Source organism: Pinus tabuliformis, chromosome 1_2 (assembly GCF_031772625.1).
Source record: "Pinus tabuliformis cultivar Carrire ecotype Pingquan chromosome 1_2, CPIR1, whole genome shotgun sequence".
Classification (NCBI taxonomy): Eukaryota; Viridiplantae; Streptophyta; class Pinopsida; order Pinales; family Pinaceae; genus Pinus; species Pinus tabuliformis.
Window position 1 is genome coordinate 546,370,514 of NC_142298.1, and position 144,179 is coordinate 546,514,692.

Below are 144,179 nucleotides of genomic sequence, written 5' to 3' on the forward strand. Positions count from 1 at the left end.
CTTGGTCTCTGGGAAAGGATCACACGTATATAGTTATTGAAAGGAGTGCAAGCAACATAACTAAGGCATGGGAGATAGGCGAAATAACATGTTTTTTTTTTAATCTAGGATAATCAGTTACTGGTGAGAGTTATCCTGAACAGGCCCAGGATCAAATCCAACTGGCTGCCACTATAAACCTAGGCTAGGTGCAACAACGTGCAAGCCCCACACAATAGCAATTAACTTATGCCATCCTAAACAGGCCCAGGATCAAATCCAACTGGCTGCCACCATAAACCTAGACTAGGTGCAATAATCTAGGATAATAGGTCATTGGTGAGAGTTATCCTGAATAGGCCCAGGATCAAATCCAACTGGTTGCCACTATAAACCTAGGCTAGGTGCCATAGCCTACAAGCCGCACATAGTAGCAATTAACTTATGCCATCCTGAACAGGCACAGGATCAAATCCAACTGGCTGCCACTGTAAACCTAGATTAGGTGCAACAACCTGCAAGCTGCACACAATAGTAATTAACTTATGCCACCCTGAACATGCCCAGGATCAAATCCAACTGGCTGCCACTATAAACCTAGACTAGGTGCAACAACATGCAATCCGCACACAATGGAAACTAACTTATGCCTCAACAAGGGACCAACTCGCTGCCACTATAAACCTAGACTAGATGCAACACCATGCAAGCCGCACACAATAGCAATTAACTTATGCTTCAACAAGAGCTGAGACATCCGCTCGAGGATCACCTACTCTTCTAGCCAAGACACAACAGACCATATACTCAATAAGATTGAACCTCCATCTCGTGGGTTTCATCCAACGAAACTCACTGTTAAACCCATATCACTGTATAGAAGAAATAACATGTTATATACAATGTAATGTAAATCAAAATGGTTCGAGCCAGATATATTCCTCACCTACTAAATTTTATCATGGAATCCACACTCTTAAGGCACAACAAAAAAGAGTAGGTTGTTTATTAAACCATCGCGCAACAGATAAGTCAGTTTAGCAATTTTATTATACACAATCGATAACCTTTAGAAATAAACTAATATCAACATTTGATAAGTTAAATGCAAGCACTAGTAGATAAATGATTAGTGCTAGCTTTACTATCTAGGCACATGACACACAATCCCTTTTAATCATTTGTTAATTCTATGAAATATTTTAATTATTTCAAATTTTTATGAAATAATTTTATTATTTCAATTTTTTCGTTTAATGTTTTGATGAGAGATTGTTTTTAGAGTTATAATATTTTTACTTATCAATTTGAATGGAAATTTATATTAAGAAGTGATCTAATTGCTTTCACTTATATTTTGTTTTTAATAAAATATAAAAAATTACTGTTAACTTTATTTCATTATAAGATAAAATGGAAACTATATATATATATATATATATATATATATGTTTTTCCATAGGAATATGTATATTATAATATATTTTTCTTAAAATATTATACTATAAAACAATATTATAAAGATGTCCAATGTTGAAATGTTTTTTACAATGTTCAATGTTTTGAAAAATACTAGTGAATACTTACAATGTTTTGTCTTTTAATGATTAATAATTTTGTGTTAAAAAAAACCAGTGAATACTCACAATGTTTTGCTTTTTAATGATTAATAATTTTGTGTTGATAACCTCTATTAGGGCATAGCTTGTAAAGATAAATGTCATTTATGTAGAAACAAAGAAAAATATAAATGAAGGAAGTCAAGCGGAGAGGTTTAACAATAGTCTCCCCAAAATTGTTCAGAATTATCATATTAAAATAAAAAGAGCTCTTTTTGGGAACAAATTTGCTTTCATTGCTACATGAAGAAGTTGTTAGGGGCTAAGGGAAAATCTAGGGAGAGATGTTTGAAAAATACTAAGCTAATCTAGAGATAATTGTGGATTCCAATAAATATAGTTATAGTTTGAACTTTGGTCTCTATCAATATTTCATTAAAAAGAGTTAATTAAAAATTAATTAGCTTTGAGATTTATGGGAAAAATTTTAAATACCTTGGTGAAATAAGCATTTCTTTTACTTTCTTATATTTTACGATTATAGTTTCGTGCTAATGTAGATTTAAGTTTTAATTATAGTTTTTTTAGTTTTGATTATAAGTTTTTTTTGTTTATTATATTAGGGAAATATATATTTTAGTTTTTTAGAATTATTAAATTTAATGTATTTTTTTTACAATCATAAGTAATATTTTAATTATATTTACTTTTAGAGTAAATATAATTTATGGTTAATATTTTTCAAATTTCATGTTCTCTATTTTGAAAATCAATTACATTGCAACATCACTCTCACCATGTTTGGATGAGGTTTTGCATATGCTTTTTTAGGAATTGTTATTGAATATTTATTTTTTATATTAATAATTTTTTTTTTTTATCTACAAATACACACACACACACACACACATATATGAGAATGTATTTTATTCATCTTAATACATCAACATTTACAACCCATATATTGAAGAATACAAGGCTTTTGCCAATTTATGCTTGTGTGGAAAATAGATTTTGCTTTAGGTGGTTGATACAAGTTAGTCGAACATGATGCCTATCAACGTACGTCAACCACATTTATTAATTTGGTTGTGCCAATAATAATATTTGGGTATTGTTTTCAATATTATGAGAGCTACTTGCATATCAATCCCAAGAAGAGCTCCTTGCAGATTGGATCATGTGCCAAGCTGACACCTCGGTTTTGTGGACCTTTCAAGATTCTTGAAAGGATTGGACCAGTAGTCCATCGACTTACACTACCTCCAACAATGAAAATCCAAGATGTTTTCCTTGTGTCATTGATTAAGAAATATGTTAAATATGTTGATCATGTGATTGATTTCTCTGTATTGTAGGTGGAGCTAGATAGAGAATTTCAGCTACAACTTTTGTGTATATTGCAGAGAAAGATGCTCATGCTCCAGAACTAAGCAATCGAGCATGTTAAAGTGGAGTTGAAGCACTTTGGGCTTGATGAAGCTACATGGAAGATGATCGTTCAGATTTGGACTATGTATCCTTCCCTATTCACTGGTTGAGTGAATGAATTTGGTATATGTTTTGGTGTGATATTTCTATATATGTACATATGTATATGGATGTAAATAACGCGATGAGCTGTGTTATAAAGCTCCAATAAGCGATATGGGTGTCACGTTGTTATGTTATTGTGTTGGTTTGCTTTTCAGCAGGTTGATCACTGTAAATACTGCATTAGCTAAGTTATAAAGCTCCATGGGCAGTATGTTTTGCTTGCAATAGTATTGTTGTTTGTAGGTGTAATTGAACACCGAGGAGGGTGTTCCCCCAATAGGGAGGGTTCTTTAACAGTCCTGGAGAAAATTCCATATAAATAAAGTCAATAAAGGAAAAATAATAACCACGGTTATGGGACACTTATTCCAAGTTCAATGTTTGGAAAAACATCTTAGTGTGGGTGTTCATTTGGTTTATTATGGCTAAGAAAATTGACAAAGGCAATGGAAAAGTCTCTTGAGAGGAAAAATGGAATTAATTGGAATTTGTTTATGAAATAATGGGAATTAGGAGAAAAGGAAGGTGAAAGGTCACAAGTTTCATGTGAGGAGGAAAATGAAGGAAAATAATGGAAAATTGAAGAAAATAGAAGCCTCATTAATAAAAAGGCTTATGAGGATCAGTTGGTACCTTTTGTCAGTTCAATTTTGGAGCATTCTCTCTATTCTCTCTCTCTCTCACACTCTTGGACACTTACAGTTTTGTTGGAGCACTTTAACATTGGATCAAGAAGAGCAAAGAAGGAAAAGGAAAGCAAGGATCAAACAAGGAAGAGCAGGATCTAGCAGCTACAATGACATTATTTAGAGGTATCGATTTTCATGTGTGATTTCCTTGCTATATTTAGCATGCATGGTTATGCATGTGTGTTATTGGTTCTCTTGTTGTAATGGGCATGGGTTTTTTAGGTGTGACAATGCTTTTTAGCCTAGCCTTGCCATTTTTGGATATCCATGGTGTGATGGGTTCTCATATTTTTGGTTGAGATGGATTCAAAACTGAGTGAGGTGGTCTCTGAAAGAAAGAACACATGGCCTAAGGACCCCTAAAACGGACTGTGGGTTGTGGTAAAGTGATATTTTGTGTTACCTTGGTGGGCTTAGGAATCCTCGACTGGTGAATGGTGGGATATACGACAAAGGCTAGAGGTGGGAGCTATCCATCAAGCCTAGGAATCCAGGGACGGGATATACAGTAAATCGTGGAGGGTGGAGTCTCGATTGGGCCTAGGAATCTAGGATGCAATAAATCCTAGAGGCTAGGAGACATGCAAATTCCTCATGTTGTAGGTGGAGAATTGTTCATTAATCTAGTTAATATAATAATTATTATACTATGAATTCAACTTCATTATTAGTAATAATTATTACCAATAATGATGATAATTAATTCTTATAATAAGGGTTACTAGCTTTATTAATTGACCATTATCCTAAATAGAGCTTTATTAATAATTATTATTATCTGTCATAATTCTCATTTCTAATTTATTTCCCTTAACTTTTTATTCCTCCATTTAATGTTTATTTTTATTATTAATAAATTAAGGTTATCTAGTTAGCCATTTCTCTCTGCTCATCCTTCCTTTCACTATTTATTCCCTTCCTCCTTACTCTTCTCTGTGGATTTGTCCTAATGATGAGTTTCATTGTAGACTTGAAATGTAGTCATTAAAAATGACTACTGTGGTTAATATTTTGAATTCTCATCCTTAAGATTCTTACCACATAAATCTTCAATCACTCATTGGCATCCATGCTAGTATTGGCCTAGTGATCCGTTGAGGATTGCGATAAATCTTGTTTCTATTGATGAGGGTGAGGTGATGTAGCCTCTAGAAGCCTTGGTTGAGTTTTGGTTATGAGTCCAACATTCATGCTTGGAATATGGCATGGGAGTAATTGGTTGAAAGAAAGATTTGGTTTAGCTAATCTATGGTCGAGTGGTTCGTGGAAGTTCCAAACCTGGTTGGATTTTGCATTCATTAATAAGGGTTCATTTCCTTAGTATTTTATAAGAAAATGTATTGGTTCATATGTGGAATTTATGGCTGATGTATCCTTATTATTTCTGTTATTTATATGCTGGTTATCATTATGTTTTATGACAATTATGATGTATGACTCTTATCATGTTTTGATTTGTAAATGAATGAATAATGAATATATGACCTAATAAATAATAATGCATATAATGTGATAAGGAATTAATGATTCTTAAAGATTATTAGATAAGTATGATATCCCTATGCTCAAATTTGTTGTTATGACCTATAGATTGCATATTTGTGACATGTTTGACGAAATGCCTGTCATGGCCAGTAGGGGTCCAGTTAAGTCTCTCTTCAAGTATTTTCATTTGCATCAATGTTTTGATGTTACTTTTCATTTGTGAATGTTTCATGGAGTTCTAGGTAGTGGCCTGATTCCTCGCCCTGAAAGTGTAACTCCTAGTAGTAATATTTTCTCTTAGTAGTAATCTTTACTACTAAGATTACTACTAAGAAAATATTACTACTAAGAGTTATTTAGTAGTAATATTTTCTTATAACTCTTAGTAGTAATATTTTCTCTAGATTGAATAGAGAACAAAAATGATTTTTTTTTTACAATTGACTTGATGTACCTTGTCAACTCTACTTTGAGTGTGTACTTCCCCTTTAAAATGATTCAACTGCAAATGATCAAGGTGGATATTGGTGGCCACCCGCCAAGTCCACTTGGACCCCCACCATTGTTTCTTTCAGCTCTTCAGTTTCCTTAATTGTAGGATAGTTTAATATTTTTAGCAGTTTTTCAGGTCCTAAACTTCCAGAGCCGTTTTGAGGCCCTAAACGACATTTTTTGGGAAAAATGCGAGCAACATGGGTCCATGGACCGATGTTTCTCTTCCTAAAGTTGTATTTCTCGGATAGATCTTTCTAACGAGATATTGTACGCGTCAAAAAAAGATTGTATGCCAAAGTTATGACCCAGGGAAGTTGATATACCAATTTACCCAAATGGGGCCCACAGTTTGGCGTTTCATCTTCTAGGGTTAGGTTTTTGGATGTTTAGGGTTTTCTATTGTTTATCAACAATAAATAGGCCTTTAAGCCTCATTGTAACAAAATTCAGAGGCATGTAGCCACCACATCTCTTCTTAGAGATAAGCTACCATCGCCCTAGTTGTTTATTTACATTTTATGTCTGTAAGAATATCTTAGTATTTTACATTAATGAAATGAAGTATTATTTCCATTGCATCTTTGTGTTTATGGTTATCTCTGTAATTTGTTGCGTTCCTGTTTAAATCTGGATCAGTGGTATTAGAGCAGTCTGCTTTTTCTCTGTTTTTCTTTGCATGTCCCCAACGAGGTTGGGATATAAGGAGTTAGGGCTTGAACTGGTCGAACCTTTGCAAGACCAACCTCGAAAAACCCGACAGCCTCCCATGGTTGATGAAAATAAAGACGAGGGAGCAGGAGATCCTATCAAAATCTTGCTCGAAGAAGCCCTCAAGCAATAAAGGAATGCGATGATGGACAAATTTGCTTAGATCCTTCAGCAGCTACCCAGGGGCGACACATCGACTTCCCACAGCTACTCTGGAAATGCCACACCGTTTAAGGTACAAGTTAATTTTGAGATCCTCATATTCGAGGGTTAGATAGACGCAAATGTCGTCGATAAATGGTTAAATTTGCTATAGGGTTATTTTTCTGTTCATGATTTTTCCAGTCAGGAAAATATTATTTTTGCTCTTCTCAAAGCAGGCCCCCACGTCAAGGAATGGTGGGAAACCTATTGCGAGCAGAAGGATGAAAGCACCAGCTCACTCAGCCGCACCCACCTGGAATTCATTTTAGGATGCCAACAAGGAGCAGTACTACCCTGTCGGAAGCTATGAGGATCAATACATAAAGTGGACCACGCTGCAGTAGGAAAGGGACCAAGATGTGTCGGAGTTTACCAATATTTTCCATACCCTTCGCACAAAGTTGGGTATCAAGGATTCTGAGCAGTATTTGATACTCAAAGACCATGGCTGCCTGCACAAGTACATCCAGGAAGAAATAGAATTCCTGAACATCTCCTCGCTTGGCATGACATACCGATATACTGTCAAGGTCGAGCAAAAGTTTAAATAGAAGAAGCGAGACTTTGGATCTGCAAATCCGAAGCAAGGGAAAGGTGCTCTCAAACCGCAGAACAAAGGACAAAGGCAAGGCGGGGTGGCCCAAGACAACCTGTCAAAGCTGCAAGAAAAGAATAGCTTCGCGAAGCTGAAAAAGGACATGGGAAAATGGTGTGAGTTCCATAAGAGTTCCACTCACAACACAAGTGAGTTTCGGGCCAAGTAGTCGCTGGTGGCTGAGCTAAAGGTTTCAGAATCAGTCGCATGTTCCGACTCTGAGTCAGAACCTGACAAGGGGAATGACAAAGGGAAGCAGATTATCAATGCGGAGCCCAACACCACCGTTGCCACCACGAAGATCCAGAAGGAGGAAACTGAAGATATAGAGGAGGAGGAGCGTCTCTTCCACTCCCAGATGTGGGTAAAGGGATCCCCGCTACAGTTCATTGTCGACAGCGGGAGCCAAAAGAACCTCATTTTGGCAGAGGTCGTGAAGTAGCTCGGCTTACTGACCACATCACATCCACAACTGTACACCATCAGGTGGCTTCACCAAGGACGAGATCTTCGCATGAGCCAGCAGTGTCGCCTTCCATACAACATCAAGCCCTTCATGGAAGAGGTATTGTGTGACTTTGCTACCCTTGAAGTTTGTGATGTATTATTAGGACAACCATACTTGTGGAAGCGACATGCTGTATATGAATCAAGGCCTTGTGCTGTTATTATTACTTTGCGAAATAAGTTGTACAAGATACCAGAGGTAGCATCGCCTACTGCCATCTCTTTGGTTACTGCAAAACAATGTAGTAAGCTCCTTTCGAAAACCAAGAAATTTGTTTCCCTGATGATATTCCCTCAAGGAAAGAAGAAGACGGTGGCCACGACCTCTAGACAGGGCCCCTCCGCACGACAACTACAGATGGAAAAGGTCGTGGAGGAGTATGAGAACCAAGGATAATTTTAGGGGCGAATGTTCGCCCTTTGGTGAAATTAAGGGGTTTTAAATTTTTAGTGGGAGAATATTTTATATCATAGTACGTTTTTACAAATCACCTCAAATAGCCCACCTTATTTTAAGGGAGAGGGTAAAAAAGGTAAATTTAGCCCTTGAAATTAGGACTTACAACCTTCCATTCGCCCATTTTCAAGAATAGGTTTTATTTAAGTGAATCCTATGGGCCAAATACCATATTTATAAAAGAGGTATGGTAAATTAATAAAAATATAAATAAATGAAAGGTATGGTAAATAAATAAAACATTTTTTATATTTACTCCATAAGTCACCTTATATACAAGTAAGGGTGTAAACAAATAAAAATATAAGTAAAGTGGAGGTATGGTAAATAGATAAAACGTCTTTTTATACTTACTCAAATGGTATGGTAAATAAATAAAAATATAAATAAACTATACGTATCATAAATAAATAAAACCTCTTTTTATATTTAATCCATAACCCTCGTTCTATTTATGAAGGCTCAAGAAAGAGGTTTTATTTAAGTGAATCCTATGGGACAAATACCATATTTGTAAAAGAGGTATGGTAAATTAATAAAAATATAAATAAACTAGAGGTATGGTAAACAAATAAAACATTTTTTTATATTTACTCCATAAGTCACCTTATATTTACAAACACTCAGGGTTATATTTAGGTGAAACCTATGGCCAAAATAATATGGGACAAATACCATGGACTAGATTGTTATTAATACCATGCAAAAAACCATTATTATCCCTAATATTAGAATTAATAAAATTAAAAATGGCACATGGTATTGACCCATGGTATTCACCAAAATGGCACATGGTATTGACCCATGGTATTCACCCGGAATGTAGCCTATTTAAATGGGGGAATTAAACCAGCATGTAGCCTATGCTAAGATTCACTAGGACTTTACAAAGTTTTATTATTTAGTGAAAGACTCGCCAAGATCTTACAAGATTTTATAATTGAGTAAAATATTCGCCATGCCTGGTGAGAGATTCACCAAAAAATTATATATACATACTATATTATTGATAAAATCACCTTCCATTTTTCCTATATACCATGGATATTTGCCCATTTATTAATATTTATAAATTTAGGGGGGGTTCTTAAAATTTTCCCTGATGAGAACATCTTCACCTCCCTCGTAGGGGTTCCTCTACACTGTTAGGTCAAGCACTCCATCAATCTGACTCCAGGTGCACCGCTGCCTAATGGACCAATTTATCGGTGCTCTGTTTTGGAGAACGATGAAATCAAGAGGCATATTTAGGAGTTGCTATAGAAAGGTCACATCCGTCCGTGTTCATCGCCCTGTGGGAGCCCGATCGTGTTGGTACAAAAGAAGGATGGGACTTGGAGACTCTGTATTGACTATCGAGCGCTGAACAAGATCACTGTTCGTAATAGGTATCTGATCCCACAGATCGATGACCTCCTAGACCAATTGAAGGGGCCAAAATATTTCAGCAAGATCGATTTGAAGTCAGGATATCACCAAGTACCAATCGAACCCTCCGATGTGTGGAAGACTGCCTTCAAAGCCAAGGAGGCCCTTTTTGAATGGTTGGTTATGCCTTTCGGATTGACAAATGCTCCTGCAACCTTAGTGAGGCTAATGGATGACATCTTGTGGCCATTCACCAACACATTTGCAGTGGTATACTTGGATGACATCCTGATCTTCAGCTAGAGTTGGGAAGAGAACCTCCAGCACATCCGACAGGTTCTCCAAACACTGCGACAACACAAGTTATGTGCTAATTTGGAGAAATGAACTTTTGGCATTACCCAGGTTTAGTATCTGGGATACATATTGATGAAAAGGGGGTGCATGTGGATCCAACCAAGATCCAAGTCATTTGGGATTGGCCCTCTCCAACCACTCTAACGAAGCTCCGCAGCTTTCTAGGTCTTTCCAACTCCTACCGTAGGTTCGTGTTGGGATTTTCTCATATCACTTGTCCCTTGAGTCAAGTCACCAAGGGAGGAGAAAAAGCAAAATTCTTTTGGTCTGAATCTCAACAGAAGGCATTCACAGAGTTGAAAGACCGCCTCTATTTGGCACTAGTGCTTGCATTTCCAGACTTGCAACAACAATTTGAGGTCGAGACAGATGCCTCTCACTATGCTATTTGGGCAGTCCTTACTCAACATGGGCATTCAGTGGCATATCATAGTGAGACACTTTCAGACACAGTCCGGAAGTATCCCACTTATGACAAAGAGATGTATTCAATGATGGAGACATTACATTTTGGGAAAGGAAACGGTCATCCACACAGACCACCGACCTCTCCAGTTCATATAGACCCAAGGGAAATTACAGAATGATTGCCATCAGAAGTGGTCCACAAACCTACAACAGTTCCTTTTGAATATCAAGTATAAGAAGGGAAGCACCAACAATGTTGCAGATTGCCTCAGTCGACCACCGATCATGTCATTAACCACTGTGCTCAACTCTTGTGGGCATGAGACTTATGATTGGCCACTTCTCTACAAAAGTGACCCAAACTTTGGCCACACATACCAGAAACTCTTGGAGGGTCGACATGTTACAGATTTTCACCTCGAGGATGCCCTGTTATGCCACGGGTCACCTTTGTGTTCCTTCAAGTGAGCGTGCCAAGATGATTTGGGAAGCACACTACAGTTGGGCTGCTAGGCATTTCGGGGTCGAGAAAATGGTGGCAGTACTATAGAAGTATTTCTACTGGCCGAATTTTCGAAAGGATGTCGGGAAGCACATCAGATCATGCATTGCCTACGTCATTGCCAAACTGACAATCAAGAAGCAAGGCCTCTATACCCTGCTGCCTACCCCTAGTCGACCTTGGGAATCCATCTCCATGGATTACATGTCAGGCCTTCCTTCCACTAAGCATGGAAATGAGTGTGTTTTTGTGGTCATCGGTAGATTCTCGAAGATGGCCATTATGGTGGCCTGCAAGAAGAATATCACAGCAGAAGCCAGTGCTAAACTCTTCTTTGAACAAGTGTGGGTGCACTTTGGTATCCCACAGTCTATCATCTCAGATCAGGATAACAGGTTCCTCAGTACATTTTGGTCCAATCTCTGGTCAATGCTGGACACTAAACTCACTAAGTCCACAGCCTTCCATCCTCAAACTTATGGCCAGACAGAGGCTGTCAACAGGATGATTGTACACATTCTCCGCATGTACAACTCAAAGCATCCACGCACATGGGATGAGAGCCTCCCCTACGTTCAACACAGTTACAACCGGGCTCTCCACAACTCGACTGGCAACAACCCTTTTCAGGTGGGCTTGGGATTCCAGCCACTATGTCCCATTGATGTCGCCATGTCATTTGCAACTACTCACGCAGGTTCGACTCATGTCCAGTTCGAAACATATAATGCAAACAACTTCATTGAGCACATCCAACATATTCGCCAGCAAGTCCATGAAATTATGGAGAAATCAAATGCCAAGTACAAACAATGACATGATCAACATCAGGTGCCACACAAGTTTCAGGTGGGCGACAAAGTTTGGTTGCATTTGCAAAAGGAACGCCTTACCGAAGCCTATCAGAAACTCATACCACTCCGATATGGTTCTTACACCATTACCAAGGCTGTGGGAGGCAAAGCATTTGAGCTTAGAATTACCCCATTCCTTGGCCTGCATCCAGTGTTCAATGTGGACCACCTTCGACCATACTTTCCACCATTACTAGACACATCCCACATTGCAGAACAACTCACACCCACAGAGTTAAATCTAGATTGCATGGAACAAGTTGCAACTGATCGAAGCATGGACACACAGATGAAGCACATTCGCCAGCAGAACATCCAACTGTATCGAGTTGTCAAAGCAAACCAACTCCTTCACCAGGGCAAGTGGCTCACCAGGGACCAAGTTCAGCAGAAGTTTCCTCATCTCATGGAGGAAATCAACACAGTGGGGACCATTGCTTCCTAAGGGGGGAGGAATGATCCAGGTGGATATTGGTGGCCACCTGCCAAGTCCACTTGAACCCCCACCATTTTTTCTTTCAGCTTTTCAGTTTCCTTAATTGTAGCACAATTTACTATTTTTAGCAGTTTTCCAGGTCCTAAACTTTCAGAGCCGTTTTGAGGCCCTAAACGACGTTTTTTGGGAAACCTGGGAGCAACATGGGTCCATGGACTGATGTTCCTCTTCCCAAAGTTGTAGTTCTCGGATAGATCTTTCTAACAAGATATTGTATGCATCAAACAGAGATTGTATGCCAAAGTTACGACCCTGGGAAGTTGATATACTAATTTACCCAAACGGGGCCCACTGTTTGGTGTTTCATCTTCTAGGGTTAGGTTTTTGGGTGTTTAGGGTTTTCCATTGTTTCTCAACAATAAATAGGCCTTCGGGCCTCATTTTAACACAGTTCAGAGGCATGTAGCCACCACATCTCTTCTCAGAGATAAGCTACCATCGCCCTAGCTGTTTATTTCCATTTTCTGTTTGTAAGCATATCTTAGTATTTTTACATTAATGAAATGAAGTATTATTTCCACTGTATCTTTGTGTTTATGGTTATATTTGTAATTTGTTGCGTTCCTATTTAAATCTAGATCAACAAACCTTTTAATAATTACTATAAGAGAAGGAATATTGCCCAATTCTATGGACTTTTATATGATGTATACAAATTCTCTTTGTTAGTATGAATGTTGTTGGCATATATATATATGAGAAATGTTATGTATCAAGAGGAATAACTCTATATTAACATATGAATGACTAACAAAAGTGATGCACAAAAAACTTGCATATTGTTTCTATCAATAGTAGAATATCGTTTGTCCTATATAGTGAAATAGGATAATGTATATGAGGATCTATGATGCATAAAATTTATAAAATGCCTACGTACCACTAACCAAAACTTAAACACCTCAAAAATTTCTTGGTAATGTCCAAGTGCTCGTGAGGTGTATGGAACTCATAGGAAGTCTGAAAAAATTTAATCTGAGGAAGATGAGGACACATTAACCTTTAATTCGTTGCAAAGAATACATGCACATTTGTGTACCATTCTCACTTTCTGGCAAGATAATGTGCTTTTGTGGCATTTCATTAGAATAAAAAAAATCATGTTGGTATTAGTCTGGGGCATCATCATGGAATCTTCTCACAAGGGAATCATAGAGTTGAGCTTGTAGCTTGATGAAATTTGGTGGAAGTGATACCAATCAGCCTTCATTTCTTTTCATGTAATTTATGCCAAGTAATTGGAGTATAGTATGGTTCATAGAAATTTACAAATCACCCAAAATAAGTCTTCAAACTGTAGGTTTGTCTTGCAACCTTCAAATCCATCAACAAGTGGCCTTTGTCACTTCTTGAAACTACCCAAGTTTGGCCAATCAACACCTTAAAAATGCATTACGACCTCTAAGGAAATAAATTTTTAGAATTATCCATCTTGAAAAATACGACAACCTAAAGATAGTGATTTGTAACAAGATAGAAGCCATGATATATGACTTTGGATCCAGTTCATTAAGCTTCTTGAACATTGTTAAGTTGAAATATAGTTGTTCACCACAAGTAGCACAAAAGAATACACACAATCTATAAAGTAGGTGGTCTTTGTAAGGCATGGGAGATGGATTTGGAGTTCATATTAAAGGAAAAATAAGCTATATTTTCTTGGAAAATCCAACATAGTCATCAGGAGGTATTCTTTTATGAATTCTAGCGTACTCCAGGTTGGAATGGGTAAGTCCTTAACGTCTGCTAGGAACTCTAGGACTAGGTTTCATTGGAGATAGTTTATTTGGGTAACTAATGCTCTTATTGAGAAGGTTTTACTTTCTTACATCTTGATGCTCAGGTTGTAGGTAGAGTTTTATTTTGATTCCTATATCTTGGAGGGAACATTGCATCCTTTCGAATCAATGTAAATATATCTCTCTTTTGAAATATTTTTATTTATAATTTTATACATCAAGTATTGATAATATTGACTCTGGTTTATCACAATTTTAGCTTATATGCATATATTTCTTGCGAGCTTCTAGTGGTGTATTTCTATTTCTGCTATTGTATTTGAAAGCTTTCATTTACCTTTTTGCTATGATTAGGAAGGCATGTGTTGTAAGAAAATATTACTACTAAGAGTTATTTTTCCTCTTCACAAAAGACTACAATTGGCTATTCTTACTCTTCATAAAAGACTACAATTGATTAGAAGAAAAATATGTTATGAGATAGAAAAATTGGTGTATTTGTTTTGAGCAAGTGTTACATGCAAATGTTGAACTTGGCTATGAAACCTTCTCTATTGGAAGATTCCTTTCAAGAACTTCAATTTCATATGTTGGAAGTCCATCTTTCATTAAGAAATAGGTAAGTGATGGCTGCTTGAAGTTGGCTTATTGAACTTGTAATATGTAGCATTTTATGACATAGTTCCTAATAAACACATTAACAACCCCATAATACGAATTATCTCTAACACTAATCAGTGTGATTAATAGTTGTTATAGGATAGAATAAGAATGGAGGAAAGCAATTAATTGAGTGGTGTACCAGTTTCCAGTTGGAGGTTGGGTAATCAACAAAAGCATCCATTTTGAATAAATTTATATCTAAAAAGCTTATTTGAAAGAGAACACATTCTTATGGTTGCAAAAACTAGTTGAACATGGCTTCTAAGCTAATTTGATGGTTTTTCCTACACTTATTGACAACCTGAAGAGTATTTCAACACTTCATAAACAAAAAAAAATTGATGACATGGAGGCTTCCTAGAATGAATATGACTACATGAAAAACCTCATCGAGGAGGTTGATATGGAATTAGAGCCTCTTCCACCGAAGGAATTAACAGATGCTTTGAAAAAGATACGACATCATACCCATGGCTATAAGGTGATCAATGACAAATTACTCCCAAGTGACGTAAAAGTGAAATAGAATTAATGACCTGATCCTTTAAAGCCTTTTAAGAAAATAAAAAAATAAAAAAATAACTAAATGTCTCTAATCTACACAATGAGTCTCATATTAACATAGTTATTACCCCTTGTAGTGTAAAGGGGTTTTGTTACATGAATGCCCTTTGGATATTTTGTTGGTGCAACGAATATTAGCCAAACATTGTACTTACAATTTTAACATATGTTTAGTGATTAAATTTCAAGATAATTGTTATTGATAATTGTACGTCGACATCTTGTATTAATTAATAATGAGAAGTACTCACAATTAGTTTTCGAGACCCTATATCCAGTATGATTCAAGCATGTAGCTCATTATTCGTAATTTCATAATATATACTTATTGTTTTTTACTTTTTGTCATGCAAATTATTATTTTAGAGGAAGATTTTTATGTTGTCACAACATATTTACATGATTTACAATGTTAGAAATCAAACTTTGGTGTAATTTCATATTTTAGGTTTGATAATTATAGGTCATTTATAGGCTATAAATGTTTTTAATATTTCACTTTTAATCAAGTATTCAATTGAACATATTGAATATCTTATACATGACTATTTTTTCCTACACCTTTTCATAACTTCCATAACCATTAGCTATGGACTTGCAACTTCGATGCTATTTTCTTTGTTTACTAAAAGATTTGCCAAGATTTTACAAAGTTTTATAATTTATTGAAAGTCGTAGAATTTATAATTTACAAACTTTCGAAGTCTAATTTTTGAAGTTGAATTCATTACTTTGATGGTTCGATTATATTGTTCCCTTATATTCATATGGAATGGCAACGATCAATTTTGGTGACAAAGTCTATTTTGACCAATCACCAATAAGCTTATGGTGATATTTTTTTTGCCCTCACCAAAATATGAAATGATGACGGTCAATGAGCTCTACCATATATATATGCATCAATAATGACGACAATGATAGGTCCATCACCCTAAATCACTATTGTTCATATGAAATAGTGGTGTTCACAAGACCTTGAATGCCACCACAACACTTATACTTTTAACAATGTGGTCTTTTGTGATGTTCAATTCTCAGTGACAGAGGTTCTTTTGACTATCACCAATGAGCTTATGGTGACATTTTTCGATCCTCACCAGAATATGAAATAGTGACGGTTAATGAACGTCGCCATATATATGCATGAATAGTGACAACCATGAAAGGTCCATCACAATAAATTATTGTTGCTCATATAAAATGGTGACAATCACTATCTGTCATTATAATCATTATTTGACAGAACTTGGATGTCACCGAAACACCTATAGTTTTGGCGACACTATCTTTGACGGCGTTCAATTTTTTGGTAATGGAGGCAAAGGTCCATACCATTGCTCATATGAAATGGTGACGATCACTATCCATCATTATAAATCATTATTAGTGATGGACCTTGAATGTCACAACACCTATACTTTTGGTGACGTCACCTTTAGTGACATTCTTGCTCATATGAAATTGCGACAATCACTATCCATCATTATAAATCATTATTAGTGATGGACCTTGAATGTCACAATATCTATACTTTTGGTGTTATACTTCCTATACTTTTAATATATATTTATACATCATCATTGCAAATGATTTGTATTATACTTCTCATATTAATTGAAAATTTAGTAAAAAAAGAAATATGGAAACTAGCTCATATTATTTATTATAATAATTGGATAATAATAATAATAATAATAATAATAATAATTATTCTTCGGAATCTTGATTTAGATAAATCACATCTACAAAATTGTCTTTTTATATACCGAAAGTTTACACTAAGATGTGTTTTTTTCACGGATGGATTTCCACTACTAACATGGCTTAGACGTGTAACAATCACAAATGTTTTGGAGTGTGTTAAATTTCAACACATATCTAGCCTTATTTATTTATTTTTGGGTATTAGGTTTTGGTTTTTTTATTTGTAGATTCGAAGGTCACTTCTAACAACCTATTTAGATAAGATACTAAAAATAGTAATAATTAAGCATTTGAGTTATGAACGTGTGGTCTTATTCATATATATATTTCGAAGTCACTTCGACTATGTTCACGTTATATATAAAGGGTATTAGTAAGGTTTTGAATTATTTATAGGAATGAGTAGTAAGGCCAGATATATGGATATATGAAGGAATATTATATTTAAAATTTATGTAATTTTATATTTTTTTGGTTAATGGTTAATTATAAAGATTAATACAACCAAATTGTGGATCCAAGTAGACACCTTTATGATCGTCATGGTTGACTGATTTGAGTATATCACTCAATTGGGAATATGATATTGATTCAAATTTTGTTAATGAATTTTAATATCATTGTTAACGAAATGGAAATAATAAAATTTTCACGAGAAATGATATTTTATGTATTGATTCTTATTTAAAAATAAATAAATTAGATATAAGAATTATAAATGTAAATTACATCATGTAGATTTTTCCTAACTTTTCGAATTATATGATGATTAAGATATATGAACATCTTATTATCTAATAAGTTGGAGGGATTTATCAAATTCATTTCAATTCCATTATAGGGTAATTTGGAAATACACAATGTAACAAATTATTTATTACTATTTTGGAATATAAATTTTATAGAAAATGAAAGGTTCAAATATTTATATTACTTTAAGTTTTACGATTTTATGTCAAAATAATGCTTTAGGTTAAGTATTAAATATTCCGTGGATCAGATCTTGACTTAAGATTGATCATGAAGTAGATAGAGAAACTTTTCAAATGTTTAGAATTCCTCTTTGCTATTTTGGAAAGAAATTTGGGATATCATTAATAAAATTGATGTATATCAAATGTAATTCAAATTATTTATGTATATATTTAGTTGCACGTATTAAGTTATGATTATTAGTTGAGTTTTACTTTTGGTGAGTGAGGTCTTTCATAATATAAATCTTAAATTATAAACAAGGATTGTAAATTCGTGTTCTCATAAGAAGAGATGAAGCAATAGATTACGTGAAAGGTTACCTATCATTAGGAATCTAAAGAGTTATGTAAAAGTTAAATTTTACATCTCTTTTCCAAGTTATTTCTTTTTAATAAGAGTACTTCGAGAGGGTATGAACTTGGGAACCATTTTCACCTTACCCTTTGATTGTGTTATTCAAGTTGGTCTAATGTAAATTGGTATTGCGGAATAGGTACCATGGTTAGAAGAGGTGCAGGAAGGAATGAGGCAAGTAAAGGGCACAACATGGTGCCACCACAATAGCTAGAATCTATCACTCCACCAAATGACAAGGACCACATTGTGACATAGGAACATATAACTGTGAGAATAGTTTTGGACTTAATGAGATCCTTCCAGCACATGTCATCATCCTTGATAAAACATCTAGAATGTGAACAAGGAGGACCTGTTACATAGAATGAAGCACCCCAAAGCACCACAAGGAATGATGTGCACCGAGATTTGGAAAAAGTAAAATTTCTAGAATTTTGTGGGTCAACAAATAGTCAAACTACAGAGGCATGGCTAGAAAACATGACTATGTGCTTCACCATAAGAGGCTACACCTCAAACCCAAAGGCCAAGATGGGTATATTTTATTTAAAGAGAAACACACTACTTTGGTGGAAGACATTGTTACCCAAGTTGAGGATGTATATCTCAGAAGTAACTTGGCAGTTATTTGAAGAAAAGTTTAGAGAACACTACCTGTCACAGGAGTTCCTTGAGAGGAAATTGAATGAATTTAATGCATTGAAGAAAAGCAGTCACTGAGTGCCTGAGTATGAGGCTTGTTTCATGGAGCTACTTCGTTATGCCCCTCACTTAAACACATAAAAGTTGAGAGTGAAAAAATTTGTGCATTGACTAAATTTTAACATCTGGGCCAAGGTTAGAATCTTAATGCCTCGCACCTTGCACAAGGTAGTTTAGTGGGTGATCATTATACAGGAGGACATAATGAACAACAGACCATGTAGGGAAAGAAAGCCCACAAGATCAAGAGTGTCTAGTGGAAACAATTTGGAATGCAAAAAATTTCAAAGGGGACAAGTGCTCAATCATCAAAAGAGGTCAATAGGGAATAAAATAATACCATAGAGGCATCCATCTCAGTAGCCACTCAGGGTACCTCAGAAAAATCGTCGAACACAATAGAACCTTCCTATGTGACAACAACAAGCCACACCACCTCAACACTGATCCCAACAGTTTGGCTCTTACTAGCATAGTTCCAGGCTAACTCTTGGTTCAGTTGAAAGTAGGAGCCAAGCTCCTAAGAGGGGGTTTTGGCCTTGTGGAGGTCCAAACTACGAGAGGGATTGCTCTCAAAATATAGCTAATACCAAATTAACTCAGAAAGAAACTCTAGTGGGGTATCTAGGGAAATCTCATCACATCCATGCAGCAGTGAATAATCACTAGGTCGAACACTAGCCCATTGTGTTAGAAACATTAGGTAATATTGATGGTATGATTTTCTTCATTTTAATAAATCCAGGAGCTACTCATTCTTTTATTTTTCGAAATGAATTATCAAAGATTAACCATGAATAAATTGCAAAACATGATTTTAGACATGTAGAAGTGACATGTGGTAGGAAACGAAATGTAGGAACGATGGTAAGGGATTGTGAGGTGGATTTGGGAGTATGTAAGACCAAGGTATCATTTTACTCTATGATCTTAGGATTCTATGATGTATTCATAGGAATGGATTGGTTGGAATGACATGAGGCAGTTCTAGATTGCAAAGACAAGATATTGCATTTCACTGATGATGATGACCAAAGAAAATTCTTGGGGTGAAAGAACTGAGGGGTGTCCCTAAGGTTTATCTCCTCAATGCAACTAATGAAATTTAGATGAAAGGGATGTCAAATATTCATGATCGTAGCTCTAAATGAGAAGGGTGATTCAGAAAACCTCGATACACATCCAATTCCTGCTAAATGTAAGGATGTATTTCCTGAAGAACTACCCGGGATACTGCCAAAAAGGGAAATTAGTTCACCATCAACCTTAAACCAGGCAGTGAACCTATTGGAAAGGCACACTATCATATGTAAAATTGAAAGCTAAAGAAATTTCAAATCCAATTAAAGGTATTATTGGACTTGGGGTTCATATGAACCAACATATCTCCATTGGGAGCCCCTGTAGTTTTTATTAGGAAGAGGGATGGGTTTGTGCCATTGTGCATTAACTACTTCCAGTTAAATAAGGTGATGATAAAAAATTAAAATCCTTTACTGAGGATAGATGACTTGTTCGATAAAATGAGGGGAGCATCTATGTTTTCAAAGATAGATATTAGGTCAAGATATCATCAGCTGAGAATCAAGGAAGAAAATATCCCGAAGACAACCTTTAAGACAAGATTTGGTAATTATGAATTTATAGTTTTACCAATTGGACTAACAAATGACTCACGTGTTTTAATGATTTTGATGAATGGAATATTTTGGGATTACTTAAACAAGTTTGTAAAATTCTTTAACGATGATATTTTAATCTAATCAAAGCCCCCAGAAGAGCATGATGAACACTTAAGGCTAGTTCTACAATATCTTAGAGAGAACCAATTGTATGGGAAGTTGCCAAAGTGTTCCTTTTACCAATAGAAAATTCATTATCTGGGGCACATTATCTCTGGGAATGGTATCATAGTAGACCTAGGAAAGGTCGAGGCCATCATGGAGTGGTTGAAACCATCCAATATTCATGAAATACGAAGTTTCATAGTAATGGTGGGGTATTATCGCAGATTTGTCGAAGGATTTTCGAAGATAGAAATCTCCATTCCCGAGATTCAAAGAAAGGACAAGAAGTTTATTTGGATTGAAAAATGTGAAGAGGACTATAAAGTATTTCTAACAACGACGCTGATTTTGAAAGTACCAGATATGGAACAAGAACTTGTGGTTTGCACTAATGCCTTCAAGGAAGGATTAGGCTATGTATTGATGCAAGAAGGAAGAATAATAATATATGCATCAAGAAAAGGACCCATGAAGATAATTATGAAACCCATGACCTAGAAATGGAAGCAATTGTTTACACCCTAAATATTTGGAGATGCTACCATATAGGAAGGAAGTTTGAACTTATGACTGATCATTGTGGGCTACAACACATATTCACTCAAGACCACTTAAATGAAAGAAAAAGAAGGTGGCTCCAACTAATCAATCAATATGATTTTGATATTACTTACATAAGAGGAATGGTAAATAGGGTGGATAATGATTTAAGTAAGAGGCCTCAGATATTTTCGATGATTCCATTAAAGAAAAACTTGGGATAAGTTGCTTGACTTACAAATTGAGGAAACCTGGTACCAGGAGGTTAGCAACAGTTTGAGGGAAGATGAAATGATGATCTGAAAGTATGAAGTATACTCTCAGATAGTGATGGACTACTATGATTTCAAGGGATGATATATGTGCCATCGAGTGAAGATATACACCAATTAATACTGAGAGAAGCACATCAAGCAAACATGGGACACCTTAGTGTTAAGAAGACGAGTGCATACATGAAGTCACTCTTCTTTTGGAAAGGGATGAAGAAGTACATCGTAAATTTTGTAGCGAGATGCTTAGAGTATCAACAAGTAAAAGTTGAACACATACATCCATCAGGGATACTGCAAACCCATGAGATACCAAAATCTAAATGGGAATTTCTATCAATGGATTTCATTGGGGGACTACCAATGACCACAGGAAGTTATGATGCCATATTTTTAGTGGTAGACACATTGACCAAGATTTCCCAATATATACTAGTTAAGACTACATATAAGGCACCAAAGGTAGCCATAATTTTTATTGATGAGATTATGAGGTTACATGGAGTGCCTAGGAAGACCATATTAGATAATGGAGTAGTGTTTGCAACAAGGTTTTGGACCAATTTCAAAGAAGCCTTAGGAACCTAGTTGAACTTCAACACTACTTATCACCCTGATATACATGGTCAAATAGATAAGATAATCAAATACTTGAGAACATGCTACAAATGCATGTGATGGACCAACAAAAATGATGGGAAGAATTTTTACCATCAGTATAATTTACTTACAACAACAACTATCAATGTTCCAACGAGACGGAACCATTTGAGTTCTTGTATGGGAGACCTTGCAAAATAACTCTCAGTTGGGACCAAATAGAGGACCGAGTACTAATACGACCAAAAGTGGTACAAGAGATGGCAAAGGACATGACTATGATTAGGAGGAGGATAAAAGAAACACAAGTTCAAAAAAATTGCTATAATGATGCTCATAAGATAGATCAAATTTATGAAGTGGGAGATAGGGTGGTTTTGAGAGTAGGAACCCAGAAGAGCTCTATAAGATTTGGAAAGGGAGACAAATTATCTTCATGGTTTATGGGACCTTTTGAAATATTAGAAATAAAAGGTATTGTGGCATACATGCTTAATTTACCTCCATCACTAGCATGTATGCATGATGTGTTCAATGTTTAAGTATTGCATTATTATATTCCATATCCTTCACATGTTATTGACTTGGGTCATTTGCAGGTTTTGGAAGAGGGCACAATGCTGGTCAAACTAGTCCGCATACTAGTTTAGTGAACTCTGCATCTTAGGCAATGATTAGTGGACCAAGTTAAAGTTGATTGGGACAATTATAGTTCCAGTTTAGCCACTTTGGAGGACATCGAGGAGACGAATCACCATTTTCCTTTTGTATTCCAGGGAATTTGGGACAAAGTCTATTATTAAGAGGGGGTGTATGTAGTGCCACATTCTAGTTGAGTGGCCTTGATATGACAGTAACATTTATTTATCCTTAAGACTCACACATTATTATTTTAGGACCTCAATTTGAGGATCCAAAAACTTGACTCTACTATTAGTGGTTGTGATGGTTATGTTTATTTCCTAGTTGATGTTATAATGATGACAACCGTGATGGATGTGTTTATTTCCTAGTCGGTGTTATGATGATGATAGCTTTGATGGATATATATGTTTTCTACTGATGTTATGATGATGATGATAGATGTGATGGATGCGTTCATTATGTTGGATACTTACATTACTTCTAGTTCACGATGAATAACAACGTGGATTACTATGTCATGTTGATGACTTGAGGTATTCTATTATGTCAATGACTAACAATTTGAAGCATTGTTACTGATGATTATTGAGTATGATAGGAACTCACTAGATTCACTTGCATGTGATGAGCTGATGAAATCTGGTTTAATAGAATTAAATATTTTGTCTTTGAAATTTTAATGTTTAGTTTGAATCTTTCTGTAAATTATAATGACATGTTAGTGGTTGTAGGCACTGGTTAGTTTATTGTCCAAATGACTCACAGATGGGTGATGGTGCTATACAAATAGATTTAATTGTATGGGAAGGTTGGGACAATGTCCTTGATTTCACCTGTTAACACTCCCGTTGTTACCTCGGTTAGAAGGGTTGTGATGCCTTCGCCTTGAAAATCATGATGCCATGGGGGTAGGTCCAAAATAGGATCATTCACGAGGATTTTACTGGGGGGTGTGCATCAAGGTAGATTCCTTAATCACCAACATGATTAGTCTCACTATAAAGAGAAACACACAAAGGTGATAATGGTATTTGTCATTGCACCTAGATATTCCCCTCATAGTCATTGGATGATTGAAGGGAGAGAACCATGGCACCCTTGGAACTTCAAAGGGAAGTTCTTGAAGTGCACAACCAAATTGGAAACCTTGGCATAAATAATAAATTGTTGGGCATGGCACCCTTGGAACTTTAAAAGGAATTTCTTGAAGGGCACGACTGACTTGGAAACCTTGGCATCAAGAAGAAATTATTGGGCATTGCTCCCATTGAACTTCAAAGGGAAGTTCTTGAAGGGCATGACCGAATTGGAATCCTTGGCAACAAAAAGAAACTATTGAATATAGTCAATATATGAAAAATCCTACTAATTCACATAAAGTGGTAAATGAGGTTTTAGAACCAAGGCAATTAAATGAAGAATGAAGCTTGGGTAAAGGGAGGATAAGAAGAAATACAAATATTGTACAAATTCATAACTCTACCCTTCCCATGTTGGAAGACATTAGGTGCATAATGTACATAAAAAGGGCGAGGGACATAGAGTTAAGATTAATCATAAAATAGATAAAATTCATGAAGAGTAGAGGGTGGTTAATAAAAATAAATATTAATAAAATAATTTAGAGAAAATTAGAGAGAACCTCCATGTGGCAAGAACCAACTTAAGAATATCCCTCTAAGAGGAAAACTGAGTTAATTTAGGAGGTAGATAAGGGAAAAAATCTTAGACTTATCAGTTTACTTCATTAATGAACACAAATTAAGGAGTAGAAAATGGGGATCAAGAGACAACTAGGAACTAGTAGCTTAACCCAAGCTAAAGGAAACATGAGAACCAACCATAAAAACAAAGAATGAATCCACAACACCATGGCTATCCAAGAAATGACAAGGCTAGGCAAATCCATTGTAAATCTAGGCAATCCTCCATGCCAATGAGATATCATGACCAATAAACCACATGCATATGCCATGCATGCAAAAACTAGTGAGGAAAACATACATGAAACTCACTACCTGCAAGAAAAACCCATTGTAGCTGCTAATCTCAATGTCCTCTTCACTTTCCAAGAGTATGAGAGAGAGAGAGAGAATAGAAGAGAACTCCACTAAAACCTGTCAAACGGTTGCCAATTGATCCTCAGAAGCCGTTTTATAAATGAGGCATCTATTTTCTTCATTTTCCTCCTCACATGCAACATGTGACCTTTCACCTTCCTTTTCTCCTAATTTCCATTATTTTCATAAATAAAATTCCAACTAATGGCTCCTTTCATTTCCAAAGCCTTTTCCATTGCCTTTGCCAATTTCCTTAGCCATAATAAAATGAATGAACACCCACTAGTATGTTTTTCCAACCATTCAACTTGTAATACATGTCCCATGATGTTGGCCAGTGTACTATTAGTTGCCCATGAATGCAGTCAAGGTAAGGTTCCCTAAGGATTGCACAGTTTTACAGTGTGTAAGAGCAGTGTTCCACTTGGTGAGGTGAGAATCATCCACTAGGAATAGCGTAAGGAAATAGGAGCTTGGAGGGAAAAGAGGAAGGCTTGAGAGAAGCTTTGATTACTTGTGACCATCTGTGAGGATTGTACTGAGAGCTGGCTAGCTGTGAGAGCTAAGGCTTTGTATAATTCCTATGTATTTCCAACTTGTATGATAATACAAATAGTGGGGTTTTTAGCTGAGGCTTTCCCCAAAGTATTTTCATGTGTATTGTGCATTGATTCTTCTTCTTCTGGTTATATGTATTCAACTCAATCTTGCTCAATCTTTAAGCTTCCGCAAATTGATAGTAGAAGTAGATTATAGTATTTTGCTTTGGTTATATTGCATTATCAAGTTAATCTATAGTCATATTTTCTACATGGTATTAGAGCGAGATTTGTAGAGAATTTGCAGAATTTCTACAACTACTATGACCCATGTCCTTGTCTAGTTACGTTGAACTTATTTTGTGGTGCCACATTTTATTTCTCTTCTGCATTCTGAGGCCTTGTTATTTTTGGCTACCATTTTCCCTTACCTTTATCCTTATCATTCCCTTTCCATCCTTGTTGAGATTCATTCTTACGCTTTGACTGTTCATAGCAATGCTTCAATTTCCCAATAACTTCCTCAAGTGACTGAGGCTCATCATACTCAATTCGATCTCTAAATGATAATGGCAAACCATTGGCAAATATCTGAACTTTATTGTTCTCTTCTTTAAGATACAATACATGCCTCAATAGCTTCAGGAACTTGGTCGTATACTCTTCATTTTTCATCGATCCCATCTTTAACTCATTGAATTATTTGGCCTTACCATCGTAGTACCTTTCTGACAAGTAATTCTTCCTGAAAAACCTCTTTAACTCATGCCAACTCAAGTCCTTTGTCCTAATGTCTCTGGCTTGCTTTACATCTTCCCACCAGATATCTGGTTTACCTCTCAAGCTAAATATAATTACTTTAGCCTTCAAATTATGTATGTAATTTTGCAACTCAAAGAAATTCTTCATTGCAAGTATCCAAACCTCTGCATCTTCCAGATTATTCACATATACATCAAAAGTAGGTGGCTTTTCTTTCTTAAATTCATCTGGAAATTATCCCCTATCACTCCTCTTATAAGGATGATAATGGCAGCGATCATGATGCCTATTATAACCAAAAATAGAATAATAATTGTGTCCATCACCTCTCCTATGTGGAGTATCCAACGACCTGCCATCTCTAAACATGTCATCTCTATTCGACCCGTGACCACCATGAGACCTACTGCCAAATTCCCCATTAGTTTTGTCCTCCTATCCATGGTTGATCTGAAGTGGCCCATGCCACTGCAATTCTAACAAAATCTGAAGGAGTATCGCATTAACTTATGCTTGTTTCTCATGCTTCTGCATGATTTTGTCATTGCCTTCATTACAACTCCTTATTTATTCCTTCAAGCTTCTCATTATGTCTACCAAGTCAGAAGGGTGCCCAAAACCACACTGCTCATCTAACTCATAGGGATAATCTTTGTAGTCTACCATCTTTCTAGTCATGTTGATCTCTTTCCTACAAGGCATACTATGTCAGCTAAACAAATCACAATAAACCAACGTTCCTTAGAATAATTCAGGGATGATATCTCATCTGCAAGATCAACCAATCAACATAGTAGATGTATAACATAATTATGACAACATATATACATATAATACATAATCATATAAGCATATAACCATCATTCTAGCTAGAGTCCAGTCATCAATGCATGCCCATATCAACTACACATACCATGACCTCATGCATGACAACAAAAACCACACCAATGTACACTGAAAATACACAAGAATAAACAATATGTAACCAATCATACACTCATGATGACACACTTCACAACATCAACATATTTTTTCACATGGCGACATCACTACAACCATGACCCACACCATACAAATGAAACAAGCACACAATATTACAATCACAAGAAACACACATGCAAGAAACATGAATGCAAGATGAACACACAACCCACCAAGTTCGAGGGGTGAACCATGCTCTGATACCACTCTGTAACACCCTCCTCCCACATCTACCCAAGTGACCAGACAACTAGGGTAAAAATGTGATCAGAAGTTACTATGATTTGATTCGACCTCCTAAGTCACCTTAAGGAAGTGGAACTGACAAAAACACACCATACAGACCTTCCACGTCAGCAATATGACTCCTAGGAACCATCCCAATCTCTTAGGTAACCAACCCCTGGGTCCCATTGATTTTTTAAACCATTACACTCACGGACGCTCCCTTGATATGGGCATACATGTGTCCAAGAGGCTCTGGACGCTCCCACAATATGGTATGCCAGTGTCCAGGGACTTTTTTGCCTAGTGTTGAGCCTACATCCATGGGATTTGAGTCACTTTTTCAGGCCCAAAGCCCAGGTCACTGCCCATAACTAAATGACACCTTCAAAACAGAAAGATAAGAATGAAATGACGATACAAATACAATTACTTGAACAAGGGCTTGACAGGACGCCTACTAGCCATGTTAATAATTTCATCAAACATGTCTGAAGTATGTAATCTATACATTTAAATATTAGATCTGAGCTTAGCGATGTCATACTTATCTGAGAATCACTAAGAATCATTCTTCCCTTATATCATTAGCTACATTATCATCTATTATATCATAGATACATTATCCATTCATTTACAAATAAAAAAATGAGGAAATCCATACATCACCACTGTCATAAAACATGCTTATAACTAGCATAATATCAACATAAATATCAAGGATACATCAGCCATAGAATCCACATATAAACCAATACATTTACACATAAGATGCCAAGGAAAGGACCTCTTATTAATGGATTCAAAAGCCAACCTGGTATGGGACTAGCACGTTCCACCTGACCATAGAATGGCTGAGCCAAATCTCTCTTCACCCATTCACCCCTGTGGCATATTCCAAGCATGAATGTGGGACTCAAACAAAAATAACCAACCAGGGCATCCTGAGGCTAAACCACCCAACCCTCATCAATAGAAACTAGGCTTTATTGTAATCCATCCCGGATCACTAGGCCAAACAATGAACATGTAATAACAGGATTTACCATGATCTTCACCATATCACTAGGCCAAACAAGCATTGATGTCACCAGATTTGTCCACCTACACCGTGAGTAATTTTCCTATCTCCTAGTCTCTTAGGCTTTACCGCAATCAACATCGGATCACTAGGCCCTAAACCGAGGCCCACTCTTCAGGCTTTACTGCATATCCCATATTAGGATTACTATGCCTGATGGAGAGAACCCACCTCTAGGCTTTACCGTATATCCCTCCATTCATCGGTCTAGGATTCCTAGGCCCACCGAGGCAACATAAAATCTGGTTTTACCACAAAGCACAATCTAGTTCAGGGGTTAGTAGAACTCTATGTCCAAGAGTGAGAGAGAGAGAGAGAATAATGAGAGAGCTCCAAATCTGAATTGACAAAAAATGTACCAACTGATCCTTATAAGCCTTTTTATCAATTAGGCCTCTATTTTCTTCATTTTCCATTATTTTCCTTCGTTTTACTCCTCACATGCAACCTGTTACCTTTCACCTTCCTTTTCTCCTAATTTCCATTATTTTCATAAATAAATGTGCCATAATTCCATTTTTCCTTTCCAAAGCCTTAGCCATTGGCTTTGTCAATTTCCTTAGCCATACTAAACTAATGTACACCCACACTAGAATGTCTTACCCACCATTCAATTTGGAATAAGTGTCCCATCAACCGTGGTTATTATTTTTTTCTTTATTAACTTTTATTACATAGAATTTTCACCAGGGTTGTTACAGAAATGGTATTTTGTTTCAGTAAATGGTGGATTAATTGTTGATTACAAGTAGTAGTGATGAATGTTTGTAGTTGAGGATGATGGTAAGGAACCTTGTCGTAGAAAGTGAGGAAGAACAACACATTTTGTAGAGAAATAAGGTGAGTAAATTGCATGTAGAAGCCAAAAGAGTAGAGAGCACTCAGATAAATATTCTAGAGGAAGGAGTCTGCAGAAATACGAGGATAAGACTAGGAATGGATGAGCTTAGTATGGTATTTACAAATATGTTGATAGAGTCAACTTGTTGTAGTGGCTTGTGTGCAGTTCACAGTGAGCTGGGAGAATCTCGTAGAAGAAGGAAATTTGTGACTACTAAGAGTCATAGTAAAGGTTCAGAGATAAGCCATAGTATATCAAGTTAGGAAAAAATTGATGGAGAAGTAGATGAAATCAAATTAGAGCTAGAGATGATGAGAGGATTTCTACAAAAAGGTGAGGAAGACCAAGGTTTCATATGAAGTCTCCGAAGAAAGTAAAATATATTTTTTTGCAGATGAAGCTAATATATGGATAAATGCTCATTAGGAGGAACAACTCAAGGGAGTTGAGTTGTAGCCATTGAAGAATAACTTAAGGGTGATGAACACATGCAATGAAGCAGATGAAGATTTAATGAGCGTCCTAAAGACAACAAATCGAATTGACAAAGTGAAAGAAGAAAACATATAGCTCGTTGTATGAAGAGACAAACTATGATTCTAGGGAAATTTTGAATAGTTCGACAACAAGTAAAGGTCATAGTTTGTAGTAGAAGCAATAAAAGAAGGTAAAATTTGATGGGATGGTCACCTGATGATGCTAGGATAAATGTAAATGTTTTTCTAAGAAATTGTATATATTTACATTAGGAAGTGAGGTTTTTTAAGAATAAATTGGAGGAATTATTTCCTAATTTAAATGAAGTTTCAATTTCCCTTATTTTGTGGAGAAGGGGAAACGATTCACCTTGTGACTCTTGGTTGTACCATGTTAGATTTATTTTTAAAGAGGAAGAGTGTTTAGGAAGAGAGATTTCAATGAAGGCAGAAGAGAAGGAGAAGAAGAGAAGCTCCAACACAAGGAGAAGAGACAAAGGTCAACAAGTCTCGACTTCATATTCCCAAATTGTATATCTGGCTAGTTTAATGCATAGTTGAATTTAATAAATGATAATTTGTTATGCCTATGTATTTGTTAACTTCTTTGTTTATATATTGTTAATGAAGTTGATTGTTTTCACTTTTTGAGTCGATTTATGTTAAGAATCTAAATGTGTTGTGAAGTGTAGTGGTTGTAGATGCTATATATTGATGGTGTACTATCATTGGGCCTTATATTGCCATGGTTAACTGAGTGCCTACTATTGATATGCTACTGGTGCTAGTATATGATATGCTGAGATCATATTGAAAGTAAACTTGAATATTGTGGCCTCAATCATTGTGTATTTGTATACATTTCTTTTGTTTTTTGGTTCAAATCCCTGTGGGAAAGTGTTTCTTGTGTTCTAACATAGTGCCTATGTGATATTTATAGTGAATAAGTGTTGTTAACGTAGAACATAACATGCTATTTTAGAGACATTGTTAAAATTCCCTCTGACTATTTTAGATTGGAAAAGTGTATGGTGTGATTGACCATTTACCTTTTTGGGATTCCTATCGTAAAGCTTGTAGACGAATCTGTGGTCGTGCCCTGGAATAGTGTCTGCGTGAATTTCTATTAGTGATTGAGCACTATCACATAAGAAAATAGAGCACCCTATTTTATTGAATGATTTGAGATTCATCCTTAGTGGTAAGTTCAAGTTATATATGTAAATCTCAATGACGAGAGGTAAAGTAAGTTGTTGATAGTGTCAAGGAGCAAGTTCAGGATGTGTGAAGTTGATTAGAACAAGGTTGACTCATTTCACCTTCTTGAAATCTGAAAATAGATTCTTTTAGAGCACTACAAAAGTATTTCATAGTGCCTACAATATTTTTAATTTTCTATGAAATTATTTCACATTGCCTACAACCAACAATTCTAGGACTATATGTTTGGTTTCTAAATTTCCATTTTGGCCTCGCTGTTGCACTAATTGATAAGTTGAATGTTATGTAAATTTCTGAGGAAAAGTAAAGGGATAGAAAGGTGGGAGAAAACCCTTTCATATAATTTGTTAAGACAAATCCACATTCTTATTTTGACTACATATTTTAAATAGTTCCCGAAATTCCAGAATGGGGTAAATACATAGTTGTAGATTATGTTGTCCTGGGTTATTTGCAGTCGGGGTAATCCGGTCTATTTTCATCAAGTGGTATCAAAGCCTGAAAAGAGTCAGATTTCTCTTTGGTTATGTAGTCAGAATAACAAAGATTGGATTTTAGAGTTATAATACAACTAAAAGTGAAGTGAAGAGATAGTGGAGAGGCTCACTTGACAAGAAGATTTGATCCATGAACATATGGAATTTATATATTTGAAGACAAATTAACAATGAAAATAGGTTGAAGAGAAGAAGAACCTTACAATAGTAAGTGAGATGATTGTAGGGAAGTTAAGAGTTGACATGCTCTTGAGGAAAAACAAGTGTATTGGTTGGAAAGGAACTGGTTCAACAAGTAGATCTAATAAAGATTGTGGAAGATGAGTTCTTGTTATGTATCTTATAAAAAAAAATTTAATGTTATGTTTATGCTAACTTGGTAATTAAAAGAATCATGTTTGCGGGACTGAATTGGTAACAACTACCATAGAAAGTAAGCTATGTCAAAGGATAAGGAGCAGGAAAATATCTTTGATGAAGAAATGGTGACAGAACCCAACAATAAAATAAATTTGTTGAAACCTAAGAAGAGTGATTAGTTAAAGATGTAGCAGCCAACGAATTTTAAAGCAAAGGAGAAAGAGTACTCAAGAAGAGGTTCTACTATAGATAACGTAGAGAAGAGAATATACCAGGAGGATGACATTGTATGGGTGACAAGTAGCAGACTTGTTACAAAGACAAGAAGGGGTTGTTGCAGCTCACTAGTAGACAAGAAGAGTTCACAAGAGGAAGAGATGAAGATGATTGTTATTAGTCATATCATGGGTTTAGAGGAAAGTCCTAAGCATAAGAAGAAAACTACCAAAGCAGTTGGACTCAATGGAATGAGTGATGAAATATTTGAGAAGGAGGTGTTTGAGTTAATAAAAAACTTAATCATGTGAAACAATTGCTATAAGAAATTCAAGATGACCAGAGTTATGGTTGGATAATGAGTGTCCAAGATGAAGAATGATGTTCATTGAAAGAACAAGAAGGTCTGCAATAGGCTAAGGGATGGAAAAAGTAAGGAATTCTGTAATAATAGTTGTGTGTTCAAGTGAAGATTGAACAAGGAGGTAATGGTAATTTTTTTTCTTCAGTAAATTATGGATTAATTGTTGATTATAGGTAGTAGCGAGGAATGTTTGTAGTTGAGGATGATGGATAGGAACCTTGTAGTAAAAAGTGAGGAAAAAAAACATAGTTCTCAGAGAAAGAAGGCGAGTAAATTGCATGCAGAAACCAAAAGAGAATAGAGTACTCAAATGAATATTTAAGAGGAAGGAGTCCGCAAAAATACTAGGAGAAGGCTAGGCATGGACGAGCTTAGTATGGTATTTACAAACGGGTTAATGGAGTTAGTCTGTTGTAGTTTCTTGTGTGCAGTTCAGAGTGAGCTGGGAGGAGATCATATAAGTAAATTTGTGACCACTGAGAGTCATACTAAAGTTCAGGAGAGAAGCCATAATAAATCAAGTCAGAACAAACTTAATAGAGAAGTAGCTGAGATCAAATTACAACTAGAGACGATGAAAGGATTACTACAAAAATATGAGGAAGACTAGGGTTACAGATGAAGTCTCCAGAAGAAAGTAAAATAGAATTTGTTCTAGGTGAACCTAAGACATGGATAAATTCTCAATGGGAAGAAAAACTCAAGGGAATTGAGTTGGAGCAATGGAATATTAACTTAAGGGTGATGAACACATGTGATGAAGAATATGAATATTTGATGAGAAGCCTAAAGACAACAAATGAAATTGAAAAAAGGAAATAAGAAAAGTATAGTTGGTTGTATGAAGAGACAACCTACGATTTTGAGGAAATTTTGAATAGTTCGACAATAAGTAAAGTTTAAAGTTCACAACAGAAGAATTAAAAGAAGGTACAAGTTTATTAAAGATCAGGTAAGATTTTAAGTTTCACTGTATAAGTGATAGTAAAGTAAGGTGAGGATATTTACAGGAGCCTTGAGCAAGGAGTGCTCGAAGGGTTCCAAAGAAGAGAACTATGAAGATGCCAAAATCCTAACCAAAGGAGAAAGTTTGGTGAGGTATCGGGTAGCAAGGTGGATACATGTTACTATAGAGGGGTGTTGCAACTCATGAATTGAAGTTGTTATGAGAAGAATAGAATCATATGACTAGGAGGTCATAAATTTCCATAGCTTGGGAGCCTCATGCAGGTTCATGGATGGAGCACAAAATTTGATGAAGATTGGACCAAAACTTACCAATGTGATGGGATGGTCACATGATGATGTTAGGAGAAATTTAAATTTTTTTGTAAGAAATTGTAGATATTTACATTAAGAAGTGAGATTTTTTCTTAGAATAATTGGAGGAATTATTTCCTAATGTAAATGAAGTTTCAGTTTCCCTTGTTTTTTGGAGAAGGGGAAAATTTCATCTTGTGACTCTTGGTTGTCCCATGTTAGCTTTATCTTTAAAAAGGAAGAGTGTTTAGGAAGAGAGAGTGTAGTGGAGGAATAAGACGAGGAGAAGAAGAGAAGCTCCAACACGAGGAGAAGAGACAAAGGTTGAGAGGACTGAGATGTATATGCCCACATTGTATATTTGGCCAATGTAATGCATAATTGAATTTGATTAATGAGAAGTTAGTCTATGTGCCTTTGTGTTTGTTAACTTCTTTGTCTATCTATTGTTAATGAATTTGTTTGTCTGCACTTGTTGAGTCAATTTGTGTTAAGAATATGAATGTGCTGAGAAGCGTAGTGGTTGTAGATGCTATGTATTGATGGTGTGCTATTATTAGGCCTTATATTGTAATGGATAGTTGAGTACTTGCTATTGATATGTTGTTGGTTATAGTATATCGTATACTGAGATCATATTGAAAAGAAACTTGAATATTGTGGCCTCAACCGTTGTGTAGATATGCACGATTCTTTTGTATTTTGGATCAAATCCCCATGGGAAAGTGTTCCATATGTTATGATGTAGTATTTGTGTGACATTTACAATGACTAAGTGTTGTTACCATAGAACATAACATTATGTTTAGGAAACAATGTTAAAATTCCCTCTAACTTTTTTCGATTGGCAATGTGTATAGTGTGATTGCTTATTTGTCTTTTTGGGATTCCTTTCATAAAGCCTATAGAATAATGTGTGTCCACGCCCTAGAATAGTGGTTGCATGAATTTATGTTAGTGATTGAACACTATCTTAGAAGAAAATAAAGCGCTCATTTTATTGAATGTTGTCAAAACCCATTGAGATTCATTCCTAAATGGAAAGTTAGAGTTAGCATTGTAAATCACATTGAAGAGAGGTAAATTAAGTCGCTAATAGTGTCAAGGAGCAAGTTAAGGCCGTGGGAAGTCTATTATAAAAATACAAAGTCATTTCACATTCCTGAAATCTAAAAACATAGTTTTTTTAGAGTGCTACGAAATCATTTCATATCGCCTATAGGATTTTTGTTGCGCTACAAAATTATTTCGCAGCGCCTACAAAAAACAGTTTCAACACTGCGTGTTTGGTTTCTAAATTATCATTTTGGATTCCGCATTGCACCAATTGATAAGTTGAATCCTATGTAAATTGGATGAGGCAAAGGAAAAGGACTGGAAGGTGGGGGAAATCCCTCTCATATAATTTGTCAAGACAAATCCACATTCTTATTTTAACTACATATTTTAAATAATCCCTTAAATTATAGAATGGGGTAAATACAGAGTTGTCTTGGGTTACTGCCAACTGTGGTAACTCAGTCTATCGTGGTTTGTTGAACTCCTTCATACCTCCAGGTGGGGACCACTAGGAATACATGTTAGTAGGGCCTCCTCTTGGCCAATTGTGTGCCTACCGGGCTTCTGTGGTAGTTGACATCACTTCGCCTGCTCTTGGAACTGTCAAGCAAGGGCTTCCAGGATGCATTGTTTAGTGGGAACCACCTTCAGCCAATGGTATACTTTCCAGGCATATGTGTTAGACAATTCATCCTAGCTGGTGTCATCTTAGTGAATCCTTTTGCAACACAATATACGTCTCTGCATTAAGCCTTCCAGACCATGTCACCATTTACTTATCTAATCATGGTAGGGAAAATCTGGGCATGCCAATACCAAGCTTCCACGAATAGGGTTCCTCCAGGTTAAGGGATAATGTTCTCTTTCTTGAGCTATAATCTTAAGGCTCCACTCAACTTCACCACAACCCTGCTCACAGTTGATCCTCGCCATGAACTAATTAGGGAGGATTTCTAGATCCTAAGAAACCTACTCAATATTGGTTAAAAAGGTTCTCAACAAAGCTTTCTCTCTTCTGCACATTTTTAGCCTTTTGCTGGTCCATTCAGCCATGGCTTGGCCACAACGGTTCTGCGCACTTCAATATATGTACCGAATTCTAATAACGACTACGGTGGTTTATTAAAGTACCTATAGGCACTACCCCTCCTGAGCTTATATTGAAGCAACTCCAACAAGTTCCTGACCTTTAGGTTTTCCTTATTTAGGGACATGGGATTCCACGCATATCGGCATTGGAAATCTCTCAGCTACCTTATGCTAGAGAATTGTTTTTAACTCCTGAAGGGACTTAACCTCTCCTGCCACATGCTAGGGGTTCCATGCTCCAAATAAATCTTGCAAGCAACTCTATGGTGCCACTCAGGGATTTCCTAGGAATTTGGCTATTGACAGGGACGTGTAGTCCCCAACATCGGTACCCCTTAGGGAAAGAACATGGGTTGCTAAAAGTGGATGGCTAAAGAATCCCATGATTTAAGTTCATGCGCCGTTATATGTAAATGATGAGAAATTCCCCCAAAGGAGCATAACACCTCAAAAATTGAAGCATGCACTTATAACCAATATATGTATATGTTTATTTATACATCTAAATATGTATACACTAACCCTATTAAGACATGTGTCTCCAATGTAACCATTATTCCTTAACAAGAGAGGTTCATAAGCAAGCCTTTGTCATGTTTCTTGGTTCAGATCTTTATCGATATTTTTATTGCCTTCAAGGCTTCACAGTGTATGTTGTTTATTCAATAACAACAAAGAAAATTAATGTCTTTCCTCAACACACCATTTCAAACCAGAAATGTAACATGATCCTACTTATTAGGCATAGACATTGCATCTTATACCATTTATGATCTTAAAGAAAAAAATGTAGTCCTAAACTATTCTCTACAATATTGTGCCAATATAGGAGATGCAACCGACACTTAGCTCACTCAACTCATTTACACATGCCATTTCAATCTAGAAACGTAAACATATATTTGTGGGCAATGCAAATACATAAGAGCAATTACCTTGTAGTGTTTTGGAAACTGAGTTTTGGACTACAACTCTCCACCCAACCTTAGACAACTGCAGCTAAGACCACTTGCAATTTTCACCCTCGAGCCAGATTCCAAAGACTCAGGGGCTTACTTTGGAAATCAAGAGCTGCCAACGGATGACCCGGGAACCATGTATTCGTCATGTCTTTGCACAAAATAACTGTAGCACCACCAGTGCCCAATGGCACTAACGTTTTTACCCCAAATATAGGGATTTCAAATGTTCCTTCCCTGATTCTGAATCCACAAGGTTAGACATGTGAGTCATCTCAAGACTCTCATTATATAAAAAAATATTGATGTTATAATCATAATTAAGAAACAAAATCATTTAATGTCAACAATAATTAACATAATTTTATGTCAATTTGAGAGTTATATATATATATATATATATATATATATATATATATATATATATATATATATATATATATATATATATATATATATTAGTTTTCAAGATTATGGAGATGTATAATTCTTTTATTATTTAAATCTTTTAGTGTGCACCTTAAATAAAATAATTTTATATCTATATATATATATATATATATATATATATATATATATATATATATATATATATATATATATATATATATATATATATAGATAGCTTTCTCTTAATAAGTATTTTCCACTTTCTAATATAAAGGAGATTGGACATTATTTAATTCTTAATATAAACTTGATATCTCCAATTTAAAAATTTTAATAACAAAGAGAAATTCAATGTGAACAAAAATAAAATAAAGAGATTGATATTTAATTAATATGTTCTCTTTAATTCAAGACATCACAATGTATAATTCCTTGGGTGTTTAATATGAAGTAACATTTAAAAAATATTAATACCAAAAAGAAATGTTAACTATGCATATATTATATAAAGGAATTGAAAAAAAATGAGATGATTAATTTTTTTTAATGTTGTGTTACTCAAAATGAAAGAGATGTGTAAATATTTCCTTATTTAAATTAACACACACATATATTTATATAAATAATGTAAATAGATATTTCAATGTAAGCTATTGATATATTAAAACATCTTAATGGGTTGTGGCTCAAAAAGAAAGAGATGTGTAATTATTTCTTAATTTAATTTGGATTTGACACACACACACATATAACTAGCGTGAATCTAACTTCAACTCTGTATCTATCAAGAGCCCAGAGGAAGAGGTGCAATTTTTTTTTTTTTTTGAAATATAAGCAAGATTTGTATTTCAAGAAATTTGATCCCTTATTTACAAATGTGATAGATGCAAAATTAAAATAAATCTATGATTATAATAAAATTATTCGCTTAAAATATTACTATAGATTAATTTTTTCATATATATAATTTAAAATTTTAATTTATAAGTTATAACTTTAATTACAAATGTGATACATGCAAAATTAAAATAAATCTATGATTATAATAAAATTATTCGCCTAAAATATTACTATAGATTAATTTTCTCATATATATAATTTAAAATTTTAAGTTATAAGTTATAACTTTAATTTTCTTGATATAAGGAGAAGAAGGGAGGATTTACAGAAAACAGGCCAGATCAAGCAGGAAACCAGGAATCCCAAAGCCTAGAAGGGGACGACCATGGTAAGGGTGGAAGGAAAAAAGGGAGAAGAACGATAAATGAATCGATCCAAGCAGTGGGAGAAATTCTAGTAAATTCAGGAAGGGTGATACCTCTGTCAGAGGTATTTCAACAAACTTCTAAAAAGTTTTAAATGATTGTTACAAGCTGGAATATTAGGGGACTAAATAGTAAAGGGAAACAGAGATATTTGAAAGAAAGAGTGAAGAAAGATAAGCCAAGCATTATGGTAATTCCGGAAACGAAAATGGAATGCCAGCAACTAGCAGAAATTGTAAAGAAATTGAAATTAGGATACAAGGTTATGGCCCTGGATGCAGTAGCAACAGCAGGAGGTTTGGCTATCTTGTGGAACCTGGAGGAGGTAATGTTTGAAAATTGGTTTAGTCTGCCGAGAATCCTTTCAGGCCTTTTTATATTAGTGGGGATAGGGGAAAGAATCCTTATCAGAGGAGTATATGTGCCCCATAATTATAGAGAACGGAAATATTTCTTGAAGAATATCCACACCATGAGAAGCTTAATCCCGAATACTCCTTGGATAATAGGAGGGGACTTCAATATGATACGGGATCTAGGAGAAAAGAGAGGGGGAATAAGGAGGGAGGACCAGAACATGGAGGAGTTCAACGACGTGATTAGGGACCTGAGGTTAGTAGATATCCATACAACTAATGGGGTCCATACCTGGAACAATCGAAGAGGAGGACAGAATCAAATCACTTCTAGACTAGATAGATTCCTGCTTTCAGAGCAAATTTTGAATCGCAATGTGTTTATTGAAGCTAAAATCCTTCCTAGCCTTGGTTCTGATCACTGGCCCATAAGATTAGATATCGATATCAAGAAGGTTAAGGGGAAGAAGCCCTTCAGGTTCGAATCTTTCTGGCTTAGAGACCCCCAATTCATAAAGAAATTGGAGGATTGGTGGAATCAGAGCACTATCAGGGGTAAGGGGAAAATGCATACTATACAATTAAAGCTCAAGGAAATTAAAAAGAGAATAAAAGAATGGAATAGGAAAGAATTTGGGAACATTATGGAAGCAAAGCAGAAATTAGAAGGAGAAATGGAGGAAATCCAGCAAAAAATAATCCTGGAAGGAAGGGACGAAGAGAAGAGTATGGAGGAAGGAAGAATAATAAGCCAGTTGGAAGAGAGAAGGAAACAGGAGGAGATTCTGTGGAGACAAAAATCAAGGATAAAATGGTTAAGGGAAGGAGAAAGGAATACAAAATTGTTCCATCAAGCTATGATCCAAAACAGACAGAGAAATAGAATCTTTTCTATTAAAAATGCTGAAGGAGAAAGAGTAATAGAACAGGAGGATATAAAAAGACTCTAGTTGATTACTATAAAGGGATCCTGACAAAAAATCAAAGAGATAGAGGAGAAGCAATAAATAATATTTGCAGGGAGATACCAAGACTAGTAACAGAGGAACAAAACAAAGCATCAATGCAGGCAATAACCATGGAAGAGTTAAAAGAAGTAGTGATGAATATGAGCAGGAACAAGGCTCCAGGTCCGGATGGATATACAGTGGAATTCTTCGAGGCTAGTTGGCATTTTATGGGAAAGGAGATACTGGAGTCCGTGGAAGAATCACGAATGAGACAGCGAATATGGCCTGGAATAAACTCAACCTTTCTGACCCTGATTCCTAAAAGTAATATCTCGAAGGAGCCAAAGGGATTTAGACCCATAGCCCTGTGTAATGTCATCTACAAGATTATATCCACTCTGATTGCGAAAAGGTTGAAACCTCTCCTACCCAACTTAATTGTGCCTGAGCAGACTGGCTTTGTGGAGGGTCGGCAAATCTTGGATGGTATAGTGGTATCTCAGGAGGTGATACACTCCCTAAAGGTGAAAAAACAGAAAGGGATGCTAATGAAGTTGGATTTATCCAAGGCCTATGATCGATTGAACTGGGACTATCTCAGAGCGGTTTTGGGAGCTTTTGGTTTTGAGAGCAGGTGGATTGAATGGATAGTCAGCATGATCTCTACTCCGAATTTCTCAATTTTGGTCAATGGTATTCCTACAGATACGTTTAATGCCACCAGGGGAATTAGGCAGGGGGACCCAATTTCCCCGTTCTTATTCATCTTGGCTATGGAAGGATTAAGTAGAAAACTCAAAAAGGAAGTAAGCGAAAGGAGAATCAAAGGAATCAGGTTGTGGGGGAATAATCTGATCATCACACATCAACAGTTTGTTGATGATTTGATGCTATTTGGAGAAGCGTCGCTCAATAAGGTCTTAGAAGTCTTCATGAGCACATCAGGTATGGAGATTAACAAAGATAAATCTTGTACTTTCATATTTAATTCGCCTGAGTCTATCAAAGCCCATTTAACTAGAATTCTAGGTTTTAGACAGGGATAGTTACCCACTAAGTATTTGGGTATCCAACTGGATATAAAACCTAACCGGATGAAGAATTGGCAGAGCTTGTTGGAAAAAATCAGGAAAAGATTAGCTAGTTGGTCGTTCAGATCCTGAACATTGCAAGCAGAATTGTCCTATTAAAATCGGTCTTATTATCTATCCCCATATACCCCCTGTCTATTATGGCCACTCCCAAAGGAGTTTTTTCCAAAATGAGAGAGATACTGGGAAAATTTCTATGGGGGGTCCCAAGCAACAGAAGAAATGGACTCTGGTTTCATGGAAGAATGTAATCAAGAGGAAAGAGGAAGGAGGCCTGGGAGTAAGAGATCCAGAAATTGTAAATAAGGTTCTAGGGGCGAAACTATGGTGGAGATGGGTCCAGGGGGGAACCGATGTGTGGAAAAAAATATGGAATCAAAAATATGACATGCCTGATACAACTGAAGGGCGTTTAAGAATAGAGGAAACTCCAAGAGGATCACAAATTTGGGATTTAGCAAGTAGAAATAGGGATATAGTTAGGAACCTTGCCTTCTGGGAAATCCGTGAAGGAAGCTCAGCAAGATTTTGGGAGGAAGGATGGCAACAGCGTGATAATCTGGATAGGATCCAAACTCTTCATGAAGTCCAAGAAAAAGCGCAAAGAGCAGGAATGGAATATGTGAGGGACTATTGGAAAAGAGAAGAATTAAACGACATATGGAGAGTCTGGAAAAGACCGGAGGAATGGGATGACAATATAAGCCAGGAGGCTGGGCAAGTGTATACCAAAGAAATAGAATCGAGGAAAATCAAGATCAGAGAAGGTAAGGATATCCTTAGATGGGGTAAAGCGATGAAGGGCATGTTCACAGTAAAAGAAGCATACTACTGGGCAACGAAAGAGGAAAGAGAGGAGGAACCAATGGAATGGAAAAAGATTTGGGAAGGAAAATGGTGGCCAAAAGTAACATTTTTCGTATGGCTGGTGAGCAGAGGAAGGATCCTGACATGGGACAATATTCAGAAAAGAGGAATGAATGGACCATCAAGATGTAATCTCTGTAGCAAGGAAATAGAAACTTAGGAGCACTTATTGAACAAATGTTTATATGCTCAGAGCTTGTGGGAAGAAATTAGGATGCTCTTTGGTATGACAAAAAGGGATCCAGACAACATCAGGAATACTCTGCTTCAATGGGGAAAGGGGAATTTCCAAAGCAAAGTCGTAAGAAGAATATGGAACCTGGTGGTAGGTTTCGTAATATGGGCGATTTGGAAAGAGCGAAATCGAAGAGTCTTTAGGGATAAAAGCTGTCAAGAATCGAGAATTTGGGATGAAATATGCAGGTCAATTAAATAAACGGATTTTTCCGAAGTTTGGGAGGAAGAAGATTGGAAGTTGAACCCGGAGGAGCAGAGAATAGTCTCAAAACTGAATATGGAATTTAAGATGGTCTACCCCAATACAGAGAGGAGGATCAGAACTAGCATGCAGAGCCCCAACCATTTCAGACTTCCCGGGGATCGACGGATTAAATTAAACTTCGATGGGGCCTCAAAGGGTAACCCGGGACAAGCAGGTCTGGGAGGCATTTTCAGAGATAGCAGAGGCAATACAAGGTGGGTGTATGCTGAATGGGGAGGGGAAATGACGAACAACGAAGCGGAATTGTGGGCAGTACATCATGGACTCCGGATAGCAGTTAGAAACGGGTACATGAATCTTGAAATCGAAGGAGATTCCCAAATTACGATAGAAATGTTAAGGAAATTAAGGGATGGTAAGAGATGGGATCATGTAACGAATAGTTGGAGGACAGCAGGGATAATCCAGGATATCGAGGGACTGCTGAGTAGGATAGAATATACAATAATAAACCATGTATTGAGAACCGGAAATCGTGCAGCGGATCTATTGGCCAATTGGGGAAGTGAAGGTTCGAACAGGACAGTGGATGGCAGCTGGACATCATTAAAGGATGATCCAAGCTGGATCGAGTTAAATAATCTACTAAGTCAGGATCATAATGAAGCGACCGCACAGGAAAGGAATAATTAGACGCCTCCCGATTATGGGAAGGAGGGGAAAGGACAGGGTAATCAATGATCGATCAGAGCGTCCGCAATATCAAGTATATGAAGATCAAGTCAGGAAGGGTGGGATCAATCAGCTCACGGGAAGGATGATCATCCCAAGGAGAAAAGTGGCTAAGGTACCGAGGAGGAGAGGTGGAATTGTCAGAGAGACAGCGAACGCTAGCCATCATGATAGAGAAAATGGAAAGGATATTAATGAGGAGGACAGGCAGCAAAGATGTTTCAAGAAGAAAAGGTGGCAAAGCAGGGGTAATATAGGTTCTGCATGCAGTAGAATGACGCAAAGGGAGAAACCAGGATTGAACCAAAGCCAAGTGAGGGGGAGAATTAGGAAATCGCAACAAACGAAGGCAAGTCAGCGAAAGCAAAAGGGAGCAAGGAAAATGGCAGAGAACTAAGAAAGGGGAGCAGGAAGGTGGACGAGAAGCAAGGCGGCAAATCCAGAAGAGAAAGGAAAAAGCACAGTAGAGGAAGCCCTGTAGAAGATCTATCTAACAATCCCGGATGAGTCGAGAGGAGGAGCCAGGACGAGCAAAGGCTGGAAAAGAGGGTAAGTTGAAGGGGAACAAGACTAGAACAGGAGACCGAGAAGTCGAGGAAGAGGACGAGGAAGAAGACAAAGAAGAGGAGGATGGAAGACGAGTAAGGAGCATAGGAACGCGAGGGCGCGGTAACCAGAGAGGCAGAGGGGGGACTCGAGGACGAGGCGGTCGAGGGAGTAGGGGCATAAGACCGGAACACGAGGAGGGAAAAGCTAGTGAGATAAGAGGCAGAAAAAGAGGTAAGAAAGACATGAGGAAAAAGCTACAGGAAGCAGAAGAAGCGTATTACCACGATACAAATCCGAATATCAGATGGATAATTGATCACTTAGAGGAAGAAGCCATGCAGGAGATTTCAGATCCCAAAATGGAAGATTGGGAGCGGTTCCTCCCTGACCGGGGCATACGAGAGGAAGAATGTCCCTGTATAAACAATCGTTACATGTTTACTGGGGAATGAAGCGGTTACTGGCCAAAGCAATGGAGCAGGTGGCCATGGAAATGGCCGAATTGGCCCAAGGAATCCCCACCCTGAAAAAGGAATTGAAGAATATCCAGGTCACTCTACTTATGCAAGACAGAAAGATGGACGAGATTCAGCAGATGCTTCAAGCGGGCGGAATGGGAGTCAAGGTAGAGAGAGAGCCAAAGCTAGATACAATGAACCAGTAGAAGATGGAGCTGCTGCAAGGAGGTTTTTATATATTTCTATTTTGTTTTTTGGAATATTAGATGTTAATGACTCAGAGAAAAAATAGTTTGACTATAGCAAGAATAGAGGGGTATTTAGCTTGCATAGATAGACTGGTAATATACTTTTTTTGGATGGCTTTTAAAAACTTCAGATGGTCAAGAAACCCGGTTTCCCTTAAGGGCGGGCTGAGACCTGTCTATATCTGTAATGTCTTTTATTTTCAGTGATGGAAAAATAGAATATCGCCTCAACTTACAAAAAAAAACTTTAATTTTCTTGAATAAATTAGTAAATATAAAATAAAAATTTATTAACATTTCACTAATTAAAATAAATAAATTCTATTTAGAATGATCATTTTTTAATATGGAAAATTAAAATAGTATGAATGGTAAATATTCAATCTAGGTTACAACGATAACATTGAAAGGGTGGTTGATTTCATGTGTTTCACATGTCATCTCCTTGTAAATTTCAATTCAAAACTAGATGTTGCTAATTATATGCAACAACATGTATAGTATAATAATCTGTTAAGGTATTTATGATCATAATTTTTTTATATTCCATGTATTGGTCCATTTTTGGGAAAATTATGTCACTCCACACCTTTTATAAGTAATTTACGATCAAATCATTTCTATATCCATGATAGTATTTAGTAATAGTGTTTAAAAGAAACGTATTTTCATTTATTTATCATTCATTGTTAGTATTTAATAATAGTGTTTAAAATAAACATATTTTCATTTATTTATCATTCATTGATTATAGGTTGATTGTTCTTTCTCTTTTTAAATATAAATATTGGTCCAAACTCTAACCAAGCTATTTATTAAAAAAAATTACTAACAAATTTGGATGATATATATGGTTAAATTTAGTAATGGTAGTTAGAATACTAGACTTTCCATATAACTTAGCATCTACTTCTCAATTTCAAATGATTTGTTTTAGTATTTTAAATATGATATTTATTTTATATTATATTTGATTTATATAGTAATAATTATAAATTTGTTGAATTGATACATTATGAAATAATTTTTTTATTATTTTATATTATTAAAAAATCTATATTTAATTATAGATAATTTTTATATTTAGTTTTATTTAATATAATAAAATAATAATAATCTTTTATATGTTTTGAGTATATAGTAACACTCAATTTATCTATATTTTTTATTATTTTTATTTTTAAAATTATATTTAATTAAAATTTTGATATTTAGTTTTATTTAAATAATATAATAATAATATATATATATATATATATAATATATATATATATAAGATATGTATATATATATATATATGGGGTGTTTTTATAGAAAAAGATGCGTTGAAAACCATATATGTATATATATATATGTTTTCTTTATATTTCTGAAGAGGAAGGATGCCATACCATGTATAGGTATATGACATTTTTTTCATCAGGTAAAGACATGTATAGGGGTTTTTCTTTTGTAAGCGAAAATGGTGGAATCCGTTGTGCATTTCTCTCACAATTGGATTTGCAAGTGAATGTTACACCTCAAGCACATAGAAAAATGTTTTAAAGAAAACAACCATTTTGTTCTCTCGGGATAGGAATTTTGGAGAAGGTGAAACTTAACGGCTGAGCAGTTTCCAAACCTTGTTACGAAAACAGATAAATAAATCGAAATTCTGGTTTGGAAGATCAATCAGACTCAAAGCTTGTTACCAGAATAGATAAATAAATCGAAATTCTGGTTCGAAAGATCAATCAGACTCATCCTGTTCGTAAAGTGATAGAGCCGAACTAGATGACTCTCATTCTGATAGTCAGACTCTATTTTAAATCAAAACAAATTTATTTTAAACCCTAACTACAAAATGGTTTGTTCCTCGCAAAAAAAACTACAAAACAGTTTGTTTACCCAAAACGACATGACGAGTCCAACTATTAAAAATGGAATTGACAGAACATTGCAGGCCAACGTAAACTCCTTCAGATGGGTTTAGTCCAACCTCAGAAGTGAATGGAGGATGTGGTTGATTTACAAAAACACTTCCGCCTTTCCTCTCTGCATAATCACGCCACGCTTCCATTTTCAGATCTGATACTCTTTATCGACTCGATGGTACATGGCGTTCAAGCCAAACTGAAGGAGATAGGAGCTTCCGATCTTATGGTACATGACGATTTTTACTTTTGAGGTATCTCGGGGCATGAAGATAACCCAGAACTGGATATGTGGGTTATCTTGTGGCATCTGCGAGTTCTCTATTATGCGGCCCTATATGTGGATTATCACTGCCCAATTTGCAATTACAACTGCCGAAAATGTGAGTTAACCGCCTCGGATATGCAATTATCGTTAATATCACTACCTACGCGAATTATCACCTGATATGCAGGTTCCCACAAGATATTTTGAGTTATCACCGGTGCATACGCGAGTTATCGTCTATATGCTAATTTCAACCAATGTATACGCGAGTAATTATCCCATACGCGAATTATAACCGCAGAATATGCTCAGCATTATGCTGATATGCGGCTTATCACCACCAGATATGCGCATTATTGAGGGATACGCGGGTTATCACCGCAGGATATGCGGATCATTACACTGACATGCCACTTCTTGTTACCGTTTATGTGAGGGGTCTCGGCGGAAAATATGAGTAATCCGGCTGAATATGCGGTTTATCTTTGGTTATGCGAGTTATCATCAGGAGATACGTGACTTATAATCGAATACGCGAATTATCACTGGATACACGAATTATCAGCGGATATGCGAATTATCAGTTGATACAGGGGTTATCACAACAAGATCTGCCAGTCATTACGCTGATAGACGAGGTATCTCTGCCGTTTATGCGAATTTTCTCACTGGATCTGAGGGTTATCGCTGACGAATATACTGGTTTTCTTCCGGTTATGCGAGTTATTCCCGATCGCTGCCAGTTATTTCCACTTGTGCGAGTGATCCACTCACCCGCTTGGGTTTCGTTTGGTTCCGCCATGCATCATACTGGTAGACCCTGTCTGAGCTCGTTGTTGGCCCTGTCTGAGCCCTGCTTTCTTCATTTCTAATAGAGCCACCGGCGTGCGGAAAGAAATAGAGCCCATGTCCCCTGCGGACGAGCTGTTCTGCGAAGGACGCATTCGTGCTGTTTAACCCTCCGCCGTTCCTCAGAAAACACCGTTCGAGCACCAAAGCAAAGCACAACCACCCGTGACTTGAAAAAAGGGCAACGACAGCAAACAAGGCTCAAGCGGAGGAGCTGAGCAAAAAAGTATTCCTACCCTACAGACAGGGCGTGCTCGGCTGCCTCCGATTCTCTTCCCCACCTGCATCGCATCCCCACAGGGTCATTTGGGTTCAAAATACATATGTAACAGTTGGAGATTTGCGTGTACAGTGTTATCAGTTTGAGAAGGAAAGAACATGCTGAGCCATTCGGGCCAACGCGCGTCAATCACAGCCGCTACAGTTCTTCAATAATTAAAATGAATGAGAAATTCAATGACTCCCGTCTCCAACCACAGTGACAAATGCAAGTGGGCGACCGTATTTTTGCACAGGCAGGGGACGTTAACATGTGCCATAGGGAATCGGGGGAATAGGTGTGGGGTACAACATGGTTTTTCTTGTGAAAAGAAAAAACATTAAGGTAGCCAGTGTTTGTGTGTCACATTGTTGATCATGTGGATTTTTTTGGAAACGTCATAAATAAATATAAATAAACCTTGTTAGTAAATATTAATAGCAATTTTTAATTATTCTTTTTCTCATAATAATAATAAAAAAATGATATTTTTTAAGTATTTCTTTTGAAACCTCATAAATAAATAAATAATATTTTTTAAATCTTCTTGAGCTAAGACCTAAATATCAATGGTTTTCTTAATTATTCTTTTGTTATATAAATATATATAATATATATATATATATATATATATATATATATATATATATATATATATATATATATATATATTCAAGTATATTTTTGCTAAAGCGTACATAGTCCCTTGCCTAGGATTAGGCCACAAAACTTTTGGGGACCAAATCTCCCTACCTAACACAGACATATACCATTTTTAAATTATTTTTTTTCTAGTGTTTCTTTTTTCTTAAACATCTTAAATAAATACTAATACCATTTCTTTAATTATCCTTTTTGTCATGTTTTCTTTTTTAAAACATCATAAATAAATACTAATACTATTTCTTTAAATTTGGTTTGCATCATGTCTTTAAATAAGCACTTTTTTTAAACATCTTAAATAAATACTAATACCATTTCTTCAATTATCCTTTTTGTCATGCTTTTTTTTAAACATCATAAATAAATACTAATAATATTTCTTTAAATTTGGTTTGCATCATGTCTTTAAATAAGCACTTTTTTTTAAACATCTTAAATAAATACTAATACCATTTCTTTAATTATCCTTTTTGTCATGTTTTTTTTTTTAAACATCATAAATAAATACTAATACTATTTCTTTAAATTTGGTTTGCATCATGTCTTTAAATAAGCATACAATTACTTTCACACACCAACCTACACCACCTAAAAAATGTTAGGTTGGCACATGATAATGACAACACAAAGTTCAATGCACTAACATGTCGTATCTGGTCATTCATCATCTCAAACCTCACCATGCCTTTATCTACAACTTCAAAATCCTCTACAAATACGTCATACCTTGCCTCAATATTATGGTGTAGGGAGAGGTAATTTGAAAATATGCAAGAAATTACAAACTTTTCCATACTGAGCTTCAACAAACTATGCAATGTGCATTTCATTGACACCCAAGACATGATGTAGTGCAAAACAACTCCTTGCTGGCCTTTTAGCTTTGTCTTTGGTTGAAAACCTCTTGCATATATTTAATTTAACTTCATTCTCCTCGAGTTTTGGAGTTTTCTTATCCCTTAGATATGCATTTAGTTTATGATTAAACCAAACATTGAATTTGTAAATTCTTCACTTATTTTGGAGTTTGTTCATCCCTTAGTTGTGCATCTAATTTCTGATTAAATTGAACACCGAATTTGTAGATCATGACAAATGTAATCTAACCTATCGTCTACAATGTGCAATTGACATGGACATTTGTAAGGGTGAGGTTTCTAGAAGGAAGAAGGAGAAATATGATAACAAAAGTCAAAGTGGAAAATGACAAAGGGAATGACAAAAGATCAATAATGTTTATTAAGACAATTAAATTTCATTGCTAGTTAGTAGATGCATAAGAATGATGGTTGAATATGCATGTGCCAAGAACATGAGTGTGGGGAACATACATTGACCAATTAGGTTTAGTAAAAGCATATAAATAAGATATTAAAAGAGGGTGAAAGGAGTATGGTTGTGCAATGTTTTCATAAGGTCAAGTATGATTTTAAGGTGTATACATTTATGAAGTGCAATCTATAAGAAAATGGCACTACAATAGAGACAGACTATCATGGGGGTGTCTAAGACATAAAGGTAAAACTTTCTATTTCCTTTAACTTCACATTTCTGAGAAACAAATAAGGATTACCCTCCTTCATGCAATCATCCCTAATAATAAGGTTGAAGGTGAGGAGTGATTGGAAGAACCAACATTTTGACTAAGGAAATTGGCACCAAATTCATAAAGTTAACTTAGACATGCAATTCTTGATTCGTTTGTTATAATTATATAATAAATCATGATATGGAGGTGTCTAAGTGCAATTCATGAGCACAAGTTTAGGATTTAGAATGAATTTCTTAATGTTGATCACTTTGATAGGTGTAGAGGAGTAGATCGTGGTTCAAAATATATTCATTAATAGAGAATTTGTGTTCAACGATATAGTAAGCAACATTGTTGTGAGATGTGGTCTTGTGAAAACTATAATATTATTTAGGGTTAGAAATGGAGACCAATATCTAGAGAATGTAGCACAATTTAATGTGTTATTGTGTAGCCTACCTTGAAACTACCAAATTGAATCTCTTTAAGCATAGATTTTCACTATAGCTCTAGGTGTATGCTTTTTATACATGTGATGTATTTTAACATTTATTGATAGATCTGTTCTTTATGCTTTTATGTGTCTCGATAATGATATATATGTGATGCATGCCAGCCCAGGATTTGATTAGCTATGCGGTCATCTACATGATTTTGATTTCTTAGTATATTTATAAATGTGATATGATCAAAACCACGAGCTAATATTTGTGCATGCATGTAATTCTGAAAAAGCGCAAGGGTCACATATCCTGAAGGTTTTGTTCCATTGTGATACAACAACATAGGAGTCAAGGAACACATGCAGATGAATGATTCCTAAGTTGGAGGCATCGAGCAAGAGGCCTATGATGACATTGTGTTCGGCTCGGTTATTTGTGGTTGGCCTAATGCAAAGCCCATTTTGTTGGAATGGTGTGAGGTCATGAGAGTATATGGCTTAGAATGCTACGACGAGATTTTACGACCATCGACAAGCACCATCAGCGAACCCGTGAAGATAGGTTTATGAATGATCCATCTATGACACATGATGAGAGTATAGCTTTAGCGTACATTCATGATGAGATGATAATAAAAAAAAAGAAATAAAGGTACAATACAGTTACATGCTAGGGCTGATTTTAGTGTTATTGATATAATTTTTTGAGATAGAGCCCATTGACGTGGTCTTTGAGGCAAGTCCCATTAGGCTCTAGTAACATATATGCTCCTTTTAGGAGGCAATGTTTAACTATGTATGGTCATTTCCATAAAGTTTCAAACTTCCCTGGTCCTAAAGCTTCTTTGGTAACATCGTAGCAAAGGACTAGATCTTCCTATATGAATGAATGAAGGGTGAGATTGCGATCAAAGGAGGTTTTTGTCCTCTTTTTGTGGGCTTCATTATGATAGAGAGATTCCCACTGACTTTCGTCGACATGTGCCAACTGTACTAGGCTTTGCTCTAAAGGTGAGATGTGAGAGAGAAGTTCAAAGGTTGAGTGTAAGTTAGCATTCTCACACTCAATAGGGAGTAGAACCTCAACTCCACACACTAATTAGAAAGGTGTGAGCCCTATGGATGCTTTGACTACTATGTGATATGCCCATATGGCTAAAAAAGCCATGTGATGCCAATTGGTTTTGTGGTTGTTCAACATGCATTGAAACAATATTTTAAGGACTTTGTTTGTAGTTTCTACCTAGCCTTTAGACCACGGGTAATATGGGGAAACATACTCATGTGAAAAACCAAGGTGCTTGGATAGTTCTTGAAATATCTCATTCTCGAGGTGTTTTCCATGATTGGAGACTAAATCCTTAGGAACTCCAAGCCTTGTGATGACATGGTTATAGAAAAAAGCATGCAGTGGTTTCTACGATGTTATTATAAGTGGGCATGGCTTTTGCCCATTTGGTGAAGTAGTCTACTGTGACAATAATTTACTTGTGGCTATCTTGAAACTATGGATTTCACGTCATGAATTTTATGCCCGATTTGCAAAAAGGGCTTGTGCTAATAATTGGGTGGAGCCCATGCTTTGTGAGCGTATTGTTGGTAGTGTTCACATGTCTTGACAACTTGAATACAGTCACGAAACAAAGTGCGCCAAAAATAGCTAGCACAAAGGAATTTTTGTATAGTGACCCTCTTGGATAGGTGGCTATCCCAGGCTCCATTGTGGAAATCATTTAAGACCTGCTCAACTTGCTCAAAGGTAAGGCATCTACAAATAATGGTGTTGATGCCTCAACGATAGAGGACATCCCCCATAAGAATGTAATGGCAGCCTGATGGAAAGTGCACCTATAATCATCATGAGTGCATCGAAGGTTGAACTTTTGAGTTTGAAGGAAGAGAAGGATATTTTTGTACCAAGGGTCATCTGTAGATATGAGGAACAAGTGTTCATTGGGGAAAGAATAATTGAATGAAAACCCTTGCGATTCTATGGGGAGATCAATGATGAATTCTACAAGGATAAGAGCTTTCATGATTTTAGGGGAAGAAAACTATAAGATTAACTCTTGCAAAATAACTACCCATTCGACATACTTATGGTTCATCATGTAGCGAGTGAGAAAATATCTCATGGGGTTAATGTTTTCTATTATGGTTGTGGTTTGTAAGATGACATAATATTGAAGATTTTGGACTAAGTGTACACAAATATTTGTTCCTTCTTGGACTAATAACCCCATTATTACTACTTCAAATACTCATAAGTAGAGAAGTATAATCCTTGGTATCTTCAAGAGGGATAATCAACAATGCTTGAGATAATGTATCTTTTAAGGCCTCAAATTATTTTTGGGCTTGTTCATCCCAGTGGAAGGGAATGTCCTGGTGAAGAAAGCCGAAGAAACCGTGTGCATAAGTGGCCTAATCAGGGAGAAATTGATGTAAAAAATTGGTGTTACCTTGCATTCTTTTTATTTACTTCAAAGTTTCTAGAGGGGGGATTTACTAGATGGCCTAGACCTTCAGAGGGTTGACTCTAATACCTTATTGGGAAATGATGAATCCCAATAGTCATCCTACATTGACGCAAAAGACACACTTGAGGGGGTTCAAGCATAGGTTATATTACTGACATCTCTGAAAAACTAGGCAGAAATCGTCGAGATGGTTAGATTTTTTTTGGATCACACCGTGTGGTCATCCAAATAGGCTAGTATAAGATGAAACAAGTTGTGCAAGATATAGTTCATGGCCCAAAAAAAGGTGGAACCAACGTTATTAAGGTCGAAAGGCATGACTCGATAGGCGAGTGTGCCCCATGGAGTTGTGAAGTTTGTTTTGTACTGATCGATATAATGTATCTAAACCTAGCTATACTGAGAGAAGCCATCAATGAAGGATAAGGCATATTGTCCAACACATGCATAGATTACTTGATCGAGGTGTAGGATCATTTTCTTTGGGCCATGCCTTGTTTAGATCTTTGAAATCAGTACAAACTTGGATGGTGCCCTGTTTCTTCATGAAGGGTACATGGTTAGAAACCCAAGAGGTGTAAGCGATAGGGTAGATCAAACTGACCTTATGAAGCTTGTTGATTTATTGTTTATTCACTTCTTCTTTGGAGAGGTGGAGCTCATGCTGGTTTTGCTTGATAGGGTGGGTGTTAGGCCATGTGGAAATATAGTGCTCGACTATTACAGGACTAATGTATGGAATTTCCAAGTAAGACCATGCAAATATATCCCTATATTATTGAAATATGGCTTTGTATGAGTTCACCTCGTCTGGGGAGCATGTTGGCCCCAACGAAATTTATTTTGTAGAAATTAATGTGTAGATTCAAAACTGCTCATGAAATTTGCTAAATCACAAGACTTGAAGCTACTATACTCATCCGCGGAAGTAAATTCATGATTGAGAACATAAATCATTAACATGCATCAATATTTAACACACATACACAAATATTTATCTAGGGGAAAACAACTGCTCAAAACCCCTTATTATATGTATTGCATTAATCATAGAATCTCGATGAATACAATATGCTCTGCTCAAGCTTGAGCTCAACCTACACTTGTATCTTCTATCCTCTTCCTGACTGATTGACATTGGCCAATACTTAGCCAATTTTACAAGCATCCAATATCCTATTTCCTTGTGTTGTTCCTCAAGGAATTAGCCCCTATTAATTAGGAAATTCCTCAATTTGGATTGCGCAATTCCTATAGGTCCTTCTCTCACTTCATGCATGACCTGTACAACTTGGAATAATTTACAACTGATAGTACACTTCCCTTGAACTCCAATCTCAACTAGGTAACTCAAATTCTCTGCATGCATGAGTTAATTTAGGCTGATTGGTTAGTTAACTGGATGAATACTCAGTGTGAAAAAAGTGACACCCTTGTCACTTAGTGTGAAAAGAGTTACAAACCCTTGAGTGAACCACCACTAGTTCTACTATTAGTGAGAACTAGTTACACTGACAATAACTCAAATTAACTGTAGAAAATTTCTACAAATTAGAAATTAATCATGTAAAATTGAACTCAAGTGTCTCCAACTCAAATTTACTGAGTTAGCTGAGTGAAAAGAGCCATGTCACATCAATTAACCACCTCCAAGTGTTCTGCTGAAATTGAAATTCGAATTTTTCCTAATTTAATCAAGGAAAAATTAAATTAGGAATTTCTTGTTACATTTTCAACACTCCCTCTTAGCAAGAAAGAGATTATCAGATACCCCAATTATTCTTCTATGGAACTCAAATTTGCCTCTTGACAAGGCCTTTGTTAAAATATCTGCATCTTGTTCCTTTATCAAAATGAACTGCAACAACATAGTCCACCTCTGAACATAATCTTGTAGATGGGGGTTCCAGATCTCGATATTCTTGGATCGATCATGAAATATTGGATTCTCAGAGAGTTTGATATAACTCTGATTTTCATAGTAAATCATTGTAGGATCCATATTCTAACCAAATAACCCAACAAGAATCTTTCTGATCTAGATAGCCTCACACACTGCTTGATTTGCAGCCATGTACTCTGCTTCTGCTAAGCTGAGTGCCATAGATCGTTTCCTCCTACTGTACCAAGAAAATGTTGTTGAACGAACACTGAAAATTCCTCCTGAAGTTCTCTTCCTGTCTAATGGACTACCCACCCAATTCTCATCCATGAAGCCTTGCAACTTCACTCCCTGTGTCTGTCTATACCAAAGACCAAATTGAGTAGTGCCTCTGAGGTATCTCAACACATGTTTTGATGCATTCCAATATAGTTTGGTTGGCTTAATGATGGCTTGACTAATTTGGTTAAATGCATAACACATGTATGAACATGTGTTCACCAAATACATGAGTGAACCCACAAGCTACCTGTAAATGGTAGCCTTCACTTCTTCAACTGAGGTGGCATCCTCTTTCCTCCAGTTACCTGCTAGAGGAGTGTCCATGGGTTTACTACTCTTCATGCAGAAATCCTTCAATATCTCATTGGCATACTTGCCCTAAGAGACAAAAATTTCCCCATCTCCTTTCCATACTTCCAAACTCAGGAAATAATGCATGAGTCCCATGACCTTCATCTCAAACTCTCTTGCAAGGTGCTCCTTGTAAGATCTTATTGTTAGGTCCCTATCATACTAGTGTATTCCCTCATTGTTATTGTCAGTGTAGCCCCCTTATTATTATTGTTGTGCCCATGTTGTCCCTATATTGTTATTAGTGTCCCCGCAGAAGCCCACTATTGTTAATGTTGTGCCCTTACATTATTATTTTTATGTCGGCTCTGATTATATTGTGACCCCTTAGACTCCTATATATAGAAAGGAGGTTTTTTCATTTGAATCAACCAAGAATTGTTCATTTATGTAATGTAAAGGAGGTTCTCCCCTCGAAGATGATATTTTTTAAGCTGCTGATCTACGTATTTGTGAGCTGGTTGTATAACATTTGGTATCAAAGCTTTGGATTATAGGGTTTCGCTGCTTCAAACAGGTCATCATGGAAGTTTTGCTATAATTTATTTTTATACGAAGCTTTAGAAGTTTAAATTGAAACTTCATGGTGCCGAAATCTTGATGAACCTAGTGCGAATTTCAGATCTTGTCTCACTATATTTTCGAATATATGATCGAAGGAACTTAGGGTTTTTGCAGGCTCCAAAATTCCATCTCAAACAGGTGACCTTGGGAAAATTGTCATAACTTTCTACCTGAGCATTGGATTTAAATCTAGTAAAAATGTACAAAAATATGATGGAATTTAGTTTGTGGGGTATGATTTTTAGGTCCGAAGATCGAAACAGTGACACGTGACACTCCATACAAGTTAGCTCTATGGAACTAGTCTATAATCAGGTCATCGTGGGATATTGAGCATAACTATTTATTGAAGAATCCAATCTTGATCAAACTTATGGGGTTGGAAAGAGGACGCAGAGGGCTACCGTAGGACAAATGTTTAGACTTTGATAATTTGGAATTACAAAGATACAATAGATTAAATATTAAGCTCTAACAAAGAAAAAAAAGTTTTGTATTTTTTAAAAAAATGCATAACTTTTTTGAAAAATCAGTTTGAAGTGATTCAAAGGCCATAGTGAAGCATAAATATCATTGTTTGATTTTAAAATGACTCAAAGCAAGAAAATGGAAATACCTAGTAAGCAACCAAAAATCTCTACTATGATGCATGAAGAAGAAGAATAAATGAAACATGATATATCAAAATTACGAGACCAAGTGCAATAAATTTTGGTCTCACAAAGAGTAACCAAAAATGAAATGGAGGCTAAGATGGATGGTTTGAAGAATATCTTAAAATCAAACATGGAAGGTTTGAAGGATGGCATGAAATATAATATAGATGGCATGAAAGCTAATATGAATGGTATAGAAGAAAAAATGAAAGGAAACATGGAAGATTTGAAGAATGGTTTAAAAGAAGACATGGAAGGTTTGAAGGAAGGTTTGACAAAGTTGCTACAAGAAATTATTCCTAATGGAGAAAAGGTATTAGATGAAACTCATGATGAGAACAAAAGAAATGTTAATCATGATTTCATAAACTCTAACATTGGATTGAAGACCCACCATATTCCAAAGATAGATATGAGAAAGTTTGATGGCAAGGATCTGATAACATGGATACTACAAATGGAGTAATATTTTGATCTTCATAATGTGCAACACACACAAAAGGTACACATTGTAACTTTATATTTAGAACCCAATCAGTTTGTATGGTATCGATGGCTTTGTTCTCGTAAACCACTTGTCACTTGGTCAATTTTTACGGAGGAAATGATAGCACATTATGAGGATACAAATAGAAACACCTTCTTTAGCCAATTGATAAATCTCAAACAAAAGGGTTCAATGCCAGAGCACATTGAGGACTTCCAAAAATTGAATATAAGGGTAAATGATATTCCATAGGAGCATAGTATTGATGTGTTCATAGGGACTTTAAAGGATAACATCCAACATGAGGTTCGCCTTTGGGAACCTGATTCATTGGAGAAGGCATTCAGGTTGGCAAGAAAAAATGAAAGAAAAATTATGGCAACAAGGAAGCCTACCACTCAACTCTATAAAGATGGAAGTGTTGCTACCCCTAGCCTTCCACAACCTACAAGGTTGACACCACAAAAATTGGAAGAAAAAAGAGAAAAAGGGTTTTGTTACAGTTGTGATAGAAAATATACTAAAGGTCATAAGTGTGCTGAGAAGAAATTATTTTACATAGATTGTGAAGAGGAGGAACAAAAGAAACAAGAAACATCAAAAGAAGATGATATACAACAGGAACCAACCCCAAAGAAAGAAGAAATGAATCCCACCATATCTTGTAATTCCTTGGTAAGAATTACCACTCCTCAAACTTTCAAGGTAGAAGGACATATCAAGAAGAAAAAGGTAATTGTGTTGATTGATTCAGGTAGTACCCGTAATTTTATTCATTGTAAGATAGCCAAGGAATTTAATTTCTTCCTATATCCAGCACCAAAGTGTCAAGTGATGGTTGCAAATGGAGGAACCATAAATTTCCATGGAAAGTGCCATAATATCAAGATATCCATGGGAGAATATGTGTTAAATAGTCCAATGCTTTCCATTCCAATGGGTGGTGTTGATGTTGTACTAGGAGTCTGATGGTTACAAGATTTGGGTACGATAGCTTTTAATTTTCAAGAACTTTTCTTGAATTTTTTTTGAGAAGGAAAGGAATTTTAATTAATGGGTATCACAGGGAAACTAGGAAAGATAATCAACTTGAATGGCATGACAAAGCTTCGAAAGAAAGAGAAACGGGGCATAATTGCACAATTATGTTCACTAGAGGTTCCCACATTGAAATAATCTATTTCTCTATATCTCCAAAAAGTCTTGGACAATCATTCCAAGGTATTTGAGACTCCCAAAGGCCTCCCACCAATTCATGATCATGATGATGCTATTTATTTGACTTCAGGAAGTGTTCCTCCAAACATCATGCCTTATAGATATCTCTATGCCAAAAAGAGTGAAATTGAATGCATGGTTGTAGAAATGCTAGAGGCTGGTATAATTCAACCTAGTCAAAGTTCTTTCTCTTCTCTAGCAGTATTGGTGCACTATAAGGATGGATCATGGCGCATGTGTTAGGATTATAGGGAGCTCAAAAATATCACTATTAAAGATAACTTTCCCATTCCCGTCATTGATGAATTATTGGATGAATTACATTGAGTAATTTACTTCACCAAGTTGGATCTTCGTTCAGGATATCATCAAATCAAGATGAAGACTGAAGACATTCCCAAAAAAACATATAGAACCCATGAGGGTCATTATGAGTTTTTAGTCATTCCTTTTGGCCTTATCAATTCACGTTCTACATTTCAAGGTTTGATGAATTCCATTTTCAAACCCACCGTTAAAATAATTTGTGTTAGTATTTTTTGATGATATACTAATGTACAAGAGGTCGTGGAATGATCATGTTCAACATGTTGACAGGGTGCTCAAACTATTGGAGGAGAAACAATTATATGAAAAAACCTCCAAATGTTTATTTGGGGTATAGGAGGTGGAATATCTGGGTCATATTGTATCTCATGAAGGTGTTAACGTAGACCCTAGAAATATTAAAGCCATTAAGGAATGGAAAATCCCCACATCCATAAAGCATCTACAAGTATTTCTCGGGTTGACAGGGTATTATCACAAGTTTTTTAAGAATTATGGGAGAATAACAACACCTCTAACAACATTATTGAAGAAATATGCATTTTCTTGGACTCCAAAATCAACTAAGGCCTTTGAATATCTTAAAGAGGCAATGTGCCAGGCATCGGTCTTAGTTACGCCAGACTTCACAAAACCATTTATTGTGGAATGTGATGCCTCAGGAAATGGAATTGGTGTTGTTTTAATGTAAGAAGGAAGACCCATTTATTTTTAATATCCAATCAAAGGAAAATATTTACATAAAGCTATTTATGAGAAGGAAATGTTGGAAATACTACATGCACTTAAGAAATGATGACCTTACCTAATGGGAAGACACTTTAAGGTAAAATTATGATCATGATAGTCTTAAATACTTTTTAGAACAAATATTATCTTCAGAAAATCAACACAAATGGGTGACAAAGATTTTGGGTTATGGCCTTGAAATCATCTATAGAAAAGGTAAGAAAAATGTTGTTGCAGATGCACTCTCAAGAAAGGAAGAAGATGTGGAAGCATTCCTTTTTGCCATTTCTATTATCCAAAAAGATTAGATAACCAAATCAAGGGATGAACGGAAGAATGATGAAGTGTGGGCACTCATTCAAAAGCTGCAGCAAGATCCCAGTAAATCTGATACATTCAGCTAGAAAAATGAATGATTATGGTACAAAGATCGCTTATACCTTTTTAAGAATTCCCATCTCAAACAAAATATTATTTTGGAATTGCACATATCTCCCTTAGGAGGGCACTCAGGATGTTTAAAAACTTACCACAAGTTTAAGAAGGCATTTTTTTGGGTTGGACTTAACAAAGCCATAGCTAGAGCACATTACAAATCCATGCTTATAACAAACATATAACGATAGTACTAACCATGGAAGAAAAACCATCAAATCACTATAATAACAAGTGCAAGTGCTCATATATTAAAATAGGAAAATAACTCTTATTAACTGATGAAAACTCCAACCAAGTCAGAGATTTCCATGTACCACCCGACCATAGATTTGGATGAACCAAATATTTCTTTGAGCCAATCACCCTCGTGCCATATTCGAAGCATGAGTGTGGGATCTCAAGACATAAACAATTAGGGCTTCCTAGAGATTAAACGACCTCCACCCTCAGGCTAACACGATCTCACCAAAACCAATCAAGTGATCAAAAATCCCAAACAAGATTGGATGCCCCATAATTTCTTCACCACTACCTTGAGGAATTTGCTTGTCTCTACCCACCTATTCAGGGATTCATGAAGATTAAACCCCCTCCACCCCCAACCCTTGAAAATTTTCCTTAGACCACCTTACTTGGTTCCAAAACCTTCCAACAATCCAAAGCTCAACCAAGAATGAATCCCATCACATCATAGCTATCCAAGAAATGGAAAGGAAAGGCTAAAACCACTGTCAAACTAGGAAAACCCATGCCAATGACATCAAATGTTCCAAATAACTGAATGCATGTACCAAGCATTCACACCCCAGCTAGGAAATCACACATGTAACTTGTTACCTACAAAATCTTCTTGTTGAAACAACTAATCCAACCTTCTCCATGCTTTCCTTGGTTTTACTTTTCTTTCCTTTTCTTTGCTTGCCTTTACTTTGCTACACGTGCTCCAAACTGGGAAAAAATTATCAAGTGCTTCTTAGGTTCCTTTTTATCATTGATGTCTCTATTTTCTTTATTTTCCTTCAATTTCATTCTCATGCAAATCTGTGTCTCTTCACTTTCCTTTTCTACTATTTTCCTTTATTTCTCATAAACAAATGCCAATTAATGCCTATTTTCCTTCGGAAATGCCTTTTTCAATTTCTTAGCCATTAATAAACCAAAAGTGACCCCCAATGTGATATTTTCGCCACCTTTCAACTTGGAATATGTGCACCCTGACCTTCGTATTATTTTTATTTACATAAAAAATCATCCTCGGGCTATTACAAACCCCTCCCCCTTGGGGGAATAGTGTCCTTGGTGTTCTATAACACCTATGACCAAAAAACCGCTGAAAACCAAAAACATATTGTCTATGGAGCTTTATAAGACAACTCGTACAACATTTACAATGACCACTGCTAAAGAAATAGCAAACATACTATTTACTAGAGATTTATAACACAACTCATTATGATATTTACAATAAAAAACCACATATACTTATGAACATTTGCTTCAACCAATAAATAAACATATTTTTCATGGAGCTTTCTAAATCTAGCTCAATACAATATTCACAATAAAATACCCATATATACATATGCACATTTGCTCTAACCAATAAATAAAAGGATGCGATGCCTGCATTTATAACAAGGAAATCTAGAGGTTCACTACTCCACCATCAAAGTAATATTAAGATTCACCTCCTTCCCAGGAAGTCCAAAATCTGTTGTTACAACCAAACCTACATCCAATGTCCAACATTATAATCCTTGCACTACATGTTCCCTCGATGAACAATTAGTGACTAATTGTTCCTTCGCACACTCCCAATGTGTGTCTGATTCCATTTGGTAATGCTAATGACCAAACCAAATGTATTCCCCGACCTTCCCTTCTCTTCTACATAGTCCCTCGAGAAATATGATCACCCCCTTCCATGCATTCACTCACCTTCCAAGTTCCCTGACATCCCCTTCCTGAGTGATTCATCCCTTGGCAAGGTTTCCTCGCATTGGAAGGTCTAACAACCAAAGCATTTCCCTACCTCAAAACCATCATATTGGTCATAGCATGCTCATGGAAATCGATGGACACTTTGGGTACCAACATCCCACAATGGCCCTACTCCTAAATTGTTGTACCAATATACTATTGCACGTTCTAATTCCTTTTACTGTTACTATTAATTTCTTGCAGTCACTTTCAACCACCCAAACTGGTCATTTCAATATTTTCTTGTACCAAGAACAAAATTTCCATTAGACTAAAAATGAATTGAAATAAATTTCAATCATACCTCATTGGTAGCTGGTCAATAAGATGTGCCCACAATTCTATTTACTTATTGTCACAAAAAAGTCAACTAGCTATTTGACCAGATCATGAGGTATAAACATATCACATTTGGCTAGCTCAAAATGCAACCATCATAAATAAGAATCATAAATCAGAATAATAAATCACATGCATAATTAAAAACTGAAATAAAATACTGATACTTATCTTTGAAATGGTTTTTTCTTCTACCTTTGTTCTTTGTCCTTTCCATACACACATTGAACCAGTTGTGAAACCTGGAAAGAACCCAGTGCCTTCTCTTCTCTTTGACTACATACAAACATTGGATCAGTTTCTAAACCCAACAAGCATCTAGTGCCTTATATTAACTTCAATCTTGTACACACATTGGATTAGTTTCCAAACCTGACAAGCACCCGTTGCCTTCTCTTCTCTTTAAGAAATAAGGGAATTTGGGGACTAAACTTCCTCCTCCCTAAATATCAACAAGGGAATGCACAGGTTAAACTGCCTCAACCCTCAATATCAGCAAGGGCACCCAAATACTAAACCTCCTTAACCCTCAATATCAACAAGGGAATCTAGAGACTAAAACGCCTCAACCATCAATATCAACAATAATGGCCCAGACAGTCCCATACCTGCTTATCCCATCACATTATACAACACATAAACATACACAATGTAAAATATAACACATACACTTACACCCGATGTACAACACCACATATATACCTACACTCGTTGTACAACAAAATGCATATACATACACATAATAAAACACAATGATACACTTGCCATGACACAATGACTAGAAAATACACATAACACAGTACCACATATACACAAGAAAACATTTAGGACATGTACATAATACCACATGTGCAACAATATCACATGTACAACATGTACACAACACCACATGTACACAACATCACATATACAACATGTACATAACACCACCTACACGATGTGTACAAATCACCACATGCACACAACACCACTTGCATAATGTGTACACAACACCACATGCTCAATACCACATGTATATGACACCACCTGCACAATGTGTACATAGCACCACCTGCACACAACACCACATGTAAGCAACACCATATGTACAACATCTACACAACACCATATGTAAAACATGTACACAACAAGAATACTACACATCCAGAAACCACATTTTCTCTACCAAGCAACCTTGCTTCTAGTGTCTTTCCACTATCCATGTTTGTCTTAGCATGATGCAAAACACACTACTTTCATTCCGCTAATGTATCCTTTAGCGTTACATGCCATAGCATAAACACAGGCCTATTATAAACACATAATATTAACTCATATCAACATGATGCTAACCTCATAAATATGTTGGGGCTACTCTTACCACTTGATTCCTCATAAAACCAAGAACCTCTTCAGGGCCATTCACCTTCATAAGAAATTATTCATCCACAAGAATGACCCCTGACAACCCTGTCAGACAATGACATACACACATACATATATACATATAAACATTAACATAAGGAAACCATGATCCCTGACGAATGTATCTTCCAATGACATACATATATACATGAATACATATATATAAATCAACATAATCATGATCACAACATAATTACAAGATATCATAAGGTCAAGGTTAAGAGAACTCCATTTATCCGTGCACACCATGCACAACATTGAGAACAATCGTTCCCAACTTAGCCAAGGCTTAGTAAAGTTTGGGACCCTACCATCTGGTCGAAAGTCTCAAATTTTCATTGGCTCTTATCTCATAACAAGATTCTCACTTGGGATAATCTCCAAAAAAGGAATTATCATGGGCCCTCAGTTTGCCCAAATTGTAGACAAGAGGAGGAGACAATAAAGCATCTTATGCAATCTTGCACCACAACACGTAAACTTTTCGTAGCTAGGAGCAGAAACCCTATCAGAGCAAGATCTTAAATTTCCTTTGGAAACTCATTCCGGGCTTCCTCATGTGGACCATTTGGAAGGAGAAGAATAGAAGAATATTCAAGGACCAATCTACCCCTATGGAGAATCTCTGGAGAATCATCTGTCAAAACATCAAGGAAACCTTATCTCTTCATACATGGCACCAGGAGGATTTTCCTTCTCTTCCGCAAGAACAAAACATCTAGGCTAATTGGAAAATTTCAGTGGAACCAAACTCATATAGCCAAAGGAACCAATCCTCAGATAGGTCGGTCACCTAAAAAGTGGATTCCCTCACCCAAGAACATGACCTAGCTAAACTTTGATGGGGCCTCGAAAGGAAATCCAGGAAATTCGGGTTTTGGAGGAATTTTCAGAGACTGGAAGGGAACTGCTCTTCTAACCTTCTTAGGATCAAAAGAATGGGACACCAATAACTCGGCGGAACTGGAAGGCCTATGGCAAGGACTCATTCTAGCTAAAAGCAAGGTATTCCTTCCTCTGGTCATCGAAGGCGACTCTCAGATCATCATAAATATGGTCACCAAAATATTGCAAGTCACTCCCTCAAGCAAAGTAAGCAGCAGTTGGAGAATGGCGAAGAGGTTGGAGCTCATCGAAACTTGGCTCATCAATCATAGGGCGATCACTCTTAAGAATATCAGACGGGAAGGAAATAAAGTGGCGGACCTTCTAGCAAACATTGGAGTGGAATGTGGGTTGATTCTTCACACAGGTTCTATTTCAGAACTAGCCACTGAAACCCAATATCTGGACTTTCAAATACTGTGAAGAAGAAAATGAAGCAGGAAGGAGAAGAGCACCCAGATGCGGGTGATTCAATTCAAAGTTAATAACTTTATTAATGATAGTGGTGTTTTGTCCTGTCAACTGCAGATGAGCACCCTTCTCCAAGATGGTGTCAGGCACAAGAAGGCTCACCCGTCGCAAATTCAAACCGTCTTGAAGGATGAATTAATGGCTAAACTCAGTAATTTCAAGGCTCAGGCGATATTAATCATGGATTCTTCAACTTTTCTCCTCATGTTATGCTCTCCATCTTTGGTGATTGAACACCAGTGTTACTCCTCCCCTGGTCTGCCCTGTTTTGGGAATATAGCTTGTTTTACTCCCTGTAGGCTGTATTCATCCAATACCAACATCCAATCTGCTAATATCTCCTCCTGTAATCGAGTGATGGTGAGGAACAGAATGAGGGGCCATAATGGCGGGAGTCGTGGAGGACGTAGGCGTTCTCAGCTGGCTCAAGCTACCAATCAGTCGAATTCCCGTGCCTTTCAAGCGATGACACCTCAATCTAGCCCCCCTTGTCATCCATATCTGTATCATTCCTTTCAGAATTATCATTTTAGGTTCCAGAGTAGTTAAATTAGGCCTATTATCTCTGCAAATATCTCCATTATCTTCACGGAGGAGGAATCCTCGCCTCTTGTTTCAGCTCACACTATGGTAGGATCTTCTCAGGGAGGCTTCAAAATAGCGGGCAGCCCTAGTTTGGAGCGGCAACAGGATTAGGATGGTCAGGAAAATTTGCAGAGCAATCTACAGGCAGCAGACAAGGATAAGGGGGTAGATTTGTCTCCAGGTGGCAACCCCCATGGAGCTTCGGCATCGATCGCTGTTGAAGGAAACTCTAGTAGCACTTCTCCGGTTTCGATTCCTCCAGGTGGTGGCAAAGATGGTGATGTTGCCAAGGATGAAAACTTCTGGTATGGCAATGAGTGTCCAGTGGTGGAGGAGCCACTGGACCAGGATGTAATCATGTGAAAACACTTGGTTCCCATGGATATCTCCAATGTTTTCTTTTTGACTCATATTTCCAGTTCCTTGACTCTTTGTTTTTGCTGAAGCGGTGTGGTGGGGTGACTCTCTGGTTTTGACTATATTCCATTTGTTTGGTAGTTTGAGGTTCTTATGCTATTTTTGACAGTCTTCATTGTTGCTCAAGTTGACTGATGCTCTTGTTGGGTCCCTTCCTAATCTTCATGTTCCTATGTCTGTTTTTCTCAACTCTGTAACTGATTTTCCCAATCATGGGACAGTTCGTGTAAGGTTGAATGCATGTAGCTCTCCTATGTTGAGCCTTCATCCTCCTTGTAAATTTACTGTTACTCTCTTTTAATATAATTAGTATTTAGTGAGAAAAAAAAAACTATAGTGTTATAAATCCTAATCCATAAACCCCAAACCCCAAACCCTAAACCTGAAACCCTAAATCCAAAACCGTAAAACCCAAACAATAAACCCTAAACACTAAGAATTTTATAACATTTTAGAAAGCGGTCAGTGGCTTTTATTCAAGTGTTTATTTAAAGAATTTGCTAAAGTGTTATAAAACCTAAACCCTAAATGGCAAACCCCAAACCCTATATCGTAATTCTTAAAGCCTAAAGGATAAACCCTAAAATCATTTATTAAGGTCTTATAAACCCTAAACCCTAAAGACTAAATCTTGAAAGAATTTACTAATGTCTTATAAAAACTAAGCCCTAAATTCCAAAACCTAAACTCTAAACCCTAAGCCGTAGACCCCAAACCCTAAAACCTAAGGCTTTGATAACATTTAAAATTTTTTTTTGTATCTTTTATTTAAGTGTTTACTAAAACCATTTAATAAAGTGATGTAAACCCTAAACCCCTAGTCCCTAAACCCTTAACCTTGAACCCCAAACCCTAAATGCTAACAACATTACAATTAGGAAATTGAAGCTGAATGTTACAACTAGTGGCCTAGGGAAGGGAATAGAAGAGGAATTCATATTTTAAATATTTCAGATGTAATTCAAGAAGTTCTCATTGCCCATGATACTAGATCTGCTAATTAGCCAACCATCCTTATGGAAAAACTTTTATTTCACTATAAGCATTTACATATTATTATTTATGGTGTATCAAATTTTTTACAATTTTTGTAAGACTCCAAATCTTCCCTTATTTGTCACAAAGAAGGAATTAAGGGTAGGGGAGATGTTGGAGGGGCTAGTCGACTTAGTTGACCGTCCCAAAAAATTCTAGAATTGATATTATAAAGGCAGTCAACTCTCTAGTCGAGTCAATAGTCTAAGTTAGATAGGCTGAATTGGTTTTGAAAATTAAATATAAAGTGACACTTTGTTGGTTCTCTACTACATCATTTCTCTTCTATTCATATGTTCCTTATCTTCATGTGATTACTTGTTTTCCTTTCTACTGCTAACCAATGGTCATTGTCTAGTATATATCATTTTTTGGAATATTTTACTAAAATATAAAATGTTGTAAAATATTGGTGGTTCTTTCAATGAATTTTAAACTCTTGTAAAATATTAGTGAATCATTCAGTTAATTATAAAATCTTGTAAATTATTGGTGAATTCCTCATTCAATCGTTACATCAAGCTATTTTTCCTTCTTATGGATTGATTCTCTAATAGAAAAACAGTTATCCAATTACTTCACTTCAAATAAACCAACATCTTTAGGACTTGGTGGATCATCGCCATCTATATGTTTTTCAACTACTTGGTGTGTAACTATTATAGTAACTATTGTGTTTTCTTCTTCAACCAAAACTCTAATAATTGTTAATCAATACACAATTTTTTGAAATTACACAAAAATCTCGATGAGATTGGCTAAAAGAGAAAATATGTAATGATAGTTAATTTCCTATTTGATAAGAAAATCAATTAACAAAAATCATATAAAGCCACAATTTTTTAGTTCAAAAATATAACCCACAAAGAAAAATGTTCATTACTTAGTATAACATGTTACAAAATAAGCATCATCAAAGGATTTCAACTTCAAAAATTATAATACGCTAAACAGTCTCTCAATCTCCACTAATTACATGTATTGCTCCTTTAGCCTTTCCCTCAAAAGAATAATTTCATTCAAGGAATGTTGTTCGCATGACAATAGATCCCCTACAATGAGCACATAGGAAGCTAGAGCATAGGTCATTTTTGCATACAAATATCTAAGTAGAACATATTTCCCTTTCCTAATAGATATTTTGAAATAAAATACTAGATAAACAATGGATTCTCTAAAAAGTGAAGAATCATAGGTCATGCAAGAAAGTGAACTAGAAATTAATTTTTTTCCTTAAACCATTACATATATAAAAAAGAACTAATGATTATGCAAAATATGTGGAATACCTAAAGAATAAACAGAGGCATATATGATTCATAATATCCTATGCTTCTCAAGTAAACATAAAAAATGAACATAAGGCTTATTATTCAAGAAAAGACATTTACTTTAACCCAACACTTTTTAAATCAATTATAGTTAGATGAAACTAGTCATTCCCATAAAAATGGTTCATTGAAGAATAAGATGAGAATTATAAGTGTTTAAGATACTAATAAAAGTTGAAAAAAAATAAACACAAAATTTTAATCTTGAAAAATGCTTCAAATTATTGGCCAAGATATCAGATCTAAACGTTAAAGAAGTTTCATGTACATTAATTACTATATTTGTGCATATAGGAAATCTTCCTAAATGTATTACTTATCATTTAATTGTAGGATGCTATGTAGGTGAATGGATATGATATGGAGTGATTCATGAGACTGTAGATTTCATTTCCAACAGTGGAGAAGAGAGTGACAGTTTAATATTTGAATTTAAGACATGAATCTAAAATTAACCTGCATATCTCCACCACCTCCTCCTCTTCCTCCACATCCACCATTTCCTCCTCCTGCTCATTCTAATCCACCTCCTCCTCCTCTCCTTCACCTCCACCTCATCCACCATCTCCATCTGCACCACCTTCTCCTCCTCCACCACCTTCTCCTCCTTCTCCTCCTCCACCACCTACACATCCGCCACCAACTCCTCCCCCACCACCTCCACCTCCTCCACCACCCCCACCTCCTCCACCACCTCCACCTCCTCCACCTCCACCTACACCTCCTCCATCAACTCTTCTTTCTCGTCCTCCACCTCCAACACCCAGTCCACCACCTCCTCTTCCCCCACCTCCACCTCCACCTACTAAACCTACACCTCAACCTCCTCCACCACCTCTACCTCCCTCTCCACATCCCTTTCCACATCTGCCTCCTCCTCCACCACAACCTCCTCCTCCTCCTACACCTTCTGCACCTCCACCACCACCTCTTCTATCGCCACTTCCACAATGAATTCCTCTACCTCCCCCTTAACCTGAACCTTCACACTATTGACTCCACCACCACCACCTCCACTTCCTCCACCACCTCCTCCTCCTCGACCTCCACCACCATCTCCTCGACCTCCACCTCCATCTCCAGCTTCACACCACTTACTCCACCACGACCATCTCCACCACCTCTAACTTCACCTCCTCCTCCACCATATCCACTTCCGCTACGTCCTCCTCCTCAACCTCCACCTCCACCTCCTCCCCCCTTCTCCTCCTCTTCCTCCACCTCCTCCTCCACCTCCTCCTTCACCACCTCCTCCACCTCCTCTCCCTTCACCTCCTACTCCACCTCCTCCACCACCTCTGCCTCCTTCTTGTCCTCCACCTCATCCTCCTCCACCTCCACGTCCATGTCCACCTTCACCGTGACCATCACCACCACCACCTCATCCTCCTCCTCGAACATTTCCTCCTCCAACTCTAGCTGCCCCTTCAACTGAACCTCCTCCTACTTTGCCTCCTCCTCCTTCACGTCCACCTCATCTTCCACCACCTCCACCACCACCTCCTCCACCTCTACGTCCGCCTCCTCCACCTCTACCTCCAACCCCTCTTCTACCTCTACTTCTACTGCCTCCTCCCCCACCTCCTCCTCCTCCTCCACCACCACCTCCTCCTCCTCTTCCACCACCACATCCACCTCCACACCCTCTTCCACCACCTCCCCCACATCCACCCCCTCCTCCTCCACCTCCGCCTCCTCTTCCTCCTCCACCACTTCTACTGCATCGTCCTCCTCTTCCACCACCTCCTCCACTGCCTCCACCACCTCCTCCTGCGGCTCCACCTACTCCACCTCCATGACCACCACCACCTCTTCCACCTCCACCTCCTCCTCCACCTCCTCCTCCTCCACCTCCTCCTACTCCACCTCCTCCTCCTCCTCAACCGCCTCGCGTCCTCCTCCTCCACCACCTCCACCTACACCTCCCCCTTGGCCTCGGCCTCCTTAGAAAACCTAAAAGGGAATCAAAATTGCATATCATTTGATTCTCTTTATTTATAATACTCATTGTTTAATTATTTACATTGATAATTCAGATATAAATATATACATGATAGTATAAAAAATAACATGTATAACAATTTGCAATATAAATAAGTAATTATGAGGGCAACAATTTAATTATATTTTTTTGTAAAATTCATACAAATAGTATCAAAATCAGTTGATAAAAATTCACACAACTCATCTTCTTAATGTCCATAACTATTTAAAATCAATAGATTAATCATATAAAATCTTTAAAAAATAAAATAAAAACTCAATTTCCATAGACATAAATTCTAGAAACCTGTAAATATAAGTAACATACAAACACAAAACACAATCAAACATCACCAAACCACCACTAAGTATGATGGAGCACCAATAAAAATGATATTATAATCTCACATATGTGGTCTCAAATGGAACTACAAATATCTTCTAGGTCATTGGAACAAATGAGGTCACCGTGAAGATTACAGAGACAACCATACTCTCTGTATGCCTTAGCTAATAAGATGTGTCTAAGGTATTGGTGTATTTCTGATATATTAGCTCACTAAGATATATTTCAATAATTGATGACAATTATAACAAAAAAGAAGTTATGATTTTCAATATCAAAGCTGAAAGAGTGGTGATCATAAAAAATAAACACAGTCAGCAACATCTTGCTATTTTATTTCGAGAAAGATAAAAAAAAATTTTAACAATTTTCCACGAATCCTTATTTCTACATATTTATATTTAAAAATATTAAAAATAGATTTTTATATTTAAAAATATAATTTAAAAGCTTAAATTTATTTGAGTATTAAAATTTCAAAAATATATGATATCAATGCCAAATTCCAATTACTACATTGTTTCTACATGCTTATATTTAAAAATATTAAAATGATTTTTTTATATTTAAAAATATAATTTAGAAGGTTAAATTTATTTGTGTATTAAAAATTTCAAAAATATATAATTTCATTGCCAAATTCCAATTCCAATTAAAAAAAAATTGAATCTATTTTCGTATTAAAATACAGTTAGAAAAATGAGAATTCAATGTGTATCACCCAACCAAGAAACATTTCCAATCCTTCCTTTGACAAACCCCGAAAGAGGTGAATGTTTGCATGAATTTCTATGAAGTCAAGGTAGTAATCTCTGGTTTTGGATCATAATTTTGGGGCTACGGGTATCTATGATTGATGTCTGGTATCCACTGTGTGAACAAGTTCCAATAGTTGCAAAATATTTTTTATAAAATCTATTATAAAACAAGGCTCCAAGAAGATGCATAGTTTTAAATCTACATAAAAAATTATTCATAAAATATATCCATAGTTCTAGAAAAAAAAATAAACCCTACTACTTTAAAAGGCTTTAAAATGTGCAAACAAAATTATCCATAAACAATATCCATAGTTCCAGAAAAAATTTATAAATCCTACTTTAAAAAAGGATGGAAGAAAGAAATGGCCTCCTTACCTCCAGCCTGATTTGAAATAGAGTTATGAGGTGTTTAGTGCATTGAGGATGGATTGAACACACGACCTTAATATATATAGTCTGATGCTCTCCCAAGAAGGATACATACTGTGACACTCTACTACAAAGATATATAGGAGCATGGATCGAACACATGACCGTCATATATTCAATGTGATGCTCTTCCAACAAAGATAGAGATGCAACAACATTGTGGATGGAACATTGGACCTTTGTCAGGCTCTCTCGAAAGAGAGGAGAGTAGATGGAACACACGACCATCATATATTCAGTCTGACATTCTCCCAACAAAGATACAGAAGCAACAACATCGTTGATCGAACACATGATCCTCTCCCAACAAAGATACAAATACAAAGGCAACAACATTGTGAATTAAAGACACGACTTATGGTCGAACATCCTCATATAATACTTATTGAAATAATTGTGCACATTTTACCATGGGGAGAATTGATATTTTGAAATCCCACTTGCACAATGAGGAAATGGCTATGAAGTAAACTGCTCGGATTCAAATTCCTCTATCAGCTCTTAACTAAATGCTAGGGTTGAAGAGATTACAATTGTGAAATCTGCACGACTCGAATTCTTTTACCAGATATTAACTAAACTTGAGGGTTGAGTTCAAGAAATACCGCCAGGAAACGGCTCGAATTCTTCTACCAATTCTAACTAAAGGTGAGGGTTGAGTTCAAGAAAGGCTAATTACAACCGCCCAAAAAGGAAAAAAGTTGTAGAGTTGAGGCTTCTGTGATCCATAACAAGTTTATGATAGATTTTTCGGCAAAAATCACATGAGAAACCATTTGTCGACGCGTTTCAAACCAACCAGTGTGGTTCATCATCAGGACAAGTTGAAGAACAGATCCAACTAAGCCTGTTTAAATAGCTAGAGCAGAGACACCAACGGTTACCTGGGCGAAAGGTTGACTTAAGGAGTAAGGTCAAATTTAGCTATATTAGGTAAAAAATAAATAAATAAATATATAATAAAGAAAAATATATATAAATTTATATATAAAAATATAAATTTAGTTATATTAGGTGTAAGATAAATACATAAATATATAAATATAAAAAAGAAGAATTGTAAAATAATAATAAATTATTTATTTATTAATAATAATATAAATGAAGAATAATAATAAACTAATTATTTCTTTATTAAATAAATAAATAAATGAAAAAATATAAATTCATAAAAATAAACTATTTATTTAAATTTATATAAGGAGTAATGTCAAATTTAGTTATATTAGGTAAAAAATAAATAAATAAATATATAAATGAATATAATAAATAAAAATATATATAAATTTATATATAAAAATATAAATTTAGTTATATTAGGTGTAAGATAAATATATAAATATATATGAAAGAAGAATTGTAAAATAATAATAAATTATTTATTTATTAAAAATATATAAATGAAGAATAATAATAAACTATTTTATTTCTTTATTAAATAAATAAATAAATGAAAAAATATAAATTAATAAAAATAAATTATTTATTTAAATTTATATAAATGAAAAATAAAAATTATCATTAGTAAGGTAAATACATGTAAATTTTAGTTACATTAGGTGTAAACAATTGAAGAACTAATAATAAATTATTTAAATAAAAATATAAATGAAGAATTAAAAAATAATAATAAATTATCTATTTATTTATTAAATAAAGGAATAAATATATCAATAAATGAAAAAATAAATTAATAAATATAATAGTAAACAAATTATTTATTTAATTTATACAAATGAAAAAATAGTAAGGTAAAATTAAAGAAGTTTACGCTTAGTTAGAAATAAATAATCCAATAAATAAAAAATAAGAGGAAATAAAATAAAAACCAAAAGGGAAATAAAATACATAAAATTAGTTAAAATATTAAAAGCAATAATGGAATTTTCCTTATACTAAACTAATTATAATTTCCTCCTGTTGTTAAGATAATAAACATAATAATAAACAAAAAATAGAATACATAATAATTTATAAAATATAATAAATAATAGTAAGTTATCCTTAATAATAATAGAACAAAGTTATTAAAAATAAATAATAAAATAAACGATTACTAGTTTATTGTAAGTATAATAAACACAGTAATAGACTAATAGTATCTTATTTGTATATTTAATAGTAATTGCCTAATAAATAATAGCAAATAAAAGTAATGATAAAAATAAAAGAGACAAAAAAAACGACTAAGAAGAAAGCGCTCGGACCCAGCACCTGCTGATTTTCCAGCCATCATCTCTATTGAGGTTGTTGGGTCTCTTTTCAATCTCAATAGCTTCCCTAAATTTCCGATGATGGAAATGCGAAACTTTAGCGATAACACTAGATTCCTCAATGCAAACATGATGATTGGTTTTTTCTACATGCTCAACCAAAGCGGAAGATTTAGCTCTCCTATTCTTAAGGTCAGCAGTGTGCTCACAAATCCTCTGATTAATGGAGCGACCGGTTTCACCAATATAAGGGGTCCCACAGGAGCAGGTGATCATATAAACCCCTTTCATATCTTTGGGGTCAATCGGATCATTAGCTGATCTGAGGGACGAACGAATGGTGTTAAGGGGCCTAAAGGTCACAAGGACACTGTGCATCCTGAGAATCCTTGCAACCTTATCAGTGGTCCCTTGAACGTAAGGAAGATGAACACCTGGAATCCGTTCCTTCGGTTCCCTTTTTGTCAGAGAATTCATGGTGTCTTTTCGGAAAGCTTTCTGACCCAAGTATCTACTATAGCCATTCTCAACAAAGACATCAAGGAGATGGGATTTTTCTTTCTCAAAACTCTTATTATCCGAGATCCTTAGGGCCCGAGTAGCAAGGGTATTGAGAACACCCATCTTTTGAGCTGGGAAATGGTGAGAACTGGTGTGATGACCACGTAAAACTTGTAATTATGAAAAGTTACTATGGTAAGAAACTAGTGTGAACTGTTAATTACTGTTGTTAAATGATATCATTTTATTTATGAAATGGAAGATATTTTGATAAATGCTGGCAGTCTCCTAAGGGATGATTTCTAAAGAAAAAAAAGAAAAAGAAACAGTTACAAAACTAAAAAAAGAAACTAACCCCTCAGCCAGGAAAAGTCCTGGGAGGGAAACCCCTGGTCTGTTGTGACAGAGAGGGAGAGAGAAATTCAAAGAGAAAAGGAAAAAGAAAGAAAAAAAGGGTTAAGTTTGGTGAGGACCAGATAACCTAAGCACTGAGGTGCTTGAGTCTTGTTGAGGGCTGCAGGCCTGCAAGACAGCTCGGGGGGAGAATCCAATGAACTGGTGGATCTCATGGCTGGGTGGTTAAGAGCAAATACGTTAGTGCAGGTGAACTTCTGGAGCATTAACTCTTGTAGCTGGTAAACCAGGTACGAGTTATTCACCATTATTCACCATTTCTGTATCAGTATACTGGGTGTACAGGAAGAAATTACAGTAAATCTAAGTCTCTATTGCTAGCTATATGCAAGAATATATAATGTTCGAAACAGTTCTTATGGATACCTAAACTGGTTATTAAAAACAGAAGGAATAGAGACCATCTGCTGTATATCTTGCATGCTAACAGTATGGAAATTGTTGCATAGTATCTATATAGAAATGCTGCATATCGACAATATACTGTAATTGCATATCGACAGTATAGAACCAATGCATATTATCTATATAGAAACAGAGACATATTATTTATATTCAAACTGTACCAGAGTCCGGAGAGAGAGACCCTAACGGTACGCAGAGAAATTAAGAGCATATTAGAAAGATGCATTACACTATATATTAGTAGAATGATTTAAATAGAATACAGAACTGCAATAGCAGTATTGTGATGCTAAAGAAAACAAAGAACGCATTGGAATAGTATCGTTGTTCATAAGAATATTATAAGACTATAACAAGAAATGTAAACAGACCCTGCGCTAAGGGTTAAATATCATTATGTTCAAAAAACTAATGCGACAGAAATCACAGTAATATATCATCATGCTCGAAACTAATGTGAAAGAAATCACAGTGGTACCGTTTACCATATCCAACCGGTATAAAGAACATAGAGTAGAACCGTTAATAGTGTGAGGTCGACACGAAGGCACCGGGTAACCAAACCCCGTAGAGGGAACGGCCATGTACTGCCGTGGAATAGTCGCGTATAACCAGTGAAGGCGCGACTGTTACCCTTAAACCCTTAATTAAATAAAACAAAACTATGTGGACAAGGAATAACATTAATCCTGTATAAACCATGGAGCATCATACATTCATAAATCAATATCATATGCGGATAAATATGGACAGAACGCTAGTATAAATGGTATCCAATGATAAATACATGCATGGTATTCAAGAACAATTCATTAACATTATAATAACAGAAAACCCTGTTGGGTACAAGAACAGTATAGATATCCAAATGTCCAGAGTGCTGAAGGAGGTTCTCGTCCTTCCTAAATCATACGAAAACTTGAAAATTCAAATGGAAACCTTGTTGACAAAATAAGAATAGTAAACGAGTGAAAGTCTTGAACACATTTGGAAACATTTTGGTTCTGGCAGAGGGCAGTGAACTCTTAAACATGTAATACATGAAACCTGGGCATATTGCCGAATGGATAACCAACATCAAACTGTATAAGTCAAAGAGGTCGCGGGTTCAGGCATGGAAAGGCCGACCACAACTTGAACCAGGGTTTGACCGAGTGATAGAACCCTGAGGAATTAAGAGAAAGACCGCCATGAGGGACTCCTCGGGCTGGAAAAATCATCATAAGACAAGCCGTAATCAATAAACCTCACCTATCAAGATTAATCATGGACCCTGCTTGGAAATGTAATGGGTAATTACCTGTGAGTGCAGCGGCTGCATAATAGCTCTTCGAGCGATATATGGACTTCGAAACAAATACCTATAAGTGGAAAAGCATGCAAGGTGAGCTCAGGTCGATAGGAATCCAGAATATAAGCAAAGACACTGTAAACATATATATATATATATAAATCTCTCAGTGCGGAAAGACCTGTAGATGGCGGGTAATAGACGTCAGAGTACCTGGAATGGTGTTGCAGGACTTGTTCACTGGTGCATGAAGGGCTGCCGAGCGGAGCAGAATGCGGCCCTCTTCCAAACAGATGCAAATGAACCCGAAAATCGTGGCTCGGTGGTTTATAAAACCCTTAAAACCCTGGAACAATCGTAAGCCCTTGGATCCGAACATGTAATCTTGGCCGTCCATCCGAATGGAGGACTGGCGCGCAAAACCCAGCAAATTTACCGAGACTTCACATGGCCTCTGCATGGTGCTAGCCACCTGGCAGAGGTAGGTGAAGACATTAAAACATTCGTTCACCACTTGGCACCAGGCTTGGTCGGAATAATGAAGCCGATGCATGTCACCCTTTGACTTAACCTTATCCTATAGTCACCAATGATTTTTAATCAACAGGGCAATACGTTATGGAAACGAAGATTATATGTATGTGTTAAATTATAAGCAGTGGGTGCAGTACTTAGGGGTGAATTATATATGTGCATATGGATATTCCATGTTTGAATATATGTGGTCGGATATTAAGCATAGGTTATGCAATTAATTTTTTTTTTACTTGGTATAATTACCGTGGAGTCGTGACAATGTGGTATCAGAGTAGAGGTTTCAAAACTGTGGCCTCTGGAGCAGAAAGATCCAGCTGCATGGAGAATTATCATATAGTACATGTATGAGGAAGAATTAAATTCTGGTAACTGTTTTCTGTTTATTAATTAGGGGATAAATACAGAAACAGAAATCCGCTAACAGTCAACAATAAAGATGGAGGAAATGCAGGGAGCTGACAGCGTTCCTCGGGAAAATCCAGAGCTGTGGGTACAGCTTGGTGCAGAGACACGCAGTACCAATCTGGCGATACTGCAAACTGTTCAAGAACTGAAAAATGAAATGGCGCATCTGCGAGAAGACAACGCGCGATTGACAGTGGAGCAGGAAAGAATATTGAAGAGTCTGTTGGACAGACAAAATCCACCATTAGCCAATTCCAGTGCAGAACAGCAAAGGGCAACTGAAGAACGAAATTATGCACCTGAAATCTCAGAAGAGAAGGAGGACCATTCTGACAATGTATTAGAGCAGCAGACTTCAAAGAGACAGAAAATGGAATTACAGGGAGAATTCCGGAAAATTAAACCTCCACATTTTGATGGAGAGCAGGAGGAAGCGGCAGAGGCTTGGTTAATTAACATTAACAAGAAGGCGTGGCTGGCCATCTTCCAGCTACAGGGCAAAGCAACCCTGTGGTGGGAAGAAATTAAAATTGTAAAAGGAGTAAGTGAGCAGAACATAACCTGGGAAAAGTTTCAGAAATACTTCAAGGAGAGATATCTAACCGAGCGTTTCTATGATGAGAAGGCACGGGAATTCCATGATTTACGACTGGGACAGCAGTCCATGGACGAGTTCATTAACTGCTTCACTTCCCTGCTTCGCTATGTGCCATATATCAAGGAGGAGAAGGCCAAAGTGCAGAGATTTGTGAGCAGCTTACCAGCCTATATAAGAGAACGCATTGAGTTTGATAATCCCAGGACAATGGATGAGGCGATTCGTAAGGCAAGAATCTGTTATCAGCAAAACAAGCAGAAAGGAGACATTTCAAATAAAAGGTGGAATGAAAGAAAAAGCAACAGAATTGCTGGTAATAACAAAGGAAGTCGTGGTAATGGCAGCAAGGGTGCTGGTAAGGGACAGATTGGCAGAAATGTAGCAAAGAGTACCTTTCGGACTAAACCAAGTGAGAGCAGAATCAGTGAACCACCTGCCAGGTCAGACCTTGAAGGGATGACCAGACCTCCAGTCCAATGTTGGGGTTGTGGAGGACCACACTACGTTAAGAATTGCCCTCAGCGTAAAGGAGTGGATCAAATATCTCAGATCCAAGAAGCATCAACTGTTGGAGAAGTGGCGCGCAGCATGCCAAGAATTAACGCAGCCTTGGATGACCGTCAAGCGGAATACCAGTCGACCATGGTGGAGTTTGAAGGTAAAATTTCAAATCTTTCTATAGCTGTTCTTATTGACCCAGGAGCTACTTTAAGCTATGTTAGCCCAAAAATAGTAGAACAGTGTAAGTTATCTTCTGAAAAGTTCAGGAACCCGTGGCTGGTACAACTAGCCACAGGAGCTAAGAGACGAGTCTTAGCCAAAATTAATAACTGTCCTTTCAGCATAGCTGGACAGCCAATTACAGCAGACCTGAATGTACTCCCATTGGGGTCCTATGACATCCTGATTGGTATGGATTGGCTGGAAAAGCATTGGTCATTGGTAAACTGCAAGACCAAAACCATTTATTACAAGGATGACTTGGGACAGCAGCAAGAATTGCAGGGAATTAAACACCCTGTACAGATCCGGCCTATCACTGCTTCCCAGCTAGCTAAATGTCTCAGGAAGAAGTGTCAGATTTACGCTATTCAAGTTGGTTATGCAGACCAGAAAGACAAAACATCTGCATTGGACAATATTCCGGTAGTGCAGGAATTTGTGGATGTTTTTCCTGAAGAGGTACCAGGACTGCCCCCGAAACGAGATATAGATTTCACTATAGAATTGACACCAGGGGCAGCACCGGTGTCACGAGCACCGTACCGGATGAGTGTACCCGGGTTGACAGAATTGAAAATGCAACTACAAGAGTTGCTGGATAAGAATTATATCCGCCCCAGTGTGTCACCGTGGGGAGCTCCAGTACTATTTGTCAAAAAGAAAGATGGGACTCTCCGTATGTGTATAGACTATCGTCAGCTGAACAAGCTCACGATCAAGAACAAGTACCCCTTGCCTCGGACTGACGAACTCTTCGATCAAGTGAAGGGAGAAAAGGTATTCTCCAAGATCGATTTGCGATCTGGTTATCATCATATCAGAATTAAAGAAGAAGACATTGCCAAAACCGCTTTCAGAACACGCTACGGGCATTACGAATTTGTGGTGCTGCCCTTTGGCTTGACCAATGCACCCGCCACCTTTATGTGTTTAATGAACAGCGTGTTTCACAGGTTTTTGGACAAATTCGTGCTGATATTTATCGATGACATTCTGATATATTCTCGTTCCCATGAGGAACACAAAGAACATCTTCGGATGGTGCCGCAAACTCTTCGGGAACATCAGCTATATGCTAAATTTAGTAAGTGTGACTTTTTCAAGGAGGAAATCCAATATTTGGGCCATGTGATTACTAAAGAAGGAATAGCAGTAGATCCTGAGAAGATTAGGACTATTATGGAATGGCCCATACCCAAGGATGTAGCTGATATCAGATCCTTTATGGGACTAGCAGGCTACTATCAAAGATTTGTAGAAGGGTTCTCAAGGATAGCCTACCCTATCACGTCCTTGCAGAAAAAGGGAAAGGTATTTAAGTGGACACCAGAATGTCAGCAGGGCTTTGATCGGTTGAAGCATTTACTCACTACTGCACCCATCTTGAGTATAGAAGATCCTAACAAGGATTACGTGGTATGCACCGATGCAAGTAAAGAGGGTGTGGGAGGAGTATTAATGCAAGAAGGAAAAGTAATTGCGTATGAATCAAGGAAGCTAAAGGATCATGAGCAGAAATACTCTGCTTACGATCTAGAGTTAACAGCAGTTATCCATGCTCTGAAAATGTGGCGACATTACCTCTTGGGGAGGAAATTTCTGTTGTTAACATATCACCACAGTTTGACCAATTACTTCAGCCAACCTACCTTGAATACAAGACAAGGACGTTGGGCAGATTTCCTAAGTGGTTTCGATTTCGAGATTAAGCACTTAAAGGGCAAAGAGAACCGGGTGGCTGATGCATTGAGTCGAAAGGTGCAGTGTTTGTGTGAACTTTCAGTCAGCAAGTGGCGAAACTCTCTGTTTGAGCAGATTAAATCAGCAGCAAATCAGGATGCTGAATACCAACAGGTACAACAATCAGTTAATGAAAGATTACAGCAAGGTTATACATTGGACAATGCTGGCATGCTGTATTTTAATAAAAGATTATATGTACCTGATTCAAATGACCTTAAGAACCTGATTTTGGACGAGTTCCATACCAGCCACTACACTGGCCATCCAGGGTACCAAAAGATGGTCACTGCACTTAGGAAGGAATATTTCTGGCCTAGAATGAAGAAGCAAGTGGTTGAGTATTTGGCAAAGTGTTTAGAGTGCCAGCAGATTAAGGCAGAACATCAGCATCCGACCGGGCTATTACAACCTTTTCCTATTCCAGAATGGAAATGGGAAACCATTTCCATGGATTTTATAACCGGTTTTCCTCGAACAAGGAAAAACCATGATTCCATCATGGTGGTGGTAGATAAGTTGAGTAAAGCGGCACACTTCATACCTGTGCAGTCCACTTATAAAGCGGTGCAAATTGCTCACCTTTTTATGCAGAATGTGTTCAGACTGCATGGACTACCAAAGGTAATCATTTCAGATCGGGATGTAAAGTTCACATCCACCTTTTGGAGGACGTTGTTCGCTGATTTGGGAACATAGCTGAACTTTAGCACAGCGTACCACCCACAGACCGATGGTCAAACCGAGCGAGTAAATCAAGTGTTGGAAGATATGTTGAGAGTGTATGTGATGATGAAACCAAACCAATGGGAAGAATATTTGCACCTGGTTGAATTCGCATATAACAATGGATATCATACCTCAACACAGTTAAGCCCTTTTGAGGTTCTGTATGGGCGAAAATGCCGCACACCCTCAAGTTGGGGTGGACCTGAGGATAAGCTAAGTTTGGGTCCAGAAATGCTTAAAGAAATGGAATACATGGTGAAAAGAGTGCGTGCCAATTTGAAGGCTACACAGGACTGGCAGAAAAGTTTTGCAGACAAAAAAAGAAGGTTTAAAGAATATCAGGTTGGTGACCACGTGTTTGTGAGGATCCAAGCCAGAAGGAGCACACTGCAATGGAGCGGATGCGCCAAGCTGGCTCCTCGATACTTTGGACCTTTTCAGATCTTGGCTAGAGTGGGGCCGGTGGCTTACCAACTCGCCTTGCCAAGCCATATTAGAATTCACAACGTGTTCCACGTTTCTGTTCTAAAGAAATATGTATACGATCCTAAACATGTGATCAAATGGCAAGATGTTCGGGTAAGAATTAACCTCGTTGTTTTGAACATGTGGATATACTTAATGGAAACTGACTGAGGATATTGATTGTCTGCAGGTCGAACCGGAAGGCGAGGTTCTGGTCGAACCAGAGAGCATTCTCGACCGGAGAGAAGTGTGGCTGCGGAAACGGGTTATTACCCAAATTAAAGTGTTGTGGCAGCACTATGGGCCTGAGGAGGCTACTTGGGAAGACGAGGAGCTTATGAGGAAAGTATACCCAGACTTATTTAAAGGGAATAGACATCGAGACGATGTCCAATCCCAGGGGGGGAGATGTGATGACCCCGTAAAACTTGTAATTATGAAAAGTTACTATGGTAAGAAACTAGTGTGAACTGTTAATTACTGTTGTTAAATGATATCATTTTATTTATGAAATGGAAGATATTTTGGATAAATGCTGGCAGTCTCCTAAGGGAGGATTTCTAAAGAAAAAAAGAAAAAGAAACAGTTATAAAACTGAAAAAAGAAACTAACCCCTCAGCCAGGAAAAGTCCTGGGAGGGAAACCCCTGGTCTGTTGTGACAGAGAGGGAGAGAGAAATTCAAAGAGAAAAGGAAAAAGAAAGAAAAAGAGGGTTAAGTCTGGTGAGGACCAGATAACCTAAGCACTGAGGTGCTTGAGTCTTGTTGAGGGCTGCAGGCCTGCAAGACAGCTCGGGGGGAGAATCCAATGAACTGATGGATCTCATGGCTGGGTGGTTAAGAGCAAATATGTAAAGTGCAGGTGAACTTCTGGAGCATTAACTCTTGTAGCTGGTAGACCAGGTACGAGTTATTCACCATTATTCACCAGATTCATATTTCTGTATCAGTATACTGGGTGTACAGGAAGAAATTACAGTAAATCTAAGTCTCTGTTGCTAGCTATATGCAAGAATATATAATGTTCGAAACAGTTCTTATGGATACCTAAACTGGTTATTAAAAACAGAAAGAATAGAGACCATCTGCTGTATATCTTGCATGCTAACAGTATGGAAATTGTTGCATAGTATCTATATAGAAATGCTGCATATCGACAGTATAGAACCAATGCATATTATCTATATAGAAACAGAGACATATTATTTATATTCAAACTGTACCAGAGTCCGGAGAGAGAGACCCTAACGGTACGCAGAGAAATTAAGAGCATATTAGAAAGATGCATTACACTATATATTAGTAGAATGATTTAAATAGAATACAGAACTGCAAGAGCAGTATTGTGATGCTAAAGAAAACAAAGAACACGTTGGAATAGTATCGCTGTTCATAAGCATATTATAAGACTATAACAAGAAACGTAAACAGACCCTGCGCTAAGGGTTAAATATCATTATGTTCAAAAAACTAATGCGACAAAAATCACAGTAATATATCATCATGCTCGAAACTAATGTGAAAGAAATCACAGTGGTACCGTTTACCATATCCAACCGGTATAAAGAACATTGAGTAGAACCGTTAATAGTGTGAGGTCGACAAGAAGTCACCGGGTAACCAAACCCCGTAGAGGGAACGACCATGTACTGCCGTGGAATAGTCGCGTATAACCAGTGAAGACGCGACTGTTACCCTTAAACCCTCAATTAAATAAAACAAAACTCTGTGGACAAGGAATAACAGTAATCCTGTATAAACCGTCGAGCATCATACATTCATAAATCAATATCATATGCGGATAAAGCAGGACAGAACGCTAGTATAAACGGTATCCAATGATAAATACATGCATGGTATTCAAGAACAATTCATTAACATTATAATAACAGAAAACCCTGTTGGGTACAAGAACAGTATAGATATCCAAATGTCCAGAGTGCTGAAGGAGGTTCTCGTCCTTCCTAAATCATACGAAAACTTGAAAATTCAAATGGAAACCTTCTTGACAAAATAAGAACAGTAAACGAGTGAAAGTCTTGAACACATTTGGAAACATTTTGGTTCCGGCAGAGGGCCGTGAACTCTTAAACATGTAATACATGAAACCTGGGCATATTGCCGAATGGATAACCAACATCAAACTGTATAAATCAAAGAGGTCGCGGGTTCAGGCATGGAAAGGCCGACCACGACTTGAACCAGGGTTTGACCGAGTGATAGAACCCTGAGGCATTAAGAGAAAGACCGCCATGAGGGACTCCTCAGGCTGGAAAAATCATCATAAGACAAGCCGTAATCAATAAACCTCACCTATCAAGATTAATCATGGACCCTGCTTGGAAATGTAATGGGTAAATACCTGTGAGTGCAGCGGCTGCATAATAGCTCTTCGAGCGATATATGGACTCCGAAACAAATACCTGCAAGTGGAAAAGCATGCAAGGTGAGCTCAGGTCGATAGGAATCCAGAATATAAGCAAAGACACTGTAAACATAAATATATATAAATCTCTCAGTGCGGAAAGACCTGTAGATGGCGGGTAATAGACGTCAGAGTACCTGGAATGGCGTTGGAGGACTTGTTCACTGGTGCATGAAGGGCTGCCGAGCGGAGCAGAATGCGGCCCTCTTCCAAACAGATGCAAATGAACCCGAAAATCGTGGCTCGGTGGTTTATAAAACCCTTAAAACCCTGGAACGATCGTAAGCCCTTGGATCCGAACATGTAATCTTGGCCGTCCATCCGAATGGAGGACTGGCGCGCAAAACCCAGCGAATTTACCGAGACTTCACATGGCCTCTGCACGGTGCTAGCCACCTGGCAGAGGTAGGTGAAGACATTAAAACATTCGTTCACCACTTGGCACCAGGCTTGGTCGGAATAATGAAGCCGATGCATGTCACCCTTTGACTTAACCTTATCCTATAGTCACCAATGATTTTTAATCAACAGGGCAATACGTTATGGAAACGAAGATTATATATATGTGTTAAATTATAAGCAGTGGGTGCAGTACTTAGGGGTGAATTATATATGTGCATATGGATATTCCATGTTTGAATATATGTGGTCGGATATTAAGCATAGGTTATGCAATTAATTTTTTTTTACTTGGTATAATTACCGTGGAGTCGTGACAACTGGCATGGAGATACTGTTCAGTATGAGTTTTCTTTCGAAAAACCTGGTGGGCGATGGAACCATCACCATTCCTTGAAATAAGAATATCAAGGAATGGGAGGCACCCATCAACCTCTTGCTCCTTAGTGAACTTGATGGCAGAGGATGGATTATTGAGATTCTCAAAGAAAAGATCTAATTCTTTTTGGCCATGAGACCAAATTACATTAGTATCATCTACATACCTTTTCCAGAGCTTAGGCAAGAGACGAGAAGAATTCAGAGCCTTAGACTAAAAATCTTCCATAAAGAGATTGGCAACAACAGGGGATAGGGGGGAACCCATGGCGACACCACAGGTTTGCTCGAAGAACTCCCCCTCAAAACTGAAAAAGGTGGAAGTGAGGCAGATCTCAACCAGCATAGCTGTGTCAGGGTCAGTTAGGCGGTAGATCACCTCCAAGGCTTCCTTAATAGGAATGCAAGTGAACAAGGATACAACATCAAAGCTAACAAGAATGTCCTCAGGGTCAAGCTTAATGCCCTTAAGTTCATCAATAAAGGAAGCAGAGTCTTTAACGAAGGACTCCGTACGACCAACAAGGGGCTTAAGCTTTAACGCAAGAAACTTAGCAAGAAGGTAGGTAGGACCTCCAATAGTGTTGACGATGGGCCTCAAAGGAGCTCCTTCCTTATGAATCTTGGGGAGACCATAGATCCTAGGAGTAATAGGGTTGCTCTCAATGAGTTTATGGTGAAGGGAACTCAACGAACTAATGGATTTAATGGCAAGAGCCACATTCCTAGAAACCTTCTTTAAAGGATTCTTGGGCAGCTTTTTATAGCTACCAATATTAAGAAGATGATCCAACATTTTGTTGCGATAATCAGCCCTGTTGAGGATGACAACAGCACCACCCTTATCAGCCTTAAGAACAATGATATCTTTGTTCTGGTTTAAGGACCTGAGAGCTGCTGACTCTTCCTTACTAAGGTTGCTCTTAGGGGGTTTAGCCTTTCTTAAGACAACCGCACAGTCTTGCCTGATAGTATCCTTGATCCTATCAGGTAAACCTCTGATCCCAAATTCTATGTCACAAATGATATCATCCACAGGGATCTTCTTAGGGGCTAAGGCAAAATTAAGCCCTTTACTCAAGACCTTAAAGACTCCAGGGGGAAAGGAGAAACTGGAAAGATTGATCACCTTATTATGATAGGACGGAGGAAGATTAATATTATGACTATTATATCCATTACTAGAAATATTCCTCTTGTCTTTCTTAATCTCGATCATCATATTATTATTATTACTAATAATAATTTCTTTGCCAGAGTTAATCCCATAAGAACTATGAATATAACTATCCTCATTAATACTAGTATTAATACTATTAATACTAAACGTGAGGGTTGAGTTCAAGAAATACAGCGGGGAAACGGCTCGAATTCTTCTCCCAATTCTTAACTAAAGGTTAAGGTTGAGTTCAAGAAAGGTTAATTACAACCGCCCCAAAAGGAAAAAAGTTTTTCAAAAAAGCAAAGAGTTACTCAAAAAGCAAAAGTTACCTAGTTTTAGAATGCAGAATATTAATTATATTCGTGAAATCTCCAAAAACAAAAAGAAAGGTAACCTTAAAAAAATAAAAAGTTATCTAAATTTAAAATGCAGAATATTAATTATATTCGTAAAATCCTCACAAATAAAAACTTACCTAATTTTAGAATGCAAAATATTAAATATATTCTTGAAATCTCCGCAAACAAAAAGAAAGGTAACCTTAAAAAAATTAAAAGTTACCTAAATTTAGAATGCAGAATATTAATTATATTGCTGAAATCTCTACAAACAAAAAGAAAGGTAACTTTATGAAAAATAAAAAAATTAGAAGGAACATTTAATTTCTTTTTACGTAAGAGATCGGTAATTTCAATGTTAGAAAGATGGAATGGTTGACGACAAAGAAAAAAAATTAAAAGTTAAATTTTAAAATAACATTTATTTTCTTTTAAAGTAAAAAATTAGTAATTTTAAAGTAAAACATGAAAGATAGAACCTATTTCTACCTAAATAAAGAAAGGTAACTTTATGAAAAATAAAAAAAATTAGAAGGAACATTTAATTTCTTTTGACGTAAGAGATCGGTAATTTCAATGTTAGAAAGATGGAATGGTTGACGACAAAGCAAAAAAATTAAAAGTTAAATTTTAAAATAACATTTATTTTCTTTTAAAGTAAAAAATTAGTAATTTTAAAGTAAAACATGAAAGATAGAACCCATTTCTACCTAAATTGTGGCTTGAAATTTACATATAGATAAAATATAGAACAAATTTCTACCTAAATTGTATTTTGAAATTGACTTATAGTGACCTTGTTATAATAGATAATTTAGAACATAAATTTCTTGTACTTCAAATTATATTCTTGTTTCAATAATTATAATGCTTAAGATGGACCAACTAATCTCCAAAATTGTTGTTCTCAAGAATTACTATGAAGGTGTGAATCACTTATATTTTTTTCTAACCTAGAAATGATTACTTACCTTCAATTTATTCATGGACATATCCATATTGAAACAATCCTTGCAATTATCATTATCTTGCATACCCAAATCCTAATTCAAATATAGAATATAAAATGTTGTGCCCAATATTTTTACGCATGATATTCTCTATACATATAGACTAATTCTTAAAATGCTATAATAATTAGTTACGCTAATTAATAAAAATATAATATATTATATATTCAGAGTTGTTTTCAACTAGGATTAAGACTTTGCATCGACACAAAAAATATTTTACAACAATAATAAATGAAAAATATTTGTTTAATATTAATTATCAATATGATTATAATAATAAATTATATTAGTTAATATAAATATAGAATATGCCATTTTGTATTTAGCGAATCTAATTTATAATTTAATATTATTGTATTGTGAATTACCCTTAATGATGCAAAGGAATATTGAAAGAATAGAATATTATGAAAAATAAAACACTAAATATAAATAATATTATTTCTAATAGAATAAATATTATATAAATATTGTTTGAAAAAAAAAAGGTACAATCTTACTTTAAAAGAATTGGCCTTTTCATTAGAATCCATTAGCACAATTTGAAGAAATATTGTGATCTTTCATTGTTTCAAATTAGCTTGAAACAATTCTGTGAAAAAGGCCATTTTTCTATGAATTAGACTACGAGAGAAAGAAAGACAAGAAAACCTCTATTATCAATTTTTCAAAGATATTTTTTTTTGTGTTTCCAAAATTTTCTAACTTTAGAGGTAATTGCTAATTGAATATTCTATCCATACCTACTTTGACATGATAAAATAGAGTAGAAATGAGTTTTATATGTTATTGTATATATGCCTCTCCATTGTCCTCTTTATAAACACCATCATCCATGCACATTACAAAGTTTTGTTGTGACTAACTCAGAGCACCAATGGATTCCATGGAATCCTTTTCCGTTAATTTAGGCACTCAATTGAGCTTTCGAGGTTTTAAAATACACATTTCCACTACCACTTATGTAAAAAAATTTGCAACAGCTTTTTGTACTCTAGCGAAATTAGGGAAAAAATTGTCCTTGAGTGGTGGATTGGATCATGTTGCATTGATGAAGGAATATTCTATCCAATGGCATATGAATTTGAAATTTTGTAATTCATATGATATTTGCTTCAATTTTTTTGGACAAATTTAAGAAGGCGGAATGACAAAATACTAACACAAAATTTTCAAAACTAAAAAAAATTCAAAAAATACCACTATATTAGTTTAATATTCATGTAATAGTTGAAAAAAAAACTTGAACGAATACATGTTCTGCAAAATCCAATTGAAATATTACTTCATATCATCCAAAAATAATAAAAAATATATTTTTTCCTAAACAAATAAAATTTTGATATGAAAAACATTTTTCTCTAGTTGACTAGTTGTAGATCATGCTCATATATATATATATATATATATACTCAACAAAATCTTCTCAAGTATCGACCCAATCTTCTCCTCCTCAATTGTGTGCATCGGAATGAGAATTGATTAATCAATAGTATGACCCTTTAGAATCCATGTAATTAATGGAAGAGGTATGGATATAAAGTTTATTGAAGTTACATTTAATACATAAATAACCCCAAAACCTTGAATTTCTATGGATTGTGTCATGAGTGAATTTTTTCCTACAAAACCGTAAGGAAATACATTGGAGAAATTTAAATTTTATGGGAGATTTAAAAAAAATTCCATAATCTAGACACATTTGTGAAACCATTTCCATAAAACCCTAATTTTATTAGGAGCAAGGAAATTAGTTTAAATAACAACCTTGTTTGAAAAATTAAGGGAAATCACTTACAAAAATTATGGACTCTAAACATCAAGGTTAATTGAGTCTTTGGTCATTATATAGGGATGGGAAATCTTGTTTCTATGCATTTACTTTTTATTTTATGGGAAGCTAATGGCATAAAATATAAAATATTTAACTTAATATTTTGGATAATCATCCTTAGTCACTATTTCGATAAAATTTCAACCCCCAAAGTTTTGAACCCTCAAATTTCAACTTTCCGAAAAACAATCTCCCCTAAAATTTTATATTGATTAATGAAGACTATAAATGAATTCCAAAGAGTAATACACAAGAGAAAGGTGTTGTAGAAAAGTGTAGACTTCAAGAAAAAAGGAAAAATATTGGAGGTTAATTCAATGAACTTGAAGACAACCCCACCAACATGGCTGCATCAAATTAAAAGTTGAAGGGTATTTTTATCCAACCATTAACCCTTAGACACAAAAATTGTAATAACACAAGTGTAATCTTTAAATCCCAAGAGCAAATTTTGGGGATTTTCGAAGTAGAAAATTATTACAGTTCCCAAAAATTGAACAAAAAAAATGAAGAGGGAAAGAAGAGCATGCCCGAGGTGTTGGAATGTAAAGCAAATACACAAGCCTAGTATGAAAACTTGAAAAATGGAAACAAGATTATTAAATACTTAAATTTGGGTTGTTCAAATTAATCTCAATACCATGATATAAATGGGCCCACTAAATAAAGAGCCCATTTTAAACCAAATGAGAAGGGAGAAAGGGGTAAATGGAAATTAGTAGCTCCTAATTCGAGGAGCTATTTTATTTTTTCCAAGTCTCCCTTAAAAAGAAGGCAATGCTAACCTCCATACCTAATTTTCTTATAAAATAATTTTTGAGCTACTATTCTTAATTCACTATGACACCAAAAGAAATTTTGAGTCAAAATTTTAAACCCTTTAATTTCATCCAAGGGCTAAATTTCACTGCTAAAATTTTCCACAAAGATTATCTTTTGTTGAAATATGCATGCAAACAAATATTATTATAAATAATCACAATATTACAAAGTTATAATTTAGTTAATTTCTATGTTTATTTTAATCTAGGAAATGTGATAGGTATAATGGGGTACTCTTTTGATGATTATTATGGATTAGATTTTATTTGCAATTCGAACAATTTAATTTATATGGCTTCCCTAGTTTGTTAATTTAATGTTAATATTTTCTTTTAACTTAAATTGAAAATAAATTCCAAAATAGATATGCCTATAATTATGCTAATCCAAAGAATAGATCTTCCATAGTTATAATTAAATTATTAAGTTGATGGCATATATTTAAACACCATGGAATGTATTGGAAAATTCATAGTAATATTGAAATATTTAATCGCTAAAAGTTTACACTAAGATTTTTTGTTGTTGTTGAAATATGCATGCAAAAAAATATTTTTATAAATATTCAAAATATAATTTGTAATAAAGTTTTAATTTAGTTAATGTCTATGTTTTTTTTAATCTATGTGATAGGAATAATGGAGTAACCATTTTGATGGCTATCATGGATTGAATTTTATTTGCACTTGATCCATTGAATTTATGTGGCTTCCATAGTTATAATTTAATTATCACGTTGATTGTAGATATTTAAAACCCATGGAATGTGTTGGAATATTCATTGTAATATTGACATATAAATGATAAGATTTCTATACCCATGGAATATGTAAGAATATTCATGGTAATATTGAAATTTCAATGATAATATTTCTATCCAAGTTAGCTATATGTTATTAATTAAATTATCTAAAATTAATTAGTTTAAGAAAATGGCATGTCAACAAATCATATCGGGTAGGTGGTATTTCTAAGCCATGGTAATGTAAGAAGAATTGTTTCCAATTAAAGGATTTCCATAATATAGTGTGGGTGAATCTACATGGATAAAGATATTTTTATACATTGTATAACTCCAATAATAATAATTGAAATAGAGTGATGGCTAGAGAAATTTTCAATCCATTTAACTACATGGTCACAATAGCTATAATAAAACCAGTAAATCATTTGATAGTAAAAATATTCTATATATAACATATTTTAAATTAATTTTGAAAAAAAAAATTTAATTATTAAGAAGGAATACATATCATAACTAAATTTTAAATAAATCTCAGCACTTTATTTATGACTAATATTAGAAATATTAATTATTGATTATTGAATCCATAGCATCATCCTATTTATTATTGATAGTTAAATTAAAATTCAAGAAATCTTGTTATAAGGTATACACACGTATCAACATAACAAAATTAACGAATCATAAATATGTTTTCACAAATTTAGTTATATGTATTTTAAATTTGTAAATTATGTATTCCAATATTTTTTTAATCATTAATATTCACACACACACAAACATACATATTTTAATATTTTCTAATCAAATCGAAGTTATATGTTGAGGCTTTATATTGAAATCGAAGGTGATGTTGAATTCAATTGCAATGACTTTCACTCATATTATGCAAATACCAAATGCATTCCCATTTATTTCTTTAGAAGTAGAAATTAAAAGATACAAATAAACATATAATGAAACCATTATACACCTTTTAATGTTTCACCGTTTAATGAAAATCCCCCATATGTTAGTTTTGTTCAAAAATGTCTCATGTTCTTCTTCTCTTTTACTCACTTAATTATTTTATATATTTTCCACAACATGTATATATTAAATGACCCACAACTTTATTCTTTGTTAGTTATTCCCCATATGTTAGTTTTGCTCAACAATGTCTCATGTTCTTCTTCTCTTTTACTCACTCAATTATTTTATATATTTTCCACAACTATCACTAAAGCCATGTTTTTTCATTCTTCTACAAGGGTTGTATCTAGTAGAAAAAATTTCAAGGATGGAGATTTATTTTAAAGCTTATAAACCTTGGCTAATATTAGTACTCCATAATATACATAACGTAAAATGTTTAATGATATTTTTGTAAAAATATTGAGACTTATAATGATTTTTAAGTTAAAATAACTTTAAAGTATAGAGTTTGAGCCAATAAATTAAAAAAAATGTAAAAATTGACAACTCTTTTTTATTTTTTATTTTATTTTGAAAAACCATGGAATAGAAATCCACTCTAAATAATATCCCCAAAAAATGATAACTATTTTTTACTTCTTTTTTTTTAATTTTATTTGGTAAAACCATGGAATATTAACCCACTCTAAATATTATGCCCAATAAATTTCTCTACTAAGTGGAAAATTATCGGTCTTATTTACATTGGAACATTGTTTGTTATACCAAGAGCTCATAAAGTATCCTACTCATACATTATCCATCAATATTCTCTCATTTTCCTCTCTACTTAGTCATGCCCCTTCTTCTCCAAGGGTGATTAATTCCCAAAGAATCACAACTCAACATGTTTTTTTTGTTACACCTAAATACTTCAAGTATTAAATATGTTAATTGAGTTCCATGTTAAATATATGTTGTATTTTCCACTTCCTTGTTTATATGGGTCTATAGCTATGCATAATAATTTCTAAATTCTTCTTTTTTGTCTCCTATTATTGTTGGGAAAACTTGCTCCTTGTTCACATTACCAAGCAAGGCCCCTTTATTCAAGTAGAAAAGTTGGACATATATATTTTGATTTTTGTGGTTCTAAGAATTTTACTTATGCTATTGAAATTAAATGAATGAAGAATTATGTTGATGATTACACTAGAATGTGTTGTGTTTACTTATTGAAAAGTAAATCTCAAGCTTTCAAAACTTTTAAGGATTTTCAAGTATGGATTGGATATGAAGCATAATCACATATTGGCTCACTTAATATTGTTAATGGAAGATAACTTACTCTAACGAATATGAAAAATATCTCTGCAAGCATGGGATTCAACAGAGCATAGTTCCATACAATTATCAACAAAACTATGTAGTTGAAGGAATGACCATTACTATATTGAATATATTTCATTCAATTAGGATTTTAAAAACCATAAAATTTATGTTTTGGGATGACGCGAGTCTATGTACAATTTATGTTAAAAACATATGTTCCTCTCACGCTCTTAGAAAAAACTCCTTGCAAAATCTGGTACGGATGAAATCCTTTGGTAAGCCATCAGAAGGTCTTTGGTTCCTCTACATTCACTTATCTTTGTTATAGTATAGCCATTCTTGCATATTGGGTATATTATTGTACATTTTGACTTATGAATTTGTGGTTGCTATGTATGATAGGTTGGTTATGGTCAGAGTTCCTTTGAATATTGTACAATCTTTCCATAATTTTCATGCTATGATTAAACCATAACTCAATTCTCATCTCGATATAATTTTTCTTTGTACAAGAATATATGTAAAATACTAATGTTAGTCCCTTTACAAGGGATGACATCTATATTACTAAGGTTAGACTCTACTTCTCTCAAAACCATTCGTAACGTTATTTGTCTGCTTACTTTAAAGTGACTCCAATCCAAAATAAGGAATTCCTTTCTTGTGTGTGTAGGTTAGTCTAAGACCAACTTGGGTTATCTTGCGACATTTTTTTTGGGTTAAAATTCACGCAAGTTTTTTCTCCTAGGCTTTGGCCTTCAAGTACTTGTCCAATGCTTCTTGTTTACACGTTTCATTGTCGGTTGTGATTTTCACTTAATGTTGAGTGCGAGGAAATTTGATGTTGTTTGAGTGTAAAGAAGACCCTTATCTTGCTAGGGCTTTTCCCAAAACGGCCCACACTCAAAACAAGCCATGTATATCGATTTCAATTCAAGGGATTTACCCTCTCTATGTTAATGAAAATATTTAATTATGAGAAAATAGTACAATGTAAATATTTATTTTTATTCCTAAGAGCAATTCATGCAATTTATTTACTTGTTACTACGTGTAATGATGTGATTCCATCAAAATTTTACAATACTTTAATATTTTTTCTATTTATATTCTATGAGTACACATTAGATATTCATGTCAACTCTATATATTTTGTTTCTACATAACGATTGTATATAATTAACTATTGCTATCATTTTATTTGAAGAAGAGAATACACAAATTAGGAAAGAGCTGTGTTGAACCCTTGTCATGGGAGTTTGGAAGGGTTGTACTTTAGGTGTTGTTATTAATTTACCCAAGACTACTTGTTCCATGGCCAATTGGCATGATTCCAATCCTTTGGCTTATAGCAAGCTAAACTAGGGATACATTTACTTTTCTACAAGTTAAACTATGTATAAATTGATTTTTCTTAGCTAAAATAATTCTTTTCTATAGTATCTTACAACAAACTATATTTTTGCAGGTGAATAAGGGTTAATTTGTGTGTTTATATATATTCATCCAAACAAGCTTCTTTAATTTATTATATAATATCCTTTTGCATCATCGCACACATTCAAGTGTATTCCGTTTTTGTTGGGAAACCCACATAGACTAAAATATACTTATCTAAGATTTTCTTGCTGGAAATAATTTAAAGGTTATTGCATTTCTCCCAACAAAGAACTATGATTCCAAGTAGTTCCCACAAAGATCCAACTCCTACTTCCTTGGAGAACAAATAGTAGTCCTTTTCCAATTTACCTTTCCTTGACCCTTAACAACATCTTTCTACATTTGGGTATGATAACAATAATTCTTTCCAAACATCCCTTTATATTTTATCCAACACTTTTTATCTCCAAAAAAACCTTTTAAGTGAGTTGCACTCATGAAATTTCTATTTTGAGAGATGTGTTTTCTTGCTCGTCTACAAAACCAACAATTGAACTCAAGCAAAAAAGAGAACCTTTATTTTTTACATTTTTATCTTGCCTCTTCTTGGACATAACTCTTTCCTTGTGATTTATAAGTCTAATCTCACATGTAAGCCTTTAATAAATTTTCAAGAATGAGAACACAAAAAACCAAATTTTCTTTTATATTACTAAAAATAAATATTTACATTGTCATATGCCACATCTAAAATACATCATTTGACCCAATTCGACATGTTAGCAACATCTTCAATTAAAAGGGTACTAATAAAAATTTGCCAAAGCTTATTACAATTGACTTTTGCAATTAGAGGAAACATAAGAACCTTGAAAAGTACATCTTTAGCATGTGTAAAAAAGGTAGTTGTATATCTTTTAAATGAATTATACGTTTTCTTTGAAAATTAATTTATTAAATTAAACACAAATATAAATCAAAGGATAAAAACTCAACTCCACATTTGTATTTCTGAAATATATTTTGATTAAAATAATCGTAAACAAATTAAATGAACATAAGTTAGTTAAAATAGAGGATTCAAATTTTTCCTCTCGTTAGATTGATATTATGTATGTGTAAAATCATTACAGAAAAAGGAAAGAAAGAACACAAAAAATAAACCCATAATAAAAGAATAAAAAACACATTTGAAAATTCTATCACTATAAAGCATCAATTTCCAGCTAATTAATTTATGAAGTATAAAATTTCTGGCAGATTATGATAAACGTTTTTTGGTATATTTTTTAAATTTATTGAGCAATTGTGCTTGCAAAAATTTTATCATCATAATCATTTGTGATATTATAGTTATTTTTATTATTGAAATGTGTGTTAATTAATAGAAGTTATGATCATTTGTAGAAATAAATGGGATGTTATTAAGTTGAATATCAATTTTCACATAAAATAAGTTAATGCCCAAATTCAACTCATTTAAAGTGTAATTGCTATATATGATATTTATGTTTGGTTAAAACCATTATATAACATATACACAAAATATAATATAATAAAAAGAATTTGAAATTCTACCATAAAACATAAAATTGTAATTAATAATAAGATTATATTAATTAGAAATATTTGTCATTTTAAAATACACACATTGAATAGTGGTGATTACAAAAAAGAATACATTGTCATTCATGATGTCATGGCCATTTACTAAAATAAGTGAACTTTTATTAAATTTAACATAGATAAGTTATGCAAGAATTCAATTCATTTGAAGTGTAATTCTTGCATTGGATACTATGCATGCTTAAAATCATCACATAATTTATTGTTATAAAGTTAGTCTAATTGTTTTTTTGTGTTCAATAATTTATAGACATACAAACACAAACAAACAAACCAATACATTACATAAAATAAAAACAAAAATATCTAAAGTTCTACCATCATAAAACATGTATTTGTAACTAATTATCAATATATAATGATTAAAAATGATTTTAAAATAATTTGATTCTTAAAGATGCATTGAATAATGACACTTACAAAATTGGATGTTGGATTGTAGCAAGTTTAGCAAAGACAACAATTAAAAATGGAGATTTAGCTAGAATGTCAGAACCAGGAAATAGAAAAACTTAATAACAACAATCCAAGTGGAATTCATGATCTACTTATTGCAATCCAATAGTTTGTACAACAATTGGTCGACCAGAGTGAGAAAATAACTGCTCATGAAAATAAATTTCAAGATAGACTCATAGTTCAAGGGAATGAAAATATATCCACTATAATTCAAAAGGCTCACGAAGAATTTTCCCAAGAAAAGAAAGAGTTAGAACAAACATTATATCACAGAGCCCAATATTTTTAATATTTTCCCAATATATTTATCATCGACATGCAATCAGATATAAACTCAATAATTTCTAATTTGAGAATTGTTCTCGCGACAGGTAACTCAACCTCGAGAAAAGTCTACCCATGAGAATTAGGTTTTAAAAGAGAAAAATATTAATGCCAACTACATCAGGAGGAGAGACAGTGGTTTAGAGAAGGGAGGAGAGTAAAAGTAGAAGATGACAATGTTATTGATTATTTTCATGGAATTGTTAATAAAGTGCAACAATTAGAACATCAACTACCAGTAGATCAACAATTGTAAGGGTACATATCACTAGCCGAAAAGGTACAATATTTGTAATATTTAAAATAATTTGATGCCCCTGAAAGTATATTTGTATGAAAATAGTTTATATTTGATCAACATCTTCAAGTGCTTGCACCAACTACTTATCAAACAACATTCTATATGACTTCAACACCAACACCTATATCATCTCGATCATCTTTCTTACAACATAAATTCAATTTCTTTGAGCCAAGATTTTAGGATGTGGTCTCTCTTCGGCACAACAACATCACACTCAAGAATTGAAGTTGAATGTTCCAAGGTCTCACAAGGAAGGGAAAATAAGAGGAATCCACATCTTAGTATTGCAAGTGTAATTCAAGAAGTTCTCGTTTCCCATGAAATTAGATATGCTAATTAGCCGACCACCCTTATGGACAAACTTCAAACAATTGCGGTAGATTGCCATTTTGAAGTCCGCCTTGAACAATGATGAAACGGCTATGAATAAACGGGTCGAATTCGGATTCCTCGGATCCGCCTCGAAACTGCTCGAACTCCATTAACTAAATGCTATGGTTGAATTCAAGAAATACTAATTACAACAGTCCAAAAAAGCAGAAATTTACCCGAAAAGCAAAAAGTTAAAGACAGAAATTTACCCTCTACGGCTATGAATAAAAGGCTAGAATTCGGATTCCTCGGATCCGCCTCGAAACTGCTCGAACTCCCTTAACTAAATGCTATGGTTGAATTCAAGAAATACTAATTACAACAGCCCAAAAACACAAATTTATCCGAAAAGCAAAAAGTTATTTAGAATACGCAATATAGAATAGGGAATATTAATTATATTAGTTAAAGGTCTACACACAAAAAGAAAAGTAACGTTAAATTAAAAAAAAAAAAAAAAAAAATAATCAAAATAATTAACCCTAAAATTTTAAAATGAGAAGTAAAAAATGAAAAGTTAAATTCAAAAACAAAAAGATAAGTGAATTTAAATAAAAAAAAATTAAAATAATTAACCTTTAAATTTTAAAATATGTAAAGTAGGAAATTAAAAGTTAAATTTAAAAACAAAAGTTAATTTCTTTTGAGATAACAGATTGACAATTTCAAAGTTATAAAGACTAAATGGTTGATGGCAAAGCAAAAAAAAAAAAAATTAAAATTTTAAAATAATTATTATTTATTTTTAAAGTAAAAATTTGGTAAAAAAGTTAAAATAATTATTATTAATTTTTAAAGTAAAAATTTGGTAGTTTCAACATAAAACATAAAATATAGAACCCATTTCTACCTAAATTTTAGCTTGAAATTGGCATATAGTAACCTTGCTATAATAAATAATTTAGAACATACCTTAAATGTGGAAGAACAATAAATTCAATCAAATCTACTTGACATATAACCCTATAAACTAGTTTTTCATACAACACTTTGTTCTCAATAACATTATGACTTTCTTGAATATGGATAGTAGACTTCAATAAGAGTATTTAAATTTTTCTTTTTGACACCTTTAGATTTTGGTATATGTTGTCAATGGAGATACTTCGTTCGTTGAATATGAGAACCAAATTTATGAAGTTAAAGGGTTTAGTTGGTACCAATTAGTTAAACTTTGAATTGAATATGTGATAGAAAAACAATTTACATGACTCTTAGTGTACCTTTGTGTGAGATTTTGTAGAATAAAACAAAGGTGATTACTCCATTATAACTAAAAAGGTATCACACTCTTACAAAATCCAAGAAAATTGAAACAAACATAATTTTTTGTTACTTCAAATTATATTCTTGTCTCAATAATTATAATTCTTAACATAGACCAACTAATCTCCAAAATTTGTTGCTCTCAAGCACTACTATGGAGGTGTGAATCACTTATTTTTTCTCTAACCTAGAAATGATTACTTATCTTCAATTTATTCCTAGACATGTCCATAGTGAAACAATCCTTGAAATTATCATTATCTTGCATAACCAAATCCTATTTCAAATTATTAGAGAAACTCTATTATTACATGGTATATTAACAAAATATAAAATATTGTGCATAATATTTTTATACATGATATCCTGATTCTTGAAATGTTATAATAATTAGCTACGCTAATTAATAAATATTTTACGACAATAATAAATCAAAAATATTTTTTTAATATTAATGATCAATAAGATTATAATAATAATTTATATTAGTTAATGCAAATATATCATATACCATTTTGTATTTAGGGAATCTAATTTATAATTTAATATTATTGTATTATGAATCACCCTTAACAAAGAAAAGGAATATTGAAGAAATACAATATTTCATGGGGACCATCATTAAAAATAAAACACTAAATATAAATAATATTATTTCTAATAGAATAAATATTATATAAATATTATTTGCAAATAAATATACAGTCTTACTTATGGAGGAATTGGCCTTTTCATTAGAATCCACCAATACAATTTCAAGAAATATTGTGATCTTTCATTGACTCAATTAGCTAGAAAGAATTATGAGAAAAAGACCATTTTTTCTATCAGTTAGACTACACTACGTGAGAAAAATGAAAAGAAAACCTCTATTATCCATTTTTCAAGGATGTTTATTTTTTTCATTTTCAATTTTTTCTAACTTTAGCAATAATTGCTAATTTAATATTCTATCCATACCTACTTTGATATGATAAAATAGAGTAGAAATAATTTTTATATGTTATTGTCTATGTGCCTTTCCATTATCCTCTTTATAAACACCATCATGCATGCACATTACTAATGTTTTTAGTCACAAACTCAGAGCAATGGATTCCATGGAATGCTTTTCCATTATGATCATGGACCATTAATGGAGAAAAGGTTCTATGATGTACCACTGATGAATAAGAATTTACTCTCTCTCTCTCTCTCTCTCTCTCTCTCTCTCTCCCTATATGTATATATATGGATAATAGCATGGATCTTGGTTTCATACTTTAGAAGAGAGGGATTGTTTAGGTAAAAAAAAAAGAGCACTAGATCAAACAATTTAACGGCCCAATCAATACATTTGTAAATGGTCGATAAAGTTTCTTAAGCCCTAAGCAAATAAATTTATCAATATATTTGAATTCAAAATTTAGGCATTTCGTTGAGCTTTCGAAGTCTTAAAATACACATTTCGAGTACCCGTTATGGAAAATTTTCTACAATAGCCTTCTGTACCCTAGTGAAATTAGGCAAAAATTTGTCCTTAGGTGGTGGATCGGATCATGTTGGATTGATGAAGGAATATTCTATCCAATTGCATATGGGTTTTAAATTTTCTAATTCATATCATATTCTTCATCTATTTTCTCTTAAGCATAATGCTTCAATTTTTTTGGAGAAATTTAAGGAGACCGAAAAAACAATAACACAAAATTTTCAAAACCAAAAAAAATAAAAAAAAAAACCATTATCTTAGTTTACTACTCATGAAATAGTTGATTAGTCAATAGCATAACCCTTTAGAAACTATGTAGTTAATGGAAAGTTGTGGATACAAAGTTTACTAAAGTTACATTTAGTACATAAATAACCATAAAACCATGAATATTAATGGAGGATGTCATCCGTGAATATTTCCTACAAAACCAGAAGAAATTATATTGGAGAAATTGAAATTCTATTGGAGATTGAAAAATAGTTCCATGAGCAAAACACATGTGTGAAACCATTTCCATAAAACGCTAATTTTATGAGGTGCAAGGAAATTAGTTTAAATAACAACCTTGTTTGAGAAATTAAGTTAAATCACTTACAAAAAATATGGACTCTAAATGTCAAGGTTAATTGATTGTTTGGTCATTATATAGGGATGATAAGTCTTGTTTCTATGAATTTACTCTTTATTTATGGGGACCTAAAGGTATAAAATATAAAAAAATTAACTTAATATTTTGGATAATCATCCTTAGTTATTATTTGGATAAAAATTAAACCCCCAAAGTTTCCAACTCAAATTTCAACTTTCGGGAAAAAAATCTCCCCTAAAATTTTATATGCATTAATGAAGACTATAAATGAATTCCAAGTGTAATACAAAAGAGAAAGGTGTTGTAGAAAAGGTTAGACTTCAAGAAAAAAATTAAAGAATTGGAGGTTGATTCAATGAACTTAAAGACAACCCCACCCACATGGCTGCTACAAATTAAAAAATAAACGATATTTTTCTCCAACAATTAGATACAAAAATTATAATAATGTGAGTGTAATTTTTAAATCCCAAGGCCAAATTTTGGGTATTTTCCAAAAAAAAATTATTATAGTTCCCAAAAATTAAACAAAAAATTCAAGAGGGAAAGGAGAGCATGCTCTAGGTATTGGAATGTAAAGCAAATACACAATCCTAGTATGAAAACTTAAAAAATGGAAAGAAGATTATTGAATACTTAAATGTGGGTTGTTCTCTGAGAATTAATCTCAATACCATGATATAAGGGTCACTGAAATAAAGATCCTATTTTAAACCAAATGAGAGGGGAGAAATGACTACCATAAATCATTGTCCTTGAAAATTGGGGTAAATGGAAATTAGTAGCTCGTAATTTCAGGAGCTATTTTATTTTTTCCAACTCTCCCTTAAAATAAGGCAGTGCTAACCTCCATACATATGTTTCTTATAGAATAATTTTGTGCCTACTATTAATAATTCACTATGATACAAACAAGTAGAATAATTTTATGCCTACTATTAATAATTCACTATGATAAAAACAAGTATTTCAGTCGAAATTTGAAACCATTTAGTTTCATCCAAGGGCTAAATTTCACTGACATCCACCTCCACCATCCACCCCCTCCTCCTCTAGCTCTAGCTTCAACTCTTCCACCACCACCACCTCCTCCTTCTCCTCCTCCTCCTACTCCTCCTCCTCATCCTCCTCCACCTCCTCCTCATCCTCCTCCACCTCCACGTCCTCCTCCCCCTCCTTGTCCCCCTCCACCTCCACCTCCACCTCACCTCCTCCTCCCCCTCCTCCTTCACCTCCTCCTCCTCCTTCTCCACCACCTCCACTGCCACCTTCAACTCTCCCTTCACCACCTCCTCTTCCTCGATGTCCAACTCCACCTCCTCCAGAACCTTTTCATCCTCCTCATCCTCCACCACATCCTCCCGCTCCACCTCCCCCACCTCCACCTCCACCTCCACCTCGACCATCAACACCACCTTCTCCTCCACCTCCTCGAGCACCTCATCCTCCAACTCCAGGTCCACCTTCACCACCACCAACTCCTCTTCCTCCACCTCCTCCATCACCTGCACCTTTGCCTCTGCCTGCACCTCCCCCTCCTCTGTCACCTCTACCTTTTCCACCTCCTCCTCTTCCTCCACCACCATCATCACCACCACCACCACCTGCTGTTATAGAAATTTTTGTGCCTAACCGCATGGAGCATGAAATGTCAATAATCTGAGGGATCCAAAGTCCCTAAACATGTTGTTCTTACCCTTAGAGGAACAAGGTCTGCAAACCACAGCACTGAGAATCAGTTCTCCACTCAAAAACACGCTATTTCTAGATCATGTCAGCTGCTCCACTGAGCATCTGCGCTGAATGTCAACTGCTCCTCCTTGTACCTGCGCTGAAGGTCAAAACTAATGAAGGCTACCTGCGCTGGGCAAGATTGGCCAAGTGGCACAGTCATTCTGCAAGGTGTCAACTGCCCAGGAAGCTTCCAAACTGACACTTGGTTCAAGGAATTCGCCCTATGATGAGTAAGAGGGTCTTGATCTCCAAGTGGAAGCAAGATTCTCCAAGTGGACTCAAGAACTGAAGATTAACTAAAGTGGGAGAGGACACTAGTCAGCTTTATGCCAGCCTCAAGCTGACTCATCCTTTCTCCAAATCTCCTATATATAGAGCTCTCTCATGAGGTCTAGGGAGGCTGGAATTTTGTGCAAGTAAGGAAGTGTTGTTGGTTTGTGATTAGAGCTATTGGGTGTTTGCTTGAAGGGGGAGAAGAGGAGATTTCTTTCAGCTGGGAGGTGTTGCTGGATTGGGCCCATTGTGGTTGTAACTCTCTCAGAACTTTACTTCTATTATCAATAAAGTATTCGAGATTCTTCTATGTGCATATGTCTTTATGATGAATAGATGTTTGTACATTTGATTTATGCTAATCCTATAATCGATTATGGATGTATGCTTCTTGTAGTTTCCTTTTCTTGTTCTTTTACAGGATCTGTGTGTAGCTGGGCTGGTGAAAGGGCAAGGAGCTAGGAGCAAGAAGCAAGGAGTGAAGACTAGATCGACTATAAGCGCAAGATAACGGTTAGTAGATCATCCTTTTCTTCCCTCTCTCATCTCATAAAGAAGAAACTTTGAATAGCTTTGCATTCAGTTGTTGCTGGAGTACTATCACCTTCAGAGTAGGGATAGAGGCATTCTGCATTAGATACTTTCCCCCCCAACAAAATGGCGACTCCGCTGGGGAAAGGATCTTGGTAGTTTGTTTGTTTCTTGCTATTCATTTCATAAACAAGGAGAGTACCAAATCGAACTGTGTTTGAATCTATCAAACACAAAGTAGAGGGCAGCTACTCTGGCTCAGTTTCTGAGCAAGTTTATGATTTGAAGAGCTGATCCACAAGGACTCTAATAAGCTCTTAGTGATAGCTTTTCATCCTCCTTTACATCCCTTAGTGTGTCCTTGACTTATAGCTTCTGATTTGAGCAAAAACTGTGAATTTTTGAGTAATCTGTGACCCGGAAACCAAGATGGACGAAAGTCTCGTTCTTCATTGCAGGCTGTACACTAGCAGTCTGCATTTCAGCGCAGTTCCTGAAGGGGCTACCTGCGCTGAAGGTCAAACAGGCAGTGTTACACCTGCGCTGGACCAGTCTTGGCTTGAGTTCCTGGAGTTTCCTGATGTGTCTTGATTTGTTTTCACTGTTGTTTTTGCTGTTTGCTGCCAGTCAGTAGGCCTATCTGAAACCATCTTCCTTTGTCATTATTCCGCCTCAGTTGTATAAAGAAACTGTATTTGTTCTTTTGTATTTCTTATGTCATTTACAGTTTCCCATAACAAAAGTGAACCAGTCTTGCATTGACCTCTTAGATCTAGACCTGCGATTAAGTGTCGTTTCCGATCTTAAGAGTTAGCTTATTTGCTGTTCATAGCTAATTGAGTTTGTCGCTTTCGTTATATGGTTTGAATTTACATATTTCTAAGTGTCGAAACAAGTAAATCGTAAGGTGTCTTTCGATTTTGGACGAACTTGTTTGCTTTCACTTGAAATTGAATTCAAAGTTATACAACAGCTTTCTTTTTGCATTTCATCAACATTAAGAAAGAGAAAAGAAATACTTGCATTGTGCATGTACATTATGACAGTTTGCATGTTGATTTAGGAAAGTGCATTAGTGTGTGCTCTATGATCTGTGTGAAAAGGTGTTGTCTTCCTTCTCCCTCAGTAGTTAAGGTTTTCAAAGTTGAAAGATTGAAAAGCTTGCTTATCATCTTAGATTGCATTCAGGAGTGTTTCTATACATCTCGTGGTGATCCATAAAGGAAAACTGCTAAACAAGATCAACCTTAAAATAAATTGAATTTACATAACAACGCATTGAAACATAACGCAAACATCTAGAGGTCTAAGCTAGAGACGTGTTCCGGCGTCGTTAAACGTGATATCTTAGCGTTGAGTGGTTGGGTGATTCCTCCACGGTGAAGCGATAAGTATCAATACGGACTTGTGCTCCCACGTACCGTCGCGTATATATTGGGAGACCCCTATAGGATCAAAGCCTTTATCCATAGGAAACCGTGTCGGCCGCCCTACTGATCGCAATGCAGTGAACACAGCATTCACGAAGATCGACCACTCGTACCGTAAAACGTATTCTGTGGTTTTGTGAAAAGTTTGGCACACCCTCTGCCTAGAACTCCAGAGCAGTTTCTTTTGGCCTTTTTCAAACTCTATAACTGAAAAAGTCCATCCGAGCATTTGTCACTTCGGGCTCGTTAAAACATCGAAGGAGACTAGAGTCATCTTTAGCTTTTTCTCGACTCTTAAAAAGTGAAAAAGCAAGTTGTGTCTAAGCGTCGTTATAAAATTTATTTTAAACGGAACATAATCACCTCCTATTCCCGTGTTGATCTTTAAGTTGAGAACATGGAACGCCCCAACCAAGGAACTCCGCATGATGGAAGTCCTAGTCCATTCTCCTCTTGGGGAGAAGTTGGTGCGCCCCACATGGCCACATTTTCGCTTCCAGGACTGACACTTGGCCTGCCTGTTTGGATATTCTCAACTATTGTAGTTCAGAACACCATGGTTCCTGAGCAGTCGAGTCAACAGTTAGATGAGTCTAGAGCATCCCACCAGCCTTCTACTTCCTCTAACCCTTCCTCCAATCCTTCATCTTCAAAAGGTAAAGCTGGCAAAAGCCAAGCTCCCATGGAGAAGAAGGAAAAGAAGAAGAAAGAGAAGAAGAAGAAGGAGCCTAAGGCGACTGGGGGCAAGCAAAAGACATCTAACAAAAACCCACACACAGCACAGACCGGGCCTAAATCGCCATGTGTCATATGTAGAGGAGACCACTTCCATAGAGATTGTCCCTGTATTCCCCGGATACTAAGGGACTGGTCACCTCGTTTGCACAATTCGGGAGCATCAACCTCTGATAGCCATGTTGATTGCTTACCGTCAACCAGCGAAAGTGAAGGTTCAAGACAAAGAGGGGGAGCAAGATCCCCCTGCAGACTGTGTGAAGGCGGTCACGCCATCCACCGTTGTCCCTTCTTAGACGAAGCGAAGAGAGTTTTGGAAGATCGTCCGGTTTCTCCGGTAATACTTCCTCCTGGATACAAAAAACTCGTGCCAAGTCCTTCGTTGGTTGAAAATACAGCTGGCCCGCTCAAGTGGTCAGCTGAAGCGTCAGTCATTGAAAATGAACCTACTGAATCCAGACCAGACGAAAATCTAAAGGTCGATACGGCAGTTGACCCGGTTCTTCCTTCAGAGGTTTCATCTTCAAATGACACCGTCACTGAAGATTCATCTTCAAATGACACCCTCACGGAAGAGAATAAGGATGACACCATCCAGATTCTTTTCGTCAACACAGATTCTGATGAGCATCAGGGCAATGCGCCCATTCCTTTATCACAGGAAGGAACATCGTCAGGATCGTATCCGGCCGTGTATTCGGTCCCACCACCAAGCAACCTGGTTGTGTCCTTTGATTGGAACCAACTGGGCAGACCCCGGTTACCAGCCAGTATACCATTCAGAATCATAGTCCAAATTTATAGAATGGTGATGGCTGGAACTATCATTGATGAAGGGGCATTTGTGAGTATCCTTTCCTCTGTTGCTTGGAAAGCACTGGGTTCCCCGGCGCTTTTACCTGAGATGAGAAATCTCTCGGGCTTTGATAAAGGAACCAGTCGACCATTAGGGATCCTCCCCAATGTGCCTGTTACATTGAAAGGGAAGACCGTTAATATGAACGTGATGGTCGTTCAAGGACCCTTGGATTATAACCTACTCCTTGGACGTGAATATATATATTGCATGGGAGCTATAGTCTCCTCACTCTTTAGAGTAATGTGTTTTCCACACGAAGGAAGGGTGGTCAAGCTCGTAGACCAACTTTCATTTCCGGGATCACGCATCGCAAATAGTCAAATACCAATCCTCAATGGTCTATTCACCCAAGAAATGTCTCCACCCCCAGTCCTCCTTCCCGATGAATGCGAGTGATTCGGAAAGATAGAACTGGAACCCAGGGGGCATGCATCCTGGTCTGCTTCGGGCAGAAGAAACCTTGGGTATAAAGTAGAATTTCCGCGAAAGAATATGACTAGTCCGTACCCCGTCCGTGGATGGAAGAGGGGTTGTTCTAGAATAGGATTCTTTTGATAAGGTTACTTGTCTGACAAGTGTCACTCATCTTTGTCTAAAAAGGTAGGCTACCAAGGAAAGAGATTCTATTGCGGCAGCAAATGGTAACCGTCTTTGGGTAAAAGGCAAGCCTCACCCATTAAAACTATGTTTTAGAGGATAAGTAGGGGCAGCCCCCAAAGAAGGGGACTCTTTTGCTGCAACAAGTAGTAACCATCTTTGAGTAACCTAATGATAGACACCGCCGAAGAAAGAGTTTCATTTGTGGCAGCAAATAAAACCATTATTTGGGTAACCAGAAAGAGGCAAGCCTCACCCTTTAAAACAAATGTTTTATCGGATAAGTAGAGGCAGCCTTGAAATTGTACTTTATACCTGGGGGCATGCAAACCTTTTGGAGTGCAAGCAAAGAGTGGTTATTTATCTGCTTTTTTGGATTAGTCGTTTCCAAACTTGCATAAAGAAAGGATGAGGGGCAAAGGTCAAAAATTGCCAAAGAGCATAGCTTATGTGAGGTGCAAGCTCTATAAAAATTGGAATCTTGCAGGAAGACATTTCTTATCTTAGGACTGGTATATCGAGCAGTTTTAGCATAAAGTTCATGCTCGTTAAAAAATAAACGCAAGATCCGAGCAGTTTTAACGCGGTCTTCATGCTCGTTAAAAAATAAATATAAGCAATGAGCAATGTTTCCTCCAGAGTTTAAGCTCATTTTTAAATAAAAAATGAACCTATTCCGGTAAATAACCATTGTGATCGTAAATTTAATTAGCCATAAAAGCCTTGGTCGTGTTTGCACCCGCCACCTCCATTCCATTTGGCCTATCGTTCACCTCCATATGATTGTTTACCCATTTTGAGGAACAGCTGCGAAGAGTGATTCCACTTAGCCATCCTTGTGACACTGCCGTGATTGGAAAATTCCAACTTGTACCTGGAATCTGCTGCTATCCCTGTTTATCACTCGTTCCTCAAAAGACGAGTCTTCTTTGAGCTCTTTTCATCTGACTCGTAAAATATGAAAAGTTTGCCGAGTTTTGGCCTTCCAGCTCGTTAAAAGGACCGGAAGAGCTATCCCTCCTCTAGATTTTAATCTTTTTGGACCTGAGGGATTATTGCACAAAAAGGTCGAGCGCTTGTTTTATTCGGCTCGTTAAAGTTATCGAAAATTCATCCCTTCTGTATTGTTTTATACTTTTTCGGACTTAAGGGATTAGATGACGAAAAAGGAATTTTGGAGTTAACTTTCTGTACCTTTTCAGACTCTCTAAAAATGAAAAGGACCGAGTTTTCCTTGTCGTTAGACTCGTTAAAATGATTAAATAGCGACAAACTTGTCTTTAGACGAGAACGAGTTTCCCTATCGCTAGGCTCGTTAAAACATAGCGATGGGCTTGCCCGAAGGGCAGGTTATAGAACAAGCATATGTTATCCTCCTCAAGCTTGACAAAAATAAAGAGGTACTGGTCAGAAATGACTGGGGAAAAATTGGGAGAAACTCGAAGCTTTGATGGTAGCAAGTCGCTCTTGAACATGACACTTTGTCCTCCGTACCACATCGGGTTGGGTTGTTTCATTCACCGATCTCATCACCATGGTCCTCGCCAAACCATCCGTATTTGGGGTAATGCTACCGATCCATCACATTAGTGTCGTTATATGTTCAAGAGATGTGTTCAGAAAGAGTCAACCGTGTCCCATCCACTGCCATACATTATCCTTCATCCACCCATGATCGCCACCCTGAATCATATCTCACAGTTTGTTTTCACCTCCACTAAAGTCATTAGCTCCGTTCCGTGTCACTGATGTGGGATTCATTAAGGCCCTCCTTTGACGGATCGCTTCTTGTCGACTTCAGCTCATTATCCAAGAAGTTGATCTAGGAACACCCCCCCCAGTACTTTGAAGCTTGCATGCCTCAATGGCAAGTTTCTCACTTCCGGCGATAGGTATACATCAATGACCTTCGACCAGAAGATTTTGCGTGGTGTTCGACGCCAAGTCCTTTATTCACACCACGTGAATTGTACTGTAGTACCTTGAGGGTCATCGTCATTATTGGTGATTCCTCTCGCGCTTGTTAACGGTTTACATCATTGACCGGTAATCAAGCGATGTCTTTCCATGTTCGACTTCAGCGCAATTCTCACATGGATCGACTTGTACTTAGAGTGAAGATCGAACGAGATTGAAGACCCCGGATCTAGTTTCATCCATCCGGGCTGCGATATATATTCAGGATATAAAGACATTTGATATGTACATTGTTGCAGCAGATGGTCATCCTACTCAAAGGATGATAATTTCAGCAGAGAATTATCAGTCTATCATCAGACGGTCGTCTGTTATATGTACCAAAATGAATTTATAAAGCTGAGCATGGGAATGCCCGCCTCAGCTAGACCATGAAAGCAGAATGAAAAATAGTGTATTGTATTGTATTTTATTGCAGGGCACCTCTCAGCCGATTGAATGAACTTCGGATCCTCCTAATAAAGCATTTCACCCGATTAACGACCTCATACTTTAGGGGGCAACTGTTATAGACATTTTTGTGCCTAACAGCATGGAGCATGAAATGTCAATAATCTGAGGGATCCAAAGTCCCTAAACATGTTGTTCTTACCCTTAGAGGAACAAGGTCTGCAAACCACAGCACTGAGAATCAGTTCTCCACTCAAAAACACTCAAAAACAGGCTATTTCTAGATCATGTCAGCTGCTCCACTGAGCATCTGCGCTGAATGTCAACTGCTCCTCCTTGTACCTGTGCTGAAGGTCAAAACTAATGAAGGCTACCTGCACTGGGCGAGATTGGCCAAGTGGCACAGTCATTCTGCAAGGTGTCAACTGCCCAGGAAGCTTCCAAACTGACACTTGGTTCAAGGAATTCGCCCTATGATGAGTAAGAGGGTCTTGATCTCCAAGTGGAAGCAAGATTCTCCAAGTGGACTCAAGAACTGAAGATTAACTAAAGTGGGAGAGGACACTAGTCAGCTTTATGCCAGCCTCAAGCTGACTCATCCTTTCTCCAAATCTCCTATATATAGAGCTCTCTCATGAGGTCTAGGGAGGCTGGAATTTTGTGCTAGTAAGGAAGTGTTGTTGGTTTGTGATTAGAGCTATTGGGTGTTTGCTTGAAGGGGGAGAAGAGGAGATTTCTTTCAGCTGGGAGGTGTTGCTGGATTGGGCCCATTGTGGTTGTAACTCTCTCAGAACTTTACTTCTATTATCAATAAAGTATTCGAGATTCTTCTATGTGCATATGTCTTTATGATGAATAGATGTTTGTACATTTGATTTATGCTAATCCTATAATCGATTATGGATGTATGCTTCTTGTAGTTTCCTTTTCTTGTGCTTTTACAGGATTTGTGTGTAGTTGGGCCGGTGAAAGGGCAAGGAGCTAGGAGCAAGCAGCAAGGAGTGAAGACTGGATTGACTATAAGCGCAAGATAACGGTTAGTAGATCATCCTTTTCTTCCCTCTCTCATCTCATAAAGAAGAAACTTTGAATAGCTTTTCATTCAGTTGTTGCTGGAGTACTATCACCTTCAGAGTAGGGATAGAGGCATTCTGCATTAGATACTTTTCCCCCCAACACCTGCTCCTCCTCCTCCTCCTCATCCACCACCACTACCCCCTCCTCCACCACCTCCCCAACATACATGCCCTCCTCCTCCTCCACAACATCCTCCACTACCTCCGCCTTCTCCTCCACCACCTCCTCCACCTCCCCCACCTCCCCCTCCTCTACCTCCACCACCTTTGCCACCCCCTCCTCCTCCTCCATCTCTAGCTCCTCCACCACCCTAACATCCACCACCTATTCCACCACCTCAACCTCCACCACCTCCTCCTCCACCTCCACCATCACTACCACCTCTTCCACCTCAACCTCTTCCACCTCAACCTACTCCACCACCACCTCCTCCTCGACCACCTACACATCTCGCACCACCACCTCCAACTCCACCTCGACCACCAACACTACCTCCTCCTCCTACTCCTCGAGCACCTCATCCTCCAACTCCACCTCCACCTTCACCACCACCGACTCCTCTTCCTCCACCTCCTCCATCACCTCCACCTTTGCCTCTGCCTCCACCTCCCCCTCCTCTATCACCTCTGCTTTCGCCACCTCCTCCTCTTCCTCCACCACTATCATCACCACCACCACCACCTTCTCCTCCTCCTCCTCCTCCACCACCACTACACCCTCCTCCACCACCTCCCCAACATACACCACCTCCTCCTCCTCCACAACCTCCTCCACCACCGCCGCCTCCTCCTCCTCCACCACCTCCTCCACCTCCCCGCCTCCTCCTCCTCTACCTCCACCACCTTTGCCACCTCCTCCTCCTCCTCCACCTCCAGCTCCTCCACCACCTTAACCTCCACCACCTCCTCCTCCACCTCCACCATCACTACCACCTCTTCCACCTCCACCTCCTCCACCACCTACAAATCCCACACCACCTCCTCCTCCACCACCTCCACCTCCACCTCCTGCACCACCTCCAACTCCTCCCCCTCCCCCCCCCACCTTCATTTTCAACTCCTCTTTCTCCTCCTCCACCTCCAACTCCTCCTGAACCACCTTCCCTCCCTCCACCTCCACCACCACGTCCTCCGCCTCCTTTTCCTCCACCCATACCTCAACCACCTCCACCACCTCTATGCCTCCCCCTCTGCCTCCTCTTTGAATATACCTCCTCCTCCTACATCACCTCCCCAACAAAATCCTCCACCTCCTCCACATCCACCACCACTTCCTCTACCTCCACCTCCACCACCACATCCTCTACCTCCACCTTCACACTATTGACTCCACCTCCACCGAGTTCACCTCCACCTCCTCCTACTCCTCCACCTCCAACACTAACTCCTCTACCTCCACCTCCACCTCCACCTCCCCCTCCACCATATCCACCTCCTATACCTTCTCCTCCTCCACCATCCACCCCCTCCTCCTCGAGATCTAGATTCAACAGCTCCACAACAACCTCCTCCTCCTTCTCCTCCTCCTCCTCCACCTCCTCCTCATCCAACTACACCTCCACCTCCTCATCCCCCTCCTCGTCCCCCTCCACCTCCACCTCCCCCTCCACCTCCTCCTCCCCCTACTCCTACACCTCCTCCTCCTCCTTCTCCACCACCTCCACCTCCACCTCTCCCTTCACCACCTACTCTTCCTCCATGTCCAACTCCACCTCCTCCAGAACCTCTACATCCTCCTCATCCTCCACCTCATCCTCCCCCTCCACCTCCTCTACCTCCACCTTCACCTCCACCTCGGACACCAACACGACCTCTCTCCTCCTCCTCGAACACCTCGTCCTCCAACTCCACCTCCACCTTCACCACCACCACCTCCTCTTCCTCCATCTGCACCTTTGCCTCTGCCTCCACCTCCCCCTCCTCTGTCACCTCTGCTTCTGCCACCTGCTCCTCTTCCTCCACCACCATCACCACCACCACCTGCTCCTCCTCCTTGTCCTACACCACCACCACCCCCTCTTCCACCGCCTCCCCAACCTACACCCCCCCTCCTTCTCCACAAGCTCTTCCACCACCTCCACCTCCTCCTCCACCAACTCCTCCACCGCCTCTACCTCCTGCTCCTTTACCTCCACCCCCTTTGCCACCTCCTCCTCCTCCTCCACCTCCAACTCCTCCACCACCTCAACCTCCACCACCTCCTCCTCCACCTCCACCACCACTACCACCTCTTCCACCTCCACCTCCTCCTCCACCATCTCCTCCTACTCCACCTCCACCTCCACCTCCACCTCCTCCACAACCACCTTCACCTCCTCCTCCTCCACCACCTCCACCTCCCCCTTGGCCTCCTCAGAAAACCTAAGAATAATTTAAGTAATTATGAAAACAACAATTTAATTATTTTTTTTTATTTTTTTTGTAAAATTTATATAGAAAAGTAACACGACTCATATTCTTAATTTCCTAAATTATTTAAAATCAATATATTAATTATATAAAATCTTAAAAAAATAAAATCTAGTAAAAACTCAATCCCCCTAGACATAAATTCTCGAAACCCCTAAGTAACTTAGAGACACAAAACACAACCAAACTTAGTAAAACCAAAATACAACCAAACTTCGTAAACCTCCACTAAGTACGGTGGAACACAAATAATAATGATATTATAATCTCACATATGTGGACTCAAATGGAACTACAAATATCTTCCCAGTCATTGGACCAAATGAGGTTAAGGTGGTTGAAACACAAGATTACTATTGGTATTTTTTCAACCTTCAATACCTTGGCTGCTAAGATGTACGTCTAATGTAGTATTTCTAATGTATTGGCACACTAAGATGTATTTTGATACCTTCATTCTATTTCAACTATTATAAGAAAAAAAAAGTTATGATTTTCAATATCAAAGTTGAAAGAGTTGTGAACATTAAAAAAAATAAACACACCTGACAACATTTTCCTCTTATATTTAAAGAAATAAAAATAATTCTAACTATTTTAAATTTATTTGTGTATTAAAAATTCCAAAAATATATGACATCAGTGTCAAATTCCAATTCTTACATTATTTCTACGTGTTTATATTTGAAAATTTATATTTAAAAATATAATTTACAAAGTTAAATTTATTTGTATATTAAAAATTTCAAAAATATATAATTTTAGTACCAAATTCCAATTCCAATAAAAAAAAGTTGAATCCATTTTCATATTAAGATATAGTAAAAAAAAACAAAGACATCAAAGTATATCACCCACCCAAAAAACTTTTCGAATCCTTCGTTTGACAAACCCCAAAGAGATGCATGTTTCCAAGAATTTCTATGAAGTCAAGGTTGTAATCTCAGTTTTCTTATCCCTTAGATATGCCTTTAGTTTATGATTAAACCAAACATTGAATTTGTAAATTCTTCACTTATTTTGGAGTTTGTTCATTCCTTATTTGTGCATCTAATTTCTGATTAAATTGAACACCGAATTTGTAGATCATGACAAATGTAATCTAACCTATCGTGTACAATGTGCAACTGACATGGAAATTTGTAAGGGTGAGGTTTCTAGAAGGAAGAAGGAGAAATATGATAATAAAAGTCAAAGTGGAAAATGACAAAGGGAATGACAAAAGATCAATAATGTTTATTAAGACAATTAAATTTCATTGCTAGTTAGTAGATGCATAAGAATGATGGTTGAATATGCATGTGCCAAGAACATGAGTGTGGGGAACATACATTGACCAATTAGGTTTAGTAAAAGCATATAAATAAGATATTAAAAGAGGGTGAAAGGAGTATGGTTGTGCAATGTTTTCATAAGGTCAAGTATGATTTTAAGGTGTATACATTTATGAAGTGCAATCTATAAGAAAATGGCACTACAATAGAGACAGACTATCATGGGGGTGTCTAAGACATAAAGGTAAAACTTTCTATTTCCTTTAACTTCACATTTCTCAGAAACAAATAAGGATTACCCTCCTTCATGCAATCATCCCTAATAATAAGGTTGAAGGTGAGGAGTGATTGGAAGAACCAACATTTTGACTAAGGAAATTGGCACTAAATTCATAAAGTTAACTTCGACATGCAATTCTTGATTCATTTGTTATAATTATATAATAAATCATGATATGGAGGTGTCTAAGTGCAATTCATGAGCACAAGTTTAGGATTTAGAATGAATTTCTTAATGTTGATCACTTTGATAGGTGTAGAGGAGTAGATCGTGGTTCAAAATATATTCGTTAATAGAGAATTAGTGTTCAACGATATAGTAAGCAACATTGTTGTGATATGTGGTCTTGTGAAAACTATAATATTATTTAGGGTTAGAAATGGAGACCAATATCTAGAGAATGTAGCACAATTTAATGTGTTATTGTGTAGCCTACCTTGAAACCACCAAATTGAATCTGTGTGAGCATAGGTTCTCACTATAGCTCTAGGTGTATGTTTTCTATACATGCGATGTATTTTAACATTTATTGATAGATTTTTTCTTTATGCTTTTATGTGTCTCAATGATGATATATATGTGATGCATGCTAGTCCAAGATTTGATTAGCTATGTAGTCATCTACATGATTTTGATTTCTTAGTATATGTCTAAATGTGATATGATCAAAACCACGAGCTAATATTTGTGCATGCATATAATTCTGAAAAAAGGCAAGGGTCACATATCCTGAAGGTTTTGTTCAACTATGATACAATAAGATAGGAGTCAAGGAACACATGCAGATGAATGATTCCTAAGTTGGAGGCATCGAGCAAGAGGCCTATGATGACATTGTGTTCGGCTTGGTTATTTGTGGTTGGCTTAATGCAAATCCCATTTTGTTGGAATGGTGTGAGGTCAGGAGAGTATATGGCTTAGAATGCTACGACGAGATTTTACGACCATCGACAAGCACCATCAGCAAACCCGTGAAGATATGTTTATGAATGATCCATCTATGACACATGATGAGAGTATAGCTTTAGTGTACATCCATGATGAGATTATAATCATAAAAAAGAAGTCAAGGTACAATACAGTTACATGCTAGGGCTAACTTTAGTGTTATTGATAGAATTTTTTGAGATAGATCCCATTGACGTGGTCTTTGAGAAAGTCCCATTAGGCTCTAGTAACATATATGATCCTTTGAGGAGGCAATTTTTAACTATGTATGGTCATTTCCATAAACTTTCAAACTTCCCTCGTCCTAAAGCTTCTTTGGCAAGATCATAGCAAAGGACTAGATCTCCCTATGTGAATGAATAAGGGGTGACATTGCGATCAAAGTAGGTTTTGGTCCTCTTTTTGTGGGCTTCATTATGCTAGAGAGATTCCCATTGAATTTCGTCGACATGTTCCAACTGTACTAGGCTTTGCTCTAAAGGTGAGGTGTGAGAGAGGAGTTCGATGGCTAAGTGTAAGGTAGGGTTCTCACACTCAATGGGGAGTACAACCTCAACTCCACACACTAATTGTAAAGGTGTGAACCCTATGGATTCTTTGAATACTATGTGGTAATGCCCAAATGGCTAAAAACGCCATGTGATGGCAATTGATTTTGTGGTTTTTCACCATGCATTGAAACATTATTTTGAGGACTCTGTTTGTAACGTCTACCTGGCCATTAGACCAGGGGTAGTATGGGGAAACATACTCATGTGAAAAACCAAGGTGTTTGGATAGTTCTTGAAATATCTCATTCTCGAGGTGTTTTCCATGATTCGAGACTAAATCCTTGGGAACACCAAGCCTTGTGATGACATGGTTAAAGAAAAACATGCAGCGATTTCTGTGGTGTTATTATAAGTGGGCATGGCTTTTGCCCATTTGGTGAAGTAGTCTACTGTGACAATAATTTACTTGTGGCTATCTTGAAACTATGGATTGTACGTCATGAATTTTATGCCCCATTTGCAAAAAGGGCTTGTGCCAATGACTGGGTGGAGCCCATGATTTGTGAGCGTATTGTTGGGAGTGTTCACATGTCTTGACTGCTTGAATATAGTCACGAAACAAAGTGGGCCAAAAATAACTAGCACAGAGGAAATTTTGGGTAGTCACCCTCCTAGATAGGTGGCTATTGTAGGCTCCATTGTGGAAATCATTTAAGACCTACTCAACTTTCTCAAAGGTAAGGCATCTACAAATAATGGTGTTGATGCCTCAATGATAGAGGACATCCCCCATAAGAATGTAATGGCAGCCTAATGGAAAGTGCACCTATGATCATCATGAGTGCGTCGAAGGTCGAACTTTTGAGTTTGAAGGAAGAGAAGGATATTGTTGTACCAAGGGTCATCTGTAGATATGAGGAACAAGTGTTCATTGGGGAAAGAATAATTGAATGAAAACCCTTGCGATTCTATGGGGAGATCAATGATGAATTCTACAAGGATAAGAGCTTTCTTGATTTTAGGGGAAGAAAACTATAAGATGAACTCTTCAAAAATAACTACCCATCCGACATACTTATGGTTCATCATGTAGCGAGTGAGAAAATATCTCATGGGGTTAATGTTTTCTATTATGGTTGTGGTTCGTAAGATGATATAATATTGAAGGTTTTGTACTGAGTGTACACAAATATTTTTTCTTTCTTGGACTAATACCCCCGCAATGACTACTTCAGATACTCATAAGTAGAGAGTAAAATCATTGGTATCTTCAAGAGGGATAATCAATGGTGCTTGAGATAATGTATCTTTCAAGACCTAAAATATTTTTGGGCTTGTTCATCCTGGTGGAAGGGAATGCTCTGGTGAAGAAAGCATAAGAAACTGTGTGCATAAGTGGCATAATCAGGGAAAAAGTGATGTAAGAAATTGGCGTTACCTTGCATGCTTTGTAGTTACTTCAAAGATTCTAAAGGGGGGATTTCTTGGATGACCTAGACCTTCAGAGGTTCTACTCTAATACCTTATTGGGAAATTATGAATGCCAATAGTCATCTTTCATTGGCACAAAAGACACACTTGAGGGGGTTCAAGCATAGGTTAAATTTCTGACATCTCTGAAAAACTAGGCAGAAATCGTCGAGATGGTTAGAGTTTTTTTGGATCACACTGTGTGGTCATCCAAATAGGCTAGTATAAGATGAAACAAGTTGTGCCAGATATAGTTCATGGCCCAAAAAAAGGTGGCACCAACGTTATTAAGGTCGAAAGGCATGACTCGATAGGCGAGTGTGCCCCATGGAGTTGTGAAGTTTGTTTTGTACTAATCGATATAATGTATCTAAACCTAGCTATACTGAGAGAAGAGATCAACGAAGGATAAGGCTTATTGTCCAACACATGCATCAGATACTTGATTGAGGTGTAGGATCATTTTCTTTGGGCCATGCCTTGTTAATTTGTACAAACTTGGATGGTTCCCTATTTCTTCATGAAGGATACATGGTTAGAAACTGAAGAGGTGTAAGCGATAGGGTAGATCAAACCGACCTTATGAAGCTTGTTGACTTTTTCTTATTCACTTCTTCTTTGGAGAGGTGGAGCTGATGATGCTTTTTCTTGATAGGGTGGGTGTCAGGCCATGTGTCGATATAGTGCTCCACTATTACAGGACTAATGTATGGCATTTCCAAGTAAGACCATGCAAATATATCCCTATATTCTTCAAAGAGGGCTTTGTATGAGTCCACCTCATCTGGGGAGCATGCTTGCCCCAATGAAATTTATTTTGTAGAAATTAATGTGTAGATTCAAAACTGCTCATGAAATTTGCTAAGTCACAAGACTTGAAGCTACTATACTCATTCGCGGAAGTAAATTCACGATCGAGAACATAAATCATTAACATGCATCAATATTTAACACACATACACAAATATTTATCTAGGGGAAAATAACTGATCAAAACCCCTTATTATATGTATTACAATAATCATATAGCCTGGATGTATACAATATTCTCTGCTCAAGATTGAGCTCAACCTAAACTTGTATCTTCTATCCTCTTCCTGACTGACTGACATTGGCCAATACTTAGCCAATTTTCCAAGTATCTAATATCCTATTTCCTTGTGTTGTTCCTCAAGGACTTAGCCCCTATTAATAAGGAAATTCCTCAATTTTGATTGCGCAATTCCTATAGGTGCTTCTCTCACTTCATACATGACCTATACAACTTGGAATAATTTACAACTAATAGTACACTGCCCTTAAACTCCAATCTCAACTGGGTAACTCAAATTCTCTGCATGCAAGAGTTAATTTAGGCTGATTGGTTAGTTAATTGGATGAATACTCAATGTGAAAGAAATGACACACCCTTGTCACTTAGTGTGAAAAGACTTACACACCCTTGACTGAACCTCCACTAGTTCTACTAATAGTGAGAACTAGTTACACTAACAATAACTCAAATTAACTGTAATAGATTTCTACAAATTAGAAATTAATCATGTAAAACTGAACTCAAGTGTCTCCAACTCAAATTTACTGAGTTAACTAAGTGACAAGAGCCATGTAATATCAATTAACCACCTCCAAGTGTTCTGCTGAAACTGAAATTTGAATTTTTCCATATTTAATCAAGGAAAAATTAAATTAGGAATTTCTTGTTGCATTTTCAACACTCCCTCTCAGCAAGAAAGGGATTATCAGATACCCCAATCTTGCTTCTATGGAACTCAAATTTGCCTCTTTACAAGGCCTTTGTTAAAATATCTACATCTTGTTCCTCTATCAAAATGAACTGCAACAACATAGTCCACCTCTGCAAATAATCTCGTAGATGGGGGTACCAGATGTCGATATGCTTGGATCGATAATGAAATATCAGATTCTTGGAGAGTTTGATATAACTTTGATTTTCATATTAAATCATTGTAGGATCCATATTCTAACCAAATAACCCAACCAGAATCTTTCTGATCTAGATAGCCTCACACACTACTTGATTTGCAGCCATGTACTCTGCTTCCGCTAAGCTGAGTGCCATAGATCGTTTCCTCCTACTGTACCAAGAAAATGTTGTTGAACGAACACTGAAAATTCCTCCTGAAGTTCTCTTCCTTTCTAATGGACTCCCCACCCAATCTGCATCCGTGAAGCCTTGCAACTTCACTCCCTGTGTTTGTCTATACCAAAGACCAAATTGAGTAGTGCCTCTGATGTATCTCAACACATGTTTTGATGCATTCCAATAGAGTTTTATTGGCTTAACCAGGGCTTATCTAAGTTGGTTAACTGCATAACACATGTATGGTCATGTGTTCACCAAATACATGAGTGAACCCACAAGCTGCCTGTAAATGGTAGCCTCCACTTCTTCACTTGAGGTGGCATCCTCTTTCCTCCAGTTACCTGCTAGAGGAGTGTCCATGGGTTTACTACTCTTCATGCAGAAATCCTTCAATATCTCGTTGGCATACTTTCCCTAAGAGACAAAAATTTCCCCATCTCCTTTCCATACTTCCAAACTCAGGAAACAATGCATGAGTCCCATGACCTTCATCTCAAACTCTCTTGCAAGGTGCTCCTTGTAAGATATTATTGTTAGGTCCCTATCATACTAGTGTATTCCCTCATTTTTATTGTCAGCGTAACCCCCATTATTGTTATTGTTGTGCCCATGTTGTCCCTATATTGTTATTAGTGTCCCCACAGAAGCCCACTATTGTTAATGTTGTGCCCTTACATTATTATTTTTATGTCGGCTCTGATTATATTGTGATCCCTTAGACTCCTATATATAGAAAGAAGGTTTTTTCATTTGAATCAACCAAGAATTGTTTATTTTTGTAATGTAAAGGAGGTTCTCCCCTCAAAGATGATATTTTTAAGCTGTTGATCTACGTATTTGTGAGCTGGTTGTATAACATTTGGTATCACAGCTTTGGATTCTAGGGTTTCGCTACTTCAAACAGGTCATCATGGAATTTTTGCTATAATTTATTTTTCTACGAAGCTTTAGAAGTTTAAATTGAAACCTCATGGAGCCGAAATCTTGATGAACCTGGTGCGAATTTCAGATCTTGTCTCACTATATTTTCGAATATATGATCGAAGGAACTTAGGGTTTTTTGCCGGCTCCAAAATTCCATCTCAAATAGGTGATCTTGGGAAAATTGTCATAACTTTCTACGTGAGCATCAGATTTAAATCTAGTAAAAATGTACAAAAATATGATGGACTTTAGTTTGTGGGGTATGATTTTTAGGTCCGAAGATCGAAACAGTGACAGGTGACACTCCATACAAGTTAGCTCTATGGAACTAGTCTATAATCAGGGCATCGTGGGAGATTGGGCATAACTATTTATTGAAGAATCCAATCTTGATCAAACTTATGGGGTTGGAAAGACGACACAGAGGGCTACCTCAGGACAAATTTTTAGACTTTGATAATTTGGAATTACAAAGATACAATAGATTAAATATTAAGCTCTAACAAAGAAAAAAAGGTTTTGTATTTTTTAAAAAATTGCATAACTTTTGTTTGAAAAATCAGTTTGAAGTGATTCAAAGGCCATAGTGAAGCATCAATATCATTGTTTGATTTTAAAATGACTCAAATAAAGAAAACATAAATACCTAGTAATCAACCAAAAATCTCTACTATGATGATTGAAGAAGAAGAATAAATGAAACATGATATATCAAAATTTCGAGACCAAGTGCAACAAATTTCAATCACAAAGAGTAGCCAAAAATGAAATGGAGGCTTAGATGGCTGGTTTGAAGAACATCTTAAAATCAAACATGAAGGTTTGAAGGATGGCATGAAATATAATATAGATGGCATGAAAGCTAATATGAATGGTATAGAAGAAAAAATGAAAGGAAACATGGAAGATTTGAAGAATGGTTTAAAAGAAGACATGGAAGGTTTGAAGGAAGGTTTCACAAAGTTTCTACAAGAAATTATTCCTAATGGAGAAAAGGTATTAGATGGAACTCATGATGAGAACAAAAGAGACATTAATCATGATTTCATAAACTCTAACATTGGATTGAAGACCCACCATATTCCAAAGATCGATATGAGAAAGTTTGATGGCAAGGATCCGATAACATGGATACTACAAATGGAGTAATATTTTGATCTTCATAATGTGAAATACACACAAAATGTACACATTTCAACTTTATATTTAGAACCCAATCAGTTTGTATGCTATCGATGGCTTTGATCTCGTAAACCACTTGTCACTTGGTCAATTTTTACGGAGGAAATGATAGCACATTATGAGGATACAAAGAGAAACACCTTCTTTAGCCAATTGATAAATCTCAAACAAAAGGGTTCAATGCCAGAGCACATTGAGGACTTCCAAAAATTGAATATAAGGGTAAATGATATTCCATAGGAGCATAGTATTGATGTGTTCATAGGGACTTTAAAGGATAACATCCAACATGACGTTCGCCTTTGGGAACCTAATTCATTGGAGAAGGCATTCAGGTTGGCAAGAAAAAATGAAAGAAAAATTATGGCAACAAGGAAGCCTACCACTCTACTCTATAAAGATGGAAGTGTTGCTATCCCTAGCCTTCCAAAATCTACAAGGCTGACACCACAACAATTGGAAGAAAAAAGAGAAAAATGGTTTTGTTATAGTTGTGATAAAAAATATACTAAAGGTCATAAGTGTGCTGAGAAGAAATTATTTTACATAGATTGTGAAGAGGAGGAAGAAAAGAAACAAGAAAAATCAAAAGAAGATGATATACAACAGGAACCAACCCCAAAGAAAGAAGAAATGAATCCCACCATATCTTGTAATGCCTTGGTAAGAATTACCACTCCTCAAACTTTCAAGTTAGAAGGACATATCAAGAAGAAAAAGGTAATTGTGTTGATTGATGCAGGTAGTACCCGTAATTTTATTCATTGTAAGATAGCCAAGGAATTTAATTTCTTCCTATATCCAGCACCAAAGTGTCAAGTGATGGTTGCAAAGGGTAGCTGTAATAAGTAGCTCTTGGTGACCTCATTGAAAGCATAAGTAGTAAATATGAAGAAAATCATCTAGCATGAAAGAAGATAGAAAAAACTCACCAGCCATTTCCAGACAACCGGCCATTGATTCCATTGCCATTGCCAGCTGCATTTCCCCTCACACATTTGCATTTCAATCTAGCTAGACAACACCAATCTACTGGGCCCCGTGGAAAATGAATTGATAGAATTTTATTTCACGTTATTCCTTTAGGGAATAATGAGGAGATCCTATTGATTGTTGTTTCCTACAGACCTCCAGCAAAATCATGAAAAGGATCGAATGGTATACATCATCATCATTAGAAAGGAGCATTTTTAGGATGAGGATAATCAAGAGCCTCTGTTGGAATCTTCATTAGAAGGTTCACCTCTACTTGGAAGAAGCAAGTGTCTGGCTGATCATTTCACCTTGTGTGGGATCCATTATTTAGAAGGATGATGGTATGGTGACAAAGGATTGCAGCATGTCAATATGGTTGAAGTACTTTCAATCAAAGAAATGAAGCTACTGAAGGAATTCTAGATGACCAAAAGGAGAAAAGAGGTATGCATATGTTTGATAGATTAAGTCATGTCATCATATAGTTGGAGATAACATGGGTGAATGCTCTATCTCATGAGCTTGATCGAGGAAAAGGAATCTCTTCCTTTGGAAACATGCATGAAGACATGATTCACATATTGATAAGATGAAATCAACATAATGTGTCCTCATATGTGATATGAGGTAGTTGATAAAAATGAAGGAACCATAGGTGGAAGTTCCTGGGAAGAAATATGTGAAGAAAGAAACAAGATATCGTGAAAGATGTAACTATGCTCACGTAAGAAAAGGAAATCAACATCCAATGACTAGAAGAATTGGCCATGACATCTCCATAGAGAAGGTATGAACACCCTGATAAGGTCTGTAAAGAAAGGAAACCCTTGACCTTGAAAGTCTTGGAGATGTGTTAATGAATGTGTAGGATATTGATGTTGCGAGCAAGAAGATGTCATGATGAAAGGCCGTCACAAAAGGTAACTTTGATTTGATGTTCATTTTTGATTTTGAATAACATCTGGTTGGGTTTATATAGGGCTACCAAAAGAAAGTTGTAGATGTCACCTACAACTAGCACTCATGTGGCTAGATGATCTAAAATTGATCTAAGATAATTAATAAGGTATTACAGACTCGTTTGCATGGATGTGCCTATGTTATTTTATGCAATGGATCAATAAGATTGCGAAATACACAGGCAATGAAGTAGTTAAAGAAAACATAATAGGAAAACATATAAACACAACAAGTTTAATAAGGAGTTCACCCAATACTCTTGGGCTACGTCTCCTGGTCCAGCCTTCAATGGTTGCCTCTCTATTATGTTTTCAAGCAGAGTTTTTACAATAGTGAGCTCAATTTGAGTCTCACACAACAGGTATAAATCAGTAAGACTGTACTTGGATCCCCCAAGTCTCTGGAGTACACAAACTCTCCTTACTGACTCTCGACCTCTATTGGTCACACTAGTATGAGCCCAATCTCAGACTCATACATGATAAGCATTACAGAGGAGTGCGCTTGAACCTCCCAAGCATTCTCTGGAGTGCACAAACTCTCTGGCTCTCTCTGTCTCTGTCTTAATCCTAGCTCAATTCTTCCTTTGCTTCTGTAGGTCAGCTCGGCTTCTTCTCTCTACTTTCATCTTACTACCTACTGCTCTTTGCTCTTATATTTTTTCTTACTGCTCTTCTATCAGTTTGTGGCTTTAAAGACAATCTGCTTCCTAACTGTTCGTTTCCTCTTCCCGGCTTTTTGGTTCCCCTGCCTCTGTCCGTTTGAATCCCTCTATACTGCGTAATCAGTCACTGTATAACGCCTCACAGGAATGTGGCCACCTATTTCATAACATATGAGTGTTAGTTCTCTTGGACATATTTGAAACGATCGTTTTTTCTGTTAAATCCAAGAATGCCCGCGAAGCATGACCTTCTGCCAACACATCGTCCATATCGGACTTCGAACCCTATGTGATCTTGCTTTATCATCTCGTCAAATTTGATCATCCATTGGAACGTGTCTCCGCCATTGATTTGGAGCCTCCAAATCCTATGGTCATCGTCCATATCGGGCAGATAAGTAACATGATGTTTACCCATCCGAGGCGAGTGGTTTTCTTTCTCTTCCCACCGAGACGTGTGGCGATCGCTGTGTGGCATCGGGTGGAACTCGATTGAAATCACTTACTGCTCGAAGCCCTTCCGATATCTTGCCGGTTTTGTGGAATCCCGCTTCTGACGGAATCAGAACGATATCCGTTGCATTTTATGATATTTCAGGTCTGGGTGCTCACAACCTTTCCTTATTTGAGGGGTTTGCTCAGCAATATGTGATTAGTGACTTGTCGCTAATCACATATCGGAAACTACCCTCGTTTCTCGAAATAGCCTCTGAATTTACTAATTTATGATAGCGCGCATTACCATGGGTCGACGGTCTGCACGCTTGACCGACGGTCCTCGTTTCTCCGTGTTGATCACAAATTTCAATTGTTACGAGGATACCTATGATAAGCTTGATCTTCATAAGGTTTATAACCTTTGGCATAATTTTTGAAGAGTTCATGAAAACTTAGAGAGTGTTCTAGGATCCAATTTAGATCACGCCTTCCCACAGAAAATATTTTGGACCACCAAAAGTTGTTTTTAAGCATCAATCAAGTGAGCATATAGATTCCTTGCTTGCCCAAATTTCTATCCATCTTGCACTGCTTGGTTTTGAACCTTTGAGTCCAATCCTGAGGTATTCAACATCCCCTATGCACATAGTTCTCACCATCTTGTCCAGAACTATGTCTTCCTGCAGTTCATTGAGATATTCAGGCAACAGATCATCAATACAAGGCAATTGACTCTGCTCTTCGGGATCTTCAATTAATGAAGGTTCAAACAATCTCAAGCTTTCTGCATTAACTACTGAATAGATGTGCATGTAAGCTGGAAAATCAAGGCTAAAAGCATTCTCACTGATTTTCTCAAGTATCTTAAAAGGTCCACACCTTATTGGCTTCAGCTTCTTACCTTCACCTTGCATTCTTTCTTTGTTGATATACAACCAGACTTGATCACCAACTTGGAAACTATGCTCAATCCGATGCTTATCATGCCTTGCCTTGTACTTGGCTTGGCTCTTTTCCAGCTGTTCCCGTACAACCCAGTGAATCTCTTGGATTTGTTCAATGAACTTGGTTGCCTTGTCCACATCAATGTGTCCATCAACCACTATATCTTTACCAAAGACAAAATCCAAGGGAGACCTTGGTGTGAAACCAAAACAGGTCTCAAAAGGAGATCTCTGTGTAGAAGAATGTTTAGCCTGGTTGTAAGCATGTTGCACATAACACAAATGTTCATCCCAAAGCTTGGGATGTTTGCTGCAATAGCCTCTAAGCAACTGTATCATTGTCCTGTTGACCACCTCTGTTTGGCCATCTGTTTGCAGATGAAAGGTTGTGCTCTTCTTTAGTCTGGTGTCCATCAATTCCCACAGACTTGACCAAAATTTCCCAACAAATCGGGAATCTCGATCAGATACAATGGAAGTGGGTAATCCAAAATGAACCCATACATGCTGAAAGAACAAATTTGCTATTTGTTCAGCTGTAATTTGTTTGTTACAAGGTATTAATTTTGCTGAACCTATCCATAATAACATATAAATAGTCATGACCTTTTCTAGATTTAGGCAGTCCCACAACAAAGTCCATGGAAACACTTTCCGAAGGATGAGAAGGAACTGGTAGTGGAGTGTACAAGCCTAGTTTTCTATTGCTGGGCTTGCTTTTGTCACACATGGTACACCCTCTTACATATCTAGAAACTGTTTCATTCATTTTTGGCCAATAACAAAATATTTGCAGTGGTGCAACTGTCTTACTTACACCAAAATGACCTGATATTAGAGAAATGTGTGCTTCTTGAATTATCTTTACTCTTTCAGTTTGAGGAATGCATAACTTTCCAAAATGATACAAGAGTTGGTTCTTAACATGATAATCCAATTCTTCTACTTATTTGCCATGACTTAAAGTTGCATATACATCTTTGAAATCTATATCTTGAGCATATTGTTCAATGTAGCTTTCATGCAATATTGAGTTATGCTTAAGTATAGTAGATGCATTTATGATTGGTTTGGACAACGTATCTGCAACTTTATTTTGTATGCCCTTTTTATATCTAATGACAAGATGAAATTGTTGTAGAAAACCCATCCACCTATAGTGTCTTGATTGCTGCAACTTAGTTTGTGAGTGTAAATATTGAAGTGGTTGATGATCAATATATATAACTATCTCTTTGCCCATTAGATAATGTTTCCATTTTTTCACACTCTGTACTAATGCATACAATTCTTTATCATATGTGGGATAATTAACTACTGCAAAATTAAATGTTTCAGAATGCTAACATATGGGTTTATCGTGTTGCATCAACACTGCTCCCATGGCATAGTCACTGGCATTCGTTTCAATCTCAAAGGGTTTTTGAAGATCAGGCAGTGTTAGTACTAGTGTTGTACTAATCTTTTCTTTCATGGTGTCGAAGGCTTTCTGTTGTTTTCCTCCCCACTAAAACACCTTGTTCAATCCTGTTACAGCATGTAAGGGAGCTGCAATCAAGGAAAAGCTAGCAATAAACTTTCTCCAATACTGTGCTGCTCCTAGGAAGCTTCTAATTTCTGTAGCAGATTTGGGTTTAGGCCAATTTTCAATGACTACAACCTTAGAGGGATCTATCTTCAATTCACCACCCCTACAATATGACCCAAATAATTCAAAGATGTTTTGCCAAATTCACATTTTGATAGCTTAACATAAGGATTTTCTCTTTTCAAGACATCTAGAGTCTGCTTTACATACTTCAAATGTTCTTCCCATGGTTTACTAAATACAAGAATGTCATCTAAATATACAATGAAAAGATCATCAATAAAAGGCCGAGTACATCATTCATTACTCTCATGAAAGTAGCAGGAGCATTAGTTAAGCCAAAAGGCATAACTAACCACTCATACAATCCCTGATTTGTTTTGAAGGCAGTCTTCCATGCATCTTTCTTTGCAACTCTGACCTGATGATAGCCACTATACAAGTCCAACTTGGAAAATTAAACAACTTCTTTCAACTGATCTAATAGATCATCTATGTGAGGAAGGGGATAATGATTTTTGATCATTATCTTATTCAGTGCTCGGTAATCAATGCACATTCTCCATGAGCCATCCTTCTTTCTCACCAAGATAATTGGAGACCCACATGGTGATGTGCTAGGTCTTATGAACCCTTTCTCAAGCAGCTCCTGTACCTGCTTCTTGATTTTTGCATTCTCTAAAGTGGACAACCTGTACATTCCGATGTCAGGCAATGGAGCATCTTGCTGCAAATTAATAACATGTACTATTTCCTTTTTGGGTGGCAGACCTTTAGGTTCTCAAAATCGCATTTCATATTCTGAAACAAATTTTTCTAAATAAGCTTGTTGTTTAACATTACAACCTTCAAATACATTGGTTTTATCAAGTTTCTTTTCCTTTACAACCATCAGTAAAAATTGTTTGCATGAATTTACAATTATTTTCATTTGCCTTGAGTTTATGAGAGTATAATTATTCTCGAGTTTATGAGTTCTTACAATATATTTGATTCCATATTTAACGAGTTGATACTTGTTTTCAGCTCTATAGAAAATGGTTTTTCTGTCATACAAGTAAGGACTTCCTAAAAAAATTCCACATATATCCAAGGGAACAATATCTAACTCAACCTCATCAAAAAATGTTGACCCAAAAGAAAACCTAAGTTTATAGTCACTTGTAGCTTTGATTTATCACATACCCAACCCAATGGATAGGGCTTCTTGTGAGGTGTGGTTAGTAATCCCAACTTTCTTACAATTGCTTCAGAAATTAAGTTTACTTGTGAGCCACTATCAAACAAAGTATCAATCTTTTGATGCTTGGAAATAACTCGAATATGAAAAAGCTCATGTCTTTTCCTCTCATTTTCTTCATTATCAGTAGATTATGTAGAATTACTAGTAGATGCTTAAGAATTTTTACATTTTATACCTGTGGATGTGATTGTTGTTTCGTCCCCTGAGTCTGACCCCAAATCCTTCTGAATAGCTGCAACAATCTTCTTCTTTTTTCATCGTACTTATTGGGCCTCAACTTCGAATTCAGAATCCAACAGTGTTCATCATCATGCCCATCCTTCTTACAGTGAGTGCATGAAGGTTTGGTCTTTTGTACAGTATTTGTCTTCCTCTGTTTGCATTTCTACTTTCTCTTTTCCTTGTTCTTGCTTGTAGTGGGTTTTAATGATCCCCCAACTTCTAGGTTCACATTTTTTCCTCTAGCCTCTAGATGTGTAGCCTGAACAGATACCTCATCTATGATAGTGGGATTAAACATGAGAATGGTGTGCTTTAAATACAAGGATAATTTTAGGGGCGAATGTTCGCCCTTTGGCGAAATTAAGGGGTTTTAAATTTTTAGTGGGAGAATATTTTGTATCATAGTACATTTTTACAAATCACCTCAAATAGCCCACCTTATTTTAAGGGAGAGGGTAAAAAAGGTAAATTTAGCCCTTGGACTTACAACCTTCCATTCGCCCATTTTCAAGAATAGGTTTTATTTAAGTGAATCCATTCATCCATTTTCAAGAATAGGTTTTATTCAAGTGAATCCTATGGGCCAAATACTATATTTATAAAAGAGGTATGGTAAATTAATAAAAATATAAATAAATGAGAGGTATGATAAATAAATAAAACATTTTTTATATTTACTCCATAAGTCACCTTATATACATGTAAGGGTGTAAACAAATAAAAATATAAGTAAAGTGGAGGTATGGTAAATAAATAAAACATCTTTTTATACTTACTCAAAAGGTATGGTAAATAAATAAAAATATAAATAAACTAGACGTATCGTAAATAAATAAAACCTCTTTTTATATTTACTCCATAAGTCACCTTATATACATGTAAGGGTGTAAACAAATAAAAATATAAGTAAAGTGGAGGTATGGTAAATAAATAAAACATCTTTTTATACTTACTCAAAAGGTATGGTAAATAAATAAAAATATAAATAAACTAGACGTATCGTAAATAAATAAAACCTCTTTTTATATTTAGTCCATAACCCTCGTTCTATTTATGAAGGCTCAACAAAGAGGTTATTTGTAAAAGAGGTATGGTAAATTAATAAAAATATAAATAAACGAGAGGTATGGTAAACAAATAAAACATTTTTTTATATTTACTCCATAGGTCACCTTATATTTACGGACACTCAAAAAATGGGTTATATTTAGGTGAAACCTATGGCCAAAATACTATGGAACAAATACCATGGACTAGATTGTTATTAATACCATGCAAAAAACCATTATTAACCCTAATATTAGAATTAATAAAAATAAAAATGGCACATGGTATTGACCCATGGTATTCACCAAAATGGCACATGGTATTGACCCATAGTATTCACCTGGAATGTAGCCTATTTAAATGGGGGAATTAAACCAGCATGTAGCATATGCTAAGATTCACTAGGACTTTACAAAGCTTTATTATTTAGTGAAAGATTCGCCAAGATCTTACAAGATTTTATAATTGAGTAAAATATTCTAATAAAAATAAAAATGGCACATGGTATTGACCCATGGTATTCACCAAAATGGCACATGGTATTGACCCATGGTATTCACCTAGAATGTAGCCTATTTAAATGGGGGAATTAAACCAACATGTAGCCTATGCTAAGATTCACTAGGACTTTACAAAGTTTTATTATTTAGTGAAAGACTCGCCAATATCTTACAAGATTTTATAATTGAGTAAAATATTCACCATGCCTGGTGAGAGATTCACCAAAAAATTATATATACATATTATATTATTGATAAAATCGTCTTCCATTTTGCCTATATACCATGGAGATTCGCCCATTTATTATATTTATAAATTTAGGGGGGTTCTTAAAATTTTCCCTGTTTAAATAGTTTGTAGACCACCTATATACTTCAGCAAAGTTTCAGGTGAGTCTAAAGAAATTCCTAGAATCAAATCTCTTTTTCTAAATTCTTGGGCGTAACTTTGTACACTTTGCCCTTTTAATTGGCAAAGAGTTTGCCAACTCATCATATCTTGTTGCATATAAGCTAGTGGATAGAATTGGTTTTTAATGGTAGAAACAAATTCATTGTAGGTAGAAAATTTTTTACCATGCTTCTTCAAATCAGATTGTGTCCTGCCTTCCCACCATACTAGGGTAGTGCCTCCAAGGTGTAGGCTAGCCAGCTGAATCTTTCTCCTTTCTGAATCGATGTTCTGCACTCTGCAATATACATCAATCTGTCTAATCCAGTTATCTAGCTTTTCTGCATTCAATTCTCCGTCATAAACTGGCAAATCAAACTTCACATCTAATTTAATCAAAGAAGGTTTCTTCTTTTTCTTTTCAGGGCTTTCTTTATGTGAAAAAGATGATGATTATGGTGATGATGGGGGAGATGGTGGAGAGGGCTTCTCTTCTTTTCCTTTGCCTTCTGAGTGGGCAATGAGAAGAGGTTCCTCTACTCCTTTTCCTTGTTTGGAGGTTGAAGAATCTTCACATCTACCTTTCTTAAATTCTCTATACATTTCTTCTACGATGGTTCTCATGGTCATGAAACTATCTATGAACTGGGAGTCTGATTCCAAGGGACTTTCTTCTGCCATTTTCCTCCTAGGATAGACTCTTTCAATTTCTGGGTTAGCTTCAATCAACTCTCCTTCTCCTAATTTGAGCTTTTTCCTAGTTAGCATTCAACAAAAAAAAATATCCAGCACAAGCTTGTCTAACCTTAACAACCTAGATCTCTGATACCATTTGATCTGAAATTGATCTAAGATAATTAATAAGGTATTACAAACTCATGTGCATGGATTTGCCTATGTTATTTTATTCAATAGATTGATAATATTGTGAAATACACAGACAATGAAGTAGTTAAAGAAAACATAACAGACAAACATATAAACACAACAAGTTTAATAAGGAGTTCACCCAATAATCATGGGCTACGTCTCCTAGTCCAGCCTTCAATGGTGGCCTCTGTATTATGTTTTCAAACAGAGTTTTTACAATAGTGAGCTCAATTTGAGTCTCACACAATAGGCATAAATCAACAAGACTGTACTTGGATCCCCCAAGTATCTGGAGTACACAAACTCTCCTTACTAACGCTCGACCTCTATTGGTCACAATAGTATGAGCCTAATCTGAGACTCATACATGACAGACATTACAGAGGAGTGTGTTTGAACCTCTCAAGCCTTCTCTGGAGTGCACAGACTCTCATACTCTCTCTGTCTCTGTCTTAATCCTGACTCGATGCTGCCTTTGCTTTTGCAGGTCAGCTCAGCTTCTTCTCTCTGCTTTCGGCTTATTGCATATTACTCTCCGCTCTTAGCTTTTTGCTTACTGCTCTTTTGTCAGTTTGTGGCTTTAAAGCCAATCTTCTTCCTAACTGTTCGTTTTCACTTCCTGGCTTTCCGATTCCCCTACCTCGTTCCGTTTGAATCCCTCTGTACTGCGTAATCAGTCACTGTATAACGTCTCACAGGGAGGTGGCCACCTATTTCATAATGGATGAGTATCAGTTCTCTTGGACATATTTGAAACAACTGTTTTTTCCATTAAATCCAAGAATGCCTGCGAAGCATGGCCTTCTGCCAACGCATCGTCCATATCAGACTTCAAACCCTATGTGATCTTGATTTATCATCTCGTCAAATCTGGTCATCCATCGGAACACGTCTTCGTTGTTGATCTGGAGCCTCCAAATCCTACAGTCATCATCCATATCAGGCGAATAAGTAACATAATGTTTACCCTTCCGATGTCAGCGGTTTTCTCTCTCTTCCCACTGGGATGCATGGTGATCTCTGTTTGGCATCGGGCGGAACTTGGTCGAAACCGTTTACTGCTCGAAGCCCTTCCGATATCTTGCTGGTTTTGTGGAATCGCGCTTCTAACGGAATCAGAACGACACCCATTGCATTTTATGATATTTCAGGTCCGGGTGCCTGTGGCCTTTCCTTCTTTGAGGGGTTTGCCCTGCAATATGTGATTAGTGACTTGTCACTAATCGCATATTGAAAACTACCCCTGTTTCTCAAAATGGCCATTGAATCTGCTAATTTGCGATAGTGTGCATTACCATGGGCTGACGGTTTGCACGCTTGACCGGCGGTCCTCGTTGCTCTGCACTGATCACAAATTTCAATTGTTACGAGGATACCTCCGATAAGCTTTATCTTCACAAGATTTGTAACCTTTGGCATAATTTTTGAAGAGTTCATGAAAACTTAGAGAGTGTTCTAGGATCCAATTTGGATCATTAGATGGAAGATCCTGAAGGAAACATGATTTGGAAGAGGTAGTTGTATGAAGAAAAATAAAATGTGGATTGAAATATCACTTTTTGATGAAAAGAAGGATGAAATTACTATTGGTTCAATCCTATGGTTTGTTGAAGGAAAGTGATGGATGGCTGATTCCCTATGAAGAAAAACTAGGAGATGAAGGCTCCATAATGAAGAAGTTGAAATTCATGACATCGAAAGGAGGAGCTCTACTAGCAGCTAATAGTACCATGATCTCCACCAAAGAGATATTGTTCAACAAGTCCCTAGTTGAGAGGGAGATTGGGTATATTCCTTTTATAGGAATGAGTTTGTCCTCCATGGTTAAGAGGGATTGAACGGTTTGGTTCTCCACTTCATGTGTCATGCACTGGACAATGATTAACAACCATAAGTCTTAGTGAAGGCCATGAGGAGAGACAGACACATCATTTTTGTCTTCATATTATGAAGAAAGAATAGAGGATTGGGTAAGCATCTGAGGCTAATTACAAAACACTTTGAGGATGAGATAGGGCATCCAAGATAAGAGTAGTCGAAGAGGAAATTCCTTGAGGATGTGTTATTCCAAGATAGGAATTGTCCTAAAAGGACATACCCTGTGACCGCCCAGGTGGGGTATGTGCGTTGAGAGACAATGATGATGGTTTCTATCAATCATTGGTCTCACCAACATTGTGCTTTGATCTTGTGCAGAGATGGAGATTTCAGTCAAGGCCTTTCTATGTAAAAATGATGGTTGATATGCCAATATTCTCTAGTATAAGCTGATAAGATAACTTACCAATCCAACTCTTCTTCTAAGAATTCTTCAGTTTGAGAAGATTATGAATACCACCCTAGTTAAGAAGGAGTGTTGAAATATGTAACTAGGTTCGGTCTTCATAATGACATATGTAAGCATGATTTTATGTATTTGTTGTAAAGAGAGATAAATTTATTATTTTAACTCTTGAGGCATGGGTTTCATGCTCAAGGGAAATTTATTTTTAGGTCAATCACCCATTGGGTGCTTCTAGGGATTGTATTTGAGTCAACAAGTCATAAGAGTCATTGTCATGTATAAAAGACCCTTTTGGGCATGTTACATATTGTAAATAAAATTTTATTTGAGTCAAATACCCTCAAAGAAAATTGATTTCTCAATAGAGATATAGAGTGAGAGGTTGACATTTGGGTGATTCACCAATGAGGTAATGTCCAACTCCGCCCCACAAAAAACTTATTATAATTTAAAATCATGGAATGAGGAATTGAGCAAATTGTTATCCTCCATCCAATATAAACCAAAGTTTGGTCATGGACCTTGAAACACTAGCATTCTACATGGCATTGCGCATGCATTTCATCGTATGATACTACACTTCTTGGAATCACTGTAGCAAAGGGCTTGTTTACTGCAAAATGTGAGACACCCTTGGAGTGGAAGCTTTTCCTTGCATCAAAGCTTCAATGGTTGCAATAGAGTTGCCTATTATGTGTATTTAGGCATTGGTGTTGGAAATTGGAAGTTGTATCCATTAGTAAGCATATAGTATTTCATTTCCATTGTTAGTGGCATTCCTAATATTGCAAGCATAGTATATCTCTTTTTGTTATTCGAGATTAATATAATTCCCCTCACCCCTAGTAGATTACTATTCGAATTATATTGAAAATCACACCATTTTACATTTCTCACTCTAGTGTCTTCCTTTTTGGGAGGAAGTGCCTATGTGCACCCCCAACAAAAGGTATACATGCCCGGTTTCTTGGGCACATCCCACCCTATGTCTCCTCAAGTTACCAAAAGGGGGACATGGGGAAATGTCCCACACTGGGTTTTTGTCAGATATATTCCAAAGCAAAAATTCTAATGGGCAAAAACTTGGGCAATTGATATAGTGGAAATTTAGAACCATACACTCTTATTTCTATGTATTCTTCAAAGATATACTAGTCTAACCAGTCTCGAAAAATCACATCAAGACTTATCTGCAAAATTTGTTTAATCTCTAGGAAAACTCTTGGAGGCTTTTCATCAAATAAAATAGAGTAAATTATGGACATAAATTGGTTGCAAAAGGGATGGACCTAAACCATTCTAAGATATTGCTGTATTTCTTTTTTAATGTTATAGGTTCGTCGAATATTTGACGAACACATATTTATTAGATATTCGATGTAAATTTTCATAAGATATTTGACGAAAATTTCGACAAACATATCTGTTAGAGTTATGACACTTCCATTAGATAACCCCATCTGATGTCGAATATTCAACGCAAAGTTTCGTTGGATATCTAATGTACTTCTGTTGGAGAACTTGGCGTTCCCTATTGGAAATTCAATGAAATTACTCATTGGATATTTGACGCACCTTTGACAAACATTCGTTGGATATCCGTTGATTATGTCGAAAATAATGACTGATTTCAAAGAAGGTACTCGATGAAGGGTGTCGAATATTCAATTATTCGACGAAATTACATAGCCAAAATTGGGAGCGTTGTTTTGTTGGAGTACCTACATAATTTCGTTGAAAAATCGATGGAAAATTGTTGGATTTTAGTGCATCAGGAAGTAGTTTCATGAAGAAAATATGGAACTTATCAACACTTCAACAGTAAATGAGGATCCTAACACTGCATAAATTATAGGGAAGGAATAAAACGTAATCAACAATTCTATAGAAAGTAGGAAAGATACAATAGCAATGGACCTTTGTCAAATAGGAGTTTCCATAGACACTCTCAATGATAAGATGGAAAATGTCACTATAGATCCTTGTAATGGAATTTCCAATGTACAAAGCACAAAATACATCACACCACCATGGGACACACAAGGGAAAACTTCTAATCAAGGAATAATTTCAAGAGAGGATGTAATAATGGATAGGTTCCATATAAAATCTCAACGATAAGATGTAAAATGTCATTATAGCTCCTTGTAATGGAATTTCCAATGTACAAAGCACAAAAGAGATCCCACTACCACGAGACACGCAAGGAAAAACTTCTAATCAAGTAATGATTTCAATAAAGGATGTCGTAATGGATAAAATTCAAGTGCCTATGATAGAATACCTTCACACACCAGGAATTCTAGAAAACATTCTATCATGGGAAGAGAAATTAATTCCCCAACTAGATAATGAAGTCAACTTGAAAGAGAACTCAAAATAAAGGGAAACATTTTGTCATGGGAAGAGAAATCAATTCCCCAACTAGATAATGAAGTCGACTTGAAAGCGAAATCGAAATAAAAGAAAAATAACTATAGATAGTGGCATGATCTACACTTCAGAAGAAGTTATATTTGATAGAAAAAGAACAAATTGATTAAGCTTGTTTCAACTATCATCACCATCTCTCATGCATCCCTAATGGAGTAAAAGAAGGAGAAAAGGAATTGGAATATGCACAAGAATAATTAGTCTCACTCCAAAATTAAGTACAATAATACAAGGGAGATAGTGATGCTACCAATTTTATAGAAGATATAATAAAGGAGAATCATAAATATGGGGAATCTCAAGATACATATTTGGAGAAACAATGGAATTCCAAGAGGAAACCCTCCAATGATCTATTGCACATAAGGAATTAAAGAGGGAATGGAGTGTTAATCTACACTAAATTTATCTCAAATGTTCAGAAGCCTATGGCAAATGAGGATGACAACATTTTCCTCTTACATGATGATAGCTTAAAATTGATGTGTGCAGCGAAGTATTGGGTTAATTTAGTGGGAGAACCAATAATGATCATTAGTGAAGAGTAAAAAGGCCAACAAAGCAACGACTAATTTTCACTTATCTGAATTTTGTCCATTTGGTCTTCTAGAGAACAATTTATTGGATTTCACAAGGATGTACTATTTGGTGGGTTGTTTTATGCACAACTTAATAACTCTTCTAGTATATTTGATGCAATTTGCATTACTCTTTATTTTCAGATATATAGAGGAATCGAGGAATCGACAACTGTGCTAGTCTCATACGGGCATGAATTTGCATTAATATATTGCTTAAATTATTTGGTAGTTTTTAACAAAATTCAAAATGTCATATCCTATAAAACTAATTTTATGTATATATTACTTGAATCTCTTTGCTTTAAGATAGGTGTTTTCCACATTTCACCTATCTAGTCATCTTCTAGGTGATTTTGTTGTGGAGCCCTCTCTTTTTAGTTATTTACTATTGTATCATGTTATATTGATTATCCAACTATGGTACGACTATTTCAATAAACATGTATTTATTTAGAATTGATCTTCAATTAAAAAGGACAGAAAAATCAAACAAGAAAAAGAGATGACTAATCACTAAATCCCATTGAATAGGTAGCTATACTTTTAACCTAGAGGATTAATTCCATCCAAATAAGGAAGAGACTGATTGGTTTTGGTTTGATCCCTACCATTGAGTTGGGAATTTGCATCCCCTCAATAGTCATGTCAATGAAAAGTTTTTATATTGGCTAGGTCAAAGCAGTTCCCATTAGATTAATTGTGGAACTTATTAGTGACTAGTAATTAAGGATTTGAGAGGTTACTATTTAACATTTATCATGATTATCAATTATGAGACGTTGGGGTTTATATTGGTTAGCATTATTATAAGTCATAGCTATTAGGCGTTTGACTTTATATTGATTATGGTTCTATGGATTATATATTTGGAGTGATAATTGTAAGTGGTGAACTGTGATAGGGCCAGTGGATATTACTATTATGTGTTATCGATTACACAAGTTATAATGGTTAGGAGTTATATGAATCTAGGGTTAGTTTTGATAATTGTTGGGAATGATAATTTTTAGGGATCATAGAAATAAGGTTTGTATCGATTATAAACATTACATATTATGGGGGTTAATATATAAAGGTTATAGTGGTTATGGTTTAGGGGTTAGAGAATATTAATGTTAGAAGCTATAGGAGTCTGGGATAATAGGAGATATGGGGACCAAAAAATTTAGAGGGCAAGGGTTATAAGGCATAGGCAATGGGTGATATAGGGTTATGATGTAAGGGTTGTAAGGGTTAATGGTCATAAGGTTTATGGACTATAATTGATTTTAGTCAATGGTTATTGTATTTAATGGTTTGTGGTTATAAGTTTCATATGGGTTATAAGGGCCATTATTATATTTAATGGTTTGTGGTTATAAGTTTCATATGGGTTATAAGGGCTACAAGAATTATATGGGTTGGGGATACTAGAATTATAAGTGTTAGGGGTTATATAGAATAGGGATTATAAGGAGTATGTGTTATAAATATCATTAATTGTGTTATAATGATTATAGTTGTAAATGTTATAGGGGATAAATATGATATGGTTAGGGGTTATGCTGGTGAGAGGTTTTGTGCTAGAGGTTTATGATGATAAGGGTTATGTCTCATAGGTTATAGAAATTAGGCATTCTAGATGTTATTTCTTATAAGAGTTACTTATTGAGTCCTATATTGTGTATTTGGAGTTGCACACTATAAGGATTAACTTTTATAGTAGTTACAACTACATGTTTAATGGAATATATGGTTTTTAGTTATGGATTATAATGGATGTTAGGAGTCATATCATAAAAGAAAATAATTGTGTTAAAACTTAGAACTAAGGTTTTTTTGTTAACAAACAAGTATAGTGATTAGAGGTTCAATGTCAAGCATTTGAAGCATTGAAGGTCATAGTGGTTAAGCTATATATGGGTTAGAAGTTGTAATAGTGAGGATATAATGTTAAGGGTTATGTGGCTTTAAGGATACAACCATTGTGGATTATAGAGTTTAATAAATTGGGACTATAATAATGGGTGATAGGGATTGGGGGTATTTGGACATATAGGTTACAAGGAGTGCTCATAAAATGGATAAAGGTTATGGATTAATGTTATAGTTGTTAGTGATTAGCAATTATAGATGGTAGAATGGTTGGAATTGGTGTTTAATAGTTACATTAAGCTCACTTTTTTGTATTATATAAAGTGACAAGGATTAAGGATTATAAACATTAATGTTATTAGATAATGATAGGGGTTAAAGTGTGCCATGTTAAGGGTGATATGGATATGGGCTATAAGGGTGAGGAGTTATATGGATTATAGGCTTAATCACTCAAGGGTTAAGTGTTATAAGTCTTAGGGATTGTTTATTACAAAAAATGGAAATGAGTAATAAGGTTAAAGGTATTTGGACTTAGGGGGTTAAATTTTATATTGATCAATGTTTATAAGGTTTAGGATTTATGTATTGTATAAAAAGATTTACATCTGATAACATTAAGGTTATATAAGGGGGGGGAGAAGGTGGTTGGGTTATGTATATTGGCATTACTTCATAAGGGATAAAGTAGTGAATGGTTAGGTTTTATTAGGGGTCAAGTGTGATAAGAGTTAGGGATTTAGGGGTTACCATATGTACACCATTGGTTATGACCTATTAAGGTAAGGGATTAAGAATTAGAAGGGTTAATGTTTATAATGATTATAGTTTATAAGACTTATTATTTAGTAGTGGTTTAGGGTTAGGGGTTGTAAGGTTTAGGATTATAATTATCAATTATTAATGGGTATATTGGTAGGGGTGACTATGTTGAGGTTAAGATCAGTGGTTAGGGATTGAAAATAAAGGTCATATTAGTTAGAGGTTATAATGGTTAGGAATTGGAGGTTATAAGTGTTTAGTATTATGTTTTAGGGAATAAATGGGTTACATATCATAGTGATTATGGCTGGTAGGCCTTATCTTGATTAAGTATTGCGATTCAAGGGATAACATTTATTACGTTATGTTTTAGGGGTTAATGGTTAGAGAGGACAAGGCATATGAGGCTTACTTCGTAAAGGATATAATTGTGTTAATGGAAACACATTATAAAGGTTATGGATTATAAGACTTAAGGGCTATGTTTGTTAATGGTTACCTATTTTATTATAGTGCTTACTAGCTAGGGACTTTATTGGTTAGTGTCCAATAGTAAATATTGTTATATTATTATAAGTTACTAGTTATAGCAAGCTATAAATAATGGCATTTGTGGATTAAGGGTCATAGGTGTTGGGGATTAGATAATGTATGTTAGGGATGCTATACGAGATAAGTCAATCATTAGCATTTTAATTTTGATTTCAAGGGTGATAGGTGTTAACATTTGAAGGGGTTATACATTCCAAGGATTACTGATGAGGGTTCATAGTTTCTATAGTTTAGGGATTAGCTATTGTTGCTTATAGATTATATTTCTTAGGTATTTTATGGGTTAGAGATTTTGGGGTTGAATTTAGGGTCTAAGAATTAAAGTTGATAGGGCTTATAAGTATAAGAATCTACGTTTGTAGAATTTATGTACTATAGTATCTACTAGTTCATAGTAGTATTATTTAGGAGGTATAAGGGTTAGGGACTAAGGTTAGGTGTGGCAATTACTAGTTTAAAATTATCATGTTTAGCGAGTATAGTGGTTGGGAACTGAGGTAAGGTGTTTGATGGTTTAGGAAGTTAGTATTTACAAATATTGAAGGTTAAGGCTCATAATGATTCATATGGTATGATTCAACGATTAGAAAGATTAGATGATAGGGTTTTTTTTAATATATGGTTTATGAGGACCAGGGGCTATGTTTATCGAGGACTAATATTTGATAGGGATAAGGCGATATGGGTAAAATTTATGTATTATATGGTTTAAGAATTATTGGGGTTTGTGGTTAAAGTGTAAGGGGCTAAGGTTTCAAGTTTATTAGGTTTAAAAGGAGTTGCTTAGGAACAATTACTAGTTAGGGGTATAATTTTTATCACTAATGGTTATAAGGGTTAGGGATAATAATAATTAAGGTACATATGATATGCGTTAATGGTGATATGAGTAAAGAGTTAGGTGTTAAATGGGTTATAGGCTATGAGGGTTCATGGTTGCATATTAGTCGTTAGGATTTTGTAGTAATAAGAGTTATTTGTGATAGTGGTTACATGCTATAGGGATTGTGATTTAAGGCTTATAGATAAGTTGGGTTAAGAATTATAAGGGTTAAGGGCTTTGTATGAGGGGTAAGGTACTCGAGGTTAGTGTGATAAGATAAGGGGTGAAGAGATAAAATATTATAAGATAGGTATTTTATATGTGTGAAGGTTAGTGGTTATATGAACTATCGAATATTTGTAAGTGGTTGTAATGGTTTAATGTTAGGTATCAAGTGTTGTGCATGTCAATATTTTAGTGGTTAAGGGTTATATTAGTTAAGGTTCATAAGGGTTATGGTTTGAAAGTGATATTGGTTATAATGTTTAAGGGTTAAATAACTTTAGGGTTATACTAATTACTATTTAGTTGTTATAATAGTTAGGATTTGTTATTAGTAATGATTTATAATTTCATGATGGGAGATATAGGTTTTAGTGCATAGGAATGAAGGGTTGGGGGTGGTAAAGGATAGGGTTTAAGTATGCAAGGGTTAGTGAGATGAAGGTTGGATTATGTTGTCATTAGGGGTATATCATTCAAGGGTGAAAAGTAATAAATGTGAGGGTATGATAATGGATAAGTGTGCTAGGGGTCGAGCATTAAATGTTATAAGATTATAAAGGTTTATGGTTAGGGTTAGGGGTTGTAGAGGTTATGGTTAATATATGTTACGATTGTGGAAATTATATAGTTTATGAATTACAAGGGTTACTAGATAGGGGTTATAGTGGTTATGGATTAGGAGTAATGGGTTATGTTTACGAGTTAAAGAGTTTAAGGTTGATAAGGGAAAAGTTGTTAGGGGTGTTAGGGTATACAGGGGTAAATGGTAAATGATTTTATGTTATGTTATGTATGAGAGGTTATGAGTGACATGGTAAGTGATTATTAGATTTATGGGTTAAGTATTATAAAGGAATGGTTATATGTGGCATTCATTATGGGATATGGTGGTTAAGTGATAAAGGGTTATATGAATTAGTTGTTTAATTGTTATGAGTTATATGTTGAGATTTGGTAGCTTGGGAGGTAATGCAAGCCCTAATGTTCAGGGTTTGGAGGTTGGAGTGCCAGAAAAGTGCTTTACGAGCTTGGAACCCAAGGTGTGGGCATTGCACCCAAACTGGTGGGTGTGAAACCACGTGGCATTTGAGGGATTTGACACATGGAGGTGTTAGAGAACCCCTAGAGGAGAAAGGGGCAACGAAATTCAATCAACCTGAGGTGTCTATGATGAGATATTAATTTTTTCTATGTAGCTGGTGGGTTTTATGGCACATAAGTCAAGTGTTAGAGAACCCTTAGAGGAGAAAGGGGCAGCGAAATTCACTGAAATCGAAGGTGTCTATGACGAGGTATTAATTTTTTCTATGTAGCTAGTGGGTTTTGTGGCACACAAGTCAGGTTGGATTGGTGTGTTGGTGTGCTACAATATATATTTGTTAACACCTCATGAAAGTGTATAAATAAGAGCTATATGTGAGAAAATTTTACAACATCCAAAGTGGATCTTCCATCAAGATAAGCTCTAAAATTTGACAATGAATTTGAGGCAAGGATAAGCCTGAGGTAAGGAACACAAATTCGTAGAGAAGTTTATCTTTGTTTGGGTGCAAATTCCTTGTGGAAGAGTACTGCAGGTCTGAGGTAGCTTGTGTGGAGGCTAGGAAGGCCTATGGGAGTGTTTTGTCTCTTGTTTATGGTGCATCTTACTTGCTAGTTTAGGCTGCAGATCAGAGGTGAGTTTGGGGTCTATTTTGTGCTACTTTAGTGGTGTTTTAGTCTCTTTTTGGGTTGTAGGAAAAGGGCTGCTATAACACCGAGTAGAGTGGCTTGTTTGGAGGGATGTGAGACCTTAAGAGGGCCTCCTCACTCAAACACAATCATGTCTAGGAGGCCGCAACATGAACAAACCATTCTTCCTTGGTTTTGGGGCAGATTTATGCTGTTGGTATAACAAGCTTGTTGTAGGGTGTCTTGTGAAGCTTTTCCAAGGCCCAAAACATTACTTTAGGAGCTTAGAGTGGACAACAAGAAAGAGTAGCCTAGTTGGAGAAGGAAACACAAATATTGGAGTAGGGATCTAGGGCTGCTGGTATGCCCTAACTAGACTGTTACACGCATAGATCCCAAAGCAGGAGGCAACAACAATATGTTGTAGATGTTCTCTTGTTGATGGTCAGATGCTAGTGGATGAGTAGTCCTAGGAGAGGAAATTTGTATTGGACGCTCGTGGCCTGTTGGAGGGAAACATGAGAGTAGATGAAGCGTAGACTAGAGTATCACCTTGATGGACTAAAGTGATTGCTAGGAGAAGCAGTGAAGAAAAACTCAAGGTTTGGCAAACTAGGAGCAATTTTTGTCTAGCCCGTGTTCATTATTGGAGAAGTGACATTTGATGATGATAGGTGGTAGCGTTCTGCCTTATATTAGTCTTCTTTGGAGCAACGTGGGAAGACTATAGTGGGAAGAAAAGTCCCAAAAGAGTCGAGGAGAAGTAGCAGGAAAAAGTCTCAAAGTGTTGTGACCTTGAAGGACGAAGGAGTAGCTAGTGAGTGTGAAGACCCTATGTGTTGGTTGTAGATGGACTTATGATAATCTAGAGGAAAAATTGCAGAGCGAAGTGTTTTAGTCTCTTTTTTGGCTGTAGGAAAAGGGTTGTTATAGCACCGAGTAGGGTGGCATGTTTGGAGGGATGTGACACCTTAAGAGGGCCTCCTCACTGAGACACAATCATGTCTAGGAGGCCGCAACATGAACAAACCATTCTTCCTTGGTTTTGGGGCAGATTTATGTTGTTGCTATAACAAGCTTGTTGTAGGGTGTCTTGTGAAGCTTTTCCAAGGCCCAAAACATTGCTTTAGGAGCTTAGAGTGGACAACAAGAAAGAGTAGCCTAGTTGGAGCAGGAAACAAAAATATTGGAGCAGGGATCTAGGGCCACTGGTATGCCCTAACTAGACTGTTACATGCATAGATCCCAAAGCAGGAGGCAACAACAATATGTTGTAGATGTTCTCTTGTTGATGGTGGGATGCTAGTGGATGAGTAGTCCTACGAGAGGAAATTTGTATTGGACGCTCGTGGCCTGTTGGAGGGAAACATGAGAGTAGATGAAGCGTAGACTAGAGTATCACCTTGATGGACTAAAGTGATTGCTAGGAGAAGCAGTGAAGAAAAACTCAAGGTTTGGCAAACTAGGAGTAATTTTTGTCTAGCCCGTGTTCATTGTTGGAGAAGTGACATTTGATGATGATAGGTGGTAGCGTTCTGCCTTATATTAGTCTTATTTGGAGCAACGCGGGAAGACTATAGTGGGAAGAAAAGTCCCAAAAGAGTCGAGGAGCAGTAGTAGGAAAAAGTCTCAAAGTGTTGTGACCTTGAAGGACGAAGGAGTAGCTAGTGAGTGTGAAGACCCTATGTGTTGGTTGTAGATGGACTTATGATAATCTAGAGGAAAAATTGGAGAGCGAAGTTCAGTGGCCTAAAGGAGTTGATGCATTGATAATGGCGAGTGTTGCAAAACATAAGCGAAGGACCTACAATGTACATGATATTACAAAGAAACTATGATTGCATACTACATCAACTAGACCGTCAATGTATCTTGTATATATTACAAAGCAACTATGATTGCATACTACATCAACTAGA

General features: G+C 36.3%; 1 protein-coding gene across 1 annotated transcript; it reads left to right on the forward strand.

The window, feature by feature from the left end:
• The first annotated feature begins 40,988 nt into the window (after positions 1 to 40,988).
• Positions 40,989 to 41,819, forward strand: LOC149206754 (uncharacterized). The gene has a single exon (XM_089397790.1). It carries the CDS (start codon positions 40,989 to 40,991, stop codon positions 41,817 to 41,819), a length of 831 nt encoding a protein of 276 aa, XP_089253916.1.
• The last annotated feature ends 102,360 nt before the right edge of the window (positions 41,820 to 144,179 follow it).

Bases quoted from the DNA above. Each gene is read 5' to 3' on its own strand.
- LOC149206754 (XM_089397790.1), top strand. From the start codon at position 40,989: ATGGGGGGTCCCAAGCAACAGAAGAAATGGACTCTGGTTTCATGGAAG.